This window comes from Staurois parvus, unplaced genomic scaffold (assembly GCF_062004578.1).
Source record: "Staurois parvus isolate SC_StPar_1 unplaced genomic scaffold, SC_StPar_1.0 ptg000376l, whole genome shotgun sequence".
NCBI lineage: Eukaryota > Metazoa > Chordata > Amphibia > Anura > Ranidae > Staurois > Staurois parvus.
The window spans coordinates 2,989,631-3,133,809 of NW_028318172.1; the positions used below are offsets into that span (position 1 = coordinate 2,989,631).

Genomic DNA, 144,179 nt, shown 5'->3' on the forward strand with positions numbered 1-144,179 from the left:
AACCAGCAATGTTTGCTAGACTATGATATGCTGAGACAGTGCATGAGGATGCACACAGGCAGCAGCAGGGGCAAGCAACATTGTAAAGGTGGGGTGGGGGGATACTGCTTAAAACAAATGTTATTTTAATCAATAATACACATTCAGCAGGTGTTTTCTAGAAGGCAAGTGCAAATATTTTAATAGTTAAACTTTTTACCTATCTTTGTTCCTTCAGAACAGTAGATATCACTTGGCACCTAAAGGGTAAACTGGAGCCCATTATCCTTAAAGTGGTACTAAACCCAGGACCCTGCATTCACTATATCTGGTCTCCCAAAGTACACAGAACATGGAAGTGCAATTATTTTAGTAAATATGACCTTTTCTCATCAGCAGTTAGAGCAGTCTTGTGACTTCTATCAGTGTCCATCAGAGCACTGGTTAAAGCTTGCAAAAGGAGTTTTCATTCTTCCCTGACCTAGGAGGCTGCAGGACCCCTGAACCTGTCTTGACAGCACTGATTGGCCCTGTGCTGATCACATGCACTCTCCCAAGAACAAAAAAAAAAAAAAAACACTCTAGCAATACACCGCAAACTGAGCATGTGCAGCTTGCCCCCAAGGCTCTGTTCTATCAGCAGATGGATTGGGGACTGTGGAAGGATTAACAGAGTATCTGTATATTAGCTAAATAAAATTTTAAAAAATGTAGAACAAGTGAGTTTATTTACAAGGGGAAATATCCTTTGACAACAGCTGCCACCTTCTCTAAATCAGACTATAGATACACATTTAACATGAAATTCCACCAACTATCTTTGCATCACATTATGTAAGAATTATGACCTCCATTAAAGTACAGCTGTATCTTTAACAAAAAGAAAAGGAAAACATGTAGTAAGCACTGGGCATTCTTGGGCCTCCTTACAAAATAGTGGTATGTATGTCTGTTAGCTCCAACCATGAGCACTGCACACCACAGCCTGCTTCCAGTGTTCGCAAAAGCTGGCAACACTGTTTCTATCAGTGATTCATGATGTAGACAAATGGATATGTTTGTTTCACGCTAGCTTATGGGCAATAATAGCCAGATTTATCCACTTCATGAAGGGACAGACAAGAATCACCAACAGAAACAGCACAGCCACTGAAGGGTGCATCACTCGTGGTCTGAGAGTACACAATTATTTGATGGGTTAATTCACGTTTATTAAAAAAAAACTCTATGCAGTCCACAAACACCTTTACATAATTGTAAAATTAACCAATTTTAAAAATACGCATTTATGCTCCTCCCATACACCTGTAGGAATTTTTGAATGGAGTGTAGCCAGTGTCAGATGCTTCTGATAGTTTTCACAGCTCTATCCTGTCCAGAATGGAGCTGTGAAAACTAAAGGAAACATTTGGGATAGGCTTCACTACATCCACAATAGGTTTACAGGTATGGGAAGAGCATCAATGCATATTTTAATAAATTGGATTAGTTTACCATCATGGAATGGTTTTTGTGGACTGCATAGGGTTTTTTTTAAAGCTAAACTTGCCCTTTAAAGCGGTTGTAAAGGCTCATGGTTTTTTACCTTCATGCATTCTATGCATGAAGGTAAAAAACATTCTGCGTGCAGCAGTGCCCCCCAGCCACCTCAATACTTACCTGAGCCCAATTGAGATCCAGTGATGTGCATCACAGTTTCGACTGTCCCGTGTCTCTGCCTCCTCATTGGCTGAGACAGCAAGCAGGGGCCATTGCCAGTCAGCCAATGAGGAGAGAGGGGGCATGGCCAAGTCACGGCTCCGTGTGTATATAGACACATGGAGCAGCAGGTGCCCCATAGCAAGCTGCTTGTTATGGGGGCACCTGACAGAAAGGAGGAGTCAGGAGAGCCTGCAGGGGACCCAAGAAGAGGAGGATCCGGGCTACTCTGTGCAAAACCACTACACACAGCAGGTAAGTATAGACATGTTTGGTATTTTACCAAAAAAAAAGAACCTTCAGTATCGCTTTAAATGTATCTACTAGGGTGGCCCACTTCTTTTTTATGCATGTTATAAATACATGCTGCATATTTTTTTAGAAGGTATAATTCCAACAAACATTTTTCTTATGCAGCTTCTATATTGGGAAATGTGATAGCTTATAATAGTTTTTAAGGATTTATCCATCCTTCATGCAAAATAAAAAGCAACCATACAAAAATATATTTTAATTAAATACAAAAACGTACAAAGCTCAGGAAACTTTTGTAATTAATTCTAAATTGTTGAGTTCCATGAATTAATAATACTACACTATAACTCTCTCTTCCAAATAGCCATCTTTAGAAGGCAAGTTTCTTCATCATAAGGTAAATACGAGAATCCACTTCAAAACCATGAAGATTATTAGCATCTCCCTGTAGTCTCATCAATAGGCCACCATACGATACGTATGCAGACCTGAAGGGAAGCAGAACATGGTAAGTAAAAATTTTGTTACAGAAAGATAACTATATGATGAAGTGTACAGAGATAAAAAAAAAAAATGTTTGGGGTGGAGTAATCTGAAATGCTTACAGGCGAGTAGCAGCTTCTGTGGATGTTTCATCTCCTTCTATCCTGTAAACTTTCCCATACATGACATATTCAAACTGGTCGGCTCTGAAAGAAACATAACATCTCTTGAGTTATACCAGTCACCAACGATGGCATTCAGACTAAGGGATATCCTTTTTTTCCCAAAAATAATCCATATACATTGACTACTTTATGCCCTGTAACCTATTTTTCAATTAATTGTTTCTCATTGTGTTTTTCTGTCTTTCTGTAACATCCCTCTCTGAGGATGACTGATCTGTTCTTCGATGTCCATGTACTGTACTGGTTCCTATGCAACAACTTCTTCCCAGCCACACAGCGTCCAATGTATGCACTGCCACCCCTTCTGTGTTTTATCACAAATGTGTGAGCACTGACACATCAGCTCCTAGCTGAATCAGTGAGCTCTATGTGTGTCTATGAAATATTCTACCTGCTTATGTGCATTAGATCTGATTACTGTGTAGCCATGCCTAACGCCTCATGTTTCAACACAAACAGCAACTGCGAACACTGAAATGTGAAGATTTACTCTGACGCCATGTAAATCCCTGATCAATGCACATCTTTGAATGACATGAGGTGTGTGTAAAAACATGTACCATGCCTTCAATAAAGTATATGACTATTGACTTCATTTATACAGCCATGTTAAAAATTCAATCTTATTTTGAATACCCAATCATTTGCAGGTGAAATAGGTAGAAGGATTTGCTTTTCACTTGGCTGTGATTTTGAATTGAATACGCACATAATTTATTGAGTGAAGATTCTCATTTTCTTGAGTAAATAAGCTCCTGTGTGAAGGGAAAGGGCTTTTGGGAGATGTAGATTTGGGTGCATGTGAAAGAACTGGGTTCTCAATGGCTGCAAGAACTATGCAAGCTTGGTAAAGATGTTACTAAGTAATGTCCAAACATACCCTTTAACTTGATAACCCACCCAGCATTTGTAGCAATTAGAACTGTTAATGCACCTGGAAGGGCGGTCATCATTGGGGTTGTACTCTCCATCATCCAATGTGCCATCCTCATATAGTGTATTGGCAATAACCAAGCGAAATTTATCACCTGAGAACAAATGATACCATAGGAATTACAAGAATACATTACAAGAAAGAATTCAATAAATTAATCAGGATTTGAGTCATTGGGCTTTTGGCAACGGCATCAATCTGACAAATACTTCTGGAATAATTTCAAGTTCACTGATAGCTACATCTGACCTTTTGACCTGATTTAAATTCTTGCCTACTGGGCACTTATACCCCCTTCCTGCCAAGGCCAATTTTCAGCTTTCAGCGCTGTCGCACTTTGACAATTGCGCGGTCATGCAACATTATACCCAAATGAAATTTTTATCACTTTTTTCACACACATAGAGCTTTCTTTTGGTGGTATTTACTCGCTGCTGGGTGTTTTATTTTTGCGCTATAAACAAAAAAAAAAGAGAAAAAATTTGAAAATAAAAAGGTTTGTCTTTGTTTCTATTATAAAATTTAGCAAACAGGTAATTTTTCTCCTTCACCGATATGCGTTGATGAGGCTGCACTGAAAGGCAGCACTGATGAGGTGGCACGGATAGGCAGCACTGATATGTAACAATGATGGTCACTGATCGGCAGCACTGACTGGCGGCACTGATGGGAGGCACTGCTGGGCCCTCCCAGAACTGGACAATTGCGCTGTAGCTGTTATTTGGCTGTAGCGTGGTTGGCAAGTGGTTAAGCAGATTCTGCATTCCCATTGACTTGTATGGGAAAACAAAACCTGCTTGAAACAAAAAAATCTCATTGACACAGGCCCCAAGTCTGTTTGCAGAGGGGTAAGCAGACAGTAGTAGAAAATTTCAGGTATACTATTGTGTACACATGGAGTGACACATACAATGTACGGCACTGTGTAACCAGTGAAAAAATATGGACATACTTCATAATGTTCAACTGTATGCAGTCCTCACCATATAGTACAGTCCACATCACTTATTTGTATACTGTTGTGTAAAATATGTTCTACTTCTTCATTTCGTGTGTCTACCACCCTGTAAGCGAAATACACCACAGTAGAGAATGTACATTGTGACGGACATTGTGAGTCACCAATAAATTTGACTGTGACAATATTACCACTCTCCTCCTGTTTACGGAGCTAAATTCATTTCAAATGAGTTTTTAGTTTGCCATTTGAGAGCTTTCTATTCACTTCCTGTCTCATAGCTGAAGCAGGAAGTAAGTGGAAATCCCTCCAAAGTGAGGTAATCCCTAGCTGTCGAACTAGTGCCAACTAGTGTCTGCATTGGAAAATTTCCTGTTCTAGAGACAATCCAAAATTTGGGATTTTCTTTCACTGATAAGGGTAAACATGACAAATAGAGAAGGTGAATCTCCCTAATTGGCGCATAGGCAGCAATTAAAACCTGACAGGAAAAACAGTTAAATCACGTTTTATATCAGTGTGTCCTCGTCCTCATGCACACTAACAATACTCACCGTTCTGCTGACTCGCATGGCATCGTGACGTCAGAGCCCCTCCCCTACGAGTTGCGCCACAGGGTCACGTGGCTTCCTCAAGGGGATTCAATAGGATGCCACAACGCTAACATCTTTATATATGTAATCCCGGCGCCATATTTCTGGAGTCCGCACGGGGGCAGCTATCTTAATGGGGCCAAATAACGCCATTTGTGTATGAACAGTGAATCAAATTAGATACACTGTTCCCGCTGTCTACAGAAACTATTTATACATGCCCTCACTTATCTCTGACATAATAGTCACTTGTACTGTTAGCAGCTGTGCAGGACATCACTGGGCAAAAAGATATATATTATCTAACATACTTATTAAATACATAAAAAAATGATAATACACTTATCACTTACTATATGTATGCCCTTATTACATATATTTATTTCATACTAACCTTATTGTGTTAACAATTATATTTAATAAATTTAAATAGAATATATTTAAAAAATGTTAAAATTTTAAATTGATTAAAAATCCTATCTCCCTAGAGTCATTACTCTGTATCCACTACTCCTTTTTTTATATATATAAATTTATGTAAATGACTGAAAGTTCTTATGAGATAAATAATCTAAAAACTCAATATGGTTATGTATAGTTATATATCTAGTCATATTTAATACATATTAAAAGAACAATCAAAAATATGCTTAATAATTACTAATAAAACAGGGTAAATCAAACTCCTTATTAATACCTAGAGGTGCTAGGCATCTCATTTCATGTATCCACTTCGATTCTTTTTTACTGATCTCTCTAACCAAGTTGTCTCCTCTCCAGTGCCTATTATGTTTCTCTATTCCCCAAACCTGTAAACATGATGCATCCTTATTATGAAATTGACGGAAATGTAGCGAAACATGGTGATATCTGTACCCTCTATTTATATTATACACATGTTCTTTGATTCTTTCTTTTAAAGCTCTTTTTGTTCTACCTACGTATATAAGGTTACAAGGGCATTTTAAGACATAGACCACTCCTTTTGTATCACACGAAATTAATTGTTTGATCTTATATTCTTTATTATTGTGGGTATTAAAAAATGTATATCTACGTCTAGGGTTACCACAAACCCTGCTGCAACACCGCCCACATGAATAAAAACCTGTACCCTGAAAAAAACTCATGTTACTTGTGGGTTTAGGTGGTTCTAAGATATTTTTAACCAATCTGTCTCTCAAATTGGGTGCTTTCCTATATATATATATATATACTTAGGTTTATCAGGTATAATATCTTTTAAATATTTATCTAATTTAAGCACCTTCCAGTTCTCATCCACTCCCTCATCATATCCCGACTCGATTACTGCAACTCCCTCCTCACTGGCCTGCCTCGCCACAAGCTATCCCCGCTTCAGTCGATCCTGAATACGGATTTTTAAAATATTCTATTTAAATTTATTAAATATAATTGTTACAATAAGGTTAGTATGAAATAAATATATGTAATAAGGGCATACATATAGTAAGTGAGAAATCTATTTATGTTTATAAGACTGGATTAATAATCAATTGAGTTAGCGAATAGTAGTTCTCAATTAGCATTATATGAATTACGGCAACTTTTTATTATTTTTAATTATTTTCTATCTACAATTTATCTAGTAAGAGTACCGTATATATTCGAGTATAAGCCCACCCGAATATAAGCCGAGGTACCTAATTTTACCACAAAAAAACTGGGAAAAACTATTGACTCGAGTATAAGCCGAGGGTATCAGTGGAAGGAATAGTGCCCCATCATTGGTGTCAGTGGGAGGAATAGTGCCCCATCATTGGTGTCAGTGGGAGGAATAGTGCCCCACCATTGGTGTCAGTGGGAGGAATAGTGCCCCATCTTTGGTGTCAGTGGGAGGAATAGTGCCCCATCATTGGTATCACTGGGAGTAATAGTGCCCCATCGTTGGTGTCAGTGGGAGGAATAATGCCCCATCATTAGTATCATTGGGAGGAATAGTGCCCCATCATTGGTGTCAGTGGGAGGAATAGTGCCCCATCATTGGTGTCAGTGGGAGGAATAGTGCCCCATCGTTGGTGTCAGTGGGAGGAATAATGCCCCATCGTTGGTGTCAGTGGGAGGAATAATGCCCCATCATTAGTATCAGTGACACCAATGATGCGGCACTATTCCTCCCACTGACACCAATGACACTTGCTGACCCCTGTTGCAGTATGGTGCTGCTGCAGCCAGCATATGTGGTTGCAGCAGCATCTCTGCACTGCACACTTACCGGCTTTTCCCTCACTCGATTTTCGTGGGTCCGCTCGGCTCCGCATCCTCGCCCATGATTGGCCGCCTGTGTACCTTTCCTGAGCTACAGTTCTGGCGGCCAATCACCGGTGAGGAGGCGGAGCCGAGCGGCAGGAGTGAGGGAGTGGCCGGAGTGACGGAAGGAGCAGCGCCTCCTGGATGGATCATCGTGGGAGACAGGTAAGAGACAGCAGCCCTCTGCCCACCCCTGTACGTGCCCCCCTTGACAGAGCCTCACGCCCCCCCTGTTGACTCGAGTATAAGCCGAGGGGGCCGTTTTTCAGCACAAAAAATGTGCTGAAAAACTCGGCTTATACTCGAGTATATACGGTATATAATATTTTTAGTAATTATTAAAATGTGTTTAATGGAGTCACACCTAGAATGTATTATCGTTTTTTTATGTGTTTAATAAGTATGTTAGATAATATATATCTTTTTGCCCAGTGATGTCCTGCACAGCTGCTAACAGTACAAGTGACTATTATGTCAGAGATAAGTGAGGGTGTGTATAAATAGTTTCTGTAGACAGTGGGAACAGTGTATCTAATTTGATTCACCGTTCATACACAAATAGCGTTATTTGGCCCCATGAAGATGGCCGCCCCCGTGCGGACTCCAGAAATATGGCGCCGGGATTACATATATAAAGATGTTAGCGTTGTGGCGTCCTATTGAATCCCCCTGAGGAAGCCACGTGACCCTGTGGCGCAACTCGTAGGGGAGGGGCTCTGACGTCACGACGCCATACGAGTCAGCAGAACGGTGAGTAATGTTAGTGTGCACGAGGACACACTGATACAAAACGTGATTTAACTATTTTTCCATGCGAGTGCGCATTTGTTTTTGCATCTAATAAAATCTAATATCAAAGGATAAGGCACTATGTGGATATTTCTGTCTTTCATGCATCAACTGGAGGAATAAAGGGGAGAGGAGGAAATAGGAGACAGACCCCTGCAGGACAAGGGGAGAAATCCTCATCTATTCATCCTTTACTCACAGCCAAGAAGGGAGATCAGGAGACCCCCAGTAGAAGGAGATTATTATCACAGTTTACTCATCATCATACATATTTGATTATAGTATGGACATCCTAATCTGGCCCAGCTAAGGACTTTTAAGCTTATATAGCCAACTTTATGGTTGGGCTATATAGTGAGGTGAGCGCATATATAATTTTCAGCATAGCATGCTCACAAAGGAGGACTATTTTTTAATTATGTTTTATTTAAATTTGTTACATTTTTTATTTATTTTTTTTAAATATTTTTTAATATCACATTAAATGGTTTCTTCACACATCACATTTAATGAATTTTGTTGTCACATTTGATTGGTTTATTTTACTTGCATTATTAATCTAATATCACTGTCATTATGGTTTTGGGATGACATCTTATTCTTATTTTTGATTGAATTATATCGGTTATACTCACTGAAAATATTTATTAAGTTATATAATAGCACATTACCTCTTACATTAGATTGACTTTATTCTAATACTCAGGTGTTTATATTCATCTTGATTTATATAGTTTTAAAACGGTTGCACGTTTGTGTGAGAGGATTTATATAATAATATTTTATCATAAGGAACACTGTCCAGCATTCATAAAATTTATATTTTGTTTTTTTGGGTGGAGCGCAACACACATTTATTATTTATCAAACATACAGAAACAGTGGCAGCTAACAGATATAAGAGGGAAGAGAACCAGTCACAACCACAAGAAGAAGAGAAGAAAAATAATTGGAGCAGGCTATAGGAAGCAAAAAAGCATAGAGGGCTAAAAGACTGAGCAAAGAACTGAGACAGTAAAAAATGACTGAGCTAACGGGGTGGATATGAATGTGGAGCAGAACAGAATAGAGATAAAAATAAACAGTACAGTGGAAGTCACAGAGCTGGCAAAAAAACTGACACGGAGCACTGAAAAATAGTGGCAGTCAAGCAGAAAGCCAGGTGGGAAAGAACAGTGATAACAGCTATGAGGTGATTTAAGGGAAGAATAGGGCAGAATCAAGCAGCCTTACAGCAGGACAGCAACATGTGCACAGTAAGAAAAAAATAATTTTGGTGGCAGAATACTGCAGCACTAAAAATCTGATATATTATACTTTCTTTTTAGTACATGAGAAGAGAAAGTATTGAAAACTAACCAAGATCCACAGGATATATCTGAATGTTCACATCAAGGATAAGGTCCATCTTAAAAGATTCACTTTCACAATGCAGCCTGGAAACTGGGGGAAAAAAAATTAGAAAGCTCGGAACAGACTTTAGATTTACATTGCTTTTCCCTTTCTTTTGTTAAAAGTTGTTCCCTGAATGTGAATAATGTATGATCGTTATTCACCGCTGCTAATCCATGCCGATCCATAATGTAATCCATACACACAAAGAAAACAAAACAAATAAATTCAGAAATGTAAGTGTTACTAAACCCAGGACCCTGCATTCACTATATCTGGTCTTCCACAGTACACACGACATGGAAGTGCAATTATTTTAGTAAATATAAACTGATAAATACCTTTTCTCGTCAGCAGTATATAGCAGTTTTGTGACTTCTATCAGAGTCCAGCTGAGCACTGGTTAAAGCGTGTAGGAAGAGTATTGATTCTTCTCTGACTGTCCTATGTGGCTGCATGACCCCTAACCCTCTGTCTGGACAGTGCTGATTAGCCCTGTGCTGATCACATGCACCTTCCACAAAGAAAAAAAAAAGCTCTCTAGCCATACACACTAAACTGAGCATGTACAGAGTCACTCCTAGAGATCTGCGCTATCATCAGATGGATTGGGGACAGTAGAAAGGGAGGATCAGAGAAGACAGGATCAAACAGGCTTTTTTTTTTTAACACAATGTGGAGGATTAATCCCTTAGGTTCCACAGTGGGTACAAGCATGCTTTACAAACTGATTTTACTGTTGTGGGTTTAGTAACACTTTAAGTTATCTGTAATAAAATGGAATGACACAGGGAAAAAGTATTGAACATGTTAACTGACATTTATTTAATGCTTCGTACAAAATCCTTTGTTGATAATGACCGCTTCAAGACTCCTCCTGTATGGAGAAACTAGTTGCATGCATTCCTCAGGTGTAATTTTGGCCCATTCTTCCACACAGACTTCAAATCTTGAAGGTTCTATGGGCCTCTTCTATGAACTCTGATCTTTAGTGCTTTCCAAAGATTTTCTATTGGATTCAAGTCAGGTGATTGGCTGGGCCATTCTAGCAGCTTTATTTTCTTTGAAACCAATTTAGATTTTTCTTGCACTTGTGTTTGGAATCATTGTCTTACTAAAATGTCCACCCTCGTTTCATCTTCATCATCCTGGTAGATGGCAGATTTTTATCAAGAATGTTTTGGTCCATTTTTCCATTCATCTTTCCTTCAACAACATGACGTTTTCCAATACCGTATGCTGAAAAACAGCCCCATTCCATGATGTTCCCACCTCCTAACTTCACTGTTGGTATGGTGTTTTGGGGTGATGGGCAGTGCCATTTGACCTCCAAACATGATGTGTATTATGGCATCCAAAGAGTTCAATTTTGCTCTCATCTGAGCAGACTATATTCTCCCAGTATTTCACAGGCTTGTCTAAATGTTGTGCAGCAAACTTTAAACCAGCTTCAATATGCTTTTTCTTCAGCAACGGAGTCTTGCGTGGTGAGCGTGCATACAGGCCATGGCATTTGAGTGCATTACGTATTGTTTTCTCTGAAACAATTGTACCTGCTAATTCCAGGTCTGAAACTCTCCACAAGTGGTATTTGGTTCTTGGACAGCTTTTCTGACATATCTTTTTACTCCTCTGTCTGAAATCTTGCGAGGAGCACCTGGACATGGCCAGTTTATGGTGAAATGATGTTCTTTGCACTTCCGGATTATGGCCCCAGCAGTGCTCACTGGAACATTGAGACGTTTAGAAATCCCTCTGCAACCAATGTCATCTGTATGTTTTGCAACAAGTAGGTTGCAAAGGTCTTGAGAGAGCTCTTTGCTTTTACCCATCATAAGATGTTTCTTGTGTGACACCTTGCTGATGAGACACCTTTTTATAGGCCACAAGTTGAGACTGAACCAGCTGATATTAATTTGCACTGACAAGGGGCAGGATTTATTTCTAATAATTCTATATAGCAACACTTACACCCTATAGTATCCCAGAAAAGTTATCCACCTCCACAATTGAAGGCCAACTAGACAAAATATATATGACTTTCCTTTAAACAAATAAAATAAAATAAAACCAACACAAAACATCAAACCATGAAGAATTGTCCAAAAAATTGTCCAAAAAATTCAAAATATAAAAATATATAAAAATCAAAAAATATAACAAAAAATAATCCCCAATTGGTGATTAAAGAAAAAGAATCAGGATTTATTTCTAATTACCGATAGATTTCAGCTGGTGTCTTGGCTTTCCATGCCTTTTTGCACCTCCCTTTCTTCACGTGTTCAATACTTTTTCCCTTTGTCATTCCATTTTATTAGACATAACTGAAATTATTTGTTTTGGTTTCTTTGTATGTATGGATTGCATTGTCAATAGCACCTTTAGAAATATATTTAACTAGAAAAATGGTGATGTGTTCAATACTTATTTTACCCGCTGTATATGCAGTTATTGTGCATGTACAGTTACACAAATAAAGTAATAGAACAAAACAACGATGTCTTCAACTGTCTGCCTGACTTACTGTATATGTGCATTTATTTTAAAAAAAGGGCAAGCTTGTGGTGTGGGTTTGCGGGTTAGAGGGGATGTAACCTGGGTCAGAGAACGAAGGTGTGGGAATTGGAGGAGGGGATGGTATTTGGAAGTTTTGGGTCAGACAGAAGGGTCTGGTGAGGGTATCATAGTAGGGGCATGGGGGGGGAGATGTAAATGCACAAAGTGAAAGTCCGGAAGCAGCAGGAAACACTTTGTCATTCATTAATGCCAACCTTATATGTGGTATCTGGCTTGATAACAGATTAAATTGTCAAATTGTGCAAGACTGAATCAGGAATGCAGTTGCTGTGGTTGCTAATGCTATTTACCATGCCTCCATAACATACATTAGATAGGTGTGGGGTCAGTGGCTAGGGCTTCTAATAGACATAGCAAATCTTGGTGGCTCATGTGTTATAAAAATGTTGATGGTACGCTTTTAAAGCAAATCTCCAAGCATGACCACACTTACCTCAAAACCTCCTCTGTCCCTTCTAGAGCATGTCCTAGTAATAAGTCTTCCTTTCACCATGTTCTGTAGTAAGACACTTTTACTACTCCCTGTTTTGTCTTCAACAGGCTTGAAAATTCTTGCCAGGGAAGCTGAAAGAACCTTTCTCAACCTAGCTTTCTTAATTTGTTATCAATGTATCTTCCATTTGATAGTGCCTGTATAGTTCCACGCCAATGTCAATTGGCAGAGCCAGCTGCATGACACCAATGATTTTTTTTTTCTTATCTGTCTGTAATATGGCATTCTGTCTACCATTGTAAAAGAGGCATTCTTCCCACTAATGTAAGGGACCTTGTTCTCAATCATCCTCTAAAATTTATATCGGTAGGGCCGTGAAAAGGGGAAGGACTGGCTTTGAAAAGGGGAAGAAGTAGGCAGAACTGGGCAAGCATCTAAGCAATGCTAAGCTGTGGAGAAAGACGGGACTAAAAAGGAGTCAGTTGGGGGCAGGAACTATCTGTGCCTCAATGTATGCAGTGATCAGCATACGTCAGCACTGCCTGACAAAGGCTGGTCAACATGAACCTAAAGGCGCTGAGAAGTCCTGTCTCCCAGAAACTACAGAGGCGGCTGTGGTGATCAACCCCATCCATCACAAAATTGAAGTACTGACAAAGTGACAGCAGGATTTCAAAAAGAACAGTAATAAAATGGAACTAACTATAGAGGAAATCACAGACCTTCTATATATGGTGAGCACATTGCTGCATTTCAGCATCTTTTTAGGTCTGCCTGGAGATAAGCTTTAAGTGTCATTGTGGCAGAAACGTGCTTTTTTAAAGAGGGATGAATGGAATAAAAGTGATTCCTTTACACTGTAATATGGATGGGTCAAAAATGTGATTTTTTTTTAATGATGAGGAAAACTGTCAAACTAGAGCCAGATATAAAATTTACCTCGATCAAATTTTCTTCCTTCAGGGTCAATATCCTTTACATCAAAGATGTCTTCAAACAGAATGCCAGCCATGATGCCTTGCAGACACTACAGAAGAAAGAATAAATAGAGAACAGCATTACAGTTGAGAACAAAAATATAATTACTAAAGGTTTCAGGCCATTTTCTTCTCACTGATGTTTACTCTAGTGGATGCCATTTTCATTAATAAACCTGTTTCCTTACATCCTAATATGAACTAACCTTAAGCTGGTACACATCCTAGATTACTTGTGCAAAGACTTAAAGGCTAAGTTCACCTTTTGAAAATAAAAATAAAATAAATAAATGCACATTTTTTGCAAATAAAAATTTGGGAATTTATTTTTTTTCTAAGGAGCCTGCAGAGTAGCGGTCACCAAATGGCAGACCGCTGTCTGCCCCAGCAGCACTGCCACCTGGACCAATGACATCTCTTCCGCTGAGCAGGGCGCTCGTCACGGAAACATGACATCACATGTGCGCCTCACCCCTTTCAGCTCACTGTCTCTCCAGCTCCCCTTCCCTGCCTGTACACAAGCGTCCATCAAGGATTCCAGCAAGCTCCTGTCTACCCTCAAGGTAGGGTGTAGTCTTACAGGGGCTCGCTAATGGGCACATCTTAGAATATGCCCATCAGAGTGCTCCATACCATAACATGTGCCCATCAGAGTGCCCCTTAACATAACATGCGCCCATCAGAGTGCCCCTTAACATAACATGCGCCCATCAGAGTGCCCCTTAACATAACATGCGCCCATCAGAGTGCCCCTTAACATAACATGCGCCCATCAGAGTGCCCTTAACATAACATGTGCCATCAGAGTGCCCCTTAACATAACAGGTGCCCATCAGAGTGCCCCTTAACATAACATGTGCCCATCAGAATGTCCCTTAACATAACAGGTGCCCAATCGAGTGCCCCTTAACATAACATGTGCCCATCAGAGTGCCCCTTAACATAACATGTACCCATCAGAGTGCCCCTTAACATAACATGTGCCCAATCGAGTGCCCCTTAACATAACATGTGCCCATCAGAGTGCCCCTTAACATAACATGTGCCCATCAGAGTGCCCCTTAACATAACATGTGCACATCAGAGTGCCCCTTAACATAACATGTGCCCATCAGAGTGCCCCTTAACATAACATGTGCCCATTAGAGTGCCCCTTAACATAACATGCGCCCAACAGCATGCCCCTTAACATAACATGCGCCCAACAGCATGCCCCTTAACATAACATGCACCCATCAGAGTGCCCGTTAACATAACATGTGCCTATCAGAGTGCCCCTTAACATAACAGGTGCCCATCAGAGTGCCCCTTAACATAACAGGTGCCCATCAGAGTGCCCCTTAACATAACAGGTGCCCATCAGAGTGCAGATGCAGGAACATATTACATAAGGATTAGGTGAATGAATCTTTTAAAGCTTACATGAATACTTGTTCCAAACTTTAATAGCTACTCACAGAAGTCAGTTGTAGAAACCATTCCATCACAGAGAAGATGAGGTTTAAAGATATAAGGGGGTCCCTGACTTCGCATGGGCACTATTCACAAAACACCCTGCATTTTTCTTAACAAATGCAAAGTATTATCTGGATGGGCAAGGTGGAGATTGTGACATCACCACCCCTACCTCTCCACTTATTTAATCAGAGAACAACTTTCATTCATTAAGAAAAATGTAAGGCCTTACATACTTACCTTGATCCATACCTGGTGTTCAGCTTTAAAGTGTACCCAACACCAAATCTGTTTTTAAGTGTGTATCACAGCAAAAAAAACCAAGCATATGCAATGAGTACACATTTTCACATGTATTCTGCCCTTAAAGGCCCTGCAAATAGAGAAAATGCCAGTTGATCTGCCAGAAATACACTCAGCTACGAAGAGGAAGAGAGACACAATTTCACCAGGTTAGGTCTCGCCCACACGTGACTATTTGATCCATACTGGACTGTGTTTTATTTATTACATATTTACATATATTGTATATTCACATCAGTCCCTGCCTTCAAGGAGCTGATAATCAAAGGTTCCTAACTCACACTCATACATACATATACTAGGGCCAATTTAGACAGGATCCAATTAACCTACCAGCATGTTTTTGGAGTGTAGAAGGAAACCTGCAGGAAACCCACACAGACACAGGGAGGACATGCAGACTTCAGACAGGTAGAGTTGTGACTGGGATTCAAACTGATGACCCTAGTGCTGCTAGGCAGAAGTGCTAACCACTTAGCCACTGTGCCATGGCGATGCACAGGTGCTGCATGCATCTCCATGCCAGTAGTCCCATTGCGGTCTATTGGGAGCATGGACACAGCTGCTGCTTCCAATGTGACACCCGTGTGGGTGCGCAGCCCTGAATTCACCCATGGTGAGTTCAAGGTCACGCACCCGTACACGTCATATTGAGATACAGCGGCTGTGCTGTGTCTCAATAGACATGAATGGGACTATCCGCATGCAACACCTGTGCATCCCCGTTGGGGTAAATGTGGCTTTGCATGGGGGTATGGATCAAACTGCCTTGTGTGACTGAGCCCTTACGCTGTAAATTCAAGTGTAACCTATAATATGGTACAAAAGGTGGAGTTAGACTTTAGCTACTCAACCACTCCTATTTTCAGATCTCCACAACATACAGGATAAGTATTATATGCCAGAGAAGAACTAGGAGTGCTCTTTAAGATAACACAGGAAGTGTGCACCGGTCACAGGACAATGGGCTTTATTTTTTACTAGTGTATTATCTGTGCTTATGGACCAATGATACCAACAGTGTAGCTGCCTACCACTCTTCTTATATCCCCCAATGGATATACAGTAGATACCAAACTTTTGAGTGTGACACTACTTGATACTTTGAATAAATGTGCTGAATATTGTGCTAAAACTCTGAAGTGCTATAAAACACCTCCCTCCCTTATGAGTGCATCATTAACATAAATACATTATATGTGCATCCGCCTCAAAATAAATGTGCAACAAACTATAGAACACCTCCTTCCTCTGACATTCCATATAATCCTATGTAAATTCTATATAATTGTTTGTGGAATCATAGTGCTGATCCTGAAAATATATATATATTCTCTTTATGCAACTGGTGTATAGTGTACTATAGAACACCTCCCTCCACAGAAAGACTGCATGTGTTCCTGTGTAAATTTATACAATGATGAATATTTGTTACATCCTCTCCATAGACCCACTCCTTATGACGTCAAGCTGACGAAACTGGTTGGGCAGAGCCTTTTGAGTAAAGTGGGTTTGAATGCTTTTTAATGTAAGTGCAATTCTACTGTCTGTGTGACCATTTAATAAACGGTATTACACTATTGGAGTTCTGCTTTTTGGTTCTCTTGGATTAAAACTGGTGGAGTGGAGGAGGAAGGAGATTCGGGGACCCAAGGGATATATTGAGAGGAAGTGTGGAAGAGCTGAAGATGGAAGTTATACCAAGTGCATATGACTCACCTGTAAAAAGGAGTCTTGTTTTTTGGTGAGTGTGGACCCATACAGGGGGGAGCACGAGTGTCACTTGAAGGAATGCAGCACTGAATTTTTTTTAAAGAGCACTTTAAGTGGATTTCACATAAGCACTTTGTTCAAGAAGTCACACACTTTGAATGTCCAAAATGTTTAATTGTATAGACTTTGCACAGGAACACATGTAGTGTTTTAGTGGAGAGAGGTGTTTTATAGTACGTTGTATATCAGTTGCACTATTAGAGCACTTTTTAAGGTTTTGTATATTGTAATGGAGGATGTCACAAATATTCATCACTATAAATTTACATGGGAACACATGCAGTGTTTCTGTGGAGGGAAATGTTCTATAGTACACTATACACCAGTTGCATAATGAGAATATATATATATTTTCAGGATCAGCACTGTGATTCCACAATTATATAGAATTTGCATAGGATTATATGGAATGTCAGTGGAAGGAGGTGTTCTATAGCTTGTTGCACATTTATTTTGAGGAGGATGCACATATAATGTATTTAGTAGGTTAATGATGCACGTATAAGGGAAGGATGTGTTTTATAGTACATCAGAGTTTTAGCACAATATTCAGGATGTTTATTCAAAGTATCAAGCAGCGCCACACTAAGAAGTTTGGGGATTTTTTTTTTGACACACGTCTTACATCCTTTGCACACAAATCCGTCAAGGAGCAGTGTGTCTCCCCCAGGAATGTAGCGCATGGGGGGGGCGGTTGCAGGTGCAGCATTTGGTCCCTCTGCAGGCAGCATGTGAAGGTCTACGGCAGGCTGCAGCTAAACGTTGTACCGGTATTTAGGGTAGGGTTGCCACCTCATCCCTTTAAAACTGAACACATTTACACAGGTTCTGTGGTAACCACTTGTCTACTGGGCACTTATACCCCCTTCCTACCCAGGCCAATTTTCAGCTTTCAGAGCTGTCACACTTTGAATGACAATTGTGCGGTCATGCAACACTGTACCCATATGAAAGTTGTATCATTTTTTTCACACAAATAGAGCTTTCTTTTGGTAGTATTTAATTACCACTGGGTGTTGTATTTTGTGCGCTAGAAACAAAAAACAGAGACAAAAATTTTAAAACAAAAAATTTTTTCTCTGTTTCTATTATAACATTTTGCAAACAGGTAATTTTTCTCCTTCACTGATGTGCATTGATCAGGCTGCACTGACAGGCAGCAATAATGGGCACTGATAGGCAGCAATGATGGGCACTGATAGGCAGCACAGCTGATCAGTGCCAATCTGTTCTCTGACAATTGCCAGTTATCGGCAGTACTTTCCTCACGGAAAGTGCAGCCGATAACCGGCAACTGCATTTACCCGGTGATCTTCTGTGTTATTGGACACAGCTGATCATGTGGTAAAAGGCCGCTGTGATTGACCTTTTACCTCATCATGTGATCAGCTGTGTCCGTAGGACACAGCGACCGCCGGGTGCGTGCGTTCTGGGAGGACATCATATGACGCCCTCCCAGAACTGGACAACCACTCTGTAGCTGTCATTCGGCTATAGTGCGGTTGGTAAGTGGTAATTAAAACCACTTAGTACTTTATCTGCATGAATCAGCCTCATAATCTGTGTAATTAATGTGCTCGGTTTGAAAGGGATGAGGTGGCAACCCTAATGTAGGGCTCCATGCATTCGGAGGAAGAACAGGATAGCAGATCTGAAACCTTACCTCCATCCGTGAACACACAGGGCCCTAAATACAACTACAACCTGTCAGGCTGCCTGCTGCGGGGCTGACCTGGTTACAGAGGCCTGGAATGGGGGTGTTTTTGGCTCCAGCATCCTGCACACATTGCTCACTCTGGTTCAGTGTATAGGGATGATCTCAGGCATTAGACAATGGGATGATGAAGCAGGCGCTCGCCCTCCTACCAGTCTCCTGTACGCCATGTCACAATACACAGCCCGATCAGAAAGAATACCATGGCCGAAGCACAGCGTACATTGTTTCCTCGGTACATTACACAACAGCCCTAATTACTTTCCTCTCAATGCAATGGAACATCTCATAGAAAAGCAAAAGGGACAAATGAAGGTATCCGCAGCTGCATGTACCTCTACACACCAGATGAACACTCCGCTCCGAGCCTTCTAGTCACGCTTCTCAGGAGTACCTCCACTTCCGGGGCCACCGCTTCCGCTTCCTGTTAGCTGTGTGCTATGTAACCTTTGCTACACTGCTGGAACGCAACGTGCGTGTCATTGCTGCTGTTGTGTCTCTGTGAGTGCAGGCTGACCCATGACAAATAAGCACAAACCATTGAAGCCAATCAGATTTTAGCTTCCAGTTTATGGGAAAATCAAACGTAAATCGGAACTTGTAACAACATAATTAAAAATGTTTTTTTTTATTTTTTTTTTTAGCAAGGAACATACATTGCACATTAAAGTGGAGTTCCACCCAAAAGTGGAAGGTCCGCTTGTTTGGCTCCTCCCCCCATCCACTGCTATATTTGGCACCTTTTGGGGGGGGGGGGGCAGGTACCTGGTTTTGACAGGTACCCACTCCCACTTCCAGCTCAGTTCGACGCAAGTTTGGCCCCCTCCTCCCACCCGCCGTCTCTTGGGAATTTTCACAGGTCCCTGGAGACTACTGGACCAATCAGGAGATGAAGCGCGACTTGCACATGCGCAGTGGGCACCAAGCTGTGAAGCCACAAGCTCTCACAGTCTGGTGCCCGCAGTTGAGATGCCGACGCCATGGAGAGAAGAAGAGAAGGAACGGCGCGGGTGAGAACATTGCTGGACTCCAAGACAGGTAAGTGTGCTACAGTTTTTGTAACTGCTGACTTTGAATAAAAGCAAAAATGGCTGGAACTCCGCTTTTATAACTATGCTTTCAAAATTAGTGTGCGCTGTAAATTGCCTCCAGCATTGCTCCTGTTTCTTCTTGCTGCATTTTGCTGAAGCCCAGAGCCCCTGAACAGCAGTAAATCATAAAGCAGAACTAAACCCATCGATACAATGATTTCAAAGAACAGTTACACTCCTGGAATGATGGGATTGCTAACTGTCATATTTTTGTGTCCTCAACCAAACTGTCAAACCATCAAATGGCTGGTGTCATAACTGATCACGTGCAGCATCATGACAGTTGAGTTGCAGATCAAACAGAAGCAGCTTCCTTGCCTGTAAAGGATAGGAGAGTTTGATTCTGCTTTACACCCCGGTCACACTGGATGCGAATTGGCATGCGATTGCATGCCATGCAACATGAAAATCGTATACAAGTTGCACCCTATTGTCCACAATTACAGCAGTCATATTGGTGTGGTTCCGACTTGGTCAGAGCCGCACCGATTTGTAAAGTAGTACATACACTACTTTTGGTGTGATTTGCATAGATATCTGTGTCAGATGTCTTGCAAATCGCCCCTGAAATCGTCATCTCACCCAACTTTGAAATCGTGCGACTTCACTGTAAGTTGCACAATTTCAAAGTCGGGTTTGATGTGACCGGGGTGTTAAGGGCTGGTTCATACCATAGAAACGCAGTCCAGTGTGTGCATTTTTGACATGTTCCAGTGCGTTTTTTGTGTTCCAATAAATTTTTTCCTCTTTTTTTTCTTCAACTTAAATCAGGGCGTGCATTCTGGTGAGTTTTTGGTGCATTTAGGTGCGTTCCGGTGCATTTAGGTGCAGAAAAAAATGCAGCATGTTTTACTTTTTTTCTGGAATTGGAACGCACTGGGACTGACCGCATTGGTGTGAACTATGCCATTGGAAATCATGTGACCTACTATCAATGCAATTTTCATGCTGAAAAAAAAATGCACTGGACTGCATGTGGTGTGAACTGGCCCTTAGGCTGTCAGCAGATTGGCCTTTAGAGATTTTGCAATGCCTAAAAATAGACTGAGCATGTGCAAAGCAGGGTGATACAGTGTATTACTGGATTTTAAACAGCATAGGCACTTATTTGTAATGTTTTACATACAGTGGGGATCGAAAGTTTGGGCACCCCAGCTAAAAATTTGTATTAATGTGCATAAAGAAGCCAAGGAAAGATGGAAAAATCTCCAAAAGGCATCAAATTACAGATTAGACATTCTTATAATATGTCAACAAAAGTTAGATTTTATTTCCATCATTTACACTTTCAAAATAACAGAAAACAAAAAAATGGCATGTGCAAAAGTTTGGGCACCCTGCCGAATTTATAGCATGCACTGCCCCCTTTGCCAAGCTGAGACCTGCCAGTGTCATGGATTGTTCTCAATCATCGTCTGGGAAGACCAGGTGATTTCAATCTCAAAGGTTTTAAATGCCCAGACTCATCTGACCTTGCCCCAACAATCAGCACCATGGGTTCTTCTAAGCAGTTGTCTAGAAAACTGAAACTGAAAATAGTTGATGCTCACAAAGCTGGAGAAGGCTATAACAAGATAGCAAAACGTTTTCAGATGTCAATATCCTCTGTTCGGAATGTAAGTAAGAAATGGCAGTCATCAGGAACAGTGGAAGTTAAAGCAACATCTGGAAGACCAAGAAAAATATCAGACAGAACAGCTCGCAGGATTGTGAGAAAAACAATTCAAAACCCACGTTTGACTGCACGATCCCTCCAGAAAGATCTGGCAGACACTGGAGTTGTGGTACACTATTCCACTATAAAGAGATACTTGTACAAATATGGTCTTCATGGAAGAGTCATCAGAAGAAAACCTCTTCTACGTCCTCACCACAAAAATCATCGTTTGAACTTTGCAGATGAACATATAGACAAGCCTGATGCATTTTGGAAACAAGTTCTGTGGACCAATGAGGTTATAATTGAACTTTTTGGCCGGAATGAGCAAAGGTATGTTTCGAGAAGAAGGGGCACAGAATTTAATGAAAAGAACCTCTGTCCAACTGCTAAGCTTGGGGTTGGATCAATCATGCTTTGGGGTTGTGTTGCAGCCAGTGGCACAGGGAACATCTCACGAGTAGAAGGAAAAATGGATTCAGTAAAATTTCAGCAAATTTTGGATGGTAACTTGATGCCATCTGTGAAAAAGCTGAAGTTAAAGAGAGGATGGCTTCTACAAATGGATAATGATCCTAAACACACCTCGAAATCCACAGGGGATTACATCAAGAGGCGTAAACTGAAGGTTTTGCCATGGCCTTCACAATCTCCTGACCTCAACATAATTGAAAATCTATGGATAGACCTTAAAAGAGCAGTGCGTGACAGACAGCCCAGAAATCTCAAAGAACTGGAAGACTTTTGTAAGGAAGAATGGGCAAAGATACCTCAAACAAGAATTGAAAGACTCTTGGCTGGCTACAAAAAGCGTTTACAAGCTGTGATACTTGCCAAAGGGGGCAGTGCATAGTATAAATTCTGCAGGGTGCCCAAACTTTTGCAGACGCCATTTTTTTGTTTTCTGTTATCTTAAAAATGTGTAAATGATGGAAATAAAATCTAACTTTTGTTGACATATTATAAGAATGTCTAATCTGTAATTTGATGCCTTTTGGAGATTTTTCCATCTTTCCTTGGCTTCTTTATACACATTAATACAAATGTTTAGCTGGGGTGCCCAAACTTTCGATCCCCACTGTAGCTATACCTGCAAAAGGGGGCAGCCTGAAATGATCTAGCAAGACTTTATTTTCTGACTAACGTTCCACTTTAAATTCAGTTTTAGCAGTAGTTCGGTCTTTGCGCTTTTCTTTTCTCCAGTTTTAATAAACCAACTCCAAGAGATCATATTCTTACATTTTATTTAGCTAGGACCTCAGCTGTCAAAAGTGTGAAAAGAGAGCTCCAGGTCAATGCAAAGTCCGCTAAGAAAAAAATAAATAGTGCAGCTTTGTTCAGCAGCCTTGGCATGCTGGAGTTCTGGGTTCATTACTATGGTTGCATTCACCCCTATGTGTTTTCAAATTAATCTAAGCCCAAAAACAAAACTAGAATATGTTGCATCCTACTAGTTCTTAGGTGTGGTGGGTGCATTTGTTTTTCTTCTCTATATTTTTATCTGGTGATTCTGTCAGTAACCCATTTCTTGTCTGAGGCCTAGTTGATACCTCTGCGTTTTGCAGCGCATAAAAAAATGTGTCATGGAAATATATAGGGAGGAATTAAAGCGGAGCTCCACCCAAAAGGGGAAGTTCCGCTTTAAGTCTTTTGTTCCCACTCCCCATTAAGGATTGGCACCTTTGGGGAGCGGTGGGGGGAGCAGGCACCTGAATTTGACAGGTACCTGCTCCCACTTCTGCTGTGATCGCCTAGGCGACCGGAAGCAGAAGTTGTCCTCCCCCTTCCTCCCTGTAGACAGGTCCCAGAAGACTACGGGGCCATTCACAAAGCGCAGTGCTTCTCGCGCATGCGCAGTGGGCACCCGGCTGTTAAGCTGCAAGCTGTCACAGCCGGGTGCCCACACTGAAGATGCCAGAGCCATGGAGAGAAGAGGCCAGTGAAATCAGCGGTGGGGAAGACACCGCTGGACCGAAGGAGAGGTAAGTGGCTGTATTTTAAAAGTCATCAGCTACAGTTTTTGTAGTTGCTGACTTTTATTTTTTTTGTTAGGTGGACAAGAACAATGCTTGCACCACTCTTCTAAACTTAGAGCATGGAGCAGATGCTGCTACTAATTAACAAAAGAGGTGCAATCCCTTTTGGTAAATGGGAGCGATCTGTTCTCTGTTCTGTGACAGATACAGGACACAGCGCAGAGAACAGGAAAGCTGGAGCTGCATACTCCACCCCTATCACCACCCCTGCTCAGCTCAAAGCAGAGGGAGAAGGCTCTGCTCACATAGTGTAATCACTGCATGGGCAGAGAGAGAGATCTGAGATGTCTACTGACCGTTCGCATACCATATGACAAGGTCACACTTGGCTGGAATCTGCCTACATGGAAAATTTGTATTCCCTCAGTAAGGCCCTGTTCATATCAGAATGTGATGTTGGAAACCCACATTCCGTGTGCACTGCTTTTGAAACATACTACAGTTGTGATCTGCAGTGGGTGTCAATGTTAAGTTAATGACAGCCCAAATGCAGCTCACTAATGCAATGCATTTGCCTGCACGGTACAGAAGTACCATGCAAATCAGTTGCAGTGTGTTTCCAAAAGTAGTGCATTCATTGCTTTTGGAGCAGAGAAGTGAGATTTGATCTAATTCAAAATGAATAGGCTCAAACTGCACCACATCGAATCTCATGAGAATTGCATAGGAATGCGCATATCTTTGTGATTGCTACTGTGAATCGACCCTTAATCAGGTGCACGCCTGTGCTAGTTTCTTTTTCACACTGAAATAGAAACTGGCACAGATAGATCTGAAACAGGCTGTGAAGTTGACAGCATCAATAACAACCAGTAAGAGGTGGGGAGAGGAGGGTTAGCGATGGCAAACATGTCACACAGTGTACAGAGACAGGCACCCTGTCTGTTTCTGTACAAAACCTTACAATTGATCTTAATTACCTACAGTTTTGTTATTTACAAACTGGATGAAATTATTTTTGTAATAGTGCACCAAAAGTGGAATTTTTAAAAAATAACTGAATCTGCCACAGGTTTCGGTAAAGCTACCGAATCTAGTTGGAGTGCATTTTGAATCTGAGGGCATTATAGGGCATTTTAAAGGGCCAAACCACAAGAAAAGTAGAGCAAATGCTAAATTGAGTTCCCGTGGCTATGCGTTGTGGTATTGTGGCTGCACACTAGAGTACAGTGAGCTGATGTTCCATTCACAATGAATAGCACCACCAGAACACCACATATAGAGCAGGCATCTTGCGGGAACACGTGTAACTGCTATACACAAAGTCCCTAAAACTAGTTAGTGTGTCAACCAGCATTATCCAATGGAGGTCAACAATAGCAGGGACTATATTCCTCTCAAGACAAGTTTACTTACAGCAGCCAGAGAAAGTAATAACCAGTTGGAAGCCAGCAAATTTCACTCCTAGCCTTCTTTAGGGTCTGTGTTGAGTAGCTTTGAGCTTGTGTCTTTGCCATCAGTTTGCAAGACTTCTGAGATCATTCAGAATTCATTATCAGGCAAATATGACCTGCAGTTAACTTCTTTCTAACATGCATGTGATCTACTTTAAAGTGTATGTAAATCCTATCAATGAGCTTCTCTTATTTGCTCACATTTGATGTGCTAAATATATCATTGAATGTTTTTTGTTATATTTGTTCGATAAGTGCAAAACAATACCTATTCATTTCACTGAAAATTTTGTGAGCTGATAACTTCCTGTGCTCTTTGCCTGTGCACAAGTTGAAGTTATAAGGATGAGGAGAGGTCTGTGTTGCTTGCAATCCATCAGAAATGAAACAAGCAGGGCTGACACCATGCAGTATGCTTTGGAATTCAGAGCCAGAAATACAAAATTGGCAGCCAAAATTTGAATCAGCTGTGCATGGCAACCCATCAGTTTCTACCTTCCTTTTTAATGCTTAGCTGAATAAGCTGAAGATAGAGGCTGACTAGTTCAAAGGGTGTAACTTGCACAATTGATTTCCTGACTACCTATCACAGCTTTGGAGGCCCACAAATGCTAGGATAGTACAAACACCCCCCCCCCCCCAAAAAAAATTACTCCTTTTTGGAAAATAGATGCTCCAAGGTACAGGGTTATAGCCATGGTGAATATTTTGAAGATATAATTTTTTGTGAAAAGGTTTTGAAAAATGAAAGTAGAAAATAAAAAATACATTTTAGTTTTTTTTCTTCATTTTTCCAAAAACTTTTGGCAACAAATGAAATCTGCATGCCGCTTAGCAATTGCCTTGAAGTGTCTGCTTTCCATACATGGGTCAATTGGGGGGGGGGCGGTGTTTGTACTATCCTGGCATTTGAGGGCCTCCGAAACTGTGATAGGCAGTCAGGAAATCAAATGCGCAAGTTATGCCCTTTCAAAGCCTGAAGGTGCTCATTGGATTTTTGGCCCCTGTACATGGCTGGGCTCTAAAGAAGTCTCACAAATGTGGTATCCCCTTAATCAGGAGAAGTAGCTGAATGTGTTTTGGGGTGTAATACCCCATATACCCATGACATGTGTGAGAAATATCTTAGTAAAATGACAACTTTGTTTAAAAAAAAAAAAAAAAATATATATATATATATATATATATATATATATATATATATTTTTTTTTTTTTCCCCAAAAACTTGTTACAAAAAATAGGATCTTCCAAAGACTCAACATGCTTCTGAGCAAATGCATTGTCTACGTTCCAAAAAAGGGGACATTTGGGGGGTGTTTATACTGTCCTGACATTTTAGGGTTTCCGAAATGTAAAAGGTAGTCAGTAAATAAAATGCGTAACTAACCCCCCTTGAAAATCTGAAGGTGCTCATTGGATTATGAGCCCCTGTACGTGGCTAGGCTACCAAAAAGTCTCTCACATGTGGCATCCCCATACTTGGGAGAACTAGTAGAATGTGTTTTGATGTATAATTTCATGTATACCCAGGGCATGTGTGAGGAATATCTCATTAAAGTGACTTTGTGTAAAAAAAAAAAAAAAACTTGTAGCAAAAACAAATCTTTTATGGACTCAACATGCCTCTCAGAAAATACCCTGGGGTGTCTACTTTCCAGAAATTCCATTTGGGATATGTTTGAACTGTCCTGGCATTTTAGATACTCTGAAAACACCACATGTATGGCCAGCATTAGGAGTTTCTGCCACACTCCTAATGTGGGGAATACATGTAATGTTTTTACCTTCGTTGACTCTGTGGACTGCACAAAAAAGGACCTAACAGATTCCTCTGTTCACATCGATCGATGTGGATGAAGGAATCTCTGCCAGAAAAAGTGTATGTTCAGCATTAGAAGCTTCTGACACACATCCAGCTTGCGCTTCTAATGTTGGGCATACATGTAATGTGCTTATTTTCCTTCAGCCTGTGGGCTGAAGGAAAAAAGGACCTAACAGATTACTTAATTCACATTAATTGATGTGGATGAAGAAACCTCTGCCAGAAAAAGTGCATGCCTAACATTAGAAGCTTCCGCCACACATCCACCCATGCTTCTAATGTTGGGCATACATGTAATACTCTTTTGTGGGCTGAATGAAAAAAAAGATCCTAACAGACTGCTACAGAAAAAGTGAAAAAAGTACATGCTGAGCATAGGAGCTACTGCCCACTGCCCACGTTTTTCTTTAACTGTGGAAGGAGACATTTTCCCCTGTAACACTGCAGGCACTGGCGTATGTATTCTGAGAGCAGCACCCTGTTGCTTTCAGAATACACATATCAGTGCTGCAGCTGATTGGCATTCCTGCAAAGCAAACCACAACACTTGACAATAACACACGGTAACAATAAAACATTAACTCCATAAAACAACTTTATTTCACTTTATTCACTTTTTTTGTAATTTAACTTTTTAAAACAATGATATTTCCAGACTTTGATTTTAGGGCCTCTCAAAATGTGATAGACAGTTTCCTGAGTAGCTAATATCTTTAGAGACCCTTCTAGTATAGAAATGTGTGGACCCCTATGCTGTAACCTAGACTAATAGTTTACTAAGTGGTGGTTAGTTTACTACGTCATGCCTTATTCTGCTTTTACCATGAACATAACATCTTTTTTGGGGGTGACGTTTGTGTTGGGGTTGGTTGGAGGACATCTGGAAAATGTCTCCCATGCACATGCCACAGTGTCTTCTGGATACAAAAGGGCTGCCATGATTGCTTCCTGAAATTTTAGTAAATATCCAGTTCTTCCAGAAGCTTTGTAAATAACAAATGCAATGTATTCAGCCAATTTAAATAAGTATATAGACACTTTTTTGTACCAGTTTCTTAATCTGGGGAAGCTAAATATTGCTTCATCATTAGGTCGTTGAAGTCTACACCTCCCATATTTAGATTATAGTTGTGGATGCAGAGAGGCTTTTCAATGACACCAGACAATGTGTGAATTTGGACCGTCGTATCTAGGTGAATGGGAGACAGGATGAACACATCATGGTTGTTCTTCCATTTTTTGCTAGTGGTTATTCATTCCGGAAGCAGGCTTTTTGTGCCCTTTCTAATGAGCCATTGAGGCAAGTCCCTCCAATTAGGTCACATGGTGCCACAGCAACCAATTTTTTAAAGAACCAAAATTCGAAAAAGTGGTGTGTTTGTCCTCATACAAATGGTACCTCATATTGAACAAGGGTGCAAGGGAACAAGTTCCACACTATCTTACCACTGCTTCACGTGTAGGGCATCCGGGGGACTACACTTGACTGTCTTTTCCCTCATAAATGCTAAAGCAGTATGTATGGTCTGAGGCCCTCGCACAGAGGTTGTACATTTTGACCCCATATCTGGCACACCTGCTGGAGAGATATTGCTTGGTTGCAAGTCTGCCAGTAAAATGCTCAAGGGACTTGTCTATGCAGATGTTTTGTTGGGGCGTATACATATCTGAAAATTTCTGGGACAGGTAATTTATGAGGGGCTGAATTTTGTGGAGCTGATCATAGTCAGGGTCACTTCGGGGACTACAGAGGTTATTGTCATTGAAATACGTAAAACGCATTATTATCTCACATCCTGGCCATTCCAGCAGAGAACACGGGCATAAGATGAATCGTGTATGTGGACCAATAAGTCCACAATTCATTCTTTTTTGTATGCCCATGTTAAGGGTTAGGCCCAAAAACATTTAATTCAGAAACTGTGATAGGTTTCCACTCGAATGGCCTGGCAAGGTTTGAATTTGGGTTGGCAGCAATGTACGGTTGGGCATAAACATTACTTTGGTCCACAAGTAAATTATAGAGGTCTTTAGTGGAGGACAGCTAAAAAAAAGTCAAGGGGTGTTGTAAAGTTTGCTGTTTCCACCTGAACACTGGGCTGGGCTGTGAATTGGGGGATAACAGAGGCTGCTGACTCTCGGGGCAGCCAATTAGGGTTTGCAAGCACCGCTGGAAAGCTATTATGGGCTGTATGGGCCTGTGCTCGAATTCTTGGTGGCTGCATTTGCATTATGCTACTACTGCTAAGCTACTTTACTAGCTTGTACTGCACTGCAGGTGCTCACCACTTCTCCATGAAATACTGCAGTGCTGGAGTCTAAAAGGCCAGGATGTACTACACTGCTGGTGCTTGCCAGATCACCAAAACGTAGTGCAGCGCTAGTATTTGCACCTTGCTGCATCTGAGCATAATTATGTGTTTCTAGCATTTCAGAAACATGGGGTTTGGCCAGGATACTGACCCTAACCTATACACATCTCCACTAAGACAGAAAAAGTGACCAATGGCAGCTAAAGACATACTTGCTGTATGGTTATTATCTCCCTATAATGAAGGCAGTTGTATATCTGTTCTATCATTTTGTATTTTTGCACTAATTACACAGTGTTCTATAAGATTATACACCTGGCAATCTTATGACTTTGTTTCATTTTCTGCATTATGAATTTAACACAGTTATGAATAAAAGTGAAGTTGTAGGCAGGGGGGGACTGACCATTTGGAAAATCGGGCACTGCCCGAGGGCCCGGGGTCAGTAGGGGGCCCCATGAGATGCCCCTGGTACCTTTTTTCTTAGGCTTTTTTGAGTTTGGGCAAGGACACAGGGGCCCCATGATCCCCTATTGCCCGGGGGCCCCATGAGTTGTCACTCCGCCCCTGCTTGTAGGTCATAGCAGGTTTAGTGCATGGGTATAACACACCCCTGCTGTTGTTTCTCTATTAATATTTCCCACGTAAAGACCAATCTTACAGTATAAGTATACATAAGGTTGTTATTTGTTTGTTTTGATATCCAGATTACAAACAGATGAACTCCTAGGGGAGGTGACCATCACATATCTGCACGTGAGACATGCCATCCAATGTAGTGGTCAACATGACAATAGTCTATTCAAAACAAGTGAAGTTGGGACTAAGCCCAGGGTAGCCAGCCACTAGTCCCATACTTTTTTTATTCGCATAGGGAAGTTCCGATGTTGCTATCAGGTAGGGTAGTATTAATTTGAGTTTACCATTCTGCCCAAGTAGGGGGGTGTGGGGATAGCCACTTCTGGGCAATAAACTTACACTATATTGCCAAAAGTATTGGGATACCTGCCTTTACACTCACATAAACTTTAATGGCATCCCAATCTTAGTACGTAGGGTTTAATATTGAGTTGGCCCACCCTTTGCAGCTATAACAGCTTCAATTCTTCTGGGAAGGCTGTCCACAAGGTTTAGGAGTGTGTCTATGGGAATGTTTGACCATTCTTCCAGAAGTGCATTTGTGAGGTCAGGCACTGATGTCGGATAGAAGGCCTGGCTCGCAGTCTCCACTCTAATTCATCCCAAAGTTGTTCTGTCAGGTTGAGATCAGGACTCTGTGCAGCCCAGTCAAGTCCTACACCCGAACCTCGCTCACCCATGTCTTTATAGACCTTGCTTTGTGCACTGGTGCACAGTCATGTTGGAATAGGAAGGGGTCATCCCAAACTGTTCCCACAAAGTTGGGAGCATGAAATTGTCTTGTATGCTGATGCCTAAAGAGTTCCCTTCACTGAAACTAAGGGGGCAAGCCCAACCCCTGAAAAACAACCCCACACCAGAATCCCCCTCTACCAAACTATACACTTGGCACAAGGCGGTCAGGCAAGTACCGTTCTCCTGGCAACAGCCAAATCCAGACACATCCATTGGATTGCCAGACAGAGAAATATTATTCATCACTCCAGAGAACACGTCTCCACTGCTCTAGAGTCCAGTGGCGGCATGCTTTACACAACTGCATCCAACGCTTTGCATTGCACTTGTTGATGTAAGGTTTGGATGCAGCTGCTCGGCCATGGAAACCCATTCCATGAGGCTCTCTATGCAGTGTTGTAGTGTTAATCTGAAGACCACATGAAGTTTGGAGGTCTTTAGCTATTGACTCTACAGGCAGTTGACGACTTCTTAGCATGTGCGCTTCAGCGTGCGCTGACCTCGCACCGTCATTTTACGTGGCCTACCACTTCGTGGCTGAGTTGCTGTTGTTCCCAGTTGCTTCCACTTTGTTATAACACCACTAACAGTTGACTGTGGAATATTTAGTAGCAAGGAAATTTCACCAATGGATATATTGCACAGATGGCATCCTATCACAGTACCACCCTTGAATTCACTGAGCTCCTGAGAGCAACCCATTCTTTTGCAAATGTTTGTAGAAGCAGTCTGCATGCCTAGGTGCTTGATTTTATACACCTGTGGCCATGGAGGTGATTGGAACACCCGAATCCAATGATTTGGAGGGGTGACCCAATACATTTCGCAATATAGTGTATGTGCTTGGAATAACACTCTGACAATAGGTGTATAGGTATCGTCAGGTAATGTAGATTCTTCTATTATACCAAGTAGACATTTACCCTGGTCCATTGCTAGGATTACTTGCAGTGTGGTTAAAGGGATAAAACATAGGGAAATGTGCATGTATTCCTTGACATACACTTTAAGCAGGTTTTGCATTTCCATTGACTTGTATGAGAATGCAAAATTGGATACAAAAGTCCATTAACACGGACACTTACTGTGGCCATGACTGTGTGCTTAGTTAGCAGTTACTTTAGGCTGAAGACCTGCCCTGGCACAGGAAGTGTTATATTTGTTTCAACGGGTTGGAACAATTATGTCAACTCTTCCCCTCAAAGGTGTCTTCTTTCTCAAACAACCATAATTTTTCTAGTTAATTCTCTGTGTTTGAAAGTAGGTTTCACACTTTGCTGTTGATTTCTCTTGGCTTTCAGTTTGTTATTTTGTTCCATTGTAATGTGTTTCCCATGCACTTGCCATTTCACTTGGCTCTTTTCCCTTCACATTAGTGACCTCTGGTAGACTTTATCACTGTGTCCTAGGGTCGGTAAAAGGCTAGATAATGACAATGACAGCTGGGAGAGATCTTAACCCTTGTCTCAAGCTTGCCTTAGCATGCCCTATGTTGTTATAAGGTTAACAGTGGCAAGCTGTTTTAGCCAAAAAGGGAAGTTGAAAGTGGAGCTTAACTAAGGAGAATTCAAAATTGATTCAGCAGTATTAGTTTTCAGTATTAGTATTATTTTATGCTATAAAATTCTCTTAAGCAGGATCAAGGACAGGTTGGATAAATACTTATCAATGTTATACCTTACATTGCTATCCTTGGATAACCCCAGATTTCAACATATTTTCTAGAAAGGGAGGATGTCCCCACATTGAAAAGTGAGCCCTTGGATTACGCGCTAAATGCTTATGTATCCCAGATGATCTCTGCCAGATATTTTTGTTTTATCCAATTAATGTACACCCAGGACTGAGAGGTCCACAACATCAAACAAAGATCATCAGAACAAACTAATTGGTAACAACATGCAAATGGGTATATCATATAATACAATGTGAAAGGAAGCAGAGACAGGAGATACAGTACATTATCTCTAGAGGCTAACAGGGTAAAAATAACAAAAGAGATACCATCTGTGGGCATGTAATACTTTCCACTTAACCCAATGAAACCACACATTAATGGGGATTCAGCAGGCCTGGCCTTGGGTACTTTACATCGAGGGAACAAAGCAGGGGTGAACATTATATCATTCTTCAATATCTGAAAGCAGCAGCAAGATTATACAAAGGCATTCACGTTAAAAGATAAAAGAAGCAATTAAAAAAAGGAGGGGCTATAGATGAAAGTGAGGCAAAATCAGCATCCATATACACTTACTGGCCACTTTATTAGGTACACCTGTTCAATTGCTTGATAACACAAACTGCTAATCAGCCAATCACATGGCAGCAACTCAATGCATTTAGGCATGTAGACGTGGTGAAGATGACTTGCTGAAGTTCAAACCGAGCATCAGAATGGGGAAGATAGGGGATCTATGTGACTTTGAATGTGACATGGTTGTTGGTGCCAGACAGGCTAGTCTGAGCATTTCAAAAACTGCTGATCTACTGGGATTTTCATGCACAATCATCTCTAGGGTTTACAGAGAATTGTCCAAAAAAAGAGAAAATATCCAGTGAGTGGCAGTTGTGTGGAGGAAAATGCCTTGTTGATGTCAGAGGAGAATGGGCAGACTGGTTGCTGCGACATTCAGATGGTAGGGTCACAATTTGGCATAAACAATATGAGAGCATGGATCCATCCTGCCTTGTATTAACGGTTCAGGCTGGTGGTGATGGTGGTGTAAGGGTGTTGGGGATATTTTCTAGGCACTAGCAAGGTGCACGTAATAAAGTGGCTGGTGAGTGTATAAAATATTGAGAATCACAGTTCCAGAGGAACAAGGCAGAATTTGCAGCACTTGTAGCAGAATTTTTGCAGCCAACTCATCCCCCTAGACAAAGGAATATATGACTTGCAATTCATGGAGGAGAGACCAGCAAGTCCAGTAAGAGCCATAGCAAGTGCATAGGCTTGCCGTGTTCAAGTTGTATCTATGCAGGGGACCCCTTACTGAATCCAAGGTGCGGTAGGAATAGAAGTAACTTGACTCTATTGCAGACTCAAAGGGTGCAGATAGTGTGGGGAATTCAACCAGCAATGGAATGCACTGAGTGGGAGATATAATTGGTACATAGAATTATGGCAGTCATCTGAATCCAAGAATAAGAATAAAGGAGGCCTGTGTATTTGCCACATGCAACAGTAGCTAATGTCATCCAGTAAATTTTGTAGAAAAAACAAATGAACAGGTCAACAATCATACCACACATGGCAAGGCACACATGCCAATAATAAGCAGAACACATAGTTACCAGGCTTTCTAGTGATGCACACACATCAGGATTTACTGCTGCAGCTTTGGCTGCTTTCTCAAGGCCAAGTGGTCCTGCTGGAGGCATTTTTAAGGTACATCACTTTTTGAGTTGAGGGTTACCTTTTGAGAAATAGGTGCTTACAGATATTAGAGAACATAGTAAATGGGCAGCGCAGTGGCTATGTGGTTAGTACTTCTGCCTGGCAGCACTGAGGTCATCAGTTTGAATCCCAATCATGACACTACTCACCTGGACTTTGCATGTTCTCCCTGTGACTGCGTGGGTTTCCTCCCACACTTCAAAGACATGCTGGTAAGTTAATTGGCCCTCATATGTGTCTGTATGAATGTGAGTTAGGGATGTCATATTGTAAGCTTATTGAAGGCAAGGACTGTTGCCAATGTACAATATATATTTAAAGTGCTGCATAAATGGTCAGCGCTATATAGATACCTATAATAAAGATGCCACCAGAAAGGTAAGTGTGTGTATGTATGTTATATGCAGTGTGTATGTATGTTGTATATATGTTACATGTATGTGTATGCATGTTATATAGAGGTCTTCCCATTAACATTATATTTTCACACTGTCAAGTTGGTATATTGGTAAGTCTACGAACAGGTTCTCTGCAAAGCATATACTTGTTGGCCAAAGGGAGTTTTTATGGAGGCACCCAGGTCACAACCAGCAGTGGTGTATTTAGGATTTGTGCTGCCCTAGGCAACACAAAATTTCCCCCTTCAACCCCCCTGGAGAAAGCCTCATTGACCAACAACACCCCTGCCCCCCCCCCCCCCCCACCTGAGAGAGAGAGACAGTCACCTTCACAGCTCTGGACATCCTGGGAACGAGAGTCAAGCAACCTCTCTCAGGTCCCATCTGGTCCCCAAGCCGCATGTGTCCCTTCTTCTGTCCCTTCTTCCAGGAGGCCGGTGCTGCCTCCCCGAAAAATGCCGCCCTAGGCAAATGCCTTGTTTGCCTTGCGGCAAATATGCCCCTGGTCACAACATATGCAAAAATTGCAGGAAGAATATAATAAATGGTCTTACCTGATTCAAACTACTGCAACAATCTTTCCTTATCATCGGTGTATGCCTCTATCCCACCTTTCTGCTCATGCTTCTTACCATTGTCCTCATGATGTTCCCTATCCATCTATCCTCATTGTTCATTACATTTATCTGAGTATCTGTATCTTTTACTGCAGTTGCAGTCAGTGCAGGTAACTTTTCACCACCTAACCTTTAGATCCATATTTTACTTAATTCTAAGTCTCAACTTGTTCTGCATAACTCTCTATTCTTTTGCGCCTCGCTCCCCCAGTTCTAATATTACCTTTTCTTTTCCCCTTCTATTTAGTATACTGTGATCTCACACAGGTGCAACCCATTTTCCTACTATCAGAACTTCCCCAGTCTACCAAAACCCCAAACACAGGGAATGCCAGTCAAATTTTGTATAGAGGTTATTGCATGTGGATCAGGACACTTCTGTCATTTACAGCAATGTATGTTTTTATTTATACTGTTCCATTTGTTACCTTCACATTTAAGGGGTTGAATGAAATGCAATTCTGATGGACGTGAACTTTTTAAACCACAGTATGAACAATTCCTAGCAAAACAACATTTTCGTCATGTAATAATAACTTAAGTCTTCTCATTAAATAGTTACATTTGAAATGCTTGATGCATTGCAACATAGTCTTCTTGAACACAACTGACAGCACAACATTATAATCTTTATGTATGTCAATTGAACTACTGCAGAATATCTGGTTGTTATGACCATAGCCTTAAACCTGTTGGTGGGAGAATAACTAATGCCTTGCATTCATACAAGGCTTCTCTGTAAATTTAGAATTTAATCTATTTTACAAGCGTCATTTGTAGTATTCCAGACTGTTAAACATGGAACTAGAAAGTTATCTCAAGTAACCACATTGCTAGCAATCGTTTTCTGTAAAGACTGTTTATATGACAGTGTTGGTTAGTATGAATTTATACCATCCGGATAATATAGGATGTTTTTTCAGTGTATGTGACTTTAGCCAGTATATATGCCATTTCTTGGTATGATATAAGGCCAACTGTACAAAACAAGTAGCAGTTTATAATTTTTATTCCATTAAAGGTTCCTTGAAAACAGAACTATTCGCTTGAGGTTGAACTGCATGCTTGGATTCAGTCACCAGATTTTTACAGTTGATGATGTAAGTAAGCATACTTATGAGCAGCTGAAATTGTGTGTCTTTAACTCTGTTCCAGTCTGCAGACTTCATAGGTATATTCACATACCCAAGTGCCAGTATTACATATGGTTTGCTGGGAATCATCTACAGTTGCCTTTTCTTAGGGTCTGCATAAGAAAAGTCACTTTACCATGAAGAAGTTTGGAAAATCCTTGAAAGATGTCCATGATGTTTGAGGAGTTGCTGGATGCCAAGTGGGGCAAACCATTATTTATTTCTGGATTAAGATGAGTGTTGTTGTTTGCATACCTCCATGCTTTATGGACAAGACCTTGAATCTCTCTTACACTATGCCTAAGTTTCTTTAGTTGTTTGGAAAAACACTCCGTAGTATTCATATTTTGTGTGACATTCAGAATATGTTTCAGGTGTGAGAAGACCTCAGTCCCCTGCTGAGCCGCCTACAAAAAGAAAGTGCAATGATAGAAATGACAATAGTTAGTCGAGAAAATTCTCAGTAATGATAAGCATTTGTTTAAAAATCCATATTCGGATACAAGTGAACTGATCAAAGCACTGTTGTGTAGTTCACAGAAACCAACCATAGTCCAGACACAGTTAAAGTGTTACTAAACCCACAACAGTAAAATAAGTCTGTATATGCAGTAAAGCATGCTTGTTATACTGAGTAGAGAAGAACAAACAAACAGAGGGTGCACTGGCCTAGTGCATTACCTTTAAAAAGGTATTTAATAAATGATAAAAGTAGGTATTGTACTCACAAAATGACAATACAGTCAAAGGCACATCATAAAAGAACATCTCTGTCCAATCCGCACTACTTCATGATGTGCCTTTGACTGTATTTTCATTTTGTGAGTACAGTACCTACTTTTGTCATTTTATTAAAAAAATTGTTAAAGGTAATGCACTAGGCTGGTGCGCCCTCTGTTTTTGTTTCTCTACTTAGTACATTTGGACTTCCCAGGTCATTTGAGGGCAGCAAGGCATGCATATGCCAAGAAATTTGTAGTGTGGTCCTATCCATGCAGAGTCCATCCCTAAGTGCAGGAGTATCTGGGTTTGCTGTTTCTTGCTTGTTATACTCACTGTGGAACCTAAGGGGTTAATCCTCAGCATTATGTGAAAAAGGATGTTTGATTCTGTCTTCTCTGATTCTCCCCTTGTTCTACTATCCCCAATCCGTCTGCTAATAGTACAGAGTTCTAGGAGTCACTCTGCATATGCTCAGTTTAGTGTGTATTACTAGAGAGTTTTTTTCTTTGGAAGGGTGCATGTGATCAGCACAGGGCCAATCAGCACTGTCCAAACAGAGGGTCAGGGGTAATGCAGTCTCATAGGATAGTCAGAGGAGAATGAAAACTCCTTCTACAATATTACCCAGTGCTCGGATGGACACTGGTAGAAGTCACAAGTCTGCTATAAACTGCTTATGAGAAAAGGTAATTAACAGTTTAGATTTACTAAAATAATTGTATTTCCATGTTCTGTGTATTGTGGGAGACCACATATAGTGAATCTAGGGTCATGGGTTTAGTAACACTTTAAGGAGATTGTTTTTAGCAGGTTGAATGTTGAAAATCAAAATTATTCATGTAATGCCCATGTGCTTCACAACAATCAGAATGATGATAAAAATCTCCCTGTCATTAGAAGCTGAACAAGAACTACACAGCTGTAAGGGACCGCCCGGCGGTACTACTAGCACTCCACTGAATAGGCGTCCCCAGCGCACGGAGTCTAAGTCCCAGGGTGCTTGTTCACCAGAGCCCCTGATGGTGGGGATGGACTTGGAGCTCCCTGAGACCAGGTCGTGGCTACTGGGTGCGCCCGTCAGTGGTAGCAGTATGCGCAAGGGGCTCCCACGGGGAAGAGTCTGATGTGAGGAGGTCAGAAGACCCTGCTGCACGGGATGGATGGATGGATGAGCAAGGTCAGACGGGCCGGGTCGGTAACAGAGAGGGCGGCAAGGTACAAGGCAGCGGGCATAGAATGGTCGGGTCACACGCCAGGTCAGCAACAGCAGGTCAAATCCAATAGGGGGCATTCAGGAGAGAGGTCAGGCAAAGCAAGGGTCAGAATAGGAGAAACAGCAAGGTCAGGTACAATCTGGGTCAATAACTTACAGGGTACAGGTTCACAGGATTCAGGATGCAGGAAAGACCAGAAGGCACTGAATGACAGCTCAGGGTCGTTTAAATATCCCGCCCTGCGCTGCCATTGGTGCCCAGCGGGCGGCCGCGGCTTCTACTGCGCATGCGCGAACTCGAACGCCGCGGCCGGCCCGGAACCAGTGCTCGAGTCCCTGCGCCGGGCGGCATACTGCGCCTGCGCCGGGACCAACGCGGCGGGGATCGAGGGGATCCCTGACATTGCCCCCCCCCTACGGGCAACCTCCGGATGCCCACCCGATCTCTCCACCACGGGTGATCGCGAAAGAACCTCCGGACAAGTCTGGGTGCATGGACATTATGGGCTGGTTCCCAAGAATTGTCCTCAGGACCATAGCCCTTCCATTTGATAAGGAATTGGGTCTGGCCTCCCCTCCTTCGACACTTCAGGATTGTCTCAACCTCGAACTCTTCTTCTCCTTCGACCGTTACCGCTTCCGGGGGTCTAGATTCCCGGTCAGGGAAGGCATCTGGGACCACAGGCTTCAGAAGGGACACATGAAAGACCGGGTGGATCTTGAGCGTGTCAGGGAGGGCGAGTTCGTAGGCTACTTCGTTAACCATCCGTTTAATGCAGAAGGGGCCTATAAATTTGGGTCCCAATTTCTTTGACGGGCAAAGCATCTTTAGATTGGACGTCGCCAGCCAAACCTTCTCCCCAGGCCGCAATACCAGATCTCCTCTCCGTTTCCTGTTGAATGCTTTCCTGTAGTCTTCCTGGGCCCGACTGATGGCCACTTGAAGCTTCTTATTGTTCGCAGCGAAGAACGTTACCACATCTTGTGTTGCTGGTACTGGGCATTCCGACACCAAATCCGGGAGGAAGACTGGGTGAAAGCCATAGTTGGCAAAGAACGGGGACTGCCCTGTTGCTGAGTGGCGGGCGTTGTTATACGCAAATTCCGCTAAAGGAAGAAGTGGCAGCCAGTCATCTTGAGTAAACGAGGTATAGCATCTTAAGTATTGCTCCAAGGTCTGATTGGTCCTTTCGGTTTGACCGTTAGTTTGAGGGTGGAACGCAGAGGAGAGAGATAATTTGATGTCCAGGGCTTTGCACAGTGCCCTCCAGAATCTGGACGTGAACTGGACCCCTCGGTCCGAGACAATGTCTTCAGGGACCCCATGCAACCTGACTACCTCTCGAATGAAGACTTGCGCGGTCTCGGCCGCCGAGGGGGTTTTCTTCAACGGGATGAAGTGGGCCATCTTGGACAAGCGGTCCACGAATACCAGGATTGCCGTGTGGTCTCGGGATGGCGGAAGCTCGACTATAAAGTCTAGTGAGATCTTTTGCCAAGGCCGTTCAGGAATAGGTAAGGGTCGCAGCAGACCCCAAACCTTGTTTCTTGCTGGCTTGTTCTTCTGGCAGGTGACACAGGACCTGACATAGCCTTTACAATCCTTAGCCATGTCTGGCCACCAGAATGAGCGTCGGAGAAGTTCCAGGGTCTTTTCTGGGCCAAAGTGCCCCGCCATTGGGTGGTCGTGGCAATGCCCCAAGACCAGGGTTCGGGTTTCTTCCGGCACCACAATTCGGTCATCCCTCCATAGGAGTCCCCCCTTGTTCCGGAGCGGCCCTCCGCCTGGGGTAGAGAAGTTTGTGGATGCCTCCATTAGCCTGGAACGAAGATCCGACTGAAGGACCAAGAAGTTACCCGAGGACAGGATGGTGTCAGGTACTGGGGTCTCCTTGGCTTCTTCGTACATCCGTGATAACGCATCCGGCTTAGTGTTCTTTGATCCCGGCCGGTACGTAATATGGAAGTTGAATCTCGAAAAGAATAGTGCCCATCTCGCCTGTCGCGGGCGTAGACGCTTGGCGGTTCTCAGATACTCTAGGTTCTTGTGGTCAGTAAATATTAAGATGGGGTGCACCGCACCTTCCAGCAGGTACCTCCATTCCTCTAACGCCGTTTTGATCGCTAGTAGCTCTCGATCACCGATATCATAGTTCTTCTCCGCTGGGGTCAGCTTCCGTGAGAAGAACGCTACAGGGTGGAGCAGTTCCTTGGTGCCTTTTCGTTGGGAGAGGATGGAGCCTACCGCATTCTCCGATGCATCTACCTCCACGATATAGGGCAGAGCGGCATCTGGGTGACCCAAAATGGGTGCCGAAGTGAACAGCTTCTTTAAGACTCCGAAAGCTCCCTGCGCTTCTGGTGTCCATCTGAATCGGGTTCCCAGCTTGGTTAGCTGAGTAATGGGGGAGACTAGACCCGAGAAGTTCTTGATGAACTTCCGGTAAAAATTTGCAAAGCCGATGAATCGTTGGACGCCTTTCCTATCTGTGGGTTCAGGCCAATCCAGTATTGCAGCGACCTTCTGGGGATCCATCGCGACCCCCGCGGTGGAGATAATCAGGCCCAAGAAGGCAATGCTGGATTGTTCAAAACAACATTTTTCTGCCTTGGCGTACAACCCATGCTGCCGCAACCGCCCCAATACTTTTGCTACGTGTATTCTGTGTTCCCCCAAAGACGGGGAGAAAATCAGAATGTCGTCTAAATAAACGATCACGAAGACGTCCAGAAAGTCCCTAAAAATATCGTTTACAAAGTGTTGAAAAGTGGCCGGAGCATTGCACAACCCGAACGACATGACCAGATATTCAAAATGACCGAAGCGGGTGCGGAAGGCCGTCTTCCACTCGTCCCCCTCCCTTATGCGAATCAAGTTGTACGCCCCCCTCAGATCCAGCTTGGTAAAAACCACTGCTGACTTTAAGCTTTGGAACAGCTCTGGTACTAATGGTAGTGGGTAACGGTTTTTTATCGTGACCCTGTTCAATTCCCTGTAATCGATACATGGCCTTAAGGTTTTGTCCTTCTTTTCAACAAAGAAGATTCCCGCCCCTGCCGGTGAGGTGGAGTGACGGATGAACCCCTTCTGGAGGCTGTCCTCGATATATTCCTTTAGGGCCCCCAATTCGGGCTCTGAAAGGGGGAAGATTCGTCCAAAAGGAATTTCTGAGCCGGGTAACAGGTCAATGGGGCAGTCATAAGGGCGGTGGGGGGGTAGAGCATCAGCTCCTCGTTTGCTGAACACGTCTAAAAACCCATGGTAGACCGCAGGGATTACTTGTTTTAGTTCCGCTTCCCCCTCAGAACACAGGAGGATTTGGGGGGCCCCCGGGCCCGAAGTGCGGCAGTATATCCGACAGTATGGGGAAGGGAACGTGATTACTCCGGTCGCCCAGTCAATCTGGGGGTTATGGGCCCGTAACCATGGGAGCCCCAGAATGACTGGGAAGAGGGGTGAAGCTATAGCATCCAGGCGGAGGCATTCCTGGTGCTGGCCGGCAATGACAGTGGTGATGGAGGGGGTTTCCTGGTTCACTACCCCCGATTTTATTCGGGAACCGTCGGCCAAAAAAATATTGAACCCCTTCTGTTTTAATTGAAGGGGAATACCCTGCTGGTGAGCAAAACTAATATCCACGAAGCAGCTGCATGCCCCAGAGTCAATTATGGCCGATACTTCCACGGTCCTTTCTGGAAGCTGAAAGGAAAGGGATACCACTAAGTATTGGGGTGGACCAACATTGCCAATGGATAAGGAAGAAGAGGTGCACTTACTCAGTTTCTGCGGGCAGGAACGCGCCATATGACCAGCTTCGCCACAATAGAGGCACAGGTTCTGGGATCGTCTGCGCAGATGTTCCTCTGGGGATAGTTTAGGCCGTGCCAGGCCGAGCTGCATGGGTTCGGGGTTGTCTCCAGGTGGCCGGTTTTGGACGACTGGCCTAGGTGTTTGACTGGGACCCTGAAATGATCCCCAGGGATTTCCATGACCCTGGCCGGACCTCTCAAACCTGCGTTCCCGCAATCTACGGTCAATTTTGATGGTCAGTGCTATTAAGTCCTCTAAAGTCTCAGGTACCTCCACCCGGGCGAGCTCGTCTTTCAGGCCATCTGATAGGCCAATACGGAACTGATGCAGGAGTGCGAACTCGTTCCAGCGAGTATCCCCCATCCACCGCCTAAATTCAGATGCGTACTCCTCGGCCGCTCGGCGGCCTTGCCGGAGCGTGTACAGAGTAGCTTCAGCAGAAGCTGCCCGCTGTGGGTCATCATACAGGATGGCCATAGCATCAAAAAAACTGTCAACCGAACTGAGGTGAGGGTCGTTTTTTCCCCGTAATCGATGGGCCCAGTCTTGGGGTTCACCCTGCAGGAGGGAGATGACGAACCCCACCTTCACGGATTCAGTCACGAAGGTTCGGGGTTGTAGCTCAAAATAGAGGAGGCAGGACTCGCGGAATGATCTAAAACGTGTGCGGTCCCCGTGAAAACGTTCCGGTAAGGGTACTCGGGGGTCGGCCGCCGGGAGTGGTGCGGATGCCCCAGACACCAGCACAGGGGCTGCTACAGCTGGGGACGTGGTGACCGCGGCCTGTGGGGCGGGAGCGGATATAGTGCAGGCCTGGAATTGAGTTTCAATCCGCTGACATCTATCCTGCAGGGCCGATACGGTCTGAGTCAAATTGGACAGGTGCCTGCAGATCTCCTCCAGCGGAGATGGACCTCCTCTAGACTCAGTCATGGCCTTCTGGTACTGTAAGGGACCGCCCGGCGGTACTACTAGCACTCCACTGAATAGGCGTCCCCAGCGCACGGAGTCTAAGTCCCAGGGTGCTTGTTCACCAGAGCCCCTGATGGTGGGGATGGACTTGGAGCTCCCTGAGACCAGGTCGTGGCTACTAGGTGCGCCCGTCAGTGGTAGCAGTATGCGCAAGGGGCTCCCACGGGGAAGAGTCTGATGTGAGGAGGTCAGAAGACCCCGCTGCACGGGATGGATGGATGGATGAGCAAGGTCAGACGGGCCGGGTCGGTAACAGAGAGGGCGGCAAGGTACAAGGCAGCGGGCATAGAATGGTCGGGTCACACGCCAGGTCAGCAACAGCAGGTCAAATCCAATAGGGGCATTCAGGAGAGAGGTCAGGCAAAGCAAGGGTCAGAATAGGAGAAACAGCAAGGTCAGGTACAATCCGGGTCAATAACTTTCAGGGTACAGGTTCACAGGATTCAGGATGCAGGAAAGACCAGAAGGCACTGAATGACAGCTCAGGGTCGTTTAAATATCCCGCCCTGCGCTGCCATTGGTGCCCAGCGGGCGGCCGCGGCTTCTACTGCGCATGCGCAAACTCGAACGCCGCGGCCAGCCCGGAACCAGTGCTCGAGTCCCTGCGCCGGGCGGCATACTGCGCCTGCGCCGGGACCAACGCGGCGGGGATCGAGGGGATCCCTGACAACAGCATTTACACATATTTTTTATTTTTGTATTATAGCAGTTATGTAGGCAAAACAAAAATATTGTAAATAGCTTGATAAGGAGTTATAAAATGCACTTCTATCAGGACTGCATTTTTTTTTACAACCCTTCAGCCCCCCTTCTAACAGTTTAGTTTTACAGTGTCTCAACAAACAATCAAAAACATCCCCAAAAAGCACCCACAGGCAGCAAGCAAATCTATGCTGTTCCATACAGTACACACAGCATTTGTGCCCAAGGCATAGAGCATGCAACTTTGTACTATCACCCTTTAGGCCAAAAACGTTTCTGCACTGCAGGTGTCTGCAGGGGCTTTTAACTTGGCTCTCTGTAATAGAATGTATGTTCTTCCCAAGCGCTGAAAGAGAAGGTCTTCATCAGAGCGATGCCGGGCATGTATGTTTCCAAGCTAGCCATTTTCGACACCAACCTTCCCCCCAAGGCAATCATGGCCACCTTGGGTAGTGGTAGAGCTGTTTACACACACACACACCAGAATTTTTAAGCGGGTGTTTGGGAAGACGTGGTGATGGGTGGAGGAGCACTGTGAAGATAAGGGAGTGGGTTCACTGTATATGGTATAAGATGCAAGTGGAGGGTATCTAGAGGTGATGTCCTTAGTGTTGTGACTCAAGACTTTCCTTGGACACAGAAGACATAGATAAAAATAAGACATATGTTGATCAACTTTAACTTTAAAGGGAATCTGTTACAAACAGCCTCTGTTAGAAGGCTCTAATACAGGCAGCCATTTATGACCCATATCATGTATTGGTTTTGAGGAAGTATAAAAATGAGCCTCTGCAGTAGAACAAATTTTCAGTCTGTGTTTTGTCAATGGCTGATTTAATTAGAGTCCCCTGACAGCAGATTTGCTTCAAAATTAAAAAGATATGAAAAAACTAAAGTCCCCCTCCCCCCCAAAAACTTTATTTTGGGAATCCCCTATAGAGTCATGTCATAAAGCTTTTGTGTATCATGAAAAGTGACATATATAGAATAAATGACAAAAGTGTTAAAAAAGTTACCACCAGATATAGATATGACCTTTATTATGCCGTTCTTGATTAATACAGGAGTTTGTACCGTTTCCCAACAATATTTTAATATAAGGATATAAGGGACATAAATAGAATCAAAATAGAATTTGGATAGAAGTACTGGAAAGGAATACCAGTACGAGTGTTAGGGAAAAGAAAAGAAAGATAAAAAGGATGAGGAAGAAAATGATGTGTAAAGTCACGATGCAGCTGTTTTCACCAGCCATGACACAACTCTATCAAAGAGTAGCCTATCAAGTAGCCTGACGTTAAACGTGTACCTATGACAGGTGTAATGGCCTCTAGCAGCAAGGGAGATGTTGTTGGCACTCCATCCACCAGTGGTCCATCTCCTATAGCAGTGGGAGCAGACCCGCACTGCAAAGGTCCCTATCCTGTGAAGAGGTACAGGAAATCAAGAATTAAATTAAGTGCCTGTGTGGAGCCCGCGCTAGGTGTATGGTGCGGATCATTTCTGCTATTGGGAGAGAGGTAGTGGAGAACGCTGGACAGGTGGAAGTGGAAGTGGAGGTGGAAGTCAGTGTGTCCCTCCAAATTACAGTAAACTACAGTAAGGTGTACATTGACACGGGGACCCGAGAGTTAACTAGAGGACTGTTATAGTGCAAATGTACGCAGCGTACGTTCATCTCTAGGAGTAAAGGTCTGTCTTAAGGTTGAGTATTTCCCCACAGTATCCTCAGCCTTGTCTCAAGGCATTGATGAAAATGGTACAGGTAAAGGTACCCTATTTGTAAGAAACCCTGACTCTGTTACTGGTGCCTAGCATAGCCCAGAAGAACCCACCCCCGGGGCAATTCTCTTATATGACCCAGACTTAGAGTCCAATGAGTTAATGGGAAGCATGAAGGAAAGGTCCACCATCATGTGCCATCCCTACAACCACCCCTCTGCTAGAATCTCCTTCTTTACACAGAACATTTTCTTGTTATCTGACTGTTACTTGGCACCTGGCTTAGAATATTGTGACAACAATATTTTTTACTAAAATGTTACATTTCCTCAGTTTAAACATTTGATACATTTTCTATTTTCTATTCTGAATAAAATATGAGTTTATGAGATTACCAAATCATTGCATTCTGTTTCTACGTAGATTTTATCCCAACTTTTAGAATTGGAGTTGTGAAAAAGCTTGTATGCAATGAATGTTGATGGAGAAAAATGCAGGGCCAATAACTATGGTGGGAACAACCACTTATTTTCCTGTGCTGCCTATAAGCACAAGCCAACCATGCAATTGTAAATCCACCTTTGGTTGTGATAGAAGCAGACACGGGGAAAGAAAGAACATTGTGTAGGCTTTACTGAGTGAACAATATGTTTGTCTGTCAGATTTGCAGTGCAAAATTGCATGGGGCTCAAATCTCAGAGGAGGCACATATGCTTTTCGGGTACATTCTTGGTGCAGAATGCTGCAGCAGTAAAAGTGAAGTTACAAGCTCTCTTTGCACCGCAAAAAGGAAAAGACTGAGTAACATATGACCTGTAAGCATGTGGTTAGGTTTGAGACTGGAATATGTTATAAGCCTGCGTTTCTCAACCAGGGTGCCCCACCCTGGGGTGCCTTCAGGCCTTTATATGGGTGCCTTGGCAATATGCCTAAAAACTGCCCGAAAATTGTATACAAGCCAGCAGGTGGATCTAGCCTACATTTTAGTTACACAAAGCCACAGGTTTTCATTGTGTACTTTTACAACCTCCCAGCTGCCGGCATCCTAACAACCAATTACATCATTAATTGATAAGGAGGATGTTGGATGCCTGCACAGCATCCTTGTTTGTCCCTCCCCTGCCCCTCTTTATCAGCAGTGGGGTCACATTAGCAGAGTGCGGGAGAGACATTAATGGAGAAACACTGGAATACTAGTCAGTACCAGTTTGCAAAAAAATATTTGCTTTGGGAGAATAAGTCACTTCTGATGTTGGGTGTCCTATGAGTGTGGATGTTGCTGTGTTACATAAAACTATTAGAATAGTTTTTTACATTTTAGAATGGGGTGCCTTGAGATTGTGCAGAATGTCAAAGGGTGCCTTGAGATTGTCCATCATTTTAAAGGGTGCCTTGACTGAAAAAAGATTGACAAACACTGTTCTAAGCAACTGGACAGGGCTGAGAATCTTCATGTTCTGGAAGCTGATCAGTTAGATCTCAGCTCTGTTCTAATCACTGAGCACTCACAGAAAACATGGAGAAGCCCTCCAGTTAAAACAAGAGGTTTCAGTCCTTTTAAACAACATAATGGTAAAGGATGGAAAATATTTTAAAAAGTACAGTATACTTACTCTTTAACTCTATAAGTGCCATTTGTGTGTGGATTTCATCAGTTTTTGAAGCTTACTTGACAGATGTGGAATACAATCTTGAATTTAATTTTATGGAAAAGCACTTTGTGTATAGTTACCATTTCAAATTAATTTTCTTGTATCAAATAGCTTGTGCTAGCAGCAGTTGTTATAATGTATTACGATGTTAACTCTGTTACTATCTCCCTCACAGTAAATGGAAGTGGTATTTATAGTTTTCAATCTCTGTGTCAGAAAGGACATTGGTACCAGAAGGCACCATGTGACTACATTTAGCAGAAGAAAAAAAATACAAAATCATTCTGGTAATTTATCTCCATCATTGATGTTACTCACCGTCATATTCTGCCACTCTTTTATTCTGACTTCAACACTTGGAAGAGTAATTGGAACCAGTAGCGTGGTTTGTTCTGTGCACTGTGCCTGAAAAGAAAGATTCTTGTTCAGCATATTAACAGAATTTCTTTAAACACGAGTCCTGGAAATGTAATGTTAATGAACAGCGTACATGTTGGCAATAATTGCATTTCATAATTATTTTATTGTTAAAGGCATTTCTGCTGTGTAGTATACAATAAGATAAAAAAGGAACAAATAAACATGTATTTAGTAGTAGAATTTCTACATAAACTCTGTATCGATGGTTGTAACTCAAAAGCAGCCCCTGTCATCACCAAAGGGCTACACATAATGTTCAATATATGTAATGCTTGAGAGGACGGTCAGAAATTGCAGATCTAATAGAGGAAATGAGGATCAGAGAATGGACATGCTACATTTTATAGCTGGGGATATGCTGCAGATGACAATATGAAAGTGAAAACATGTTTCTAGTAGAGATCAATGCTATTACTGTAATCAATGTTCCCACTACAGACTGCTGAGGTCCATGGGCCTTGTACCAAAGGGCCACAGGTTGGGTACCAGGGCTCTATATGGTGCCTTGAAAAAGTATTCATACCCCTTGAAATTTTCCACATCTTGTCGTGTTACAACCAAAAACGTAAATGTATTTTATTGGGATTTTATGTGATAGACCAACACAAAGTGACCCATAGTTGTAAAGTGGAAGGAAAATGATAAATGGTTTTCAAATTTTTTTATAAATAAATATCTGAAAAGTGTAGCATGCATTTGTATTCAGCCCCCCTGATTCAATACTTTGTAGAACCACCTTTCGCTGTAAATACAGCTGCAAGTCTTTTTGGGGATCTCTACCAGTTTTGCACATCTAGAGAGTGACATTTTTGCCCATTCTTCTTTGCAAAATAGCTCAAGCTCTGTCAGATTGGATGGAAAGCGTCTGTGAACAGCAATTTTCAGGTCTTGCCACAGTTTCTCAATTGGATTTAGGTTTGGACTTTGATTATTTATTTGGAAAATTTTATAATAGAAATAAAGAAAAACGGGGTTTTTCTTCACAATTTTTGGTCTCTTTTCATTTATTTTGCACAAAATAAAAAACCAAGTGATAATTAAATACCACCAAAAGAAAGCTCCCATCAGTGCCCATCGGTGAAGCCAACAGTTTCCATCAGTGCAGACTTTCAGTACCCATCTGTGCTGGCTATCAGTGCCCATCTGTTCTGGCTTTGAGTGCCCATTGGTGCTGGCTATCAATGCCTTCTCAGTGATACCTGTTAGTGCCCATCAGTGCCACCTATCAGTGCCCAGCAGTGCTGCCTATCAATGCCCATCAGTGCTGATCATCAGTACGCCTATCAGTGCCCATCAGTGCAGCGTTATCAGCGCAAATTAGTGAAGGAGAAAAATCACTTATTTACAAATCTTTATAACAGAAACTAAAACTTTTTTTTCACAGTTTGGTCTTTTGTATTTAGCAGAAAATAAAAACCCAAGTGGTATTTAAATACCCCCAAAAGAAAGCTTTATTTGTGTGAAAAAAATGATAAAAATGTAGTTTGGGTACAGTGTTGCATGACCGCACAATTGTCATTCAAACTGTGAGAGCGCCAAAAGCTGAAAATTGACCTGGGCAGGAAAGGGTAAAAGTGCCCAGTATTGAAGTGGTTAAGGAGATTTCTCTATACTTCCTATCCCAGAGACACATCAGAAAGTAGCAGGAAATCTCTTCAAAGAGAGGGAAAATCCCATCTTAGTTGTCAGAAGAACAGGTTTCACCACTAGATTTCCCTTCACCACCTGTCCCATGTGACAACGCACAAATGTTGGATTTCCTATCACGTTTTGTAACCAGAGACAGTGGTTATCAGGACTGATAGAGAGGGACAGCAATTAAAAACTGATAGGGGTTGTAACCCCTCACTACTCTATGCAACACTCAGGGGTCTCTTCATAAAACATTTGTTGCACGAATGTCAGAAGAATTCATGCAAGCTGGAAGAAATATCACAGGATGTTTTATATTTTATTTATTATAGATTAATTCTAGCATCATCAGCTCCATCTAGTGGCCAAAATTCGATATAGTTTTCTCATCATTGATGTATTTCAGAAATCTATTCTGCATGTTGTCCACTAGATGGAGGGGATGACACAGGCATCTCATATTAAAACTAGACAAAATAGTAACATTTTGTTCACCTTGCACAAATGCTTCTGACATTTGTGTAATGAATGTTTTAGAAATAGACCCATAAACTAAGTTTTGGCTTTAATAATAAAGCCAGTATAAAGTCACATGTCTGCAGAATATACTAACAAATGCTTCTGATTCTACCCATATGGAAGAAAAATATACTTTAAATATATTTTAGAAATATTCTTCCGAAATATATTGACATATATTTGAAATGCTACAATTTTGGTCATATTCAATATATTCCAAATTATATTTCAATAAATATATTTTTAAAAATATATATTTTTTTAAATATATTCTTCAGATTTTTTTTTAACATATCAAAAAGTCATTTTAACATATTTTTACATATATTTGTAAATGCATTCCGAAAATGTAGATTTGTATTTTTAAAGACATACAGTATATTTGAAATGTATTTTTAAATATATTTGTCATATTTTGTAATAAAAACGCATTTCAACATACAGTATGTATATATATATATATATATATATATATATATATTTTGGAATATATTGAATATGACCAAAATTGTAGCATTTAAAATACAGTATATGTCAATATATTTGGGAAGAATATTTTTGCAATATATTTAAAATAGATTTTTCTTCCATGTGGGTAAATTCAATATATTTATGTAATCAATAGTGTACAAATGTTTATTCACCTCTGCAACATAATATTTTACTATTTCTTTTGACTTTGAATTATAATAACATGATGAGTTGATGTAACATGATCTAATTACATGATGAATTATGTAACAAGATCGACATCATAATGTTTATTGTAATCCTGGTTAAAGGTTTGTTGTATTTACTTTTTCCAGAATAATTTTAAATTGTGACAGCAGGTACAGGGAGAGATCTCCCGCCTGCTGTCACAGTGGGGGATTGAGGAGGGTGCAGGGACTGGAGCACAGTAACATGTTACAGCTATACCACACTTCCCCCATTATTGACACTGAGAGCAGTCTTCTCCAGAGTCCTTTCTTTGTCCACTGCCGCATGACATTATTACATATAAGACTGAAAGCAACCTATTGTAATGGGGTGGTTAGATGGAAATAATTGATGCTATGTTGTCTTCTGTGCAAAAGTCTGATATTATTTACTCTTTAAGAAACGGTAGCAGGATTGTGTTTTAAGAATATGTAATAAATTATATTTATGTTTATATATTTATGCATGTTTTTTGGGTACCATAATAATCCCATGGGCTCTATATGGAATACAAATTTATCTTTAGGGTAAGATTTTAAAAGGGATGATGTTACCTACCCCTATCTAATTGTATTTGTCATGATAGTAAATATGAAGGCGTGGTGTCAGGGCAGGAACGCTGGAATGGGCGGGCAGGCCTATGGTACGGTCACGCTGCGACTGACGACAGCCACTACCCACAGACCAGAGTCCCTCAGGGTGTGGAGTCTAAGCCCCAGGCTACCCTTCACCAGGGCCCCTGATGGTGGGGATGGACTTGACGCAGCCTGAGACCAGGTCGCGGCCCCCGAGTGACCCCAGCTGCGATAACGACTGCCGCCAATGGCGTACAGCTGGTGGGAGCTAGATGGGAACATGAGTAGAGTAGTCAGACAAGCCGGGTCAATAACAACGGAGCAGACAGTACTAGACGGTAGGCAAAGAATACTCAGGTCACGGGCCGGGTTCAGCAACGAGAGGTCGGGTAAAGGGTTAACGCAGAGAGTAGTCTTGTCCAAGCCGAGTCGGTTACCAGGAGAGCAATGGGAACAACACAAGAGCTTGCAACAGGGCAACATACAGGACACAAGTGCAGCGCACACTTGCAGACAGGAGGTTTAAATGTGCTCAACCACACCCTTCTGAGGAGGAGCCGCAGAAGCCTGAAGGCATAAAGGTTCCCACCATGCTTTGCAGAAAACCAAGATGGATGCCAGCTCATGGAGATGCACAAGCTCTGAAGAAAGTGTAGCACTGCCCCTTGGGACAAGCTGGAATATATTATGGGGCCTGCGCTCAATAGATCCAACCCTAAGCAAACCCAATCCCTCTGGCACAACTGGTAATGAATAGCAAATACCCCGCCAAGAAATTTGCTGACACAGGGTTAAATGAAACAAGAACAATTTTATGGAGAATGAAATGCAGTGTAGAGGGGTGGGGTTTCCCTTTCAACTTCAAAACTTACTTTTCTTCTTTTATGCAATGCAGTAAATTTGGTCTGCCACTAGAGGGCTTCACAGCCAAGAGTCTCCGGATGGCAGAGTCGCACTTTAAGCAGAATACAACTGATATCAAACAAATAAACTTACTTATACTCTATCAATGAAACGTATTACCCACACCGGTGTATGATTCTGCTTCTGAGGGGCGTTAGCCAAAAATCACCTCAGAGTCAGAACAGAATGCAATAAAGAGGTACCTCTAATAAAGCTACTAAGCAAGATTCCCCCACTCTAGTCCTTGTAACGGTGGAGCTCTAGTTGGTGCACGTTTAGTCCTTACAATGAAGTAAATAGCAGCTGAAGGCTTCTTTGGAGTTTCAGCTGGTGTGGGTTACATCCAATTTCACTAGGTTTCTGGGCTGAGAGGGTCCAACCTCAGTGTCTAAACGCAACACAAAGCACCCCAAGACCAGGGGGCAGTCGCAGGATGCAATCTCCCAGTATGTGTCAGTCCCCGGGGCAGACAGTCTCAATTACACTGGTGGTGAGGGGCAAAGCAGGCAGAGGGATCTGTGGCTTGCACAGGGCCCCAGATGGGTGCGATCCCAGCAGTGGGGTGTGGATGTCCCAGTCTATATGCAAAGTGTAAATGGTGTGTCTTACTCTCTCCAGGGGGACAGCTCACCAGACTCTGAACACACAGCAGGGTCCCTCTATCCGCGCTGGGTGCTGTAGTGCCTCCTCCTCTGCTTGGACGGGCTCCACATGTCCCTGTCTTTTCTCCAGCCTCGTGTCTGTCTGTTCTCCCCTTCACTTCCTGCTTCCTCTCCCTCCCAGCGTTCTTTGCTGTGTAGTGGATGAGTCATCAACTTGGCAGAATGCCCAGGTTTTACAAACAGGAGAGAGAGAGAGAAAAGACTGACTGCTGAACATGTGATTCCTTCTGAATCCTCTTGTACAAGGAGCCTGCTACACACTCCCCCCACCAGAGAAGCTTTGGTCCTCCAAAGACAGCAGTAAAAGCAACCTGTTACATGCTTTTTATATACACGCGGAGAAAAAGCAAAGTTAGTACACACAGGAAATTAAATTATTCACACTTGCATAAGAATCTGGCAGAGGAACCTCCCACCATGTAGCAGAGTGAGGGTTGTCCTGCCCATAGGCCACACTAATGGGAATGGCCCAACCAGATGTGCCAGGGGGTGAGTTGGGGCTGTTCTCTACCGAAACTGCTGTAGAACCAGGCGTCACGAGATTCCTTCTAGAAGCATGTACTACTTCCTCAGAGTTTTCACCCAACACATCATATGCCAGTCTTTTTGGGGGTTGAATAACTCTACGCTCTCTCTGTTCCCTGGGCTCTAGCAATGGTTCTGGCGTTGCTTCCGATGTTGGTTCTGACACTAATGACTCATCAACCCTTGCTTCTTGCTCGACGCTCTGTCTCTCCCAGTTCAGCTTCCTCCACATCTTCTCCCTCATCAACAATGGACCCAGAGTCTTCAGGTTCTAACTCGGGTAGAGAAGGCTCAGGCTCTTGCAAATCTTCTGTAGGTTGGGCCTGAGGCACAAATTCAGGAGCCTCTGGCCTAAGAGGAACTACGTCAGTCACTCCAGTGGAAAAAGGAGTGGTGGGTTCGGAAATGTCAGATGTCCACAGCAAATCTGTCCCTACCTCCTCACTCTCACTGTCCTCTTCATTTGCAGGAGGTGGTGTGGGTTGAGACCTGGTCACAGGTCTAGTCCTCTGAGAAGTTGAGGGGGTAGACTGTGGATCAGATTGTGATGGTAGACGGACTGCATCTGACAAAGGCAAAAGGTGGTTGCGGTGCCAGGTTTTGAGTGGGCCAACACCCTTTTCCGGTCGAATCTGGTAAACTGGCAATCCAGGCAATTGTTTGCAGATGACATAGAGCTCTGATCGCCACTGATCCGCCAACTTGTGTTTTCCAGGGATACCCAGATTTCTCAGTAAGACTCTGTCTCCAGATTGTAAGTCCTGTACTCGCACTCTGAGATCATAGTTCTCTTTGTTTCTCTGACCCCTGGCATCTGAGGTGGCTTGAGCCTTCTCATAAGCAATCTTCAGGCTTTTCCTTAGGCGGTCCACATATCCTCTATGGGAAGCTGCAGAGGTATGGTCTACAGAGGTTCCAAAAGCCAAGTCTACTGGCAGTCGGGCTTCCCGGCCGAACATCAGCCGGTAAGGAGAGTATCCTGTAGCGTCGTTGGCAGTGCTATTGTAGGCATGTACGATGGCTGCTACATGCTTACTCCAGTGTTGCTTTTGCATTGAAGTCAAAGTCCTGAGCATATTCAGGAGGGTACTATTGAATCTCTCTGGCTGAGGATCTCCCCGAGGATGGCATGGAGTAGTCCTCGACTTTTGGATACCTAGTAGACTCAAGAGTCTCTTGATGAGGTTGCTCTCAAAATCTCTCCCTTGGTCTGAGTGGATACGTTGTGGTAGTCCGTAATGCACAAATAACCTTTCTACTAAAATCTTTGCCACAGTTGATGCTAACTGATCTCTAGCAGGAAAAGCCTGGGCATACCTGGTAAAATGGTCAGTCACTACCAGGATATTTCCCTGTCCACTCTGATCTGACTCCAGGCACAGGAAGTCAATGCACACCAACTCCATGGGTCCCTGACTTTGAAGGTGGCCCATTGGGGCAGCTCGTTGAGGCAGAGTCTTCCTCTGAATACATCGGATGCAGGAGTGACAGTAACTTTCAACTTCTGTCCGCATGCAGGGCCAGTAGAAGCGGTCTCTTACCAAACAAAAGGTTCTTTCTGTTCCCAGATGGCCATGGTCATCATGGAGAGCAGTCAGCACCGTTTCTCTGTGTTTTGCGGGCAAAAATAGCTGCCATTTCTCTTCAGGATCATCAGAGGGGCCCCTTCGGTAGACCACTCCGTGGCGTAACTGTAGCCGATCCCACTCACGATGTAGCCGCCGGGCCTCCCTTGACGATGTAAGAAGCAAATCAGGGCTTTTGCTTTCTAAAGCCTTCAATACTAGGCCGCAGAGGGGGTCTTCCAACTGATCTCTTCGCAGATCCTTCCTGGAAAGCTTGGGCAGGCCTTCACCCCCAACCTGGGTGACATTGCAATAACACCTGGGAACGCCAGACGCCGAAATCCCAATGTCTTCTGCCCTGGACCCACCTCTTGTTCGGTGTTCCACTCCTTGGCATAAGGCTCGTACCCCTTCAGAGGGCACCTGAGTCCACTCTTCTGGGGAATCCTTGGAACAGTGAGGTCTTCGGGATAAGGCATCTGCATCCCTATTCCCAATCCCTGGCCGATAACTGAGGCTGAAAGTGAACTCCGATAAGGCAGCTAACCACCTGTGGCCAGTAGCATCCAGCTTAGCTGTAGTGAGAATGTATGTGAGGGGGTTATTATCTGTTTTTATCACGAATTCTGCTCCATATAGGTAATCTCGAAGTTTGTCCACTACTGCCCACTTCAAGGCCAAGAATTCAAGCTTGTGGGTGGGGTAGTTCTTCTCAGCGGACGCCAAACCCCGGCTCACATAGGCGACAGGTCGCAAGCATCCATTATGTTCTTGATAGAGGACTCCCCCTAACCCATCTCTACTTGCATCCACATGCAATTCGTACGGCTTGGCTGGGTCTGCATAGGCCAGGATTGGGGCGGTGGTTAGACTCTTTTTCAGCCGTTCAAAGGCCTCTTCACACTGGGTTGTCCTTTGTCCTTGAATAGATTCCCTAGGCCTCCTGGTTCCCACTGCTGGCTTCGCAGGTCTAGAAAGATCTGCATCATCATTGTCTTCTTCGTTTCTGAGCAGTTCATTGAGTGGGCGGGCTATCCGAGCGAAGCCCTGGACGAATCTGCGATAATAGGAGCAAAACCCCAGGAAAGATCTGAGCTCTGTGACATTTGTGGGCCTTGGCCATGAGGTGACAGCTTCCAGCTCCTTGGGGTCAGTGGCCACTCCGTCGGCAGATATGATATGACCCAGGTAATTGACCGAGGGTTGGTAAAACTGGCACTTCTCCAAAGACAACTTCAGTCCCTCATCATGAAGTCTCTTGAGCACCTTCTCCAATCTCTCCTCATGTTCCTCCAGAGTCTTCCCGAACACAATGATGTCGTCCAAGTATACCAGTACTTCAATTAAATTCATGTCACCCACCGTCTTCTCCATCAGCCTTTGAAAGGTGGCTGGAGAGTTGCACAAACCTTGAGGCATCCGGTCAAATTCAAAGAACCCTATTGGGGTTATGAACGCGGTCTTTTCTCGGTCTTCCGGGTGCATGGGGATCTGGTAATACCCATTCTTCAGGTCCAGCACACTGAACCACTTTGCCCCTGATAGGCTTTGCAAAGCATCCTCTATCCTAGGGGTGGTATACTGATCAGGAACAGTTCTTCGGTTTAGCGTCCGGTAGTCGATGCACAATCTCAAAGATCCGTTCTTCTTCCGGACCACCACTATCGGAGAGGCGTATGGGCTTCGGGACTCTCTGATGATGCCTGTCCTCTTCAACTCTGCCAATTGCTCACGCAGGTCTTCCAAATCTCCCAATGGAACTCGTCGAACCCTTTCCCTGAATGGGGCGTCTTCTCGAAGCCGAATCCGATGATGGGCACTCTCTGCACACCCCACATCGAAATCACTTCTGGAGAATGCAGCCCGCCACCTTAGGAGTTGATTCTTCGCTCTCTCTCTCCATTCTGGGGAAAGGGGGGTGTTCCTTGGGTAAAACGCGTCGACAGGGATTTCTTTCTCTCTTCCATCCCCTAGCTCAGTGGGCAAGATTGGGGTTGCAGGATCCATATGTCCTAACAGCACCCGAGCTGGGATTTTCACTGGGGCAGCAGTTGGGTTATGAACACTGACCGAAACCTTTCCGTGGCTCCTCCGTAGCGCTTTTGTTGACACTACCTCCGGGAGGATTTCCACTCCTGTGTTCTCTTCACAGCCACCAGCCTCAAGGACAATGAAGGGGCCTGGCTGCTTCCAGGTCAATTTGACTGATGCTTGTAAACACGCCACCTCTCCGGGTTGTAGCACCTTCTCATGTTGATCCCGGCGCCATATCTTCCCTATTCTTTCCGCTGGGGCTCTCCTCTCTTGTACCAGGCGCTGATATGCTTGCCTTAGCATGGGATGTACAGAAGTGGGTTGATCATTGGGCTCTTCGACCAATGGCGCCAACAGCCTTCTGACAAGATTGGTGTTGGTCCCTATGATTAGGGGACTCCTATTGGCCCCAGGCGGCCGGGGACAGATGACGGCTAAGGCTTCAAAAGTCTCAGCCTTCCCTGTCATGGAAGGATCAAAAGTTAGTCTGACCGATAGGTAACCATCATAGGGAAACTTCTGGGTTCCTATGCCCCATATTTCCAGGTCTTCCAGCTTCTGCAAGGGCAAATGCTTCAGATGCTTGTCATAGAAGTCTCGGTACAGAAGGGTTACTTGGGCTCCGGTGTCCAGAAGAGCCCTGGTATAAATCCCTTCTACCTGAATCGGGACGACAGGGGAGGGTCCCACTAAATTCTCAGGGAGTGGTGAGCAGGTAGCCGTCTTCTTCTGTTCTGCAGTTCTTATCCTTACTCCCCTCCTGGGGGGGTTTTGGCTCGGCCTAAGCCGTGGTTGACTTCCAGGTTTGAGGTGTGCACTGACTCCCTGAGGTGAAGTGGCATTTTCCCTAGGCTGTTTGTAAGGGATGGTGGGGTCCTTCTGGATAGGACCAGATTTTCTCCTCGCCCCCCTTTTACTTGGTTGAGTGGAGCTAGCTACGGTGGTGGGGTCCCTGGGTTGCTCCTTCACCAGGGCCCTCTGAAGTTTTCCGCCGGTTTTTGGCGCTTAGCTTCAGGCTTCCTGTGGCTCGGACAGACTCTCCTGACATGTCCAGTCCCTCCACAATTAAAGCAGGTCATTTGAATGGTGGGACTAGTTGCTTGCGTTGGGGCAACTCCTGACAGGTTTTCAGAAACTGCTCTCGTCTCTCTCGCTAAACCCGACGGTCCCGCCATTAGTAAGGTCACCATCTCCATTAGTTGGGACACCTGAGTCTTAAGGAGTTCAACTTCAGGGGTGTCACCTCCCACATTGACTACCCGGACCCCTACAACAGAGTCTGACTGTCTCTCTTTGTCATCCAACATGGCTTCCTCCTCTCTCACAGTCTGGATCAAGTCTGGATAGTTCAGGAGGCCACCATCTCACCGAGTTCGTAATAGAATAGCAATGGGTCTAGGGGCCTGGCTCCCCGTAGGACTTGTTGCGCCCGAACCTCATCTACTCTTTCAGGGCCTATTCCCCTTTTTAGCAGAATTTGGTGTATTATCGTGTCTAGACGTCCCATGTAACTGGAGAGTTTCTCCCCTTCATTTTGGTAGGTATGCTCTAGCTGATAGATGAGGTCTGAAGCCTTTTCAGTACACCCAAATACATCTTGTAAAATATCTAGATAGTCCTGAGCAGTGCAATGCTGTTTGCTAAGTTTTAGGTTGCGAATGGCCTCCAATGCAGGGCCCCTTAGGCTCTCCGTAATCCTCTGTTTCTTGTGGGCCTCAGGAATGTCCCATTCACTTAGTGCTTGCATGGCTTGGTCTAGCCACTCTTCAAAGCCATCCTCCCCGGTAGGTATTGGTTGCCTACCCGAGAAGAATCGGAGCTTCCGATACATCCCTGTGTATGGAGAGGGGTCTTTGTGGCATTTTAACATGAAGTCCCCCAATGCAGTGAGGAATTCCGGGCCTATGGTGGCTAGAGGTGTCTGGGACAGGGGTTCTTCCCTCTCAGGTTTTGCACAACTAGGCCCTGGGGTGTTCAACGGAAGTAACTGGAGCCTTGTCCCATCCTCTATTTGGATATTGGCTCCTTGGAAACTGTCAGGGATCCCCTTCTTCCACTCTAGCAGGGCATATGCCAGGGTGGTGTCTGAGGCGGGTATCACATCTATCACGCACGTTTTCTTCCCCTCTGTGGGTAGTGCATTCACTATCTTGTTAATCTGTTCTTCGGTCCCCTTTTCTTTGGGGAACTCGATCACTACACTCCGTTCTGGGCAAGCATTTTCCCTGCTGCACCATTTGGTCGCGGCTGCGACGTCCATCTTAGGAGTTGGTATAGGGCACTGCTTGAGTGGTTGTTGGGTAATTGAGCAGCAAGAATCCCGGACGAGCCCCCACGTGTAGCACTGCCCCTTGGGACAAGCTGGAATATATTATGGGGCCTGCGCTCAATAGATCCAACCCTAAGCAAACCCAATCCCTCTGGCACAACTGGTAATGAATAGCAAATACCCCGCCAAGAAATTTGCTGACACAGGGTTAAATGAAACAAGAACAATTTTATGGAGAATGAAATGCAGTGTAGAGGGGTGGGGTTCCCCTTTCAACTTCAAAACTTACTTTTCTTCTTTTATGCAATGCAGTAAATTTGGTCTGCCACTAGAGGGCTTCACAGCCAAGAGTCTCCGGATGGCAGAGTCGCACTTTAAGCAGAATACAACTGATATCAAACAAATAAACTTACTTATACTCTATCAATGAAACGTATTACCCACACCGGTGTATGATTCTGCTTCTGAGGGGCGTTAGCCAAAAATCACCTCAGAGTCAGAACAGAATGTAATAAAGAGGTACCTCTAATAAAGCTACTAAGCAAGATTCCCCCACTCTAGTCCTTGTAACGGTGGAGCTCTAGTTGGTGCACGTTTAGTCCTTACAATGAAGTAAATAGCAGCTGAAGGCTTCTTTGGAGTTTCAGCTGGTGTGGGTTACATCCAATTTCACTAGGTTTCTGGGCTGAGAGGGTCCAACCTCAGTGTCTAAACGCAACACAAAGCACCCCAAGACCAGGGGCAGTCGCAGGATACAATCTCCCAGTATGTGTCAGTCCCCGGGGCAGACAGTCTCAATTACACTGGTGGTGAGGGGCAAAGCAGGCAGAGGGATCTGTGGCTTGCACAGGGCCCCGGATGGGTGCGATCCCAGCAGTGGGGTGCAGATGTCCCAGTCTATATGCAAAGTGTGAATGGTGTGTCTTACTCTCTCCAGGGGGACAGCTCACCAGACTCTGAACACACAGCAGGGTCCCTCTATCCGCGCTGGGTGCTGTAGTGCCTCCTCCTCTGCTTGGACGGGCTCCACATGTCCCTGTCTTTTCTCCAGCCTCGTGTCTCTCTGTTCTCCCCTTCACTTCCTGCTTCCTCTCCCTCCCAGCGTTCTTTGCTGTGTAGTGGATGAGTCATCAACTTGGCAGAATGCCCAGGTTTTACAAACAGGAGAGAGAGAGAAAGGACTGACTGCTGAACATGTGATTCCTTCTGAATCCTCTTGTACAAGGAGCCTGCTACAAAAGGTAGGACCTTGACATGTGGTCTATTAAACAAGGTGAAGCCTTGTATGGATTTAGTTTTACACCTTACTCACATAGCTTTTGAGATGTCAGGCTTTTTGTCAGGGTTGCAGTGTCAGGGCCTAGTTCTGTGTGTAGTGAGGGGAGCAAACTGTGTCCAAGCAGGGTGAGAGTGAGTTGCTGTAGACAGAAGTGACCAGGTCAGGGCAAGACAGAGGTGAGATTTTGTTAGAGGACGTAGAGCAGAGAAAATAAGTGTTACAGTGGTGAAGGTTTCTACTAGTAACTATTTGCTGGTTGAAGACAGGAGAGCATAAACTGATAATGTTTTGATCAAAGAGAGGAAAATGGGTGTTGGAGAGGTTTCAAGGAGTTCAGAGGTGGGAGAAATTAAGGTTAAAGATGTTGCCATTACAGTGAGTAGAAGTGTATGTTCATTGCTCCAAAGAAGAGTTGAGTTCAAAAGATGAAGTTACAGTGAAGGAAATAAGTATTTGATCCCCTGCTGATTTTGAATGTTTGCCCACTCACAAAGAAATGATCAGTCTAAAAATTGAATGGTAGGTGTATTGTAACACAGAGACAGAATAGGAATAAAAAAATTCAAAAGAAATGCATGGCTAACAAATTATGCACTGATTTGCATGTTCATGAGGCAAATAAGTATTTGATCCCCTTCACAAAACATGACTTAGTACTTGGTGGCAAATCCCTTGTTGGCAATCACAGAGGTCAGACGTTTCCTGTAGTTGGCCACCAGGTTTGCACACATCTTAGGAGGGATTTTGGCCCACTCCTCTTGGCAGATCCTCTCCAAGTCATTAAGGTTTGGTGGCTGATGTTTGGCAACTCGAACTTTTAGCTCCCTCCACAGATTTTCAATTGGATTAAGGTCTGGAGACTGGCTAGGCCACTCCAGGACCTTAATGTGCTTCTTCTTGAGCCACTCCTTTGTTGCCTTGGCCGTATGTTTTCAGTCATTGTCATGCTGGAACACCCATCTACGACCCATTTTCAATGCTTCGTCCATTGTCCCTTTGATGCGGTGCAGTTGTCCTGTCCCCTTAGCAGAAAAACACTCCCAAAGCACAATGTTTCCACCACCATGTTTGACCGTTGGGATGGTGTTCTTGGGGTAATAGGCAGACTTCCTCCTCCTCCAAACACGGCGAGTTGAGTTGATGCCAAAGAGCTCGATTTTGGTCTCATCTGACCACAATACTTTCAACCAGTCCTCCTCTGCATCATTCAGATGTTCAAACTTCAGATGGGCCTGGACATGTGCTTTCTTGAGCAGAGGGACCTTGCGGGCACTGCAGGATTTCAATCCTTGTCGCCGTAGTGTGTTACCAATTCTTTTCTTGGTGACTATGGTCCCAGCTGCCTGGAGATCATTGACAAGATCCTCACGTGTAGTTCTGGGATGATTCCTCACTGTTCTCATGATCACTGACACTCCATGAGGTGAGATCTTGCATGGTGCACCAGACCTAGGGAGACTGACAGTTGTTTTATGTTTCTTTCATTTGCGAATGATTGCACAAACTGTTGGCACCTTCTCACCAAGCTGCTCGGTAGCTCAGTCCAGCCTTGTCCAGGTCTACAATCTTGTCCCTGACATCCTTGGACAGCTCTTTGGTCTGTGTCCCGAAAACCAAAATGGACAGGGATGGAGATGATTCCTCTGGACCCTGGTTTGGGTGTCAGGATGGGGATGACTCCTTTGGTCTGGGTTTCAGGATGGGGATGACTGGTCTCAGGGCTCAGTGTGGATACCACACATACCCTGGATGGAGGGCCGGCTCTGCTACCCCTCCCACCTCCCTCACTCACCAGTCACCAGTGTCCCGGCTGAGCAGCGCACTCGTCCCTGGCAAAGTGCAGCCTCCTCTTATGCCCTCGGCTCCCCCTCCCCCCCTTTTTCCACATTGCCTGCAGGCTGCCTCCAGAGCTATGACACTATGGAGGCTGCACAGCATCCCCAGCCTGACCACACTGGAAAATAATGAAGAGGGCTAGACAGCCTGGACTCATGGCGACCAGCAGCTGACTGCCGGCTGGCTTGAATGGCTCTGGCCAATCAGATGGTGGGACAGCCAAGACAGCGTAGCTAGGGCTGTCTACAAAGTCTAATCAACAGGATGTTAGCTGCCAACCATGCGCAAGGTGGGTGGGCCTAAATGATAAGTTTGAAGGAGAGGCCGCATTATCTGCCGTTAGCATTATCATTTCTATTTTTGGTGTCCACTATTGGCACCTTTTTTTCTATTGGCAAAATGCCAATAACCCCATTTTTGGCTGATAATTTTTGGCAGACGATGTATTGGTGCATTCCTACCTTTAACTATAACGATAAAGAGGACAAATAGATTGAATCTCCCTAACAAGGGTACAGCCAGCAATAAAAACTTAGAGGGATCTAAAGCATCTCTACTCTATCCAAAACTAAAAAAACTTTGGCCATTAGTCACACTGTAACAGTATCAAACCCAAAAGCAACCATTTATTATTATTCACCTTACCAATTCATAGATATAATGGCTGTTTTAGTTTTCCCTTTTAGGCTTTCTTTCTTCTGTGTTTTTTAATTTCATCTGGTGATCTGGCCAGTAAGTCTGTTGTTTTCCAAAAGAACAAGCTCTCATGCAAATGTATAAGTTACAGGGAGGAGGCAAACCCATTAACATTGACAGGGTTGCTTACAATAATCAGTTTTATTTATTTACAGTAAGTAAAAGCTTTGTCCCAAAAGAAAAACAAAAAGCTGCAACTGCTTATAAAGTGTTAGCTGGAGTTTGACTTAAATTTGTTAGTGTATCTAAATCTGCTATTACATCTAACACTCCCCCCAAACAGACAATGCTGCTGTCCAAAGGTGCCCCCTGCTCTCCTTCATCTGGGGACACTCTAAGGGCTCATGTACACTGCAACTCCTAAACTGACGTTCAGGAGCTGTTCAACGTTTTTTTCAGCAGCTGCTGAACTCTCCCTAATGTTTTCCTATGTGTCCATATAGACATAGTCGTTTACAAGCAGTTGAGTTTACAGTCGTTTTTTTTAACGCACCAAACGCATTCAAGAGTAGATTTTACTGGCGTTATAAACGCGGTTAACCAGTTAAAAACGTGGTTAACCGCGTTTGAAAGTGTTTGCATTTAGAAGCGTTTTTAACTGTTCCATGTCCAGATGCTGTCCAGAGCCTTTTTTCATCATCAGGAATGCATGCAAAGTGTTTTCCATGTATTCAAATGGACCTAGTACACCAGCGTAGTCAGTTCCAGGTTTCTCATGAAGGAAAAAATGGTAGAACGTGCTACATTATGCTCATGATGGGATCCATAGTGAATACAACCAGAAAAAACAGGTAATCTCAACACATACTGCTCTCTCTGCTTTTGCTCTCTCTATTCCTCTAAAAATGTCTGAAATAGTAAATTTTTTACTATTTTTCAGTGCATTCTGGGCATTTGGGAAGGTCTCCTGAGGTTATCTTTTAAAAACGCTTCTAAACGCAAATGTGCATAAACGCAATTTGCAAACACGGCTAAACTGACGTTTTCTAACCTACGTTTTCCAGCAGTCAGTTTCCATCAGGGGCGGACTGACCATTTGGAAACTCGGGCACTGCCCGAGGGCCCGGGGTCAGTAGGGGACCCCATGAAATGCCCCTGGTACCTTTTTCATAGGCTTTTTTGAGTTTGGGCAAGGACACAGGGGCCCCATGGTTCCCTATTGCCTGGGGGCCCCATGAGTTGTCAGTCTGCCCCTGGTTTCCATCATTCAGAAGAGTTTTCCAAAAGCCTCATGTACATGATCCCTTATACAAAAGATGTGTTACTGGCCAGATCAGCATGAAAAAACAGTGGAAAAGCCTAAAAAAAAAAACTGATGCAGCTGCAATATATTACATTTTGGGTTTTGGGTTTAATACCATTTTAAGAAAATAAAAGTCCCGCATCAATATGCCTGCTTAGGTAACAACTGACAACTGCACTACTGTTCACTGGGCAACGTACTGCAGCATACATTAACCAACATAATATTTATTTGCTTGAATCATTGCTGATCCTGGCATTCATACCCCTAAATGTGAATTGCTTAGATCACCACCCAATTTTTTCTAACCACTCAGATCTTCCTGTCTTCATACAAACATTTCCTCACCACCATGCTCTCCATAGTCCTGGTGCGGTTCACATAGACAAGTATGATCCGATGATCACACACTATTCTTGACGTCATCCTGCTCATGTCAGGGCTCAGAACGAGAATAATCAGAAGATAGATTCCTAAAGAAAAAAATATATACGAGCTTAGTTTATAGTTCTGTCATATATGTTGCTAACAGTACAGTGTGTCTTCAATGGTTAAAAACCAGTGAGGGAGAAGAGTCGCAATACCTCTTTTTGTGCCAGGGCTTATATTAATGCTTTTCCTAGAAAACAATTAGGAACTTCCAAGTGGTTTGTGGAAATGCTCATTAGGATTAGGCAGCAATTACAGACATGTTTAAATTCACACCTTTTTTTTGATATACAGCCAGGCTAAAGGACGGTGAAACCATATAGAGCAGTGGTTCTCAACCTTCCTAATGCCTTGACCCTTTAATACAGTTCCTCATGTTGTGGTGACCCCAAATAATAAAATTATTTTCGTTGCTACTTCATAACTGTAATTTTGCTACTATTATGTATCGTAATGTAAATATCTGATATGCAGGATGTATTTTCATTGTTACAAATTGAACATAATTAAAGCATAGTGATTAATCACAATTATATATATATTTAATTATATATTGTGAAATGTTTATTTCTAATTACAAATAAATGCAATTTTGTCTTGAAGGATGGTGTAGCATGGGTAACAGTCTTAATATAACAACAGTAAACTAGATTGCTACATTTTGCGACAGTAGTAGTAGACAGAGTAGCTGCTTTCTACACAGTAGCAGTGTGACTGGTCCACATAAGTACATTATGGCACCAACCCTGTCACATACATCTGTATTTGTACGGGGTGTATTTGATGGGATTGGAGCGATGATGTCATCACGCCGGGTTCTTGTATGTGGGCATATCTGCATGTGGGCAGACCCGCCTGGAGACGGATAATGGAGCGGTCTCTCAGTTCCTAAGACCATCGGAAATATGTTTTTTCCGATGGTCTTAGGCAACCCACAGGTTGAGAACCCCCCAAAGGGGTCGCGACCCACAGGTTGAGAACCGCTGCTATAGAGAGTTCCATGTGTTTATTTCTAATTGTGCCATTCTTGATAATATGGATTTGTATTACAGAAATACTGCAGCTGTCCAGTTTCCTCTTACTGCATCTCCCATAAAGATGAAAGGTACTGCATGGAAAAAAGCACTATATGTGGATTTTATATATATTTCAATGTAGAATTATTATTATTATATAGGATTTATATAGCGCCAACAGTTTGCTCAGCGCTTTACAATATAAAGGGAGACAATACAGCAACAATACAGTTCAATACAAGAGGGTTAGGAGGGCCTGATCCTGCTTACAATCTAGGAGACTTCAGGGATTTCCAGTTTCCAGGGTTATGGCCAGGTATGATATACAGTGTATGTATGTATGTATGTATGTATATATGTGTATATATATATATTACCCCAGTCGAAGGTGGAACTATGTAAAAATATATCATGCCTGGAGTTCATCTTCAATACTTTACTTTTAGGCTTTTAGTGCAAAATGTTTTTTTCTGGGGGGGGGATTTGTACATGGTGATCTGAGATAAGTGAAGCAACAATACCATGACAGGCATTACAAGATACATACTGCATGAAATCTACTGCAGGAGAATAAAAATAAGGACATGTCAAACATTAGAAGGCTGCATATAAAATGTAGGAAACTCCACTTTTCTGCCTCCTTCCCCATCCACTGCCACATTTGGCACCTTTTGGGGGGAGGTACCTGGGTTTGCAAGGTACCCACTCCCACTTCTGGCTCAGTTCGTCATGGTGAACTGAGCTGGAAGCTGGCCCCCCCTGCAGCCCTCTGTGCCTGTACGAAGCTGCACAGGTCCTTTGCACATGCACGGTAGGAAACCGGCTGTGAAGTCGTATTGCTTCACTGCTGGTTTCCTTTAGTTAAGATGGCGGCATCAGCACCCAACAGACGAAGAATCAGCTCAGGGTTTAGGACACCGCTGGATCCCTGGACAGGTAAGTGCCCTAATATTAAAAGTCAGCAGCTACAGTATTTGTAGCTGCAGACTTTACATTTTTTTTGGGGGGGAGGCTGGGGGCTCCAGATTTAGCATCCTTCTCCTTTCTTCTCTCATTTTTAAGTCATGGATCTGTATATTCATATCTGATGCCCAGACACTTGATATGCTGTTGTTGGTAAGTGATGCACTAAATAGTAACAGACACCACCATGAAAAGTTAACTCCAGGCACTGTATAATCTTTATTGCATACTTATTTTGGTCCACCTTGGACCAATGACCAATGTAAGTATGCATACCCGATGGTCTGATGGGGAAGATTACAATCATTGTAATAGCTACTACAGTGAGAGATGTGGTCGTTGTGGCCCTGTGCTGGAAGGCTTCCTCTCTGCACACTGACCAGAGGGGTGATGCTCGATTGGCACTGCTACATGCATCCGCACCGTCGCTTCTCCTATTTAGCTTCTTCTGGCTGCACCTGAGCTGAGAGAGTTAGTGGTGACAGTCCCCCCCCCTTTTCTCTCCTGCCTCTCAGTGAGTACTGTAATGTAAGATGGACTCTCTCTTCTCTTGTCTTCTCTTCTCTTCCTTTCCTCCTTCCTTTGTTTTAGATCCGTGATATCTCACCTACGCCCCCCAATGAGGCTCTTAAAAAAAATTGTAAATAATAATATTTTTAAATAACAAAGAAAAAAACTACTAACACCAGTGGCGGAACTACCAGGGTCACAAAGGTCGCACTTACGACTTGGCCCTGGCGTTCCACTACTGGGCTCGGAGGGAAGGGCTCCAGTTGAGGGTCACAGGAGCCCTTCACAGTTTATTGCACCAGGGCCCTAAAGGTTCCAGTTATGCCACAAGGTGAAGAGGGGGAATTGTGACATCATGATCTTCACCATGTCCAAACAGAGAATGCTTTGTATTCCCTGAAAAATAATATATAGATTTTCGGCACCAAAAAAAAGCCTGTGCATCTCCATAGGTGTGATTTTGCCCATACAGCAGCCTTTCTCAAACTTTTCAGGACAGAGGAACCCTTGAATTAACTTTCCAGTCTCAGGAAACAACTGTTAAAAATTACTGTATTTACAACTCATGATACATTAGTGTGTTGGTCAGTGGGAAGAATGCTCCTTACTCTTGTGGTCATTGGGAAGAATACCCCCTTACAGGTAGCTAAAAAGACCAATGGTGTCAGTGGGAACTTATCTGAGAGGCAGAAATTGCTCATTGCTTTAGGAAACCCTTGCAATCTTTGGTGATAACCCTAGTTGAATGGGATTTCTGTTTGAAATGCATTTTCATGCAGCAAAATGCACGTGTTGTGTGGCATGAAAATGAACAAGTGTAAATAGACCCTAGAACACTTCCTTACACTCTATCAATTCAGCTGCATTTATAATGGCCCTAACAGCAATTTATAAGGCACACTATTTGCAGAAAGACTTTACTTAGTCTACCTACACACTCCCAGAAAGCTTATTACTTACTACATCTGCTCCTCAGATCTTTGGTGAAAAGTTAAGAATATGAATTAACTTAATTAACATTAATCATAGAACACCCAAAATACTCCCACCCATCATATATTCTCCAAAATACCTGAGGACCATTTGTAGACTAAGCTTTGTAGACTAGTTTGTAGTGTCATGTGTGACACCTAATATGCCTAATTGTCAATGTTTTAATTAGCCTCTAAATAGGAAGACTTTTCAGCATCAGCATTAGTTTGAGCGTAATTCCCTTATTTTATTTTGCAGTATATCATGTGTGTTTTTTGTTTGTTTGTTTTTTATATGTGACCTTACTTTTTGTTTTTGTGCCTGGAGGTCAGCTTTAACTTCCAAAATATTCTAATAGCATCAAGGGTCCCTGGGCAAAGTAATGCACTGAGGGCCCTACCAACTTGCATCAGGTGTCCCCTTACATCAGAGGTCACCATCACAGTGTTCCCATCCATCCGGTGTCCCCATCACAGTGTCCACAGACATCAGATCTCCCCATCAGTGTCCCCATCATAATATCCCCAGACATCAGTGTCCCCATCACATTGACCCTATCCATCAGGTGTCCCCTTCCATCAGGTGTCCCCATCACAGTGTCCCCTGACATCATGTGTCTTCATCACAGTGTCCCCTTACATCAGGTTTCCCCATCACAGTGTCCCTGACATCAGGTGTCCCCATTCTACCGATGTCCCTTTACAACAGGTGTGCCCTTCACCGCGTACCCTTAAATCAGGTGTCCCCTGACATCATGTGTCCCCATCACAGTGTCCCCTGACATCAGGTGTCCCCATTCTACCAGTGTCCCCTTACATCAGGTATCCCCATCACAGTGTCCCCTTACATCAGGTGTCCCCATCACAGTGTCCCCATTCATCAGGTGTCCCCATCACAGTGCCTCCTGACATCCTGTATCTTCATCAGAGTGTCCCCTTACATCAGGTTTCCCCATCACAGTGTCCCCTGACATCAGGTGTCCCCATTTTACAGATGTCCGCTTACATCAGGTGTCCCCATCACAGCGTCTCCTTACAACAGGTGTCCCCTTATATCAGGTGTCCCCATCACTGTGCCCCTGACATCATGTGTCCCCATCACAGTGTCCCCTTACATTAGGTTTTCCCATCACAGTGTCCCCTTACATCAGGTGTCCCCATCACAGTGCCTCCTGACATCCTGTATCTTCATCAGAGTGTCCCCTTACATCAGGTTTCCCCATCACAGTGTCCCCTGACATCAGGTGTCCCCATTTTACAGATGTCCGCTTACATCAGGTGTCCCCATCACAGCGTCCCCTTACAACAGGTGTCCCCTTATATCAGGTGTCCCCATCACAGTGCCCCTGACATCATGTGTCCCCATCACAGTGTCCCCTTACATTAGGTTTTCCCATCACAGTGTCCCCTGACATCAGGTGTCCCCATTCTACCAGTGTCCCCTTACATCAGGTATCCTCATCACAGACTCCCCTTACATCAAGTGTCCCCATCACAGTGTCCCCATCCATCAGGTGTCCCCATCACAGTGTCTCCTGACATCAGGTGTCCCCATCACAATGTGCCCTGACATTAGGTGTCCCTATCCCAGTGTCCCCATCCATCAAAGTTGTACCCCCCTTCCCCTCTTACAGATCCCTAGTGCTGTTTCCTCCTGTATTTAAGATAACTCTTCCTTCCTCTCCCCTGCTGAGACAAAGATGAGTTCTCAGTCTCGGTGCAGGCTCTCTTTCACCCCGTGCAGTAGGGAAGAGAAAGCACCCCCTACCCAGCACAGAGCCCTGGCTTCCCACTTGTCTTAGTCCTGGTCATAACACACCCATGAATCTAGTGCCCAGGTGTGCCCTATTCTTTAAAATGGCCCTGCTGTGCTGTACATAGCCTATGCAGAGAACAGAACTAGGGGTGGGGCAGCAGGCTCCACCTACTATAGGTTACAGAAGTCAATGGCAAAGCGCAGGTAAGCAGCACAAAAAACATGGGTACACTGCACTGCACTGCACCCACACTGTGGAGAAACCACAGCATAGCAGTGTGAAAGGAGCCTAACATGGTGAAGCCTGAATTAACTTTTAGTGTTTAGGTTTACATATACTTTACTCTTTTATGCTATTATTGTAATATTGTAACCATGCTCAAAATAAATAAATAAATGAAAAATATTAGTCTAGTGCAAATATAAAATTACGAACGGTCTTCAAAATGTTTCTATGTGTGCGTGTGTATATATATATATATATATATATATATATATATATATATATATATACTGTATGTATATATATATATATATATATATATATACTATATTGCCAAAAGTATTGGGAAGCCTGCCTTTACACGCACATGAAATTTAATGGCATCCCAGTCTTAGTCTGTAGAGTTTAATACTGAGCTGGCCCACCCTTTACTGGAACTAAGGGGCTAAATCCAACCCCTGAAAATTAACCCCACACCATAATCCCCCCTCCACCAAACTATATGCTTGGCACAATGCAGTCAGGCAAGTACCATTCTCCTGGCAACCACCAAACCTAGACACATCCATCGGATTGCCAGACAGAGAAGGGTAATTTGTCACTGCATAGAACACGTCTCCACTGCTCTAGAGTTCAGTGGTGGCATGCTTTACACAACTGTATCCGACGCTTTGCATTGCACTTGGTGATGTAAGGCTTGGATGCAGCTGCTCAGCCATAGAAACCCATTCCATGAAGCTCTCTACACACTGTTGTGCTAATATGAAGGCCACACGAAGTTTTAAGGTCTTTAGCTGTTGACCCGGCATACAGTTGGTGACTTCTGCGCACTTCAGCATGCGCTGACCCTGCTCTGTCAATCTATGTGGCCTACCACTTCGTGGCTGAGTTTCTTCCACTTTGTTGTAATACCACATACAGTATGACTGTGGAATATTTAGTAACAAGTAAATTTCACGGATGGACCTATTGCACAGGTGGCAACCTATCACGGTACTACCCTTGAATTCACTGAGCATCTGAGAGCGACCCATTCTTTCACAAATGTTTGTAGAAGCAGTTTGCATGCCTAGGTGCTTGATTGTATACACCTGTGGCCCTGGAGGTGATTGGAACACCTGAATCCAATGATTTGGAGGAGTGTCCCAATACTTTTGGCAATATAGTGTAGATTATGTATTTTATTTACTTATAACAGGTACTTATATAGCGCCATCAATTTATGCAGCGCTTTACATATATATATTGTACATTCACATGAGGGTCCCTAACCCTCAAGGGGCATACAATCTAAAGTCCCTAACTTACATTCATACATACACATACTAGGGCCAATTAAGACAGGATCCATTTAACATACCAGCATGTCTTTAGAGGGTGGGAGGAAACCCGAGTACCTTGCGGAGGCACAGAGAGAACATGCAGACTCCAGGCAGGTGGTGCCGTGGTTGTATGTACTGTGTGGGTGTGTGTGTATATATATATATATATATATATATATATATATATATATATATATTCTGTATATAGTTAATAAAAAGTGTGGAAACTTTTCGATGAACCCTCATATATTGTGTTGCTGAGTGATGGAAACAATCTACTTTTGATAATGTGCAGAATGAATAGAACCTCTGTTTGTAATTTCTTGTTGGCTGTGTCCCTATTGGGGATGATCTGTCATATTCCAGGGGATTCATTAATGGAACAGGAATACAGCGATAAAAGAAATTCTCCCTAGTGGGGCAACAGATAGCAAATAGATGCTACCAGAAGTTCAAACTCCCAGCTCACTAAAATATATTTAAATTGCTGCCTCAGGCCATGCTTGTCCGTAATGAGCTCCAGGTCCTCAGAGACTGGACATTGAGTGGAATATATTTAGAATATGTAATGAAGAATTCTATATTACAAAATATGCCTTTTCACATACAGATTCTCATCTGTATGGTGACTCATAGTCAATGCTATAGTAGAAGTAAAGATGAAAAGACTCATGGTCAATGCTATAGTAGAATTAAAGAAAAACACAACCTAATTAACTATTATACTCCTTACATGTTTTTGTATTAGCCAGGACAAAGGATGTATTGTCTCTGTTCAAATATTTTGTTTTTATATTTAGCATTATTTGAAAATAGCTAGTAAACCTAAGAAATGTACGAACATATTTAGAATGTAGTGCAGGACAGGTGACCCTATTGCTTGGAATTACACTAAGTGAGAGGCTTTAGGGCCTGTATGCATGGCTTTTGCACGTTAGAACTGCTTTTTCTCTCTGTACAAGTGAATGAAAGACGGACAGCTGGAAGTCAGATGAGACCCATTGTAAATTAGAAGCACCAGTGAAGCACTTAAATAGTACTCGTCTTAAACTGATCTCAAAGGTTAGCTAAATGCATCTGAAAATATGCCACCTTTTCTCAATGACACAAGCCCTAATAGATGTGCTAGGAAGGCTCAACCGGTATCTCAAGAAATATTTCACTTAAACACTTGCCCTTCGGAAGGTTTTACTACCTTCATGATCAGTCCATCTTTTGCTATTCAGCACTGTGCTACTTTACCTGCCAATTGCTCAGTCATGCAAAACTATCAGGGCCATCTTAATAGCATCATGGGCTCCTGGGCAAAGTAATGCACTGGGGCCCCTACCAGCCTGCACCAATTTACGCACCTACTCTCAAGAATGAAACTATAAATAGTTGATAGAATTAAACATATTTATTAATACTTTCAATAAATTTGATTTTAAACAATAAGAAAGCAAACCATAAATCAGACCAATCAACACAAATATCCAAACAATATAAAAGATCAGTAGAGCAGAGAACAAGGTGTCAGGAGGGCAGAGTACGGAGGTCAGTGGGGCAAGAAGGGCAGAGTATGGGAGGGGCAAGAGGGAAGAAGTACATGGGGGGCAGAAGGCCACAATACCAGGGGAGGGTAAGCAGATACAGTACAGGGGGCAGGAGGGAACAGTACAGGGGGGGGTAAGCGAACACAGTACAGGGGGCAAGAGCATACAGTACAGGGGGGACAGGGGGTCTCAGTACAGGGGAAGGGTAAACAGACAGTACAGGGGGCAGGAGGTTACAAAACAGGGGGGAGAGGGGATCACAGTACAGGGGGGAAGGGTTAGCAGACACAATACAGGGGGGGCAGGAGGGTAGAGTATAGTGGCAGCAATGTATAATACACATATGGTCTACTCAATCACAAATCTGTGCTAAATCTACAATTGGAATGACATCTCACCCCTCTACTTTCCCCTGCACAGTTTCTGGCACTGTTCCAGTGCTTGTCATGGGTTACGGAAGAATCCTGAGGCAGAGCATCTTACTACTGCTGCTGCTTGTGTGGGTGGCATGTGTACAGCTCCAATCACATTTGGATGAATAGGAGAAGAAGGTCAGCAGGGGTTGGCACACAAGCAGCAGCAGTTTATGATGCTCCACCTCGGGGTTCTTCCTTAACCCCTGCAAAAAAATTGGGTGTGGGATGGGGCTGGGAACCATGGAAGAGAGGGGAAAAAGAGAGGGAGAGTAGGGGATGGGTAGAGAAGAACTGGAGTGAAACGGGGGATCCTGGTCTGTATAGGGATAAAAGAGGGTGATTAAAAGTTTACATATCTAGTTTGACCTTGACACAGAAAAACAAGGTAACTCACAGGTAAAAAAAACAGCAATTAAAGGTTAATTTCCCACATTTGTGGCTTTTCAAATTGCAATTAGTGACCGTGTATAAATAGTTAACAAGTTTGTTAGCTCTCATGTGGATGCACTGATCAGGCTAGATAATGAACCATGGGCAGCAGATAAGAACTGTCAAAAGACCTGCGTTACAAGGTAATGCAACTTTATAAAGATGAAAAAAAGATATAAAAGATATCCAAAGCCTTGCATATGCAGGTCAGTACTGTTAAATCATTTATTAAGAAGTGGAACATTTGGGGATTTCCTGATACCAAGCCAAGGTCAGGTAGACCAAGAAAAATTGCAGCCACAACTGCCAGGAGAATTGTTTGGGTTACAAAGAAAACCCCACAGGTAACCTCAGGAGAAATACAGGCTACTCTGGAAAAAGACAGTGTGGTTTTTTCAAGGAGCACAATACAATGATACTTGAAGAACAATTAGCTGCATGGTCGAGTTGCCAGAAAGAATCCTTTACCCACAAAAAAACTAGTGCCAACAACACTTGACAAGTCTCACATCTTCTGACACACTGCAATCTGGAGTGATGAGACCAAATTAGAGCTTTATGGTCCAAACCATAAGCGCTATGTTTGGAGAGGGGTCAACACAGTCTATAGTGACAAAAATACCACCCCCACTGGGAAGTATGGTGGGGGTTCAATGATGTTTTGGGGGTGTGTGAGCTCTAAAGGCATGGGGAATCTTGTGACAAATAATGGTGCGATGAATGCAGCATGTTATCAGAAAACACTGGCAGACAATTTGCATTCTTCTGCATGAAAGCTATGCATGAAATGATCTTGAACTTTCCAGCATGACAATGACCCTAAGCACAAGGCCAAGTTGACCCTCCTTAGGTTATACCAGAAAAAGATGTAGGTTCTGGAGTGGCCATCACTGTCTCCTGAACTTAATATCATCAAGCCACTCTGGGGAGATGTCAAACGTGTGGTTCATGCAAGACGACCAAAGATTTTGCAGGACTTTGCATGACCTGGAGGCATGAAGAAATGGGCAGCTATGCCACCTGCAAGAATTTGGGGCTTCGAAGACAACTGTTACACAGGACTGCTTGCTGTTATTGATGCTAAAGGGGGCAATACACAGTCTTTTCAGTTGTTTACTTGTTGCCTAGTTTTGTTTTATGATTGTGCCATTCTGTTATTACCTACAGTTGAATATGAATACCATACAAAATAAAAGAAATGTGTTTTGCCAGCTCACTCATGTTTCTCATGTTTAAAATGGTACATACTGTATACAATTCTTCAAGAGTGTGCAAACGTTTGAGCACAACTGTATACTGGAATTTACGCAGCTTTTTAGCAGGTCTGGATTTCTGACGACCTATCACATTTCTTCAGGAGTTAAAATGCCAGGACAGTACAAATGCCCCTCAAATTACCCCTTTTTGGAAAGTAGACACCCTAAGGTATTTGCTGAGAGGCATGTTGAGTCCATGGAAGATTTTATTTTTTGCCACAAGTTTTTGGAAAATGCCAAAAAAAGTTCTTTTTTTTTACACAAAGTTGTCACTTTAATTAGATATTTCTCATAAATGCCATGGGTATATGTGGAATTACATCGTAAAACACATTCTGATACTTCTCCTGAGTATGGGGATACCACATTTGAAAGACTTTTTGGCAGCCTAGTTACGTACAGGGGCTCAAAATACAATGAGCATCTTTAGGCTTTCAAGGGGTGTTAATTTTGTATTGGATTTCCTGACTACCTGTCACATTTTCGGAGGCCCTAAAATGCTAGAACATTATATACACCCCCTAAATGACCTTTTTTTGGAAAGCAGAATTCCCAAGATATTTTCTGAGATATTTGTTGAGTCTTCAGAAGATTCATTCACCCCACTTACTGTAGAAAGGGGGAGAAAACCTGTTTTGAATGAAGAACTACTAGCCGTAAAATGTAAGGAAAATATGAGATTTATTCATTATGTCTTGCATTCACTTAGACACAATGGTCCAAACTCACATGGCGTCTGTGTCTTTGGAAAGCCTGGGGGTGGTGTAGACTTCAACGACCAAATGATGAAGCCATATTTAGCCACCTGCAGAGCTAGGCTCTGGTACAAAAAAGTGTATGTGTGTGTGTGTGTGTGTGTATATATATATAGATATATATTTATTTCAATTGGCTCTATACAATTTGTTATTTACAAAGCTACTGGAAGAGCTGGATCCTTCCCAAAATTTCAGGAAGCGATCATCTGAGCCCTATTGTATCCAGAAGGTGCTGTGGCCCACATCCAGATGCAGTTATCTTGCTAAATGAGAGACATTTTCCTGATGTCCTCCTACCTACCCCAACACAAACCTACCCCAGCACTGCAAAAAAGATGTTGTGTCTGTGGTAAACACAGAAAAAGACAAGACACTGATTTTTTTTGTCTCTCCTGTCCTGAGCAACCTGGCCTCTGCATCAAGGACTGCTTCCATCACTAGTACACCATAGTGAACTATTAGTCTAGGGTACAGCATGGGACAGTATAGGGATCCACACAATTCTGCACAAGAAGGGTCTCTAAAGTTGTTAGGTAGTCAGAAAACTGTCTATCATATTTTGAGAGACCCTAAAATCAAAGGCTGGAAAGGTTATTGTTCTGAAAAGTACAAAAAAAGTTAAAAGGCTTATTGGCTCTCGCTACTGTCATTTACAGCCAGTGAGACAATAAGGAGAGAGCGGGGGGACGATCCACAGCTTTATGGACACATAGAGCAGCGGCTTGGGAGTGAGCATGTAGCGGTGCTCCCAGGGCAAGCAGCTTTATCTAGGGGCACTGCACGAGGAGGGGAGGCGGGAGGACCAGGAGCACCGGCGGGGGACCCGAAAAGAAATGAAGAGGATTGGGGCAGTTGTGTGCAAAACTACTTCACAGAGAAGGTAAGTATAACGTGTTTGTTATTTAAAAAAAACACAAGCTTTAGTATTACTTTAACTGTTGTTTGCATTGCAACTTCCCATTCAGACTAAGATTGAGCTCTGCAGTCACTTTTGCAGCAGTTAAATTTTTATTCGGAGTCACAATCCTGCACAATATCCTTTTATCTCTTTCAGTCAGTTGACCATGTTGTCCACACTTATGCTTATCAGATGACATTTTCCTAAAAACTGTATTTGCCGTCATAACCTTTGATACTGTACCTCAGGATGTAAGCCGTGTACCGGGGTGGGCTCCCCAGGATACAGTGAAGTCACGAACGAGGAAAGCAACCCCAACATCAGCTTTTGTTACAACAGAATTTTACTTAGATGTGGCAAATAAACACAACCACAAATTCTGGAAACATACAATAAATTTACATACACCCAGCCCAAAGGCTGAGACCCTTGTGCTGCACAGCACGGCACCTTCTGATGGATGAAGGTAGAAAGTGAAGTAATTTACCTACTGGTGGGCACAACTAAGCTGCCACACCTTACCTGTTATTACCCTAAAAGAGCAGGAATCAGTGTATGGGTGTACGGTGTGGGCTAGCCTGTGGTGCAGCACAACAGCTTACAATCTTACACAAATCTACAGTATTCCCTCTCCCATAACTGGTCCTGTAGCACGTGCCTGAGTATTCCTTCTGAGCAAAATGCCAGTCTGGCTTGAGTTTGTAGGATTTTATCAGCTCTTCAATGTGAAATGTCACTTTAAGTTGTGGAGTCCTTCCAATAATCAGTAACAACACTTGACACAGAGAGCCTAAATAACTAACTATAGGCCTGGACTCTGCCTCAAGGCACCAACACTGAAATGAGGTGCGTGCACGATCTTACCGACCCGGGTCTGCTTTGCATCCACTGGTGACTCTGAACAGAACAAATGTCGCTCCAACAAGCATGCGGTCTTGCCATATATATGTTGCTTAGTTCCTCTGCTCTCATCAGCCTTCCTGGCAGCAATCTCATCAGCATTCCTGGCAGCAATCTCATCAGCTTCCTGGAAGCAATCTCATCAGCATTCCTGGCAGCAATCTCTGGTTACTGAAGGACGCTTTCACACCTGGATCTCATCAGATTCTCAGCTCACATGGCCCCTTATTCACCATGCTCCAAAACATGGCTTCTCCCTCTCCTTCCTGTTCTCTCCAACTCTCTGTGTGCAAAACCCCACCTCTTCATGAATATACAAATATCTATGCATTCTCAGGCTGTGTTAGAAAAACAGTGACATCTTGTGGCTAAACCGCAGAATGTCAGTCAGAACATTAATTTACTTCCACACAATCAGTGTTCAAACAATGATAGCTGTTTCCCCATCTCACACAGGACACGGCAAATTAATTGGCAACTCCAGTCACAGAGGCACCAGCTAAGCGGGCAACAACAATTTACCCTCTTTAAAGCTCAGTAAGCTCTGACATGACTCCGTATTAATAGCAGTGCACACAGTAAATGACGAAAGTGAGGCTTACCACCTGTTAGCTAGGTGTCTCATCACACAGAAGGAGCAAAATAATGTTACACCACTTCTGCTTTCAAAGCAAAACATGTTGTCACTTTCACACCTTTGAATCATGTAGTGTTTCCATTTTTTGTCCAACCCCTGTATATATACACCCCTCCAAATCATTGGATTCAGGTGTTCCAATCACCTCCATGGTCACAGGTGTATAAAATCAAGCACCTAGGCATGCAGACTGTTTCTACAAACATTTGTGAAAGAATGGGTCACTCTCAGGAGCTCAGTGAATTCATGGTACCGTGATAGGTTGCCACCTGTGCAATAAGTCCATCTGTGTAATTTCCTTGCTACTAAATATTTCACGGTCAACTCTTAGTGGTATTATAACAAAGTGGAAGCAACTGGGAACAACAGAAACTCAGCCACAAAGTGGCAGGCCACATAAAATGACAGAGCTGTGTCAGCTCATGTTGAAGTGCAGAAATCGCCAACTGTCTGCAGAGTCAAAAGCTAAAGACCTCCAAACTTCATGTGGCCTTCAGATTAGCACAACAACAGTGCACAGAGAGTTTCATGGAATGGGTTTCCATGGCCGAGGAGCTCCATCCAAGCCTTCCATCACCTAGTGCAATGCAAAGAGTCAGATGCAGTGATGTAAAGCACGCCACCACTGGACTCTAGAGCAGTGGAGACATGCTCTTTGGAGTGACAAATAACAATTCTCTGTCTGGCAATCCGATGGATGTGTCTGGGTTTGGCAGTTGCGAGGAGAACGGTACTTGCCTGACTGCCTTGTGCCAAGTGTAAAGTTTGGTGGAGGGGGGATTATGGTGTGGGGTTGTTAGTTCCAGTGAAGGGAACTTTTAAGGCATCAGCATACCAAGACATTTTGGACAATTTTATGCTCCCAACTTTGTGGGAACAGTTTGGGGGTGGCCCCTTCCTGTTCCAACATGACTGCACACCAGTTAACAAAGCAAGGACATGGCTGAGCGAGTTTGGGGTGGAGGAACTTGACTGGCCTGCACAGTCCTGACCCCAACCCGATAGAACATCTTTGGAATGAATTAGAGTGGAGATTGCAAGCCAGGCCTTCTCGTCCGACATCGGTACCTGACCTCACAAATGAGCTTCTGGAAGAATGGTCAAACATACCCATAGACACACTCCTAAACCTTGTGGACAGCCTTCCCAGAATAGTTGAAGCTGTTATAGCTGTAAAGGGTAGGCCAACTCAATATTGAACCCTACGGACTAAGACTGGGATGCCAATAAAGTTCGTGCGCGTGTAAAGGTGGGCATCCCAATATTTTTGCCAATATAGTGTGTGTATATATATATATGTATATATATATATATATATAAATAAATAGAAAGTGTGGAAACATTTTGAGGACCCTTTGTAATTTTGTATTCGCACTAGACTAATATTTTTCATATATTTATTTTGAGCATGGTTAAAATAGTAGCATAAAATAGTAAAGTATATGTAAACACTAAAAGCACATTCAGGCTTCACCATGTTAGGCCCCTTTCACACTGCTCTGCTGTGGTTTCTTCGCAGTGTGGTTGCAGTGCAGTGTACCCATGGTTTTGTGCTGCTTACCTGTTCTTTGCCATTGACTTCTGTAGCCTGTAGTAGGTGGAGCTTGCTGCCCCACCCCCAGCTCTGTTCTCTGCATAGGCTATGTACAACACAGCAGGGCTGTCTCAATGAATGTGGACAGCCTTCCCAGAAGAGTTGAAGCTGCTATAGCTGCAAAGGGTGGGCCAACTCAATATTGAACCCTACAGACTAAGACTGGGATGCCATTAAAGTTCATGTGTAAAGGCAGGCATCCCAATACTTTTGGCAATATAATATATATATAGTGTGTGTGTGTGTGTATACGTATAATGATTTGTAAAGCATGAATCAGATCTTCTCAACTTATAAACCACCCATTGGTCCACAGATTGCCATTGGGTGACGCTGGATGACTCCTCACTTTATTTTAACATCTCACACACTGAAAATTTGGAGGCAGTTCCATTATTTTTTAAGTGCAGATCCTTTGAAATATAGTAAACAGATTTTTACTTTAGGGCATTAATTTTATTTTCATACATAATTGTTTTGTTTGGATACCTTTTTTTCTCCAAATAGGGGGCAAAGCCACAAGGATCCGTTTCATACCTAGTTTTGCTAACCTTTAGAAGAGTTACTTTGAAGATTAATTCATAATGCCTTCCACAAAGATGAATAGATGATCTTATAATGATTTGAGAAGGTGATCTCTCTTACATTCAGTTTTTTATTCAATACCTTAAAGAAGACACTTGGGGACTATCTTTTAAGAGCTATATTCGCTATTATTTTACTGAGTAACCAAATGTTATTTTTACAGGGATATCAGATGGATTAATCAACACCAAACCGTTTTTAAAAGTGTTGATAGAAATAGCTCTTAAGCTAGCCGTACAATTTATTAAAATGCAGCTGGTTTAGCAGGGACCAGCCAAATTTTGACCTACGCATGGGCAATGTGGTTGTACAGCAATTGATCTACCAGTCATCTGCTGTAAAACCACCCTGTCAGGTTTTCCCTGCTTGATCAGTGCCATATGCAATAGCCTGCAACACTGATCAGTGTATTCTGGTGGTGGGGAAGTCTCACTGCTGTCAAAATACAATAAATCAGCGAGAGGATTCTACTATCCACCTTGAATGTGTGAACTGGGGAATTAGGTCAATTTTCTTGTTGAGTTTGCTGGTTGAACAGAAAAATGTGATTATTGTATGGGCTGCCTTTATTTTAATAGCTGTCATTATGACCCATGGCTGTGGAATATTCCCTATGGCCAGTTTAAAAGGTTGAGAAGGAACTCTACTTGTGACTTTATAGATCAAGCAGAAATTTTTAAATTGGTACTAAAGAACAAAATCCCCCTATCATATACAGCCAAGGAAATTGCCACCTTATCCTTTCTTTGATCTGCAGTTGCCATGGTGCTGCACATGCAATTAGCTATGACCTCAGCCATTTGATAGCCTGACAATAAGATGGAGAGCTCAAGGCATGCCTTGAATGTAACTTATTTGGGTAATTGTTAAATAATTGTGTTTAACTGTGCTATGAAAATCCTTTTGTCACAAAAAAGTATCCAGTGAAGCTAATGTAGGGATCCCTGAAGAGAGCCAGTAGTCTATACCAGGATGTGCACCAAAAGAGAATAATTTAGTTTTTTTCATATTCCTAGCTTCACCGCTAAGTTCAATCCTTTCACTGTCACTGTCGTTTATCTTACGGGGGTTTTATACACACTCCCGGCTGCTACAGCAAGCCAGGAGCATGTGAACGCTCCACAAGCTCCACTGTCAACTTTTTTATGAAATTGATTGGTGATTGGGTGGCTATACAGCCACCTGATAGTTTTATGCCCCCCCCCACAAGATCCCCCCCCCCCCCGCCATGTTGGGTGGAGGGGAGGAAGACCAGTGAACATCTGCTTACTGATCTCCCCTAGCTGCAAAAAATCTGAAAGCAACATATAACTTCATTTCCAGTTTTTGGTGTCACTCCATTTGCACTCTATTAGCTTCTATGAAGGGCAGATGTGACATCAAGGGTCTAAAAGTAAACTGTCAAAATGATATATATCACATAGGGGACAATTTTGAATATGCCCTGGCCCCATGTACATGCACACATGAACGTAAACACACCCTTCAAGACACCTATGTATGAAAACATTGCTTGCACTTCACATTTTACATAACAGTTGTGTGGGAGCAATAATTCTAGGGCCAATATTCATGGTTAACTTTAAAGTGATGACCTGTAAGGGCTTTTAAAACTTTTCATATTACAAATATAGGATAATGATGTTCATCTTTGTCTTGCAGGCACAATGGTTCCAAAGACACCCTCATTCCCCTGCAAAGTGAAACTTCCCTTACCAAGTGAACAGCTTATTTGCTATTGTTTAATTAACCCCATAGACTAAATACACTACTTTCTTATGGGGTACAGAGACCTTCCTATATTTCCCTGAACATTTATTAATTATGCATTTTCATGTACTTGTCCATTCTACTGGGAATCTCCCATTAATCAACTTAAAGTGGTTGTAAAGGCTGAAGGTTTTTTACCTATCTATTCTAATTTATTCTAACCTGAGCCCCCTCTTGATCCAGCGATGTTCACGAGAGCCTCGGCTGTCCCGAGGCTCCCTCTCCTCATTGGCTGAGACAGCAGCAAGAGACATTGCCTCCCACTGCTGTTAATTACAGCCAGAGAGCCAACGAGGAGAGAGCGGGGATTGGGGCAGAGCTGCGGCTCTTGGTATCTTGTGGACACATAGAACCTGGCTCGGGTGTGAGCTTGCACCAGTGCCCCCAATTGCAAGTGGATTGCTATTGGGGGCACTGGTCAAGAGGGAGGAGTCAGGATGGGGACCCAAGAAGAAGAGGATCTGGGCTGCTCTGTGCAAAACCATTGCACAGAGTAGGTAACAGGGGCGGACTGACCATTTGGAAACTCAGGCACTGCCCGAGGGCCCGGGGTCAGTAGGGGGCCCCATGAGATGCCCCTGGTACCTTTTTCATAGGCTTTTTTGAGTTTGGGCAAGGACACAGGGACCCCATGATCCCCTATTGCCCGGGGGCCCCATGAGTTGTCAGTCCGCCCCTGGTAGGTAAGTATGACATATTTGTTTTATTTTAAACACCGAACCGTCAACATCTTGGTTTCAAGCACAGTTGAAGCAGTGTTAAACTCAAAAACAAAAATGTAATATTATACAGCTTACCAATCTGTAGATATGGTGACTACATTAGTTTTCTTTTTTTTTGGCTTTTTTTTTTTTACTTCACCTGGTGATCCTGCCAGTAACATACTTCCTGTCTTCAGGTGTCTGCATTTTGGATGAAGTAGCAAAGCAGATACCATTAGACAACAGCATTGCCAGTCTGGAGAAAGGGTAGTGTTAGGCTGGCCATATCTGATAATTTTTTTTTTGTTCAACCATTGTGTTGAACAAAAAAAAGAGCGCTCTGAATTGTTCCGCTGAGATTTTGTGTTCTGACAGCAGGCAGACTTCCCTTCTGCTAGAATACAATGATGAGGGCTGCCAGCCTCTGCCTCTGTCTGTTCTTATGTTTAGTTATAGGTGTACACACCCGATTGCTTTAGGGTATGTTCCCCAAAGCTCAAACACACGAGTGTTTGTGTACAGTCATGGTCAAAAATATTGGCACCCCTGCATTTCTGTCAGATAATGCACCACTTTGTCCAGAAAATTGTTGCAATTACAAATGTTCAGGCATTCTCATGTTTATTTCTTTTGTTTGCATTGGTATGGCACAAAAAAGTGGAGACGCAAAAAGCCAAATCTAATAAATTCCACGCAAAACCCCTCTACCTAATTATCCTTTTCAGAAGTAAGCCAGCAATTGTAGCCTACTTGTTTTTCTTTAATATACTTTATTTTCTTTAAAAAGCACAACAGATGTCTCTAAACCAAGATTTCCATTCAGTACTGGAGGCAGCAATTGGCCAGCTTCTGAAAGCAATCTTAGTTTTAGGGCAGGTGTGTCACTATGTGTGGTGCTGCACAAATGTCTTCCTCCATGGAAACAGCCTCATGCCCAGGAGTTGGATAGTGGCAGACAGCATTATTGGATGGGTGCTTCAGATTTATATATTTCACATCAGTGTATCACACATGCTGCATAGTACACTGTAATTCTGTACATACTTCTCCAATTTAAACAAATCTATATGTAGCACTACCCCCATAGGATTCGCTGTAGTCCTGTCTAGGCCTTCCCGAAACTTTGCCACTCAGCCAGGGACAATGTAGTTTCATATACACACACACTTTTGCTTATTATCTCCAATGACCAATCTAAGGGTTATTGTTTTTGAAGTTTTGTTGTTGGAGAACCTGGATAGGGAGAAGGGAATTTAGTAGGATACTCCATGAACAGAACTAGTCACAGTTGAGGACAGAACTTCCTTAAATAGCAGCCTTGAGCAAAGTCCCAATGTCAGAAAGGGGTTAAACGAACAGTGCTCTTCAGGACACCAGCCGGTGTCCCCTTTTACAGACCCACACTTACTATAAAGCACCAGAGAAGTAGCAAAGCACACAGTGTCCCCAAGATCCCACTGTGTCTATACTCACAAGGCCCAAAAACAGAAAGGTAGCCTCCTCCAATCTTCCAAGCGATGCCCTCCAGTGACAGCAGACAGATCTTTGGCAGACAGCTCTTTTCAGTCAGCTTACTAAAGAACCTAGGTCACTTTCTCTCTTACTTCAGGTCCTCAGGTTGCCTACCTTATGCCACATGGCAGCAGGTGCCTAGGGAGGCAGCACATCATGCCTTCCCCGAGACTGGTACAATCCTCTCCAGGAAAGACCCAGGGCTCATTATGCCCAAAGAATGAGAGGAAAAGGGGGGAAAATAGTTTCTAGCCCCCCCTTCCATCATGGGACTGCGGCAGCGCAATTTCAAGGCTCCCCAGGCAATTTGGGCAGACTTTCATGGCAGCAGGAGGTCACCTGACCTCTGTGAGGGTCATGTGACCTCCCCAGCTTGGGAACATTCTAGAAGGCTTTGGGGGGCTATAAAAGTGGGGTTCCATTCCGGACCGCTCAGTTGTCTCAGAAGGCACAGGCTGTGGTGCTCAGGGGATCTCTCCACAGAGCAAGCAGCGCCTTCTGAGGCAGAAGAAGGATGAAGACCCTGCTGAGGTGACTAATCGAGCGGGCCGGCACAGAAGATGAAGATTGGCTCAGAAGATACCTGAGCTTACCGCGGTCGGCAAGTCAAGAGGAAGAAGACTTCCCTGCAACTGCCTCAGCCGCTGTCTTCGCCATCACCGCCCCAACCTCTGCTGCCACATCGCCCACATCTGCTGTCAATGCTGACCCCATCAATGCCGGAGATGCCACCAGGATGGTGGGTCTCCGGCGGAAGTCGCCTAGGGCCCTGGATCAAGGCAGGAAGAAGATGGGAGGAGGAGCCAGAGATCGGTTCCAGGTCAAAGGCCGGCCTGGGTCACTTCATGTCGGGGAGGCAGGCCAGTGAAGAGGAGGCACACCTAGAGGGCTAAGTACTCCCCCTCACCACCCTGCACTGTCTCTGCCAACTGCACTGGGGGATCCCTTCTGCACATGCGCAGTACGACTGGCAGCGGGGCAGGGGGTGGAGCTTTACACCATGGCTTCCATGGGTCAAGACCATCACAGAGAAAGCAGGAGCGCCCAGAATCAGAGGAGAGGGGACCAGCATGGGTGCAGATTCACCGCCAGGCTGCCCAGCTGGAAGACGCCAGGACACCCATACCCGTCATCTGCTTGTTGGCTGATCAGCATGCTGGAACCCTGCTCCAGATACCTGATGCTGCTGAGTTACAACCTGATGTAATGCATTTATTTAAACAAATGCTGATGCAGGCTGTTAGAGAATTGGATGCAGGGAGGCAGGCAGTATCTTCTAACATGTCTGATCCTCTTGTTTCAGTGGACCCTGCACCCAATTCTCTGGCACAACACTTTGATGTTAAGAAATTGTAGAGATAATAATGTAGTTAGACCGTTAATGTTCCTGAGACCTGTTTGACAGACATTTTGCCATGTGATTTATCTCTGCTTGGCTTTCATCTTTCAACCAGTATAAAAGAGAAGATTTGGAGGGGTGAGTATATTGACGTTTTATCTCTCCTTCCGTTTTCAAAAGAGTTTATTCATAGAACAGATAGGAAGGAAGATAAAACAGAGGAGGATAGGAGAAGGCATGTCACCAAATCTTTCAATAACTGGTTACAGGCTTTCTGAATATTTTCAAGCGTAATGTGTGAAAAATTTCCAGATAAAAGTTCTGGTCTTTTTCAACATATTGACATTATTTTAGGAGCATGCAAGAGTTTTGGTGGTGTTGCCTTGTTTTTATATGAGTCGTTCCACCAAACATTATTGGTTCATCCTTCCCTTAGATGGGGATCCAAGGATGTGGGCCTTTGGCTTAATCTTTTTCTGAACCAGAGACCATCTTTTGCCAGGCAACAGACACCTACAGTTTCAAGTGCAAGCAGTAGCTACAGGAAGGGAGTCTGTTTTAATTTCAATGACAGCCAATGCAAATGGCTGAATAATTGCAAATACCAGCTTTTGTGCAGGCTCCCACCCAATCACAAAATGCTTTAAAAAAATGTCAGCTGCTAACCAACAGTCCAGAGACGTTGCTTCGGGAAGGCAGTATCCCCAGTGAATTTACATGCTCTGGGCCCTTGGCTTCAAGCTTACCCAGACAAACGAACGGCCCTAATGTTATTTGAAGGTTTTCAGTTAATACCGGTATTTTCCAGTTCCGGTTGTACAATAGTACACAATTTAAAATCCATCTCAGGGCTGGAGTCGGTGGTTAGGGAGAAGATTATTAAATAAGGGAAGGTAGAGTGGAGGGTCCTTTTAGTTCCCCTCCTTTTCACAATTTTAGAATTTCTCCTTTAGGCATCTTTCCCAAAAAAGAGGTTTATTCATCACCTTTCCTATCTTAAGGGTTTTTCTTTGAACGATCAAATGAAGGAAAATATTACATCAGTTTCTTATACATTGTTTGAAGATGCTCTATTTTTGCTGAAAAAGATTGGCTCTGGAGCTCTTTAACCAAAGCAGATATTAAATCTGCATTTAGATTGTTGCCCATTAACCCTTTATGTTTTAATAACTTGGGTTTTTTTCTTTGAAGGTTATTATTTTTTCGACAAATGTTTGCCTATGGGCTGTTCGTCATCCTATTTTTAATTTGAATAATTTTAGACTTTTTTGGAGTTTGTAGTGTCTCGGGTTTCTGGTTCTAATGTTTTATTATATTATTTAGATGATTTTTAATTCTTAGGTCCTCCTTCTTCTCCCGATTGTTTACAGTTATCGAATGTATTTTTTAGGTTTGTAATGATTTGGTGGTTAATTAGGAAAGGAAAAAGTAATTATTGGGTCTTGGTAGCTTTTGCTACCCGTATTATGCCTATTGGTAGAATTTTCTCCCAGAAGCTATACTTGGCTATATCTGGCCTCAAATCGCCTTCAGGTCGTGTTTGGGTGACACATGATATGAGGGAAGATTTATTGGTATGATGACAATTCTTGGAGCATTTTGATGGTAAGGCGGTTTGGCAAAAGGACTTTGTGTTAGATAGAGAATTTTGCCTATTTACCGATGCGGTGGGTTCCCTAGGTTTCGCAAACATTTGGAATAAACATTGGTGTGTGGAACCTTGGAATCCTTCATGGCATCTGAAGGGATATTTCGGGAACATTGTGCTGCTTGAATTGTTCCTTAATATAGTTGCTATTAAATTTTGGGGTAAACGTTTTCAAAATAGATGTCTTCTCTTGACACTGACAACAAAGGTGTGGTGTTTGCAATAAACTATTTGTCATCCAAGTCTCCACTGGTTTGTTGAGTTATTTGGTTTACAAATGCTTAAGCCTTAATATTTGGATAAAGACTAAGAATATACAGAGGGGCAAAAAGTATTTAGTCAGCCACCAATTGTGCAAGTTCTCCCACTTAAAAAGATGAAAGAGGCCTGTAATTGGCATCATAGGTAGACCTCAACTATGAGAGACAAAATGAGAAAACAAATCCAGACAATCACATTGGCTGATTTGGAAATAATTTATTTGCAAATTATGGTGGAAAATAAGTATTTGGTCACCTACAAACAAGCAAGACTTCTGGTTCTCACAGACCTGTACCTTCTTCTTTAAGAGGTTCCTCTGTCCTGCACTCATTACCTGTATCAATGGCACCTGTTTGAACTTGTTATCAGTATAAAAGACACCTGTCTACAACCTCAAACAGTCACACTCCAAACTCCACTATGGTGAAGACCAAAGAGCTGTCGAAGTACACCAGAAACAAAATTGTAGACCTGCACCAGGCTGGGAAGACTGAATCTGCAATAGGCAAGCAGCTTGGTGTGAACAAATCAACTGTGGGAGCAATAATTAGAAAATGGAAGACATACAAGACCTCTGATAATCTCCCCCGATCTGGGGCTCCACGCAAGATCTCACCCTGTGGGGTCAAAATGATCACAAGAACGGTGAGCAAAAATCCCAGGACCACATGGGGGGACCTAGTGAATGACCTGCAGAGAGCTGGGACCTACGTAACAAAGGCTACCATCAGTAACACACTACGCCACCAGGGACTCAGTGCCAGACGTGTCTCCCTGCTTAAGCCAGTACATGTCCGGGCCCGTCTGAAGTTTGCTAGAGAGCATTGGGATGATCCAGAAGAGGATTGGGAGAATGTCATATGGTCAGATGAAACCAAAACAGAACTGTTTGGTAGAAACACAACTCGTCGTGTTTGGAGGAGAGAAAATGTTGAGTTGCATCCAAAGAACACCATACCTACTGTGAAGCATGGGGGTGGCAACATCATGCTTTGGGGCTGTTTCTCTGCAAAGGGACCAGGACGACTGATCCATGTACAGGACAGAAATAATGGGGCCATGTATTGTGAGATTTTGAGTACAAACCTCCTTCCATCAGCAAGGGCATTGAAGATGAAACGTGGCTGGGTCTTCCAACATGACAATGATCCCAAACATACCGCCCGGGCAACGAAGGAGTGGCTTCGTAAGAAGCATTTCAAGGTCCTGGAGTGGCCTAGCCAGTCTCCAGATCTCAACCCCATAGAAAACCTTTGGAGGGAGTTGAAAGTCCGTGTTGCCCAGCGACAGCCCCAAAACATCACTGCTCTAGAGGAGATCTGCATGGAGGAATGGGCAAACATACCAGCAACAGTGTGTGCCAACCTTGTGAAGACTTACAGGAAACGTTTGACCTCTGTCATTGCCAACAAAGGATATATAACAAAGTATTGAGATGAACTTTTGATATTGACCAAATACTTATTTTCCACCATAATTTGCAAATAAATTCTTTCCAAATCAGCCAATGTGATTGTCTGGATTTGTTTTCTTATTTTGTCTCTCATAGTTGAGGTCTACCTATGATGCCAATTACAGGCCTCTCATCTTTTTAAGTGGGAGAACTTGCACAATTGGTGGCTGACTAAATCATTTTTTGCCCCACTGTACCAGGAAAATCTAATAATTTGGTGGATGCATTCTCTCACCTCCAGATGAATCGGTTCTTCTCTCTGATGCTGGATGCTGATCCACTTATGGGAAATTATTTAGAATTAATTACGGACTACATTCAGAAATCTCTGGCATCTACCTGGGCAGGATATCAGTCAGCCTGGTTGATGTGGATTTCATTTCTAAACTCTTATGATCTGATGCATTCTTCTTATTTCGAAGTAATGTATGGACCAATAGACCCTGAAAGGATATAAGAAACATAATTTTGTAACTGATACTCACAGACCAGTAACTCCTGATATCCTTCAGAGGCTTTGTTTAGTGACTGATGTTGTTTGCTGGTCTCCCTTTGACTAGTTAAAGCAGTTTTTTCAATTGCCTTCTTTGCTGCTCTATGGATATCTAAAATCCTCCTGCCAAACTGGTATGGTAGCACGGGCCTTAGTCTTTCCAACATTGTGGCATCGGATGTCTGTGCTAGAATATTTATAGGTCTTTCCAAGATGGACTAACTGGGAAAGGGTAAGTGGATTTGCCACGCTCCTGCAATATCCCTAACGTTTACCCAGTTCTTATAACCATTTCTAGTCCAGACACTTTTACCCCCTTCCTGTCCAGGCCAATTTTCAGCTTTCAACACTATCACACTTTGAATGACAATTGCGCGGTCATGCAACACTGTACCCATATGAATATTTTAGCATTTTTTTGAGACAGATAAAGCTTTATTTTGGTGGTATTTATTCACCAATGGGATTTTTATTTTTTTTTGCTATACAAATGAAATGTCCAAACATTTTGAAAAAAGTGTTTTTTCTTATAAAATTTTGCAAATAAATAATATTTATTTATTTAATGCCAAAATTTATTCAGTTATCTTTTTAGTAAAAAAAAAATAACCAAAAATTATAATTTTTTTTTTAAATGTTTTACATTTTTATTTTTTTTTTTATATTATTATTTAGGTTTTTTTTTTACATACTGTCACCCTAGCTCCCGCCCCTGCACTGCCACCATCAGGCCATTTATATACAACGGCCAGACGGGAAGTGGTTAATAAACTCTTATATTAGGCCTCGCCCTCTACTTTTGGAGCAGTTTTCTATTCACCAGGATGGTAATATAACAGTACCTTACTGTTTTTAAGAAATGTTGAAAAGAATCGAAGTTGGATTGTATCACGTTAACAGCGCATTCATTTAGAATTGGGGAGCCATGGATGCGTTGTGTCTAGGTTTTGAGTTAGGTATGATAAAAAAGTTAGGTAGATGGAAATCTAATAGTTTTCAATTACATATTCACCCTAATGTTGATATTTAACTCATTTTAGGTCCACTATGGGTGATGTGGACTGTTGGGAACACCCAGTATATATACCGCCATTTGTAAACACTATAACTTTCACGTAAACCAATTAATTTACACATATTGGGTTTTTTTGTAGCAAAGACATGCAGCAGAATACATTTTGGCCTAAATTTATGACAAAATTAGATTTTTAAAAATTTTTTTACTGGACATTTTTAACCTCCCTAGCGGTCTGATTATGTCAGTATTTCTGTGCTCAAAGCGGTACATTTTTTTGCATGGAAATATGTTGGTTTTTTTATTGTACGCCTGTAATTCTTAGGAATAACTCACTGAAATCTGTCCAAGCAAGAGTCTAGTAAATATCCCGGGTATGATAAAAATTGAAACATGAAATCATAAATTATAATATAATAAATAATCATAAAAATAATAATGTAATAATAAATTTAATGTAATCAAACCAAAAACACCAAGTTCGTATATCACTGAGCTTAGTCGCAAAATCGTTTTCAGTGTCTGATGACGAATTTCCCCACAAATCATTATCACTCAATTCTGCAGGTGGTTCTAATTTACTATCGCTGTTCTCTAGCTGGTCTAAAACCGATTTTGGCCTAAAGGGGCGCTTTTTGGACGCCATGGACGTTTTTCAGTTTCCAGGCAGAAAGAACAGTAAAAATGCAGGCAGGGCACAGGACAAAGCACTAGGGACAAAATGTATGTGAAATAGTTTGATACAGGAATGTAATACTATGAGATTTTAGTGTATTGAGTGAATGTCACTTTTAACATTTTTGAATTTCCCGCCAGTTCCATCCCCTGTTGTCCCGTACGTCCCAAAGCTCGCAGGGAATGGAACCCGGAAGACGGATGCCGGCAGTGCTGGAGGGAATCCCTGAGCAACGCTGCGTTGTAATCCCAAGTGTAGCTCAGGGTTACCGCTTCTGGTGCTGAAAGTTAACCCCGAGCTACACTCGGGAATACCGTCAGGGGGGTTAATAGCAAAAAGTAAAAAATATTGTTTTTTTTCCTCAAAATTGTTGATCTTTTTTTTTTTTATAGCGCAAAAAATAAAAACCAAACAGGCAATCAAATACCACTGAAAGAAAGCTCAATTTGTGGGAAAAATGATGCAAATTTCATGTGGGTGCAGCGTTGCATGACTGCTCAATTGTCAGTTAAAGTAATGCAGTGCTGTCATGAAAAAAATGGCCTGGTCAGGAAGCGGGGTAAATCCTCTGGAGGGCAAGTGGTTAAACAACTCAGTGCTTTTTTTTTGTCTGACATCACTGTAATTAGTTCTGTAGAATGGGGAAAGTGCAATGAATGCCAAGAGTCCTTTCCGCTTGAGACAGCTGTGAACATCCTACACAGTAGTGTCTAGTGGAAATGCACGTTGTCTGTACTGCTATCAAATCCCTGCCTGATGACTGAGGTGAAGAATGTGACACTCCAGGCATAGTGACAACCTTTACTGGAAGCCCGCTCTTCCCCAACCCCTTATACTTCCTGTCCATATCTCTTCCAGGAAACAATGACTAAGAGCAGATTGTTTCCTCTCAAACTTTTAAATTTTCAGTGATTGGAAGTCCTGGTCTTTTTATTCATATGACATAAAACAAGCAAACCTCGTGTTAGTTATGTAAACAAAGCTTAATACAAGAGTTTGTAGTAGCGGGTCAAAATAAATGTGCATAATCATCAACACTAGTTTTTGATTAAATGCCATAGATCATTTCACTCAGGAAGAGGCACTTCCTGTTTTAAAGCCGCAAGTCATGTTAGCTGGGCCCTGAGGGGCACCAGAGTTTGCCGTGTTTCTCAGGATACTGTATGCAGTCTGTTCCCTGAGCTTCCAGAGGAGGCAAGGTAAAGATTTTTTATTCTGAAAGTCTTACTAAATCCACAACAGTAAAATCAGTCTGTATATGCAGTATTGCAGCGGCCTCCAAACTGCAGCCCGGGGGGCCAGATGTGGCCCTTTGTTTGCTTTTATCTGGCCCTTGGGGCACTATTTTAACCACTGATACCAATTGAGTATAACTCCCCCCAGTTACACCAATGAAGGGGGCACAACTCCTTCCAATGACACCAATGATGAGGCACAATTCCTCCCAGTGACACAAATTATAGGGTCTAATGACATCAATGATGGGGCAGAATTCCTCCCACTGACACCAATCAAAGGGGCATTATTTTTTTCCCACTGACGTTGGGACCTTTTCCACTCCCACTTTTTTTTAGTCTTGGGAGAGTGCATGTGATCAGCACAGGGCCAATCAGCACTGACCAGACAGATGTCAGGGGTTCTGCATCCTCCTAGAGCAGAATGAAAACTCCTACAAGCTTTAGCCAGTGCTCTGCAGGACACTAATAGAAGTCACAAGACTGCTCTAACTGCTGATGAGAAAAAGTATTTAGCAGTTTATATTTACTAAAAATAATTTCCTTTCCATGTTCTGTGCACGGTAAGAGACCAGATATAGTGAATGCAGGGTCTGGGGTTTAGCAACATTTTAACTGAACAAACTGAAGTAAAAAGATGATTGGCTACCATGCACAGCTGCACCCAGTTTTGCACTCTCCAATTTTAGTAAATCAACCCCTTTATTTGTATTTATATTTTTATGTATTATGGTCAGTGCAGTGCATACTGAGTGTATGCAATATTCCTGTTGTTAAAAAAATCACATTACTATGGTTATCCTAAAATTAATTACTGCATTAAAAAGAAAAGGTACCGTATTTTTCGCTCCATAAGACGCACCTGACCATAAGACGCACCTAGGTTTTTGAGGCGGAAAACAAGAAAAAAAATATTCTGAACCAATAGACTGCAGAAATAGTACAGGAGATGACCGGAGACTGCAGACATAGTACAGGAGATAGTATAAATAAAAAATATATATATAAGGAAAAAATATCTATAAATCACTTACTCTCATATACCAGCTGCAAAAAAATCACCATAAATCAATAAGGTGTAACAAATAACACAAAAAATAATTTGCGCTAGTAAATATAAAATTATAAAATTATCTCCAAAATCAAATATATAAATGGTGCAAAAAAATGGTGCAAAAAAAAATATATATAAAAATAAAGAAAAAAAAGTCCACACTTTGAAATATGTGACACAAAAACGTGCACCACAAAATATATAAATAAATGTGACAATACCACCACCAAACATATGAATAAACTCACCAGAGCTAAAAAATATTTAAAGCATGTAATGCTCTGGAGACAGTAGTATTAATAAATGATAAGTCATTCATAGATGTATCTTCAAGGAATAGTATTCTGCAGAGCCCAGATCCACATAGACCAATTTCAGATGGAGCAAATTGCTTTCAAATCAATTATCCTCAAGGAAATCCACTTCTCAAGAGACATAGTACAGGAGATGACCAGAGACTGCAGACATAGTACAGGAGATGACCGGAGACTGCAGACACAGTTCAGGGGATGACTAAGAGACTGCGGACACATTACAGGAGATGACCAGAGACTGCGGACACAGTACAGGAGATGACTAGAGACTGCAGACATAGTACAGGAGATGACCGGAGACTGCAGACATAGTACAGGAGATGACCAGAGACTTCAGACATAGTACAGGAGATGACCGGAGACTGCGGACACAGTTCAGGGGATGACTAAGAGACTGCGGACACAGTACAAGAGATGACCAGAGACTGCGGACACAGTACAGGAGATGACCAGAGACTGCGGACACAGTACAGGAGATAACCAGAGACTGCGGACATAGTACAGGAGATGACCGGAGACTGCAGACATAGTACAGGAGATGACCAGAGACTGCAGACATAGTACAGGAGATGACCGGAGACTGCAGACACAGTTCAGGGGATGACTAAGAGACTGCGGACCTTTGGGGAGGGAGGGGGAGCGGGTACCTGAATTTGACAGGTACCTGCTCCCACTTCCGCGGAGTTATCCTCCCTTTAGTGTCAGCACCCGGCTGAGAGCCAGGTGCCCAGTGTGCATGCGCGTGAAGCGCTGCGCTTTGTGATTGGTCCGGCATCTTCTGAGACCTGTCATGTGTCCCAGAAGACGCCAAACCATTCACAAAGCGCAGCACTTCTCAAGCATGCACACTGGGCACCCGGCTGTCACAGCTGAGAGCCCACACTAAAGAATCCGGCGCGGGAAGACTGCGCAGCGCTGGACCGAGGAACAGGTAAGGTTCTACTGCAGAGAAGAGCTGAGCGGCCGGCCCGGTATTCTGACACGGTGGCGGTGGAAATACCGGACTGGCCGCTCCATATTCGCTCCATAAGACGCACTGACATTTCCACCCCGTCTTATGGAGTGAAAAATACGGTATTTAGAAGTTTATATTTCCTAAAATAATTGCATTTCCATGTTGTGTGTACTGTGGGGGACCAGATATAGTGAATGCAGGGTCCTGGGTTTGTAACACTTTAACCCCTGCCTTCGGAAATAATTTGTTTACAGTTCTTTCGTTTATATATAACTATTAGAACGTAGCATACTGCAGGTGTTTTTTAATTGTTTAGATGATTTTTTGGATTCTCGGTTTAGGCATAACTCCCAACTGTCTCTTTGGAAGGAATATCCCTTTTTGGGAATTCTATTCCTTTTCCCTCCTCAGTTGTCTCATTTTTTGTCTGATGTTTACTAGGGAGGTCATCTCCAGGTCCTGGTTTTGAATCATGTGCTTGGTTTTCTGGCTGCCTGAAAACCAGACACATACCTTCAACCCTCCCAGAACCTGCAGGACTGTACCGGCAATTGAACAGTTTCCCAACATCCTGCATGTAGGCACTGCACCCTGCAGCCAGCACACTGAAGCTGTCATCAGCCTGCCCTCTCTCTCTGTTATCATTTCTGGCAGGCTATCTATAACCCCTGGTTCACATGTATGTGTTCCTGCGGGCTGTGTTTTGCGTGGGCACGAGAGCACATTCATTTGAATGGACTCCCGTGCCCTGGAACACGCAGCAAAGAAGTCCCTACACTTCTTCGGAAAACAGAGCCCGCATGGGATCCTCGGTTCCCAGGACAGTTGCGATTTCCAGTGCGCGTGGCGTGCCATTAGAATTAATAGCACCCGCCCGCAGGTCCACATTCCCGTGCGGGTGGTGCAAATGCACGGATTTTTGTGCGGATCCGCAGTGGCACCACCCGCACAGATGTGAACCTAGCCTAAGGGGTAAGGCCCGATCTGCACACAGTGGTTGCAGTGCTGAGCTTGTGTGCTGTAACCATTCCCCTCCCCTCCTCTCCCCGTACTCTGCTTAGGATTGTTGTGTGTCTAGGATTTCTCTGTGTTGCCTGTTGCAGAGCCTGGACTGGACTCACTGGGGTTGATTTACTAATGGCAAATAGTCTGTACACTTGAAGGGAAGCTCTTGCATGTGATTGGGTATTATTTGCAAAGCTTTACCTCATTTTCTAAGCTCTGGAGCAACTGCGCTTGCTGTGCACAGTATATTTGCCTTTAGTAAATCAACCCCACTGCCTTCTCAGCCTTCTCAGTCTGGGAGCACGCTGCGCGGAGATCCCTTGGACACAGATCATCATTGATCCTGGTAAAGAGCTGCAGTTTTTTACCATGTGACAGGCTGTGTGCAATCACAGCCTATCACAAATGTAAGCACAGAGCGGTAACTCACTGTTACCAGCTTCTTCTCCTCACACACAGATCTTGTGTGAGGAGAGGAATCTTCTAACAGTGAGTTACTGTTTTTACAGTGAATACACACATTACAGCCCCTGTCACAGTGCCCATCCGTTTACCTGTCGCCCATCAGTGTACCTGTCGCCCATCAGTGTACCTGTTGCCCATCAGTGCCCATCAGCGTACCTGTTGCCCATCAGTGTACCTGTCACCCATCAGTGCCGATCAGTAGTGCACCTGTCACCCATCAGTGCTGATCAGTGTACCTGTCACCCATCTGTGCATCTGTCACCCATCAGTGCCCATCAGCAGTGCACCTGTCGCCCATCAGTTCCCATCAGTACACCTGTCGCCCATAAGTGTCCATTAGTATACCTGTCGCCCATCAGTGCCGATCAGCAGTGCACCTGTTACCCATCAGTGCCGATAAGTGCATCTTGCGCACCATCAGTGCATCTGTCGTCCATCAGTACCCATCAGCAGTGCACCTGTCACCCATCATTGCCCATCAGTGCACCTGTCACCCATTAGTGCCCATCAGTGCACCTGTCGCCTATCAGTGCCCATCAGAGTACCCATCACCCATTAGTGTACCTGTCGCCCGACCAGCAGTGCACCTGTCGCCCTCAGTGTACCCATCACCCATCAGTGTACCTGTTGCCCATCAGTGCTCATCAGCAGTGCATCTGTCACCCATCAGTGACTATCAGCAGTGCACCTATCACCCAGCAGTGCCCAGCACTTCACCTGTCACCCAGCAGTGCACCTGTCACCCATAAGTGCACATCAGTGTACCTGTCACGCAGTAGTGCACCTGTCACCCAGCAGTGCCCATCAGTATATCTGTCACCCATCAGAGTACCTGTCGCCAATCAGTGCCATCAGCAGTGCACCTGTCATCCATCAGTGCCACCATCAGCAGAGTACCAGCACACAGCCACCATTACCAGAGAACTCGTCCTACAGCCAACATCAGCAGTCTACCTGTCCCAGTGCCACCTGAGCCAGCCATGTCAAAGCAAGCTTACACTAGTGAGGAGGTGTTCAAAATCCTCAGTATGACAAATGAGAGCAGCAGGGAGCTCTCACTCTCAGATTCTGATTCAGTGTATGAGCCCATAGAAAGCAGTGGATCAGCGAATGAATCAGAGGAGGAAAGGGTCCCTCCTAAAAGGATATGGCGCTCTGAAAATGAGGCAGCCACCAGCAGTGCCATGCACCCCAATGGTCAATCTGCAAACGCCAATGGCGCTAGACCCATAGAGGAAAGATCCAGTACCAGCACTGGATTATTCCATCAACCCCCAAGAATCAGGGCCCAAACATACCTCCCAAATGCTCTTGCCAACCCATTATGGCTGCCCTCCAACTCTGGATCAGCAAGCATTCCCCCTTTCACAGCACAGCCAGGTGTGCAGACCAACACTGAGAATTTTTCAGCAATTGATTTTTTTTATTTATTTTTGCCTAACACTTTACTACAGTTTATTGTGGACCAGACAAACCTTTTTGCCCAACAATTCATTTCTAACAACCCCAGTTCATCTTATGCCTGTCCATTTGAATGGAAGCCTCTTACATTGGAGGAGTTTAAGCTATTTTTGGGCCTCCCCGTTAACATGGGGCTTACAAAAAAAATGAAGGATGTGCATATTGGTCCACACACCCAGTCCACCATATGCCAATTTATTCTGCTGTAATGTCCAGGTCACACTATGAGATGATCATGCGTTTCCTTTATTTCAGTGACAATACCCAGTACCCTCCTAGAGATCCTCCCAACTAAGACAAATTATACAAAATTCGCCCACTTCTTAATTTTTTTCCCAAAGATTTGCTGAACTTCTTATCTCTGATAAAAACGTATGTGTGGACAAAGCCCTTGTCCAATTCACTGGCTGGCTAGGAATTAAGCAATATATTATAAGTAAGAGTAATGGAGTAAAGCACTACAATCTTTGTGAAAGAGCCAAGGGATATTTATATGCGTTTCATGTATATGAAGGCAAAGATTCCCAGCTCCAGCCCCCTGAGTGCCCAACCTACATTGGAACAAGTGGAAAAATTGTCTGGGACCTGGCTTATCCACTTTCCCAAAAAGGCTATCACATTTACATGGATAATTTCTATACCAGTCTGCCCCTTTTCTGACACCTGTACCGTGAGAAAACCTTGGCCTGTGGTACCTCCCGAAAAAACAGGAAGGGCTTACCGCAATCTCTAGTGAATACCAGGCTACAAAGGGGGGAATCAGCAAGCCTAAGAAGCAATTAAGTGCTGGCCCTGAAGTGGAAGGATAAGAGAGACGTTTATGTCCTATCCACCATCCACAACGACACCTCGGTGGAAATTACTGGAAGACATGGTCCAATTCAAAAGCCTGCAGCCATCCAAGATTATAATCTCTACATGGGGGGGGGGGGATTTCAATGATCAGATGTTGCAGCCCTATTTAGCAACAAAAAGTTGCAATCTATTTTATTCATTTGGCTATATATAATGCATATGTCACCTACACCAAATACACAGAGAGACCCACTGCCTTCCTCAAATTTATAGAAGAAGTTGTAACGTCCCTTATCTATCAGCAAGGATCCCCCCCCCCAAAGCATTCGTTCCAATTCTGTGAGCAGACTTCCTAAGCACCACTTTCCTGAGAGCAGTCCACCAACAGAAGCAGGTTGAAGGCACCAAAAAAGATGTCGGGTATGCAGCAGAGGAGGAGTTAGAAAAGACACAAGTTTTCACTGTCCCCAGTGTCCCTCCTAACCAGGCCTGTGCATCGGAGACTGCTTCCGACGTTTTCACACGTTACTAAAATATTAGCCCATATTTCAAACTGCCTAACATTTCCCCGTTTCAGTATCTCTGCTGATCATTTGCCTGCTGCCTCAACCAACCATGCCACTGCCTTCTACCTTAACCAACCCCGGCCTGTTTATTGACTATGCCTTTGCCTGCCGTTTGCAATGTTTATCCACCACTTTTCTGCCTTCCACCTGAACTGACCCTAGCCTGTTTATCGACTATGCTTCTGCCTGTCTGGATTATCAGCCACGTTTATGCCTTCTTCCTGGACTGACCTAAGCCTCTTAATCGACCATGTTTTTTGCCTGCTGCTTGGATTGATATTTTGCCCTTCTACTGTAGTAGTAGGATTCAAGATAACACAGGGGTCACACATAAGTGAGGGGCTTCAGAGTAGAGTTCTGAGTGGAGAAAAACAGTTTTTGGTTTTCTCCGAGTTTTGTAATTCCCAGAACAGGGTCTGTTTGTCCGGAGGCTTTGAAGAGATTGGGTGGGACAAAGACTTTACCCCTGTGCCCTGGTCCTACCTGACCAAGACCCTAAGCCTGATGTTCCTGCCTGCTGCCTGGACCAATGCTTTGGCTGTGCTGACCATATCTCTGCCTACTGCCTGTACTGCCCAGTACCTTTTATGAGCCATGTTCCTGCTTGCTACCTGGACAAAAACTTTGGTTGTGCTGACCATATCTCTGCCTGCTGCCTGTAATAACCCAGGACATTGTATGTACCATATTAATGCCTGCTGCCTGGACAGATACCTTGGCTGTGCTGGCCATTTCTCTGCCTGATGTATGTCTATCAGCAAGGATCCCCCCCGAAAAAGCATTCGTTCCGATTCTGTGAGGACATTTTATGGACCATTTTCCTGCCTGCTGCCTGGACGAATATTTTGGCTGTGCTGACCATATCTCTGACTGCTCTCTGTAATGACCCAGAACATTTTATGGACCATGTTCCTGTCTGCTGCCTTAACCATACTTTGGCTGTGCTGACCATATATCTGCCTGCTGCCTGTACTGACCCAGGACTTTTTATGGAGCTTGTTCCTGCCTGCTGCCTACATGTCAGCCTGCTGCCTGTACTGACCTGGACCAATGCTCTCCTCATACCACAGGTAATCATTGTTTCTCTACAGTGTTTGTTGATTTTTGTGTTACACTTGTTGCAATGCTGGGCACATAATCTGTACAGACATTGAAAAGGTCTTGCACATGTGGTATCCCTATAATCAAGAGTAGCAGAATGTATTTTGGGGTGTAATTTTTGGTATGTCATGCTGTTTTTTAGAAATATCTTATATATTGATAACTTTGTGTTAAAAAAATACATTTTCAATTTCTTTCCACATTTCCCGAAAACTTGTGAAAAAAATGGCATGTTCAAAAGACTCATTATGCCTCACAAAAAATACTTTGGAGTGTTTGCTTTCCAAAATGGGGTAATTTTGTGGGTGTTTCCTCTGTCCTGGTGCTCCAGGGCCTTCAAAAACATGATAGGTTGTCAAGAAATTACATGTGTAATTTTTGCCCCTAGAAGGCCTAAAGGTGCTACCTGGATGTTGGGGCTATCTATGTGGCCAGGCTGTGGAGAAGTCTCATACATGTGGTATCCCCATACTCAGGAGAAGTAGCAGAATGTATTTTGGGGTGTAATTTTTGGTATGCATATGTTATGTGTTGGAAATATCTTATAAATAGACAACATTGTGTAAACAAAAAATGTTTTAATTTTTTTTCCACATTTTCCAAAAACTTGTGGAAAAAAAATTACATGTTCAAAATGCTCATTATACCTCACAGAATACACATTGGGGTGTTTGCTTCTCAAAATGGGGTCATTTTGTGGGTAATTCCATTGTCCTGGTGCTCCAGGGCCTTCAAAAGTTTAATAGGTAGTCAGGAAATTAAATGTGTAATTTATACCCCTAGGTCACCTGACCGTGCTCTGGCATGTTGGACCTCTCTTTGTGGCTAGGCTGTGAAAAAGTCTCACACTTGTCCCCATAGTCAGGAGGAGTAGCAGAATGTGTTTTTGGGGTGTAGTTGCAAGTATGCATATGCCGTGTGGGAGAAATAACCTTTTAATATAACAATTTTGTTGAATTTTGTCCGGAGCAAATTTCACATTTCAGTTATGGACCTACTAATTTGACCAACCTCTCTTGGCAATATTGTCTTGCAAAATGATTTTATTTTCTTGCAATCTACATGCAAGATGTACAGCTCTATGTCATAGATATACATCTACGTGTAGTAAAAATATTTTGTAAAAAAAGAAAAAAAAATGATGTTGACCAATTATAGTCTAAAAACAGTTAGTGGTCCTGTAGATATAAAGTGCACATGTTACTCTAACAAAGTGGTTCTCAACCTTCCTAATGCCGTGACCCTTTAATACAGTTCCTCATGTTGTGGTGACCCCCAACCATAAAATTATTTACCCAGTAATTATAATTCATGAGTGTCGTTTTACCTCCAATACTGCTGCTTTCAACACAGCAGCTGCTTTCTACACAGTAGCTGCTCTTTACACATCGGAAATATGTGTTTTCTGATGGTCTTAGGGGACCCCTGTGAAAGGGTCGTTCGACCCCCAAAGGGGTCGCGACCCACAGGTTGAGAACCACTGCTCTAACACTTATCCCATTTATAATGACACCAAATTATATTTTCATGGCTTAAAAAATGGTGGATTTAATAAATGCAACTCGAAAATTGAAAAACAGTAAATAAACAAAGTGGATGGAAGTAAGAAAAGGTTTAACTATAAATGCTTAAAAATGTAAGCAAACCTAAATCAGATGAGGACATAGGACTATCCTAGGCCTGGCTTACACCTATGCGTTTTTTGGTGCTTTTTGCAGAAATGCACTATAGTCCATTTAACATGGTTTCCTATGGGACATGTTCACACCTATGCTTTTTTTCAGCTGCATTTTTGGAAAGAGTCAAGAACTTTTTCAAACACAAAACTGTGCGTTTTTGGTTCAATAGACTTCAAAGGAGATGCTGCAGAAAACGCAAGTAGTGCGTTCTTTATGCAGTTTTCAAAAGCAAACTGCATAGTTGTGAACCAGGCCTTAAAGTGATTCTAAAGGTTCTTTGTTTTTTTTTTTTTTTTAGAAAATAACAAACATGCTATACTTACCTGCTCTGTGCAGTGGTTTTGCAGAGAGAAACCTGGATCTTCCTCTTCTCGGGTCCCCCGCAGGCTCTCCTGGCCCCTGCCTCCTGTCGGGTACCCCCATATCAAGCAGCTTGCTATGGGAGCACCCACTGCTCTGTGTGTCCATTAACACACGGAACTGTGGCTTGGCCCCGCCCCCTCTCTCCTCATTTGCTGACTGGCTGTGACTGACTGCAGCGAGAGCCAATGGCTCCAGCTTGCTGTCCCAGCCAATGAGGAGGCAGAGACCCCCCGAAACAGCCAAGCCTGCTGTTCACATCGCTGGATCACGATGAGGATCAGGTAAGTATTGAGGGGCCTGGGGGCACTGCTGCACACAGAAGGTTTTTTACCTTCCTGCATAGAATGCAGGAAAGTAAAAAAACTTGAGCCTTTACAACCACTTTAAGATGTGCACATGCTGAATAACTAGTGTAAATAATTTGTCACAATAATATTGTTACAATGTATTTATCATTGATGTTTGCAGACAGTGTTTGCAGGCCTTATTTACACAAGTGCTGCTGCAGTGGCTCCTGGGACAAAAAACAGTACCTGGCTATCAAAAGGAAAGTCAGATATCACAAATTACACTGACAGAATTTTTATTATACTGCAATAACCAGATAACATTTCTTTAATCTTTAATTCTCATCACTCACACTTCCAAAATTACTATTGCCAAAGCCTGGAAAATGCCAACCCTTAACATACTGTAAAGAGATGCAATGAAACACATAAACTCTCACCTCCTTACTACTAGATAAACACTCCTTATTTCTCTAAATATGTCAGTCATGGATTATATTTTTAAATATTTTAGACATAGATGGTAGACCTCTTTTTTAAGCTTATCTAGGGTTTTTAACAGGTACAAAGGGGGAGGGAGGGGGGAATTGTCAAGCGGATTCTGTTTACACTGGCTTAATCATACGTGTTCACATATAAGAAAACACTTAGAAGGGTGCGTCATTTTGGCATCCTTTTATGTAGTAAAACCAGGGACTCCCCCCACTTACCCATGCCAGTACCTTTCATCTCTTATTAACCAAAGCCATGGTATCAGCAGATACCGTGCAGGTGGGAGATGTAAATAATGCTCCATAAACCATAACACATGCCTAAAATTATCATAAGACTGAATAAGAAAAATGTTCAGTTTTCCATAAATATCAATCTTTTTGGATCTCATGTGCACCAAAAAAAACCGATTTGTAGTGTATGATCAGCTTATGTCCTAATGCAAAATAGAAAATACCATATACCTTCCTTGCCCTATATACTGAGGTTCACACGTGGCTTCACCCTTAGTGTCAGTATTTGCTTTGTGAAGTGAAAGACATTCCTAATGAAATATGTTTTCTAATGCTTGTCCCTCTCATGAGCGGAAGCTGTTTATCTTTCCGTTGACCTCCACTGGCTACTATGCTAAGCACTTGGAACAGAAGAAATTTTCCCCTAAACAACACATCCTGCTTAATTTAAAGGGATCTGTTATGTATGGCTAAAATCTGTTGCTAATTTAAGGTACAATTTTAATAATACACAAAGAGCTGTTAATTATCATTCACATATAGGGACTCGAGTATAAAGCAGCAGTATGAATAGCCATCCACTGTAGATTGCTTTTTAGAGACAGACACAGCATGAACCTTGCCTTACAGAGGCATTACTGCTGTTAAAAAACAATAAAAGAAACATTTATAAAGTGCAGCTTTGTGATTTACAATTGTTCTTAATGCTTTACTTGTTTCGGGAATGGAAAAACACATAACGTTTTACACTACTTTTTTCAGTGCACATCAAAACCACAGAAGGGTGTGGGCTACTCTAATTTGAAAGCATTGTTTTTTCACTGTTTAAGCATTGAGAGGACATTAGGCAATGTACAGTATCCTAATGCTTATGGTGTGAACAGGCCCTTAATGAATCTGTCCAATCCACTTTGATTTTTATTGTAATGCAAATTCAGTTTGAAGTTTGCCGGTTTATGTAGTTATGTGATGAGGAAACCCAAATCTATCTCTCTACCCCTCAGCTCACCCAATCAGTTTCCTCATGTATCACTGATTTACTAACTGACATATCAGATTGGATGTCACACCACATCCTCAAACTCAATCTATCTGAAACTAAACTCATAATATTTCCTCCCCCTATGACTTTTGTGTCAAGTTCAATGGCACAACTGTCAGCCTGTCCTTGCATGCCAAGGTGCTAGTGGTAACCCTGGACTCTGAACTGTCCCTGTCCAAATCATGCCTCTTCAACCTCCAAAACATCTTCAGAATATACCCTTTTTTAACCAACAATACCACAAAGCTTCTAATTCACTTCTTGGTTATCTCTCGCCTCAGCTACTGCAACTCCCTCCTCATTGGATTACCTTTACTTAGGCTATCCCCCCCTTCAGTCCATCATGAATGCTGCTGCCAGACTTATCCACCTAACCAACCGTTCTGTGTCTGCTACTCCTCTCTGCCAATCCGCTCACTAAACCAATTAAATTCAAAACACAAACAACATACAAAGCCATCCTCAAATTTGCCCCCAGCTAGACTAATAACCTGGTCTCAAAATACCAACCAAATTGTTCTCTTCATTCCTGCCAAGACCTTCTGCTCTCTAGCTTCCTTGTCACTTCCTCCCATGCTTGTCTCCAAGACTTCTCCAGAGCATCTCGCATCCTATGGAACGCCTTACCCCAATCTGTCCGACTATCTCCTAATCTGTTTATCTTTAGACAATTTATGAAAACCCTTCTCTTTAAAGAAGCCTATCCTGCATCTAGCTAATACACTGTGTTTTTACTTTCCCTATCAGCTCATCCCCCACAGTTATTACCTTTTGTATCACTTGACCCTCTCTCTTAGATTGTAAATTCTAATGAGCAGGGCCCTCTGAATCCGCTTGTACCAAATTGTATTGTAACTGTGCAAATTGTTGGCGCTATATATAAATCCTGTATAATAATATTAACAATGTCTATTATCCTCATGTATATCTATGGTGCCAATTCTTGTGGTGTGACAAGTGCCCTTTGAAAAGTAAATACCAGTACTCGCCCTTGGACTTGTAAATTTTCTTTATTAGACACCCAGGTAAAAGTCACAGATGCAACAGTGCTGACATGTTTCAGCCACAAATAGCCTTACTCGTAGCTTTGAGTAAGGCCATTCGTGGCTGAAACATATCAGCACTGTTGAATCTGTTACTTTTGCCCAGGTGTCTAATAAAGAAGATTTACAACCCCAAGGACAAGTGCCGGTTTTTGCTTTTTAGTTGGATACATAGGGCACACGGGAGCAGCACCACCTACTGCACACAGATATCAGGTCAGGCCAGGATGAGCATGGTGAGTTCTTTATATGTAGACATTTGGTACTTAATGTGTGGCCCTGGATCCACAGCAGGCAGTAGTCAGTGTTTTCTATGCCTTGGTGCTTTAAGCTTGGTGCTTATTACACTGAATATTATATGCAGTTTTTTTGTGTTGTCAGAGGCTTCATTTGGGGCATCCTATATCCAGGTACTTGATCATTACTATTCCATGGAGTTTGACATTTGCAGTAGAATTCCAAAATAAATAAAGACATGCTTATAGTTTTTAGTGGCTGGGCTGAAGTCATCTTTCTGAACTTGACAGTGCTGTTGTTTGCAAGTCATCTGGTCTCCTAAATCAAATGTTGTCTGTGTCAGCCCTAACAAGATCCAACCTGTCCAACTAAGAGGTACATAGAAGCCCTTATGTCTACAGGTTCAGGTTATTGCTACCATGGCCTCTTGGGCCACATTTAAACTTGTGCATTTCAATACCATGGTAAAAAGTGTTTTTCTCTGTACATTCCCCAATACACAATGCAGTCATTGCGGTGTGTTCCTATTCATTTTGAATAGTACTTCAGTGCATACATGCAGTGCATCATACCACACCACAACACACAAATTTGAACACTCTTTCCATTAACAAAAACAGTACAGATGTGTTAGTACGTGCACATGTTTAGCAAGAGTAGTTAAGGTTGAGATGGCAATTTAAGGCATTTTTAAATTAAAATACAATGCCTGCTTATGAATACCCATTGTTCATAGTGCTGTAAGTTGTGAATTACAGAGTTCTAGTGTATAGATGGCTACAATTTCAAACTTTTATACTAAAAAACTATCACCACAACAAGGAAAGAACTAGTTTTTTAACCACATGTCATGCCATACCAACCAAGTTTCCTTGCTCAAACCTCTGGACCTCATGATTCAGGTTTAGGTTTTTCAGCACCCTCTATGTCCAGAAGAAAATGATGTCAAGGGGGCATCTTTAAGGGGGTTACTTGGTCAGCCAGGATGCCTGTTATCTCAAACTGGTATTGTGAATAGGGGGGGTCATTTTTTTTTTTTTCTTTTTTCTTTAAAGCTTTTTAATAAAAAAAGTTTGTAAAATAAAGCTTAACATAATTACAAATCACAGATGAGAAGATAAAAATTGTGTGCTAAAATGAGATGGCAATATTAGACATAGCAGTTAGGCAGATATCTAATCTAATATTCTTGCAACACTCATTAAAAAAAACTGCTATTTCTTTTTTTCTTATTAGTGCCATAACAAGTTGATTTTATTTGGAAAATGAATGGTTAATTATAAGTGAAAATTTCTGTATATCCTACAATGAACAATTTTTAATATTCAGAAGCAACAGATTAGGATACTTCCTGCATGGTGTGATGTACAAATACTGGTTTTATTCACACGTTCAAATATTTATTTAGGGTGTAATCATTTCTAGATTTTTTTAGGTCTAAATATTTTGCAAGGGAGACTTTACCATTCTGACTCACATTTGGATTTAATTGTTTTCCATCTTTCAAGAAATGGAAAATATACTTCCCCTTTTACCTCACTTTATGTAACCATGTTTTGCACGTGTCCTAATTCCTCTTTTAAATTAGAACTATGGCCTCCCAGTAAAATAAAAATATGTGCTGTAGCACTTCAGTATAAGATGTTTCTCCTAATCTATATTATGCTGCAATCTATATTCCTAGTAATGTGATGCAATACCAAGCTAATTGTCTTGCATCATGAACACATAAAGATTACTCCATTTAGGCACGTTTGCAAATAGGACATCATTGAAGCTAGATTGCAGTCAAACAAGCACCTTTATCTTATTTATGCAACTGAATTTAATCAAGCAGATGACATAATAAAAAATATTAGCTCTATATCTATAGTACTTACTATTTATATCCATTCCCAGCCAGCTCCTATATGGTTTCCATTGTGGTGATGTTGGAAGAACATATATCCATGATCCAGGTCCATTTATACAGCAAGCAAAGAATTTATATGGATAAAGACAGTGAATGTGGAAGATGGGAATTATGGGTAGGATTGAGACATTGAAGAAGCTTGATTAGATTAAAGTGATCACAAATGGTCCAAAGTTATATGACTGAAGAAACCCAAATGTTAATTTTGATAACTACAAGGTTACGAAAGATGATTAGAAATAGACCGGTGTCTCAGAATCTGTGTCTAATGAAGGAAAAAGAAAAAGAGCAAACATAATCTCCACTCCTTGCCAGGGACCAGAAACATCCACATCCTGTTGTTCTGAGAGATGTCAGGGCACTGGGCAAAATGAGAAAATGGTCCTATATGTGACAGAGCACTTATCTCAGAGACATTCCTGCTGTCAAGACATGGGGGAGGAACGGAAGGAGGAAAGAAAACTTGGCAATAAATTTACTGAACTCTTCTATTGTTGGAAAATGGAAGTTACAGGTGCAGTAAGCATCAAATCCAACACATTTACTGGTCGACACCAGAAGTGTCAGCCAATCAAGCTTCACAATTCATTTATATTGAAAAAAAATAAATACATATGTACAGGAACATTGCATGCGTTTAAAAAAGTGTCCTGATTAAGTTATCAAAGCTGGAATAGAATAATTTTAGAAAATTCACATGTCATTTTATCTGACAAGTGTCATTATAATACTCAAGCAGGATCAGATTCACAGACTATGGTGCCCAAGACCAAATATTTGATAGGACACCCCAAGGATCTTTCTCGACAGCAAGAGAGCTGTCAGCATAGTCAGTACACTACCCGGGACAAGTAATATGGATATAAGTTTCCAACAAAGAGAAGGAAAAGCAGTGCACGGAGTTAAAGTATAACTAAAGGCAATTTTTAAAAAAAATTAGTTTTGGATAGAGTGGAGAGGAATTAGAACGCTTGTCAGGTTTTATTGCTCTCTGTGACCCCGTTAGAGAGATTCACCCTCTATATTTGTTCTGTTTAGCATTATGAAAGTAAAAAAAATCCAACATTCTGGGTTGTTCCCAGAAAAGTTATAGAGGGAAAATCTTCCAATAGGGTAATTAGTTCTGGTGACCTGGGAGTCTCCAAGGAATTCCCTTAATTTTCAGGAATTTCCTCTCACTTCCTGTTTGCTTATTGGATAGGAAGTGAAGGAAAATCTCCCCAATAGGACACAGATGGCAATAAAAATCTAACAGGGGTTATAACCCTTCCTTACTCTATCCAAAATTATTTTTTTTTTATATTATTACTTAAAATGTTAGTGCTCCTGCACACAATTATTCTGAAACCCTAATATGAATTTCTTTTTGTTTTGCAGGAGACCCATTGGTATTTTTTTGCAGTAAAACTGCATTAGATATACTAGATTCATTTTACAGTACTGCAGTGAAAGCAGCCTGGATAGTACTGTAAGATTAATCTAGTATAATGCAATGAATACTGAAGGCAGTAAATCTACTTCTAGAGAAGAAGGAGGATTGTGCTGTACTGTCAAGATACTGAGCAGGCTTTATAGAAGTTACACAAATGCTCTTTGCTGCATAGAGAATGCCAGGGAGTGACAATCCTGAAGACTCTTGTGCATCTGATGTTAGTTATTCTTGACTTAAGATTTCACAGGGGGTCATAATCATCATCAACTGTAACCTCCTAAAGTTGCAGTATAGGCTACTACTAACTAGTCTTAAAAAATGTTCCCACCCCCTCCTCCTACACTCCATGCCATGTATAAAAAAGACCTGTATACTTATCTTTTTATATCCAATCTGGTCACATGATTTAGCAGCTCCGGCAGCTCTCAACAATGGAATTGAATTCCCAAAGACCTGACATCACCCATAGCCTCCCATGGCCCATAGTTGTTGGCACTCCCTCCTTTCCACAACAGCAGCCGTTCTCTGAAATAGCGAAGCCAGTACTGCAGGATCATGTCGCTGGATTGGACCAAATTAAAAATAGGTGAGTACAGATCTTTTTTAATATAAATTATGTAAGATAGGTAGGTCGAAGGATGAGGAATAGTTAGTATAAACCTTATCTTCCACTTTATCCCCTTAAAACTGAACTCCAGGCAGATATGAAAGGCACAAATTAATGCAGTTCTGTGTTCATTAATACATCATTAAATGTATTTTTTAAATGCAAGAAATGTAAGTATCTGAATGTGACTTGGTATTGACCTATTGCAACCCCATGTACAAGAGAGTTCATACTCAGAGAAGAAGTAGAAGCACAAGGAGCCAGTTAAATAAAAAAAAAAACCCTGGTGTCGTACTCCACTAACAGTATAATGAATAAATACAAATTAATTAATTAATAAAATATATTGCAAACAAGTCCTAATTGATTTCCACGACATGATATTACAATCATGCTAGTGCTGCATGCAAATCTTCACCAAAAAATCCCCAAAAGGAATTCTCAAACAATCCGTGATCATATGGTGTCTTCTATGGTGTATTACCAAAATAAAATATAGTCCACCAAATTTTTACATATATATATATATATATATATATATATATATATATTGTGCTCCTTCACCAGTTGTGCTCTCACCTGAGGTATATGACCAAACCGTTAAGTGAGGTCATACAAGCTTGTGTCCCTTTGCTTGGGCTCAGAAATGGACAAATAGATAAATCCCTGTATTCCAAATGGATGGATGGATGAATGGAGTTTTTCCTTTTTCCAGCAGAGGGTCTCGCCGGGTCACGTGGCTTCATCAGGGAGTGTAAAGCATAGGGAAGGGGCTCTGACACCACGACAGGTGAAAGCACAACTGGTGAGGGAGCACAATATATATATATATATATTTATATATATAAATGTGGTGGACTATATTTTATTTTGGTAATATATCATAGAAGACACCATATGATCATGGATTGTTTGAGGATTCCTTTTGAGGATTTTTTTTGTGAAGATTTGCATGCATCACTAGTGTGATTGTAATATCACGTTGTGGTAATCTAATAGGACTCAGTCAATTGTTTGCAATATATTTTATTAATTAATTTATGTTTATTCATTATACTGTTAGTGGAGCGCGACACCATTATTTTTATTTAATTAAACACATTGGTATGAGTATGTGTATAGTGTAAGCTACCCACTCATTTAATATATTTTATTTTATAATTTTTTTTATTCACTCAATTATTTTTATTTAATATATTTTATTCACCTAATTATTTATAAATAATAATCTTAATTATAGCACACATCAGATACACATGATATATTCATTTTCTCACTTATTAATAATTTTTTTCACTTAATTATAATACACCATAGTAGCTCACAGGAATCACACTTACTAAACAAGGAGCCAGTTAGCTTTGCTGCTGTGCGCATGACTATGAGCGTACTGATAGAAGAAGTTAGATAGAAGGAGAGATCAGAGAGATGATCTCATTGGTCTTTTGCTTTTCTGTTCACTCTTTTCACTGTGCAGTCCTGTGGAAGGGACAAGACCTGTAAATGTCACTTAATTGTAGCAGAGAAAAATCTGGACAGGGCAGGGCTGTGTGGCAGAACTGTAAATATTAGAACTAAATGGACATAAACAAAATTATTTTGCCATGTAAAACAGATCCCACATTTGTATCTCCTCTGAGTATTTAGCTGTTTGGTTGATATTTAATGTAGAGGTATGATACTGGATTTGCGAAACCTTAACATGCACACAGATTTTCTAGATTTAGTTTGCCTCAATAGTGGCATAGTCAAGTATCACCAGTATGTGCTGATGGCCCCGGGCAGACTTTACTACTGGACCCACGAGGTCCATGCCCACTCTTTCAAACGGTACTTCAATTATGGGTAGAGGTACTAGCGGACTGCGAAAATGGGGTGAGGGCGCAGAATATTGACATTCCGGGCATGACTCACAATGCGCTTTGACGTCTCCATGTAAGCCTGGCCAAAAGAATCTCTGGGTTATTCTCTCCTTTGTTTTCTCTACACCCAGGTGTCCACCCATTATTTGCCCATGGGCTAAATCCAGTACCTTCCGGCGAAAGGGTTTGGGGACCACTAGCTGTTCTACCACCTCCTCCCCTTGCTTCGCCACTTGGTATAGCAAGTTATTTTTGAGAGCCATGTAGGGAAAAGACACCCCTACATCATTTTCAACTGGTTCCCCATCAACCATTTTAATATTTTCTCTGGTTCTATTAAGTGTGGAATCTTTCAGCTGTTCCGTACAGAAATCCTCCTTTCTGACCTCCAGGTCAGGCATGACATTCTGTCCACTCTCACTAGAGCCCGAGATAATCTCTTGTTCTGTATCCTCAATGTCTGGGGTTGGATCCAACTCCTCCTGCTCCCCAGCCATTACAGAGAAAGGGAAAAGGTCTACACCTTCCTTGGACACACCAACAGTTTCCCCTTCCATCTTGCCGTCAAAGGGGTCAGGAGTGAGTTCAGGAGTTTTCAGTGTTTCCCCAGCAGGGGGAGCTCAGTCCTCCTGACTCCCCTCCTTATCCCATAACTTCCAGAAATGGGGAAAATCTCTCCCCAATATGGCTTCATGAAGCAGGGAGGGCACCACTCCCACTGAATGTGTCACCGGGCCCCAGGGAGTATCAATCTCCACCATAGCAGTCTGGTAATTACATGTATCCCCATGAATACAAATAACCCCAATTGTGCTCGGGTGTAACCTTGCAGGGTTTACCAAATCACTCTTAACCAAGGTCACCACACTACCCGAGTCTAGCAGAGCAGTTACTGGCTTTTCATCAATTGCAATCACACACATTTGTTTTTCCATGCATTTCTGACATGCTGCAGTACATACCACCTGTGCAAAAAGAGACATGCGTTTTCCTACATAAGCATTTTCACATTGCATAGGTTCATCATTTAAAGGACAGTTTGCAGCAATATGACCTAACGCATGACAACGATGACATATTATATGTTCAGTGCTTAGACCTTTAAACGGCTTTAGGGACCTTCTTGACCTATTTGGCCAGTCTAAGTCCTAAGCCTACCGTCTTATTATCTGAAACAACAGTCTTATTGTTTTTTCCTGAGCCTTTGGCCCATGGAACAGTCTTACCGGATCCTCCGGATAGTTTTCCACCCCTAGTGACATTGGGGTACGGCCCAGGTGAGTGCAAAAAGTCCTCAGCGGCTGCATATCTCTCCACCAGGTCCACCAGCTCGTTTGCAGATTTAGGGTCTCCATGGCCGACCCACTTCCTCAAAGTGGCAGGGAGTGCACGTAAATATTGGTCCATGACCACACGCTCCACAATCTGAGGGCCTGACAATACCTCTGGCTGGAGCCACTTTTTGGAGAGATGTATCAAATCGAACATCTGAGATCTGGGTTGTTTGTCAGCCCTGTAATGCCACTGATGCACCCGCTGAGCCCGGACTGCAATGGTGACGCCCAGGCATGCAAGGACCTCAGCCTTCAGTTTCTCATAGTCCTGGGCATCCCCTGGTTCCAGGTCATAATAGGCTTTTTGGGATTCACCTGTCAAAAATGGTGCAAGCAGTCCTGCCCATTGCTCCTTTTTCCATCCTCCCCGAACAGCAACCCTTTCAAAAGTTGTGAGGTAGGCCTCCACATCATCCGCAGGTGTCATCTTCTGCAAAACATAGCTGGCCCGTGCCATTTTCTGCTTCACTGGCAGCGGATCTGCAGATTCCTTCTTTAATTCTAATAGGTGTTGGGCCACCTGCTTAAGGAGCTCTCGGTCTGCATGTTGGGCTTCATGTTGTGCTTGTTGGGCTTCATGTTGTGCTTGTTGGGCCTCCGCAAACTGGCGATTTGTCTCCCGTTGTGCTGCATTGGCCTGCAGCAAGGCTCTTATTATTTCCTCCATCTTCCCACTTGCTCAGGAAGTTGCCCGCATCCTCCACCATATGTGGGGTTAGCTCAGGTGGGGGATCTCCTTCCCTGGGAAAAAGGTAGGCCGCACAGCAGGCTTTCTTCAAAATCTGACGGGTTGTCAGTTTTATTTAAAAGGTTTGCAAAAATATCAAAATAAACAAAACATCAAAATAAACCCTTGCCATCCAGGCACTAACTAAACAGGAGACGTTTCCTCTCTCAGAGGTGAAGGGCTTCTCCCTGTCACCCAAAACAAAACAAAAGCAAACCTTTTCTTGTAGGTATAGTACACACACACAGCTCTCTCAGAATACCTCTCTGAGTCCCAGGCCATGAGCAACTCCTTGCTCCAGCCCTGCCCTTTTTGTATGACCTGTTGGTGGTCATCAGTGGAGCCCAAACTCTGGTCCGGACCCACCTCCTCAACTGTGGCCCCAAAACCCCGGAGTGGACTCCACCTAAACTGCCAGGTATGAGTGTATGCGAGGTGACCCATAGCGTCCCTCTATCACCTTGCCGTTCATACTGTCACAATAGTAATAAAAAATTGGCAAGAGTAATTACTCATACATTGTTTTAAAATGTAAAAAAAAATGTAAAAAAACACATTGTACACATTTGGAACTGCAGGCTGCATGTGTACGTGAATTTTATCAGACTACTTTGTGGTCAGTGACCCAGATGTTCTGAAATGAAACCAAAAGCAATAAACAAGGCGATATATTTTCTCCAAAACCAGATTTGTACAGTACATGTAACTGAAGTGCATACTGTATATATATATATATATATATATATATATATATACATTTTTTACATAGGCTGGGGCCCTATTACAAGAAAGTAGCCCAGATTTGCACTTTAAGGTCAATATATATTTTTATACTACAGCCTTTTTCAACCAGGGTGCCCTGGGGTTCTTTGAGGGTTCTTCAGGAGTGCCTTGGCAAAATGTCTAAATATTGGCCAGAACTTGTATAGAAGCCAGCAGGTGGAACAAGCCTGTTTTTTAATTACACAAAGTCACTGGTTTTCATTGTGCACTATTACCACCTTCTAGCCACTGGCATCTTGACAACCAATATGACATCATCAATTGATAAGGAGAATGTCAGTTGTCTTCACAGCATCCTTGTTTGACCCTCCCCTGCCCCTCTCTCATCAGTGGTATCACATTAGCTCAGTGCTGGAGAAACATTGAGGGAGAAAAGAAACACTGGAATACTAGTCAGTATCAGTGTGCAAAAGTGTTTTTGCTTTGGAAGAATAAATCACCTCTAATGTTGGGTGTCCCACATGTGTGGATGTTGCTGCATTATATAAAACTATTAGAATAGTTTTTACATTTTAGAATGGGGTGCCTCAAGACTGTCCATAATTTTAAAGAGCGCCTTGACTGAAAAAAGGTTGAGGAACACTGATATACTGTTTCCCCAGAAAATTGTTGCAAATACAAATGTTTAGGCATTCCTTTGTTTATTTCTTTTGTTTGCATAGGTATGACAAAAAAAGTGGAGAAACAAAAAGCCAAATCTGACACATTCCATACAAAACTCCAAAAATGCACTGGACAAAATTATTGGCACCTTGTCAAAATTGTAAGAAATAATTGCATTCCACGTTTGTGATGCTCCTGTAGTTTGTAATTAAAGTGGTTGTAAAGGCTCAAGGTTTTTTACCTTCATGCATTTTATGCATGAAGGTAAAAAACCTTCTGTGTGCAGCAGTGCCCCCAGTCCCCTCAATACTTACCTGAGCCTCATCACGATCCAGCGATGTCAAAAACAGCCTCAGCTGTCACGGGGCTCTGCCTCCTCATTGGCTGAAACAGCAAGCGGGAGCCATTGGCTCCCACTACTGTCAATCACAACCAGTCAGCCAAAGAGGAGAGGGGGTGGGGCCAAGTCACGGCTCTGTGTGTGAATGGACACACAGAGCAGTGGGTACCCCCATAGCAAGCTGCTTGCTGTGGGGACACCCAACAGGAGGAGCCAGAAGAGCCTGCGGGGGCCCCGAGAAGGGGAGGATCCAGGCTGCTCTGTGCAAAATCACTACACACAGTAGCTAAGTATAGCATGTTTGTTATTTAAAAAAAAAATAAATTAACCTTTAATATCACTTTAACCCCTTCACGACTAAGGGTAAAACAAATCTAAATGCCTAAGCACAATTCTGCAACGTTGACATGTGTTAGTAAAACCATACATATCATCACAACTACTTTGTACATCCAGGTGGATTATACCTTGTTTTTTTCAGGACAAATTGGGCTTTCATTTGGTGGTAAATTGTAATAGATAGCTCCTAATTTTTTTTTATTATCAAAGAAAAACTGGCCCAAAATAGTAAAACAAAATCGTTTTTTTTTTTATTTAGCTGTGTGTTTCTTGTTACGACCATAAACTACCTCCAAAGAACAACCCAAAATAAATTCTCCAGCTCTTGACGATCGCAGTGATACCATATATGTGTATGTTATTTGTTGTTTGTACCCATAGTACAGCCCAGAAACAATAGTGCGCATTTTGTTTTTGTCTTTTTTTTTTTTTTTTTACCTAAAACACACTAACACTGACATTAACGCTAACTGATACCAATTTTTGTATAAATCCTGACCTTTGACCCTGACCTTGACCCAAACACTAACCCTGGTACTGACCTAGATCAAACCTTGATCTAGGTATTTTTCTTTATTTTTTATTTTATTTTTTAATACTTATTTATCTTCTTTTTTTTTTTTTACAAACATTTTTTTTCTCTTTATGTCAGGAGTTAGAGAGATACAATGTATCTCTCTTCTCCATTCATAGAGAGAGAAAAAACAAGGGGGCCGGGCTGCACAGTGACTGATCACTGTGATAGCCAATCAGAGGCTATCACAGCGATCACGTGACCCGGAATCAGGAGTCCAGGATCCCGATCGTTAGAACGGGACCCGGAGCTCTCAGTGACACCGCGGTCTCTGTGCTGGGAGCGAGCCGAGTGGCGCGCTCCCAGAACAAAGACAGGTACGCAAATATGCGCCCCCACGGAAAAAAGCCCAGTTCCGTGAGGCCGCATATTTGTGTGCCGTCGGAGTCAAGGGGTTAAACTCACATGTATCAATTAACAGGTGCTGCCAATATAGAAATCACACCGGCAACCAGTTAAAATGGTCAAAAATGTACTCAACTTTTCTGCTGTGTGTCTCCATGTGCCACATAAAGCAAGGAGAAGAGAAAGAGAGCAGCAAAGAATTGTCTGAGGATTTGAGGACAAAAATTGTGGAAATGCATGGACAATTGCAAGTCCATCTCCAGAGATCTTAATGTTCCTGTGTCCACTGTGTTTAACATTGTCAAGTTTACAGCTCATGGCACTGTAGCTTATCTCCCTGGACGAAAGAGAAAAATTGATCAAAGATTGCAGCAACGAATTGTTCTAATGGTGGCTAAAGAACCTTGATCAACAACCAGACAAATTAAAGCTGACCTTTAGGCACAGAGTACAACTGTGTCAACTCGCACTATACATCACCATCTGAAAGAAAAGGGACGCTATGGTAGGAGACCCAGGAAGGACCCACTGCTGACACAGAAACCTAAAAAAGCCAGATTGGAGTTTGCCAAAACTTACCTGAGGAAGCCAAAATCCTTTTGAGAGAATAAGCTGTGGGGAGACAAAACAAAATTTCAGCTTTTTGGTAAAGCCCATCAATCTACTGTTCTCAGAAAAAGCAATGAGGCCTTTAACCACCTTCCGCCCGCCCTATAGTAAAATGACGGGCGCAAGGTCATTCTCTCATTCTGATAGGACGTCATATGACGTCCTACCATTCTCACTGCGCATGCGCGGCTCAGGGAGCGCGCAGCACGGCGATCGCCGGTGCGCTGTGTCCCTCGGACACAGCAGATCACGGAAAGAGCCGAAGATGTCGGCTCGGTCATGTGATCAGCTGTGTCCAATCACAGCTGATCACATGTAAACACGGAAATGCCGGTTATTGGTGTTTCTCTCCTCTCGAGCTGTCACGCTGACAGCTCAAGAGGAGAGGAGAGCCGGTAATCGGCTTTCCGTGGAGGGGACATGTACACTGATCATCAGGGCACTGATGATCAGTGTGGCCCCAGAAGTGCCACCTGTCAGTGCTCATCAGTGCCACGTGCCAGTGTCTATCAGTGCCACATCAATGCCACATATCAGTGCATAACAGTGCACATCAATGCCACATATCAGTGCCCATCTGAGCTGCCTTTCAATGTCACCCATCAGTGCCACCTATCAATGCCAATCAGTGCCACCTATCAGTGTCGCCTATCAGTGCCAGTCAGTGTCGCCTATCAGTGCGCATCAGTGCCGCCTATCAGTGCCAGTCAGTGCCACCTATCAGTGCCAGTCAGTGCCGCCTGTCAGTGCCATATATCAGTGTCATGTATCAGTGTCATGTATCAGTGCTGCCTTTCAGTGCCCATCAGTGATGCCTGTCAATGCCCATCAGTGCAACCTACCAGTGCCTCCTCATCAGTGTCCATCAGTGCCACCTATCAGTGTCCATCAGTGCAGCCTATCGGTGCCCATCACTGCAGCCTCATTAGTGCACATCAGTGAAGGAGAAAAATGACATATTTACAAAATTGTATAACAAAAACTAAGAAAAAACGTTTTTTTTCAAAATTTTCAGTGGTTTTTGGTTTGTTTAAGAAAAAAATTAAAATCCCAGAGGTGATAAAATACCACCAAAATAAAGCTCTATCTGTCTCAAAAAAATGATAAAAATTTCATATGGGTATAGTGTTGCATGACCGCGCAATTGTCATTCAAAGTGTGACAGCGCTGAAAGCTGGAAATTGGCCTGGGCAGGAAGGGGGTATAAGTGCCCTGTAGGCTAGTGGTTAAAGAAAAAAATACAGTCCCTACAGTCAAACATGGTGGAGGTTCACTGATGTTTTGGGGCTGCTTTGCTGCTTCAGGCACTGGATGTCTTGACCGTGAGCATGGCAGTATGAAATCTGAAGACTACCAAAAACATTTGGGGTGCAGTGTAGGGCCCAGTGTCAGAAAGTTGGGTCTCCATCAGAGGTCATGGGTCTTACAGCAGGACAATGACAATGACCTTCCAATCTGAGAGACCTGGAACAGTTGGCAAAAGAAGAGTGGTCCAAACCTCCAGTAGACAGGCGTAAGAAACTCATTGATGGTTACAGGAAACGATTGACTTCAGTTATTTTTTCCAAGGCATGTGCTGCCAAATATTAAATTGAGGGTGCCAATAATTTTGTCCAGTCTGTTTTGGGGGTTTTGCGTACAATGTGTCAGATTTGGCTTTTTGTTTCTCCACTTTTTTGTGTCATACCAATACAAACAAAAGAAATAAACATGAGAATGCCTAAAAATTTGTAATTGCAACAATTTCCTGGGCGAAGTGGTGCATTATCTGAGCGAAATACAGGACTGCCAATAGCCAATATTTTTGGCCATGACTGAATAAATATATGTGTATATATATATATATATATATATATATACATACATACAGTCTGAGTGCCTGTAACTAGCAGAGACTCTCCTCTGATGCAGGAAGCCCTGAAACGCATCCAGGAGACAGATCCTCTGGCCTAGTTGCAGTTCCTTGAACGCCAAGCAGCGACTGCCAGAGAGGAACGCCAGGCTGAGAGAGAGGAACGCCAGGCACAGAGGGAAGCTGACCGTCGGCATGAGCTGAAGATGGTCAGGCTTCAGCAGCAGAGACAGGCTCAGAACCTTGGGTCCTTAGAACACAGGGACGCCACTCTGGCCGTGGGCACAGCAGCCAAGTTTCCAGTGATGGAAAAAGATACTGACATTGACACGTATTTACTGTCATTTGAAAAATTGTGCCGTCAGTACCATGTGCTCCCAGCTCAATGGGCTCGGTACCTGACCCCAGGGCTACGAGCCAAGGCCCTGGATGTGTTTGTTGAAATGCCAGAGGGGCAGGAAGCTCTAAAAGATGCCAGCATCCGGAAGTACCAGATAAACCCGGAAGTGTACCGCAAGTGGTTCAGGTCCATGCAAAAGGATCCTGGGGACTCTTACACGGATGTGGCGAGTCGCTTACGCACCACATTCCGACAGTGGACTAAGGGACTGAAAGCTGACTCCTACGAGTCTTTAGAAGATCTCATGATATGAGATCAACTCCTACACATCTGCCCAGCCGACGTCAGACAGTTTGTCTTGGAGAGAGAGCCAGCATCTACTAAAGCTGCAGTCGATTTGGCAGATACCTTCGTCCACACGCGAGTGTCTGACCATCGCAAGGCTCCTCCGTACGGCTGGAAAGGGGGGAAATCGCCCCTAGTAACCCCTCCTACGTCGGTGAGTCAAGCGTCCCCTCCGCCCATACCTGCAGCACTTGGAGGCAAGCCATCTCTGCCTGACAACCGCAGATATTCCACCTGTGGGAAAGCCGGATATCTCAGGATGCAGTGTCCTGAGCAGAAGCAGACGACATCATCTGACCAGCCAGTCAGCAACTCTATTCCGTGCTGTTCATCCAAAGGAAGATGCGGGTAACCCCCGCCAACTTGCAGCCAGTCACTGTGGGCAACCGGTCTGTAACTGGTTTCCGGGACACCGGGGCAGATGTCACCTTGATCCGGCCAGAGGTGATTGAGCAAAGAAACCTCCTCCCAGGAAAGTTCCTTACCCTCACAGGAGTTGGGGTGGACCCGTTCACGCATACCCTGTGCAAAGGTATTCATAGATTGGGGTACGGGAAGGGGGATGAGGGAGGTGGGGGTCTCGGATGAAATTCCCACACCTGTTTTGCTGATCTAGGCACTGCTGATCTAGGCACTCTTGTTTCCTATTATGTCCCTGCCGAGAATACCCAGAAGGTCCCCCTGGAACTCTCTGGACATGCCAAGGTACTGTGTGCAGATATTGGGGTAATGGCTGGGCAACCTGTGGATGGACAGAGGGAGGGGGCTGGGAATGGAGTGGGGCTACAAGATTCTCCATTAGCTAAAGAAAGAGAAGAAATCCCCTTGCCGTGGGAGGTATTGAACTCATGTGTCATTGATATTATAAATGTGACTGTTGATGATGATGATAATGACGCTGATATTGATAATGTCAGTAATGTTGATGAGAAGGTTGGTAATGCTAATGATGATTATGATGGTCATGATGACACAAATAATGCATTTTCATTGTTGGGGGTCACCCACAGTGCTGTGAAGGGGGCAGAGGTACAGTCTCTGGGAGCTGAGCAAAGGGATGGTCTGGATAGGCCTGTTCCTTGCCTAGGCCCAGAATATTCTGCCTTGATAAGCGCTCAGCAGTTGTCCTTACATGGTATTGGACAACCAGCTGGGACTTGTAGTCCCACGTGCAGGCCAGCACTGGAAAGCAATTCACACAGGGATTCCAGCCTCCAGCTAGATGTAAGCTCCCCTGCTGAGAAGGGTAAACAAAGGCCTGACAGGGAGGATGGAATGAATGGCCTATTAGCAAGGGGCTCAGAGCCTGAAAGCATGTCATCTGATCTGACCTGTCTTGGGGTGTCACCCGGCAGACAAACCTGTGTCCTAGGTAGTGGCAGCACACCTGGATTGGAAGTGCGAGGGACATCATTGGAGCTGATCAGCGGAACTCAGAGAGGGGGCTGCTGCCCTCAGCTCCAATCACCTCTCCTTTCCATTCAGGTGCAGGAGCTGCTGGCAATGCCTATGATAGATGGTGTCTGGGTTCTGAGAAACCCGGGGAGAGCTCACCGTGCGGTTCAGGAGTTAGACAGCAGAATGTATGCCTCCCACCAACCTCATCTCCCAGGAGGTGCAGGCTGAATGGGCCAAAGAGACGGAGGGAATGGCGCAGTCAGGAATCCAGGGGTCAGCTCGAGTCTGCACATCCCCGGTAGTCTCGATCCCCAAACAGGATCAGATGACCAGGCTTTTTGAGGACCTTGGAAAACCGAGTGCCAGCCCTGTGGGTGTGGTACACCCCATGCCCAGAGGCCATGAGGTAATGAAGCATCTGGAAGGTGCCCGCTGTTTAACCCTCATGGACCTGAGCAGAGGGTATGTACCAGCATCTGTAACCCAGGAGGCTCAGGATGAGTCAGCCTTCACTACTCCATGTGGCTTGCCTGAATTCACGGGAAAGCTAGTTGGGGTTGAGAACGCACCAACCACCTTCCCAGGGGTCAGGAATGACCTGCAATGCAGAGTGGAATTGGCTGCAGTTGCCCACTTTAGGGGCTTTGCGGTGTTCGGCCCTGTCTGGGAAGAGCAACTTGGGCCCCTGTCATTAGTCAGGAACCAACTGCCCGTGCCTAGTCTGACAGTCGAGAAGGGTAACTGTCAGAGGGGCATGTCAGTGGTTCAGCTTTGGGAACCACCGGTAGGAAGAGACCCCCAGAGGTCTGGGCATGGGGAGACTGAGGCAGTTGTGGCCTGGCCTACTCCCCAGGCCAAATAGCAGGTTTCATCAGTCTTGGGTGCAGCTGGCTACAGTAAGACGCCTGGGTGCAACTATCATGGCTCAGCTGGACCTGTGACTGACCTGGCAGACAGGAAACTGGCGGAACTGGTGTCCTGGGTGCTAGCAGGTAAAGAGGACTGTTCATCTTGTATGAAGGTACCTGTGGACACATCTGGGAGGCGAGTTCCAGAATTCGCCTGTCTGGTTCCGGTGCACCCAGGCGCCACTACCTTCGGGCCAGATGTAGTCCTAGGCCTGAGGAAGAAGATGAGAGAGAGAAATCTCCTTCTCTACCTCGATAAGAAGCTACATATTAATATGTTAGTAGATGACACCCCTAAGCCGAAGTGTTTTTTGAACAGGTGGGCACCCCAGCAGTCGCCATGATATCCGGATAGTCGCAGCCGACTGGTGCTCACCCGTGACCACTCGCTTGGTTGGCACAGCAGTGTTGCCGGGGAGAACAGCCTCCTTGTCAGAAGAAACTTGGTTCTCCCGCAGTGCAGTGGTACCAGGTCGATCCAAGGTGAACCTCTGGGCAGAGGTCGGTTGCGTCAGGAGGGAAATTGTAGTTCCCTCCAGTGCAACAACCTGAGGGGGGAGGTGTAGCAAGCGTACACACAGAGATGGACGCGGTTCAACCATTTTGCTCCAACCCTCCATTTTGTTAAGAATCTCCATGTCTCCCTCGTTCGTCCCCCTTCCTCTCTGTTCATACACATTGACATATGGTCTGTTTGTTAGGAGTGTCACAGGCCAGGGCACAGCAGGGAGCCCAGAGCTATAAAACACCTCCCTGAGCAAGGAGCCTGGTTGTCTGAGGGAGCTGTGCCATATAGCACCTCGTAAAAGCTAAGGCAAGCCTTCCCAGGAGTTCAAGGCATTCCAACGAAGCACGAACCAGATAAACACATTTAAAAATCAATTTTTCCCCTATGTCTCATATCTTGGAATATGAGAGACTTACATAAAAACCAGGCATATCTTCAGATTGGCCAAAAGAAGACGAACAGTTTGGTAGGTCACTCTCCTTGGCTGGAATACATAGAAAAGCAGAAAAGTAGATCTCATGAACCATTCAGTGTATAATTTCATATTTCATGTCTAATCAATCCTCAGACGTGTCTGCATAATAATCTACCCGCGGGTGGAGTGTCACTTGTGCACAGGGAAAGTTATGAGCCAAAATATGAAGAGATTTTGGCTCTAGTTTAGGTCCACGCCCAGACGATCTCTCCCTAAATGGGGTATTGGTCCTTGACTTCAGAGACACCCCCTGCCGGGAACTACAAAATGGGATGTCAGGCCTAAGAGAAGGAAGTTGAAGAATTCTCCCGTTTAACATCAGAACCAGCTTGGGAGACAGCCCTTTCGCTTTGAAACTTGATCTGCTAACCCAGGACTTTGGCAAGTACTTTACCCCTTTAACCTCCTTTCTGTTACCTCTTTGCTGTGCTGTTGTTCTCTGTATATTTATATATATATATATATCGGTTACATCTTTTTTCTGTAAATATTTTTATTGCACCCGTTTGACCTTTTAGTAATAAATCTTTCCTTCTGAAAGTGCTGAACTGTTTCTATAGCTCTTTATTGCAATTTACGAATTCCTGCCTCTTAAAAGAGCGCTACTGTGTTTGTTTGACCCTCTGTATAACTGGCCTGCGGTGACCGTGTTATACAGACGATTATCTCAACCATTATAGTGTTATAGCTGATATTGCCGAGTTTCCTCTTTCTCTGTACAAAAAGGCGGTGGTGGCAGTGTGAAGGGTTAATTGCGTAATTAACCTGACCCAGTAACAATCGCTCAGGCTGCCGGTACTTAGATTGGTCCAATTAGCTGGAAAATCATTGTGCAGGGTGCAGCTGGGTGTGGCATTGTTACGCACGTGACATCACGGTTTTAGATTGGCTAGTCCTTTGGTCACGAGTTTGGTGAGAAGGGCAGGGGTCTGACGCCACGTTCGTCACATATTGGTAGCAGCAATCCTGGGATTGTCACAGCAAGTTTAACACATGTTAGGGTGGCCAAAGGCTTCCCACCACACTGTTGCTGTATAGATATCCTTCTGACTGCTATCAATCTCACAAGCACTGTCCCAAGAGGCTGCTTGAAGGGTAAAAGCAGTTGCAACACAGACCTCTCCATCCCCCCAGGATGCCTCCAGCTTGCTTCCACTTGGTCCACTAGCTCAGCACCATTCTTCCTCTCTCTGTTGCTTGGCTGCATCTCTGCTCTCCACAAAGCACTTCCTGCTATCTAGCAGACTGTCCTCAACTCTGGGTCTCTGCCTCTCTCTTCCTGTACACAGATGCCTTGTTCCTTGTTATCCTCTTGGATCCAAGGGGCTTCATTCTGCTCTGCACATGGCCCCAGCAGCTTTATCCCTTTCCTGTTGTATGGCATCCTGCATGTCAACCTCCTGCCAGTCTCTTCCCCCTCTCTACATGGGTTTAGTGTGCAGGGTTATCTGCAACCAGGGGCGGACTGACCATTTGGAAACTCGGGCACTGCCCGAGGGCCCGGGGTCAGTAGGGGGCCCCATGAGATGCCCCTGGTACCTTTTTCATAGGCTTTTTTGAGTTTGGGCAAGGACACAGGGGCCCCATGATCCCCTATTGCCCGGGGGCCCCATGAGTTGTCAGTCCGCCCCTGTCTGCAAGCACATTTTCCTGTCAGTGGCAAGGAAGAGACACAGATATCTCTGAAGCTGTAGGAATGCCCCTGGCTGTGTGGCTACATAAAAGACACAAGTGAATGCAGTTCTGTAATTATTATTACATACTTAAATGTATCTTTTTAAAGATAAGAAGTGTAATTACCAAAATGTTCTCCTTTCATTGTCTAGTCACAAGCTGGGGGTGGGTTCAAGATGAATTGGACTCAGAGGAAGTGGGTTGAATGATGCTGACCAGTAGACCGAGAACATCTATTGGCAGAAAAGTACTGCGGGAAATCGCTAGATTGAAGCTGAATATTGCAGCAAAAGTTATATCTTTAAATTTGTATCTTGCCATTTTTGGCTCAAGTTTTGTTTGAAAGCAAACATTTCAACCATTTTAAAATAGAAACAACTTCTGCTATCTTTGTTAGCAACAAAAGCCTCTTCTGTTTAGCCCTTTGATCCTAATTTTACTTATGGGCTTGACTTCAAGGAATATGTGGCTAACCTTTTCTTCTATGAACCTAAGCCCTAACTGGCTTTCATTCAATATTAGTACGCAATTGGGATATCTACTTTCCCTCTTAATTTTTACATTTTAGAAGTTTAAAATGACGAAAGGGTTAAAGCTAAACTCTTACTTCATTTAAATGAATTTGATATTGCAAGGCATGAAAGAGAAATCTTTAGCACCATACATGGTTATGATTTATTTTCTTATTTCATTATGTTGCTTTTGTGTTTTTTCCTTGGGAAACTCTGGACTCAGGTTGTTCTAATTATCTAAAAATTTTGTTTAGTCCCAAATGAGCACATGTACGTATGAGGAGATTCATTAGGTGAGCAAACAATATTCAATCATTTCAGGCAATAAGGAAATTCCTGTGTGTTCTGCAAGAACAAGCAAGCAAGACAGATAATGTTATTGTCCAAGTTTATAACATTAGTAATACATTTTCTGCACTACAGTGACAATGCTCATTCACTGCACGGTATCTATAGGGAATCAGCTGTCACCCTATATTCTCCTAATGTGGGCTGCAAACAGAAGTTCTCATAAAATAACTCGAGAGGTTGGTTATATTGTTTGAGATTTCAGCTCAGTGCTCAGGAAGTTACAAGTGCGTTGGATTATAAATGTGTAGTCACTCCTAGTGGTTGATGTGGCTAATGCAGTTTTTATTTGATCTTCAGTAGTCACTACTGGTACCCACCAAAAGGTGGGATTGAGGAAAGCAGAAAATCGTAGCCCTGCCTGCTAGGAATGGAAGTTGAAGGATCCCTTTATGAATCACAAATAAAGACCGCAAAGCAAACCTGGGGGAGAGCTGAATTGGTATGCCTGTCAAGTGAGTGTACACTCAATAAATACTATTCCAAATAGGAGCAAATAGGATGACAGGACCACCATATATGTAATATCGGGAGTTGTGGGGAAACATTTTTTGAAGCATGGCTGGGGATCAGTACCAACATTTTGAGAAGGTTGAAATTTTGTTCCTGGGCTGTGGTGGAGATTGATATAGGAGGAAAAAATGTTTCCAATCCTACTCTACAAAAGGGTAACCCAATTCCCTCTCCCAGTCTGCAGTAAAGAATGGTTAATGACAAAATGTGCAGGTTAAAATATGTGATAAATTCTACAGACATCTTGCAAATTGCCAGTATGTTGCAATCACATAGACTGAGGTCCTTGTGTATCTGCCCCTGAAATTTAAGGTAATCATAGAAGTGTTGTAATTGAAAATAGCTAGCATCCCGCATGGGGGTTGCTGACCATTGGACAGGTCCATCAGAGATTTCAGACCAGGCGCAACAAGGGCATGACAGGTAAAAGAAAGACAAAGGAAACTCATGTTGGTGAGGCCAGATGAGAATTCGGGATTTCCCAAGAGGAGGGCCTTTGGCCTATATAAGAGGATATTTAATTATTATTATTTACATTTTTAGGGATTTTTAGGGATTTTGATAATTATGACCTTCTAGTTTTGATTGAACACCACATGTTGCATGCACCTTCAAAATGCTTATCTAAACCTATCTGTGGTGAGCTCAATAGTCCTAAAGACCTGCACATCATAAAATCTTATGCTGTTTTATTCTTGTACAAAAAATGCAAATGCTCAATAAAACAAATTACATCTCATTCATGAAACTGTTGTGGTATAATTTAATGCAAAGGTTTTACATTATAGAGCGGATTACAATTTGAATATGGTGTGGGTGCCCTCTTCTGGATGAAATAGATAACTTCACATACTGTCTGACTTGTACAGTATGCTATAGGACTGAATAGCAATCATAATTTATTATCTGGAATCTGCAAAAGAATTGCGTGATCTGGAGTGAGCTACATTTTCTTCCATGGGCTCAGAAATATTTATGTTTATTATGAACGGCACAATAAAAAAAAAATAAGCTGGCTTATTCCTTTTTCTGTTGCTGCATTTTAGTTTTACCTAGCTCTCCCAGTTACATCATGCGCTATATGTGGTCTTTTATGTATAGTCTGTAATTATTAGGGGAATATGAACTCACACTGCAGTGTGGTGGATCTATGTAGAAATTGTCCACAGTGTTCTAATGTGCCCTACATACATTGTGGTCATTACTTGATCCTGATGAGATCACACATAAATAACCATGGTGGTATAACTGGGCTGATTCACTAAAGGAGTTGAAAATGTGCACTGAATAAACTTGGCCAATGTTCACTTTAGTTATCCAAACATGCAAAAAAACAAATTCCTGTGTACTTATTTCACCTGCACATGATTGGATAATAGAAATAAACATTCTTAACTCCTTTAGTAAAACAACCTCAACACATACATACCAGAAACAATTCAGAAAGCCAAGAAATGGAATAAGTCCTGCTATTTACTGAATGTCCACATGATGGCAGCAAGTGGCAGTAATGTATTCCTAGTGCAGAAAGATTGGAGTTAAATGATACTCTTTAGTAGCTAATTTAAGATTAGGGATGCAAACTTTCAGGATCTCTTCTTCAGGCTTTATACAATTGTGTGAAGAATTGTTCAAAACCTGAACTCTAAGCTTTCTTCTTTAATAAACGGCCAACAAAGTACAATACTCTAGTACCTCAAAGGTCGTAATAAAATACACAGTGAGACTAATTGTTTGCTGGTGTTGATCAGTGAGTTCAAAAGAACCATCCACCGCAAGTAATTTGATGATAGCGGTTTAGTAAATAAAAATTTACATACCCACCTCCCCACTGTCAGGGTGGTCAGAAACACAGTGTACACAGTGCAGCTTCCCAGTTTTTTAGCTGTATCAAAACATTTAGCAATCCACAATCTGTTCCTCTTAAGCCTAATGTTCTGCTTTCAGAGAAACCTACTGAAGTGTAATAGGGCTGATACAGATCACTTCATCCTCCATAATGTGTGCACACCCTCCTATACTGTTCTGTTGTGATGATAAAAGTGACAACAGGAAGACACTAATTATAAGCATATTAGAATTATAATTCAGATATTAGCTAGTCCATAAAATAATCTCTAATTAGACATTTAAAAAGTATGTCCAAAAAAATGGAAAGAGCAAAAGTAATGAGCCACGAGCCGCACACCACACAATCCCATATATCAAGTAGGTAGCAGTAGCCTCATTCTATCTTTGCCCTGTCCATGGGGATTAGTCATGGAAAAATGGAAACCTCCAATTTGTTCTTGGTTGATAAGGTGACAGATCTTGGGTGCTAGTTAAAGATCATGGCCTGATTTAAAGTTCAGCTAAAGCTTACCTCTCCTTCAATGGTCCAACATCCCTTGCCAGTGCCGACATCATCTACCTGACTTCGTCCAGGTGCTGAGATGCGGCCATCCTAATTGGCCCGGGCAGGGTGACGTCACTCCTGTGCATTCGCAGGAGTGCAGTCCTCCTGGCACACAAGTGCTATGCTGGAATGAAAACTGAGCTGCGCAAGCGCAGCTCAGTGTAAATTCCAAAGAGAACTGTGAACAGGCACGTAGGTTTCTTATATTGTAGAAGAAACATTGCATGTCTACCTGCAGGCAGGATCCTGGAAAGAGGATCTCTTAGCCTCAACTGTCCCCTGAGAGAGGACAGCTTGGGAAGCAGGGAAGGAGCCAGCCCAGCATAAGGCCTGAAGGCAGCTACCAACCCACATGCTTACAGGAGAGGATTGAGTGAGTAATCTTGCACCCCCTGGGCCAGATAAGGGGGAGAGGGCAGTCAAATTGGCAAATCCAATTAGCTCCTCATCTGGGGCTGCTTTAATACAGTGGCAGTTTCTGGGTCCCCTTGCTCAGGAATTCCCTCAGGCAGCTGGGTGAAGAGGAGGATTCATTCGGGGTCTGAGGAGGTACACCAGAAGGGCTGGAGAACTCTTCAAGGAGAAACTATATGTCTATGGACTTGTACATAGTTGCTAAGGAGATTTGTCCTCATGTTCACAGTTCGTTGGGCATCCCATACATCCCTCAACCCTACCCAAGTTGAATACCCCTTAATAAAATCCCCCCCCCAAAAAAAAAACAAGCTCAAGGACTGTTTACTGTCTTCAGTGTGCAAGGTCTGAAGAAAATGCATGTTACCTGGCTGTGCAGGACTATAGGGGGACTCAAAACTCAGCAACTCCTAAGGGGGTAATGCTACACTAATATAAATTGTACTTGTATTGTAATATATGTAGCCATGCAACTGTTGGGATAGGTTCACACTTGAACTTGAGCTTCTTTAACCATATTTGGAGTGTTTTTGCATGCATACCTTGACAGAGAGGACCTGTGTGGGCTTGAAACATGTAAGTGATTACTGTTTGCAGTAAAAGAGCTATGTCCTACATGGAGCCTTTCTTCGCACTGAGCATACTACATTTAGGTCACTCCTGATTGTGAAGGCCATCTGGACAGGTACTAAAGGTATCAATAGCCATGTGAAAACAGTCACCTAATCTGATTTGGGCTAGGTTCTATAATAATCTTGTATCAAAAGATAAAGCTGAAGTGGAGCTTTGCAGAAGTAGTTGATTAATCCAAGGATAGTTTGATATATAATTTGCATAAAACTAATACAAATATAGTTTACATTACTTGGAAGGTTTTTAAATTGCATTCTGTCCCGGGTTATGCAAGGTTCTGTATTTTTGTTTTTTTGTAAAAATTTTTTTTTACCTGATTGGTTGATTGGTTTTATAAGTAATTTGTCAAAATGTCAATGTGGTTGAGAAAAACCTGAGTATATACCCAAAGGATAAATCTGTCTCTTATTTTCTGTAGGTGCTTGAAGATGCAGCCTCTGTTAGAAGCAACTAGCAATCAGACAGGTTACAAAATCTTTTCCAATTCTTATTGTACACCCCACTTGACTGATTAGTTGGCATTGGCATCATCTCCTCTTCCCATCCCATCTCCATTAGCATAAATATCTGTACCTGGCAAATTTAGCGTACAATATAAAGGAGCAGCTTGAAAATATTTTAGCCTCAGGCCAGTTGGATAATTTCTGCATATCTAAGCACCATCTGTAGTCTAGGGCTGGCTTGAGACTTGAGTCTTGGGAACAGTGTAGGTAAACCTTAAAGTACTTCCAGAATGTGGCAACAGAGAAAATTAAACCTTTGTGATGGTAGTACAGTTCTACGTATGTTTGTTTGAGTGTGAGATTGCAAGACCTCCCTGTTTCAAGAATGGAGATGTTTGAGGTCTGGAAATCTCATGCACAAACATCTCTTAGGACAACTTTCATGTGGCTGCATTAAAAGGTGTCACTGAAAATAGAGTAAACAGATTACCGCACTTAGCACTTCAAAGCGCACGTTCTCAGCTACAAACATCTGCAGGCCTTCATGAAATTGCCACATGTTGAACACCACTCAAGGTGCTCCAAAAGTAAAGTATCTTTATGTGGTCTTTCTTAAAAAAGGAAAAGAAAAATCACAAATGTGACTGTTAACCACTGGATAACCCTCAAATTGTTGCCATTTGATTCTGCCATTCAGCAGCATAAACACAGTAGAAAAACAATTCAGTTGATGAATGTTACACAGATGGCAATGCTGACATGCAGCTATAATGCAAGTGTACAATCCAAATGCACACATTCCTGTGTTAAAAATGGCTGTGTGTATAAGTGGGTGCTGCAGCAACCGTCAACTGGAACCAAACAGAATCAGCAAGGGAGAATATCACCAACACACAGAGGATTACCAATATGGGGCCAAATGTTTTAATGAACAATCACATAGTTACAGCAAGGCAACGTTTCGGAGTCTCGCAGGAACCCTTCCTCACATGCCTGATGAAGGGGTCCTGCGAGACTCCGAAATGTTGCCTTGCTGTAACTATGTGATCGTTCATTAAAACCTTTGGACCCATATTAGTGATCTTCGGTGTGCTGGTGACATTCTCTCATGCACCTATAATGAACGCTTTACACACTATAATCACTAGATGGCTGATTATGTTTGATTTGCATAAATATTGTATAAATATTTTTACAATAAGGTAACTAGGTTTCTAATTTAAAAAACCCCATAAAAGATGGTGCCAACTATAAAATGGTTATTAAAATGGGCAGGCTATGTACTGTAGCCTTACACAGAAATAGCAAATGAAAGTAAACAACATGACTGGATAACTTCTTCAGTCACACTCTGGCAATCAGCTTCAAATGATCTGTTATACAACAGCTCTTTTCCATTACAAGATGGAATCAGATTGGTTGGCATAGGTTGTCAGAGGTTGTCCTTTCCTCTGAGGTATTAACTGCTTTAGCTTGGAAGGGGGTCACTTTATCTATTGCCCCCTTGCCAGATCTCCCCTTTTCTCTCATATATTTTTGGTGTCCATAATATCACCACTGAATGCAGTTATGCCACATGCACATTTTGTTTTATTTGTTCACCTTTTCTAATGCCTTTACACACAACGTAGTCACTGTATAGTTTTTTTTTCTACCTAATGACCAGTGCAGTCATTTTGGTGCTTTTTCTTGTCGTGTTTAACATCTATTAATCTCCTTGTCCTATTTCACATCACTCCATGTGTCCACCATAGAGATAAGTGATCCACAATAGTCATACATACTGAGTCTTAATACTTGCTTACACTTCAGTGGTTTCCACTGAAGGCACATACATGCTGCTAGAAGTATTTGGTATGTTGTGAGATCACCAGATTATCAGTGAGTATTGCCAATTATGTTCACAGTCAATTATTTTAGTTTAAATTAAGTCATGTTTTAAAATATAAAAAAAATCATGATACCATTTTTATATCTCTGACTCATTTTCAGCAAATGACTAAAATTGCATGTCTCCAACTGACTGCATAAATGAGTATTTGAGATTATGTAGATGATTCTGTTTAAGGATAGGCAAAATGGATCTAGGTTTTCTACATCAAGTGCCAATTTTTTAAGACAGATAGTTTTCAATTTTTGCACTCATAAATGTACTGCTAAGGGCATGTTAAACTCATTAATTATTTTACACAGCCCTACAGCATAACATGATCTCAGATTAGCATTAATTCTTGTACCTTCAAGACCTTAGATCAGCCCCAATTTTTGCAACTTTAGACCTCAGATCAGCCTGTTACTGCACCTTCACAAATCAGAACAGTCTAGTTACTACACCCTCAGACTTCAGATCAGTCCCAATTTCTGCACCATCAGACTTCAAATCAGCCAAAATTTGTGCACCATCAAACCTCAGATCTGTCCAAATTTCTGCATCATCAGACCTCAGATCAGTCTAGTTTCTGCACCAAGAGACCTCAAATTAGCCACAATGCATGTACCTTCAGACAATAGAATAGTTTTAGTTTCTGCACTTTTAGACCTCAGATCAGTTCACATTTTTTCACTTTTCGGGACCTCAGATAAGTTCCAATTTCTGCACCCTTAGATCTCTGATCAGCCTCAATTTTGCACCTACAGACCTCAGATCATCCCCAGTGTCTGCACCTTTAGACCTCAGATAATTTCCCAGGCCTCAAAACAGCACCAGCTTCTGCACCTTCACATCTCAGATCAGCTCCAATTCCTACACCTTCAGACCTTAGATCAGCCCCAATTCCTGAACAATCCCAATTTCAGCACCTTTAGGACTCAGATCAGCCTGATCTGGATCTGCCTGAATGTTTACACTTCAGACCCCAGATCAGCCCCATTTTCTGCACCTTCAAACCTCTGATACATGCAGTATATACAGTATATACATTACCTATTTAAAGTACATGAACAGATTAAAGCAGAATTCCAAGCTCAGACATCATTACAGCTTCTTAAGTCTAAAAAAAAAGTTATATTTGGGCAGGTGTGTTATCTGTGTAGATTGTTTATTTTTACTGGTAAAGTCATACATTGAAGTTGTATATGCTACATGCTACAGTTAGAGCCGTACTTCTAATGCTGCAGCTCTCATGCAAAGAAATGAATGTTTCTGAATGTTGTTTATAGTTCTCTTTCTTCCCTTGCTACAGTGCTAGCTGTAACATCTAGCATCCTGCATATTAAAATCTGTGCATTGCACAATATGTATTTATGTTTTTATTCTCACTTCCTGTTCCTGTGAAAATGTAAACTAAATTTTTAATTTAGGCAAAAAAAATAGCAAACACACTTATATTAATAAAATAAATGTGCATTTATAGCATTTTTACATCGGAGAATACAGAGCAAAGCAGCTGCAATCAGTGCATTGTAGGTGCAAGCTGAGGCTACTGCAGGCTGTTCCCCCAGCTCCAGATCCGTATGAAGCTATGAACCTTTGGTTATAGGGCTGCAGGGAGTCAACATTGGACTACACCTGCAGTGTCACTGTACTTGTGCTCCACTGAGATCTACAAGCCCTTCTGCTTTGTAGTCTATGAATGGATCTGTGAATGGATGACATGGCTGTGTGGACAGAGAATTACACAGCCACAAAAAAATTTAAACAAAACAGCTGTATGCAGGGAAAACAACCCCCATGACTAGAGACTATGACCATATTTTATGTTACACCCTTCATTTGGGTGTAGCATGAAATATGAGGAGATAAGAGACACTGCACACCACTAGCTTAACAGGTGGAGAGGAATGTGAACAGTCCCAACCTGGAATTCCTCCTAAGCCATGCCCCCTCTGATGCTTTTTGCCCCTCTCGCCATTGTGTTACACGTTCCACACTCCGTGAGGACGTCGATGACGAAACGTGTAGTGCGGTGCCTGTGGATATGACGTCAGTATGTTCCCGAGCTGTTGGTACGGCTCATGCGTGGCTAGGCTGGGTTTGTTTTATTTCATCACGCTGTTTGTGCTGGTGTCGGCTGGGACACTGTTTCTTGTAAGTGCAATGTGTTTTAACCTCCCTGGCGGTATGATTATGTCAGGAATTTTGTACCAAAAGCGGTACCATTTTTTTGCATGGAAATTTGGTGTTATGTATTGTAGGCCTGCAATTCTTAGTAATTACTTACTTAATAAATACTCATAAAAAATAATAATATTATAATAATAAATTTAATTCAATAATATAATCAAACCAAAAACACTGAAATTTGAAATATAGCGCCAAGTTCGCACATCACTGAGCAAAGTCGCAAAATCGTTTTCAGTGTCTGATGACGAATTTCCCCCATGAATCATTATCACTCAATTCTGCAAGTAGTTCTGATTTACTATCGCTGTTCTCTAGCCGGTCTAAAACCGATTTTGACCTAAAGGGACGCTTTTTGGACTCCGTGGAATTTTCTAAGTTTCCAGGCAGAAAGAACAGTCAAAATGCAGGCAGGGCACAGGACAAAGCAGTAGGGACAAAATGTATGTGAAATGCTTTGATACAGGAATGTTTTGCTATGAAATAATCGTTTTAAAAAAAATGTCATTTTTTTTAAATTTTCAAATTTGCCGCCGAAGGGAGGTTAATAAATAAGAAGTTTTAAGAAGTACTGCACCATGAGTTTCTGTTCTCTTATATCCCGAGTGGTGGTCTAAACATCCAAAGGAAGTGGTGGTTTCTTAATGAAGTGGATCCATATGGTTATACATTCCCTGCAGAGTATTACTCCCTGGATATTGGATATCAAAATTCAAGTGTCTCATCATCTTGTAGAGTATTGCTCCCAGAGCAGAAAGCGTTTATGCTGATTTATAACTTGATCAGCATATTGCTCTGGGGAGTTTATTTAATTTATCTGGTGGTGGATTGGTACATGGTGGAATTTGTTGGACACTGTGTATTTGCTACAAAATGTATCATTTTTTTTGGACTTTATATGATTTTTTTATATTTTGTATTCATATTTTTTTGGACACTTTCAACTAGCACAACCTGTTTTCTCAGTATTTTATGCACCTTATTTATATAGGTCAGGTTTTGCAGCTGAGTTTACTTTTAAATATCTCTTTTTTTTTTGTTTTTGTTTGTTCACTTTATTTGTGTATATATATTTTGTGGCGCTATCTAAATAATTTTGTTGACACATTCCACAGAGCCTGTCCTCTGAACTACAGATGTGAAGAGAGGAGGAGTTTCAGGAGGCGGAGTCAGTAAAAGAATCACTATGTGCAGGCATAATGTACCATGGGATATGTAGTCCTTAGAAAGGAAAAGTAAACAGCAGAGAAGAAGCTGCAAAGCATGGAGGAAATCCAGGAAGTTGTGGATTGAGATGGCAGCAGACAGGCAGAACTCACAACATGAAAGGAAATTTTTCAAGTAAGCTTATGTTGAGTTTTCAAATAATATTTTTTGTTATAAAATGAAAGAACTTCTTTAACTAGTTGCCGACCGCCTCCTGTAGATCTACTACTACAGGGCGACTGCTCTGTGTAGAATTACGTATATATACGCACGTGCATTACACACTTGGCTGTGCTAATGATCCTCAGTAAAAGCAGCACACAGTATAGACACAAACACTTGTTAGGCACATATTTAACCCCTTGATCGCCCTAGATGTTAACCCCTTCCTGCCCAATGTCATTAGTACAGTGACAGTGCATATTATTAGCACTGATCACTGTAATAATGGCACAGGTGATGTCAGTGGCAGTTAGTTAGTTCCCACAATGTGTCAGCTAGTGTCAGACTGCCCACCACACTATTGAAGTCCTGTTATAAGTCGCTGCTCGCCGACATTACTAGTATTAAAATAAACAAATAAATAAATATTCCAGTATATATCCCATAGTTTGTAGACGCTATAATCTTCACACAAACCAATCAATTTACACATATTGGGATTTTTTTTTTTTACCAAAGACATGTAGCAGAATGCATCTTGGCCAAAATGTATTAAGAGATTTGCATTTTTTCATTTTATTTTAATTAGATATGTTTTATAGTAGAAAGTAAAAATATTTGTTTTCAAAATTGTTGTTCAGGGGAACTTGTGTCCCTATTTGAAGATTTCCTGTCTATTACTATTCTGGTGTTAACTGAAAATTTGGGATTTTCTTTTACTTTTACTTTTGATGATATCAGTAAACAGGACAAATAGAGAGAGTGAATCTCCCTAACAGGGGCACAGACAGCAATAAAAACTGACAGGTGTTTTAATCCATCTCCACCTGTTAGGCTGACCATAGATGATGCAATAAATCGATCAATTCCCCCATCAACACAGTCAGTGTTGATGGGGGAATCCCTCCCCATTGTGTTCTCTCAGGCGGGGGGGAAGGGCACGGGGATCCGTTCCTGCCCGGAGAACACAGGGGTTTATTTACTAAAGCTGGAGAGTGCAAAATCAGGCTTACATCTGCATAGAAACCAATCAGCTTCCAGGTTTTATTGGCAATGCCTAAATGAACAAGCTGAGGTTAGAAGCTGATTGCTTTCTATGCAGAAGTGAGCCTTATTTTGCACTCTCCAGCTTTGGTAAATAAACCCCACAGTGATTATTGCTAGTGGCTATAGCCACTGGCAATAATCGTGAAATCATGAAAAATCCGACAGGCTGGTTGTACCCAAGTCATACAACAATCAAATTGGGTACAATCATACTGATCAAAAATGGTTGGAATATCTGCCAATCCCTGCTGAGCCAGCCAGAAGTCGAACCATCTATGGCCGGCTTTACTCTCCTATACTGTAGTGGGTACCAGATGGCATTGTACTACTAATTTCTTTTCACCTTCATATAAAAGTTGTCCTCGAGAACTTTTACTCCATACAAAATATATAAAATTAATAAAAATATACTTGTGCTACAATATGAACTGTTTTAGAGTTAACTGGATAAAGTACCACTTGTATTTATTTTCTCTGCAAAGACCATCAAAGTACATAAAATATCTGTGAAGTAAAAAGGTTTTAGGACTGAGAAAAGGAAAGGACATAGTGGATTCCGCAGTTCCAGCACTTTGGTCCAATTACAATTAGCATTGTTTGGTAACTGCTGGTCTCACACCTACCAGTGTCTTAAGGGCTGTAGTGTGTAAGCAAGCAAGGAATGTATGCAATGTTTACTATAGCCTTGTCTGAGAAAGACTAACATCAAGTTGTAAAAATACCTCAATTTTAAGTTGTGTAGGCTCAGCATTTTATTCTGGTTGTTACAGTCACCTTTGCAGTTACACTATTTACAGCATGACACTATAGACACAGTAATACATCATATCAGATAATATATATTTCCATATTACATCTTTTTGTTGAAAACTGTTGTTTTTTTTTTTGTTTTTTTTATCTTTAAGCCGGTTCACACCTAGGCTATGAATAAGGTCTTTTTATGGACTGAAATGTGTAAGCGTGGGTCATGCTATAGAACATTTTTCTCCTTGTTTTCGATAAAGAAGATTTTTTTTCTACTTTCACCTTGTGTGGTCCAGGTGAGTGAAGGAAGACTGACTGCAGGAGGGGATGGTCTTCTCTAATGCTCACACACTGTACCCATGGCACAAGAAAACAAGTTTTGGCTTGATGTACATTTTGGACCTATTCGTTTTCATTGAAATCAATAGAAAAAGAGTTAGGACACACATAGCCAGGGACATTTCCTCCAATTAATTTCTGCTGGTGTGAGAATTGTACAATATCTATCTCTCCTCCCCCTACCCCTTTCACACTAGTGCCCCACACTGTGACTACTGACTGTGATGATAAAAAATGTTATCATGAAAAAAAAAGCAGGTCTTACTGTTTTTTTTTGGGGGGGGACTTCAGAATTCTCTGCCTATAGGTTCCTGAGATGTAAATCAGGCCAATTTCAATTTTCAGCACTGCCACACTTTGAATGACAATTAGGCTGGGTTCACACATATGCGGTGTGGTATATCGCTGTACCTATATCACTGTACCTAAATTCATTTTATATAATTTTTTCTTGAGAGATGGAGTTTTCTTTTAGTGGTATTTAATCACCACTGGGCGTATTACTTTTTACTGTATAAAGGAAAAAGAGCAAACATTTTGAAAAAAAAATGTTTTTCTTAGTTACTGTTATAAAACAATTCAAACAAATAATCTTTCTTCATAAATTTAGGCCAAATGTATTCTGCTACATTTCTTTTGTGAAAAAAAAAACTGATCAGTGTATATTATTTATGTGAACATTATAGAGTCTACAAACTATACAGTTCATCCAGAAAGTATTCACAGCACTTAACTTTTGCCACATTTTGTTATGTTACAGCCTTATTCCAAAATGGATTAAATTAATTTTTCCCCAACATTCTAAAAACAATACCCCATAATGACAATGTGAAAGAAGTTTGTTTTGAAATCTTTGCAATTTATTAAAAAACAAAACAAAAAAAAACACATGTACATAAGTACTCACAGCCTTTGCCATGACACTCAAAATTGAGCTCTGGTGCATCCTGTTCCTACTGATCATCCTTTAGATGTTTCCACAACTTCATTGGAGTCCACCTGTGGGAAATTCAGTTGATTGGACATGATTAGGAAAGGTATAAACCTGTCTATATAAGGTCCCACAGGTAACAGTGCATGTCAGAGCACAAACCAAGCCATGAAGTCCAAGGAATTGTCCGTAGACCTCCGAGACAGGATTGTATCAAGGCACAGATCTGGGGAAGAGTACATAAAATTTTCTGCAGCAATGAAGGTCCCAATGAGCACAGTGGCCTCCATCATCCATAAATGGAAGAAGTTTGGAACCACCAGGAATCTTCCTAGAGTGGCCACCCGGCCAAAATGAGCGATCGAGGGAGAAGGGCCTTAGCTAGGGAGGTAACCAAGAACCCAATGGTCACTCTGAAAGAGCTCCAGCGTTTCTCTGTGGAGAGAGGAGAACCTTCCAAAAGAGCAACCATCTCTTCAGCACTCCACCAATCAGGCCTGTATGATAGAGTGGACAGACGGAAGCCACTCCTCAGTAAAAGGCAAATGGCAGCCCGCCTGGAGTTTGCCAAAAGGCACCTGAGGGACTCTCAGACCATGAGAAACAAAACTCTCTGGTTTGATGAAACAAATATTGAACTCTTTGGTCTGAATGCCAAGCGTCATGTCTGGAGGAAACCAGGCACCGCTCACCACCTGGCCAATACCATCCCTACAGTGAAGCATGGTGGTGACAGCATCATACTGCGGGGATGTTTTTCAGCAGCAGGAACTGGGAGACTAGTCAAGATTGAACAAAAGATGAATGCAGCAATGTACAAAGACATACTTGATGAAAACCTGTTCCAGAGCGCTCTGGACCTTAGACTGGGGCGACGGTTCATTTTTCAACAGGACAACAACCCTAAGCACACAGCCCACATAACAAAGGAGTGGTTATGGGCTAACACTGTGAATGTCCTGGAGTGGCCCAGCCAGAGCCCAGACTTGAACCTGATTGAACATCTCTGGAGAGATCTGAAAGTGCACCGATGGTCCCCACCGAGTGCACCGAGCTAGAGAGGTACTGCAAAGAAGAATGGGAGAAATTGCCCAAAAATAGGTGTGCCAAGCTTGTAGCATCATACTCAAAATTACTTGATGCTGTAGTTGGTGCTAAAGGGGCTTCAATAAAGTATTGAGCAAAGGCTGTGAATACTTATGTACATGTGGTTTTTATTGTTTTTTATTTTTAATAAATTGCAAAGATTTCAAACAAATTTCTTTCATGTTGTCATTATGGGGTATTGTTTGTAGAATGTTGAGGAAACAAATTAATTTAATCCATTTTGGAATAAGGCTGTAACATTACAAAATGTGGCAAAAGTTAAGCGCTGTGAATAATTTCTGGATGCACTGTATATAGTGGATATAAAAAGTCTACAAACCCCTGTTAAAATGTCAGGTTTCTGTGATGTGAAAAAAATGAGACGAAGATAAATCATTTCATAACTTTTTCCACCTTTAATGTGACCTATAAACTATACAACTCAATTGAAAAACAAATTGAAATATTTGGGGGGTAAACATAAAAAACTAAAATAATGTGGTGAGAGCAAGAGTGAGAGAGAGTACTGGCTGCCTGTCTCATTTCTTGAGGCCCTAGATCAGGGGTCTCCAAACTTTCTAATCAGAGGGCCAGTTTACTATTTCTCAGACTTTAGAGGGGCTGGACTGTGGCCCGTGGGAGTAGAAAATATCTACTAGTGCCCCATCATTGGTGTCAGTGAGCGGAATAGTACCCCATCATTGGTGTCAGTGAGAGAAATAGTGCCCCATCATTGGTGTCAGTGGGAGTAATAGTGCCCTATTATTGGTGTCATTAGGAAGAATAGTGCCCTATTATTGGTGTCAGTAGGTGGAATAGTGACCCATTATTGGTGTAAGTGGGAGGAATAGTGCCCCACTGCTGGTGTCAGTGGCAGGAATTATGCCCCATTGTCAATGTTAGAGGGAGGAATAGTGCCCCAAGGGCCAGATAGAGGCAAGCAAAGGGCCACATCTGGCCCCCGGGCCACAGTTTGGAGACCATTGCCCTAGATCAGTGGCGGGCAACCTTTTTTTTCAACTGAGCCAAATCTTGCCAAAACCACGATTGAAATTTATTTTGAGAGCCACATTTTTAAAACTGAAAATACATCCCCCATATAGTAATTCATCCCCCATAGTAATTCATCCCCCATATAGTAATTCATCCCCCATAGTAATTCATCCCCCATATAGTAATTCACCCCCCATAGTAATTCATCCCCCATATAGTAATTCATCCCCCATATAGTAATTCATCCCCCATAGTAATTCATCCCCCATATAGTAATTCATCCCCCATAGTAATTCATCCCCCATATAGTAATTCATCCCCCATAGTAATTTATCCCCCATACAGTAATTCATCCCCCATATAGTAATTCATCCCCCATAGTAATTTATCCCCCCTATAGTAATTCATCCCCCATATAGTAATTCATCCCCCCTATAGTAATTCATCCCCCATATAGTAATTCATCCCCCCTATAGTAATTCATCCCCCCTATAGTAATTCATTCCCCATATTGTGTCAATTCACTTACCTTTGCTCCGCGCGTTCCTCTCGCCGTGTTCCCGCGCCGTTCCGGTCTTCAGGGCGGACTGTGAGAGGACAGGAGTTCGTCACGCTGCCCCGCCTACATCCTGACAGCCAATGTTTGCCACGCTCCGCGGGCCGGATTAAAAGGTCCACCGGGCCGTATGCGGGCCGTAGTTTGCCCGTTGCTGGGCTAGCTGACTTTTGGGGCGGCCGCCCGAGAGGAGGGAGGGAAGCGGGCGCCCGGCACACAGAAGAGCCGCATTAGAGTGTGCAAAGAGCCGCATGTGGCTCGCGAGCCGCGGCTTGCCGACCACTGCCCTAGATGAACAATACACATACTCCCAAAATGACCCTTTTTGGAAAGTAGACAGTCCAAGGCATTTATTACGAGGCATGGTGAATTTATTTAAGTTGTCATTGTCACTTTTTTGGTTAATTAAGGAATTAAATAAAATGTGTTTTTTTTCACAAAGTTGTCACACAGCATAGGCATACTTACAGTTACATCTCAAAACACATTCTGCTACTGCTCCTGAGTATGGGGGTACCACATGTCTGAGACTTTTCCATATTCTAGAACAGCAGTCAATAATGGCGGATCGCGGTCCAAGAACGGCCCGAGCAGCACTCCCACCTGGACTGCCAGCCCACCAGACTAGAATGACAGATCCACCGCAGAGTGGTCGTCCCGGCAACCAATGACATCACGCGTGCGCCCGCCCCTTGCAGTTCACTATCTCTCTTGGCTCCCACTCCCTGCCTGTCCACAAGTGCGCGCCCTGCCCCCTTCAGCAGGTATTCCAGAAAACTCCTGCCTCCTGCTCCTGTCTACCTTCAAGGTGGGGTGTGTTCTTTCAGGAGCACTCTAATGGGCACATTTATATAAAGGGGCACTCTGATGTGCACATTTAATGTTAAAAGGTCATGCTGATGGGCACATTTAATGTTAAGGGGCACTTTGATGGGCACAACATAGAATGTGCCCATTAGAGTAGCCCTTAGCATAAAATGTGCCCATCAGAGTGCCCCTTAACATACAATGTGCCCATCAGAGTTCCCCTTAACATAAAATGTTCCCATCAGCATGACGCTTATTTTATGTTAAGGGGTACTCTGATGAGCACATTTTATGTTAAGGGGCACTCTGATGAGCACATTGCGTCAGACACCTGACCTTCTCACCAAACTCGTGACCGAAGGACCAGCCAATCTAAAACCGCGATGTCACATGCATAACAATGCCACGCCCAGCTGCACCCTGCAAAACGATTTTCCAGCTAATTGGACCACAATCGATGTACCGGCAGCCTGGGAGTGATTGTTACTGGGTCAGGTTAATTATGCAATTAACCCTTCACACTGCCACCACCTCCTTTTTGTACAGAGAAAGAGGAAACTCAGCAATCTCAGCAATAACACTATGATGGTTGAGATAATCGTCTGTATAACACTGTCACCGCAGACCGGTTATACAGAGGGTTAAACAAACACAGTAGCACTCTTTTAGAGGCAGGAATTCGTAAATTGCATTAACGAGCTATAGAAACAGTTCAACACTTTCAGAAAGTAAGATTTATTACTAAAAGGTCAAAAGGGTGCAATAAAAATATTTACAGAAAAAAGATGTAACCAATATATATATAAATATACAGAGAACAACAGCACAGCAAAGAGGTAACAGAAAGGAGGTTAAAGGGTTAAAGTACTTGCCAATCAGCCTTGGGTTTGCAGATCAAGTTTCAAAGCGAAAGGGCTGTCTCCCAAGTTGGTTCTGATGTTAAACGGGAGAATTCTTCAAATTAACTCTCTTAGGCCTGCGGGTAGATTACTATGCAAACGCATCTGAGGAACGGGTAGATATGAAATCTGAAATACGTATTTGAAGGGTTCCAGAGATGTACTTTTCTGCTTTCCTAGGTATTCCAGTCAGGGAGTGTGACCTATCAAACTGTTTGTCTTCTCGTAGGCAATCTGAAGATATACCTGGTTTTTATGTAAGTCTCTCATATTCCAAGATATGAGACATAGGGGAAAAATGGATTTTAAAAGTGTTATCTGGTTCGTGCTCCTCTGGAATGTCTTTGAACTCCTGGGAAGGCTTATGTTATCTTTTATGATGTGCTAGATTGCACAGCTTTCTTAGACAGCCAGGCGCTCAGCTCAGAGAGGTGGTATAGCTCTGGGCTCCCTGCTTGGCTCTGGCCTGCCTGCGACACTTCCAACACCCACACTGACCAGATGTCACTGTGGCTCTCAGAGAGGGAGTGGGATTATGAGGGGAGACATGGAGAATTCTTAACAAAATGGAGGGCTGCGTCCGTCTCTGTGTGTAAGCTTGCTACACACATGTTATGTTAAGGGGCATTCTGATGGACACATTTATATTAAGGGGCACTGTGATGGGCACATTTAATGTTAAAGGGTCATGCTGATGGGCACATTTAATGCTAAGGGGCACTCTGATGGGCACAACATAGAATGTGCCAATTAGAGTGTCCCTTAGCATAAAATGTGCCCATCAGTGTGTCCGTTAATATAAATATGCCCATCAGAGTGCCCCTTAATATAAATTTGCTCATCAAAATGCCCCTTAACATAAAATGTGCCCATCAACATTCCGCTTATTTTATGTTAAGAGGCACTCTGATGGGCACATTTTATGTTAAGGGGAACTCTGATGGGCATTTTTTATGTTAAGGGGGCACTCTGATCGGCACATGTTATGTTAAGGGGGCACATATGGGAACATACTGTGGAAAGGGGCACTCTGATGGGGAAATATGATGGAATGGGGTACTTTGAGTGTAAGGAGGCACTCTGATGGGAATACCTGATGTAAGGTGGCACTGTGATGGAGATACCTGATGTAAAGGGGCACTCTGATGGGGACAGCTAATGTAAAGGAGCACTCTGATGGGCACACCTGATGTGATGGGGATACATGATGCAATGCTGCACTCTGATGGCGACACCTAGTGTAAGGGGGCACGCTGGTGGGTACACCCTATGTAATGTGTCGCTGTGCTGGGGGAACCTTATATATTGGGGCACTTTAATGGGGACAATTGATGTAAGGGGGCACACTGATGGGAGACACCAAATGTAAGGGGGCCTTCTAATGCAGAAACCTGATGTAAGGGTGTACTCTGATGGGAATGCCTGATGTAAGAGGGCACTCTGATCGGAATGCCTGATGTAAGGGGGCACTCTGATGGGAATGCCCAATGTAAGGGGGCACTCTGATGGAAAGGCCTGATGTATGGGGGCACTCTGATGGGAACACATTATATAGAGGGGTACTCTGACGGTGGCAACTGATTTATAGGGGAAGTCTAATGGTGACACCCAATGTAATTTACTCTGGAGGGGGAACTTGATGTAATGGGGAACACTAATGGGAACATTTATTTTCAGACCTCGGTCAGAAGAAGATTTTAGTGACCGGACCTCCCTGAACTTTAATTCAATACCCCTGGTCAAGAAGCATAGAGGGGTCCAAATCCCATGGAGCACCTTAAGGCCTTCAAGGAGCATATATTATGCATCTAATTTCCTGACTACCTATCATATTTATTGATTGCTTGATGTGTCGGGAAAGTTGAAACACCCACAAAATGACCACATGTTGGAAAGCAAACACCCCAAGGTATTTTCTGAAAGGCATAATCCTTCTTTTCAAAATGTCATTTTTTTGCTACAAGTTGTTGGAAAATTCAGGAAAAAATTAAAATGTATTTTTTACACAAAACTGTCAATTTAATAAAATATTTCTTACACAAAACCTAGGCATACTTAGGAAGAGAAGCAAAATGTGT

At 42.8% G+C, this 144,179-nt stretch overlaps 1 protein-coding gene and 1 pseudogene across 5 annotated transcripts; both read right to left on the reverse strand.

Annotated features, from left to right (window-relative positions):
• Positions 1–2,173: 2,173 nt before the first annotated feature.
• On the reverse strand, positions 2,174–19,210 carry POLR2H (RNA polymerase II, I and III subunit H). 4 transcript variants are annotated; one of them, XM_089685502.1, is made up of 6 exons: positions 19,105–19,210; positions 13,487–13,574; positions 9,505–9,588; positions 3,535–3,628; positions 2,538–2,621; positions 2,174–2,420 (listed from the first exon to the last, which is right to left on the reverse strand). In XM_089685502.1, exons 2-6 carry the CDS (start codon positions 13,557–13,559, stop codon positions 2,303–2,305), a joined length of 453 nt encoding a protein of 150 aa, XP_089541628.1. In that variant the 5' UTR covers positions 13,560–13,574; positions 19,105–19,210; the 3' UTR covers positions 2,174–2,302. The 4 variants fall into 4 exon arrangements, with proteins under 4 accessions (XP_089541628.1, XP_089541629.1, XP_089541630.1 ...); XM_089685503.1 differs by having other exon boundaries at positions 19,115–19,186; XM_089685504.1 differs by lacking the exon at positions 9,505–9,588.
• A 16,856-nt stretch (positions 19,211–36,066) lies between these two features.
• Positions 36,067–89,195, reverse strand: LOC149456111 (uncharacterized; annotated as a pseudogene). The gene is made up of 5 exons (XR_016313962.1): positions 89,025–89,195; positions 88,875–88,978; positions 52,176–52,236; positions 47,115–47,201; positions 36,067–36,408 (listed from the first exon to the last, which is right to left on the reverse strand). The product of XR_016313962.1 is annotated as an uncharacterized LOC149456111 (transcript).
• Positions 89,196–144,179: the final 54,984 nt, after the last annotated feature.

Coding starts and splice junctions, on each gene's coding strand:
- POLR2H (XM_089685502.1), bottom strand. CDS start 13,559: ATGGCTGGCATTCTGTTTGAAGACATCTTTGATGTAAAGGATATTGAC. Junction 2,622..3,534: donor AATGATGACCGCCCTTCCAG/GTGCATTAACAG, acceptor TGTTTCTTTCAG/AGCCGACCAGTTTGAATATG. Junction 2,421..2,537: donor ACAGAAGCTGCTACTCGCCT/GTAAGCATTTCA, acceptor GCTTCCCTTCAG/GTCTGCATACGTATCGTATG.